The sequence below is a fragment of the Hetaerina americana genome, unplaced genomic scaffold (genome assembly GCF_022747635.1).
Source record: "Hetaerina americana unplaced genomic scaffold, ioHetAmer1.1.p SCAF_2, whole genome shotgun sequence".
Lineage (NCBI taxonomy): Eukaryota > Metazoa > Arthropoda > Insecta > Odonata > Calopterygidae > Hetaerina > Hetaerina americana.
The window spans coordinates 92,379,513-92,523,691 of NW_027286763.1; the positions used below are offsets into that span (position 1 = coordinate 92,379,513).

The window sequence follows — 144,179 nt, forward strand, 5'->3', positions numbered from 1 at the left end:
GTCTTTTTACTTCATTTTTCCGCCAAGTCAATGTCTCCGTTCCATGTAACATCACACTCCTGATGCAACAGTTAGCCTCTCTCTTTCTCTGATACTTTTTCAAATGTTAACCCAGTAGTTTCTTATTATTAAAACCCTCATGTGCCATAGCTATTGTTGATTTGATTTCCGTGGAACAGATCATGTCTCCAGTGATGATCTAAGACTTATTATATACCATTACAGCCATATCATCAGCAAACCTGATACATTCTACACTTTTATCTCGGATGTTCACTCCTTCACTTCTTTTATATATCTTTACCAACTAAATGTTAAATAGGGTTATTGACAGGCAGCATCCTCTTCTAATACGCGATCTTATTCCAATGTTGTGTCAACCAGCCTCTCATCCTCACTCTGACTTTCTGATTGAGATACAGGTCATCATTTTTTATCAGTCTTTTTTTTCCTCTGATCAATCCTATGCTATTTAGAATCACCATTTATTTATCCCATCTAACTCTATCCAAAGATTTCTTTAAGTCACGATTCAAGGTCTGTACGAAAAAAGATGAAACTGGTCTTTCTATGTATAAACTGCTTGACCGATCACAATCACCGAGGTGTCACCTTTTAGCGGCATCTTTGAGAAGCAAAACACTGTCTTGCTCGTGACCCTATCTGAACTTGTCACTGTACCACAGCAATTCTTTTCAGATTTAACACAAGCTTGCTGTACAAATTCTTGTGTCAGTGTGAATGAAGGTCTTAGAGAATCAGAATATGTGCAATGAATTATGTTTTAACCTTGGCAAAAGTACAACTGAAAATTATACATTGATTCAAGAGGCATTTGGCAATGAATCTAAGAGTCAGGCACAGTGTTTCATTGGTAGAACTGCTTCTAGTCTGGACAAACTTGGACTGATGAAGAATCGAGAAGTGGAGGACCATCGATGTCAACAAATGATTTAGTGCATTCTAACCTAAGTTTAACTGTCAGGGAGATTGCCAATGAATTTGACATGTGTTGGATCATGTTTCACCATTTTGACAGAAATTTTGGGTGTATTAGACCAAAAATGTGGAAAAACCATTCTTGGTGCTTTCATCTAGACAATGTCCTGGTGCACACATCATTGATCGTTACAGAGTTGTCGGCTAAAAATAGCACACTGGTTATCCCCTAGCCACCATACTATCCGGATCTTGCTCCGGCGGACATTTTCCTATTTCCCAAGTTGAAATCCACCTTGAATGGATGCAGATTGGAAACTATTGAAGACATCCAACCAAATTGCAGCAGACTTAAAGAAGCAATCTGAAAGAAACGTTCCAGGTGGCATTTTAAAGTTGAAAAAACATTGGGAGAATTGTATTGGCAGCTAAAGGCTGTCTTTTGAAGGCGATAAGTATGACTTGAGGGTAACTAATAAAAATCAAGAATTTATTCAAACCGTCCCATCTTTTTCTGAACAGGCCTTGTATAAAGCACAGTATTTTGTTCTTTTCCACATTTTTTCCTCAATTACTCGCAACAGACCTATTGCATCTCCTATCCTTACACCTCATCTGAATCCACATTGTTGTTCTCCTATCACTTATTTTAGTTACCCATTCAATCTTCTATTGATTGTTTTAAATATTATTTGAGCTATATGATATCAGGTTCTGTATTCCTCACATTTCTCAGTACTCGTCTTATTTTCCATATGTAGATACGTCCCTATTCTCAAGAACCACAATTCTGCCACCAACCTTCTTTGCAAATGTCCCTCTATTTCTTTAAAACCTATCAGATCTCCTCTAAGCAATCATTGCACTCATAGCCCTGCCATTTCCCAAAGATAATCCAATGCCCTGCAATAAACCAAGATGTAAAACGTCCTATTTTCAAAACCCAAATCTTACCCCTCTCCCACCCGCATTTCAACTTTCTCCTACCAATTCCCTATACCTCTTGCACCTGTAGCATTGTAGTTTATCTCCAGAAGTGCCAACTATGCCCTGCCTTCTTTATTGGACAATGTATCACACCCCTACATATTAGGATTAATAACCACTGTGCCTCAATCCAGAATTCTTCCCCGTATGGCATACACCCAATCCCAAAGCTTGCCTTCTAACATAACCCTCCCATTGATAAATCCCATAACGTCCATTCTAGCATCTCTCAGACCCTTCACTTAAACTGAAGATAATAGAACAGGCACACATCTGGCTCCTGGAATGAGCTAGAAATTAATATAAGACAGTAATGATGTAACTCTTCAGATAATTTCATTTCTCCTCCTGTCCCAAAACCTTCCCACACTTCCAAACCTTCCTCTCCCCAACTTTTCCCCACCTTCCTCATCCATCCAGCATCCCTTCCTCTTGAAGCCCCCTCAGTTTCTTCTTTCCGCAGAGGAAGGTGTTCTTGCTACCAAAAATCTTAAAATAAATGTCTCTTTTTTTGTTTTTTATACATATTTTTTTGGCAACTAATATCTTGCTCCTTCTCTGGCCCTGTGGGTTGAGTCCTGTAGTTGACAGGATTCATTAACTCAATGTTTCTGCTCATATTTATCATGGGAATTATAGTTCAGGTGGTTTCCCACTGACTTCCTTAATGGTTTTTAAATTCAACACCATTACTGAATGCCGGCCCCCTGGGGTCACATGACTTTGCAGTTGCCTCACTGAGGAACAGATACTGCATGTAATACCTTTTCCCAGCCCATATCCAGCATGGGTGACCCTACTATGGACAATTATCATTGCTCACACCAGTACAGCTCTAGCAGTAAATGGAATGCAGAGCCATTCCATCACGTCAAGGTTATATTGAATGGCAGGGTTTATGTTATAAAGGTATCCAAGTGCCATTTAAATCCCGTGGAAAATTTTCCTAGTGATCATGTAGACAGGGAAAGGGCCCTGTCTACATGATCACACGACGTGTATTTTTTTGCGGTCATATCTTTCACAAATCCTTAATTGTATAGAAAAAACATTACTTATCTGGTGAAAACTTGTACTAAACAAAGTAACATTTTATGGATATATGATTACTTCGATAATACTTTGAAAGTACGATGGTTTTAAAATAGTGTAAGCATACAAATGCATGTTGTGGAAAAATTACAGAAGTGAAAATTTGCAAAAAAAATTATACAAATCACAATGTACTTCCTCCCTTGGAACTAAAGTTTGATTCCTACTTCGCAAAAAATTGTTTGAAAAAAGAATTTACTCGCACTGTGGTTAGAATGGAAGATCTTAAATAAATTCTTTTCCCCAGCCCAGATTTCACTTGTGGACTTAAATTGACTTTGACATTTTACCATAGCTCCATAATCCCTCGACCATAAATGGCTCTTTTACCAAGTATGGATTTGCACTGAGACCACATGTTTTCCCATCGTTTCATCATAATCTGCATTTACAGTAAGATTTCTGTCTTGGTATATTTAAAAGTTTATTAAATAAATATCTAGCTGTCTTTAGTGATCACTTTGATCGCCAAATCTAATATGCTAAAACTTTACAAGGGTGACACCCATAATACTTGGCCAAGCTTTCATCAATACACGTATTCTCTTACGTCACAACAGGAGAATTGGAACCTACAGATGTACTCGTAAAATCATTTTTTCCAATGAACTTTCTGTACCCAGAGTTAAACATTTTTCAAATCTGGTATCACTTGAAGACAGAAAATAACCAGCACGTTCTACTTGGATTAAAATTTACAATTTCCCTGGAAATAATTGATTGGAAAAGGCATTAACTTATTTAAAAATTAATATGAACTCCTTAGGATACATACTTTCATGGAAATCCACTAGTCAACTCTAGAATGCAAGAACTTACTACATACCTAAAATGCAAAAGCAATATTGTAGCTGTGAAACCCTTATTCTCCCTGTTGATGATCACTGGCTGACCAACATAATGACATTGGAGCCTTCTTTAAGTTTCTTATTATTGGCTACAGGAATTCACCAAAATTCACAAATTTAATGTACATTAAAAATTTGTGAGGGAGAATGCCTAAAGCTAGGTGCAATCAAAATAACTATCTCAAGCATTTAAAATGGGTTTAAAATTTCAAGGTTGTTGGTCAACCATGATCACTTTTCTTAAACTAATCATAAACTTGGAGGTCATGGGAGGAGTTTTCTGGAGCACAAAATGTAGGTGTAAGAGGGAATACAAAATTAATGTTAAGCCTTAAGATCTTTGGGAATCCTAAGGTAAATTGACGTATTCACCAAGTGTAATATGAAGTCATTACCTATATATCTTACTACATTTATCTCTTATTAGATGTTACCTGCCAATATATAATATGCCATGGTGCTGATGAAAAACGTGCTTGGTCCTAATTTCCATTAAAACCTGAACTAAATGTAATTTTCTAGAGAATAGTCATAAATCCAGATTGGAAGAAATTTATGCTGAAGGAATGAAATTAGCATTCTTTGGTTATCCTATAAGAAGTTGAGAATTGGCATAATTATTAAAAATTTAAATTTCTTAATAACAATTAATTTTTACACCATAATGCATTGTAGATATTGGATATAAATTGGAGCTGATGTATTAAAATATTTTTATGTCAATTGAATAGCAGAGAGGTTATTTGCCAAAGACTAATCCATATACATTGTGATATTACTTCTTCAAGTCATGATTTTCAAGAGAGGTAGTGAGAAAAATACTACACACCTTGCCGAGAGAAAAAAACTACATAACTTCATGGGCAATTCCATAGCTTAAATTTTATATCAGAACATTCCCCTCAACCATAACCAGTGAAAAATACATATATGCCAAATGGGTTGTATTTTCTTACCGGAAGATGACTCAAAGAGTCAAACTAAGGTCATGAAATTAAAATATTATTGAAATTACAAGTGTATTTCCCAACAAGAAAAGTTTCCACAAATTTAAGTAGGCAACTGTATGATTGATTTTACTAAAGTAAATTTATGAACTCTGAAAATCTGAAATCTGTTTTAGCCCTATAAGCAACTCAAAAATGTCAATTATTATACACAATGTTAAACCGCAGGGTAAAATGACTGTGTACGTGAAAATTTCTTGAGAAATTGTATATCAATTGTCACCAAAAATAATTACAACTCTTGAGCAAAGACTTTAATGGTTTTATTTACAAACATACTTCTTGTCACATATTAACAAGAAATGAAAAATACTTCTGATCTAAGTGGTTACCAACTAGGTTAACACAAATTTACATAATAATGGAAAATGGTCTGAAGGAGAGCCTAAGTTTGGAATAGGTCCATATGCAAAGCATTCTTCTTTACATAAAAGGCCATGGCGAGAAATGAGTTTGAGATTTCCTTCAATGGGTTCCATGTTAAGACCTCTGGCTATACAACTGAAATTGGAATTAACATAAAATATTTTAAGAATTGTGTGGTGAATTTTTCATTATATTTAAAAAATATTTATAACAGGACAAGAAAAGTCAGAAGTACAGCATTGGAAAAGTAAATTAAAAAAGGATCAGGACAATTTGGATGTTAGTTGAGAGAAGGAAATGGAAGAAAATGAGCATGGAACTAAGGATAATAATGTAAAATGAGAGGTAATAATAATAAAGTAGGTAAAAAGTAATATGGTACGAAACTATGAAATAGGGTGAAAGAAACATTGAGGAGAGAACAGGTTAAAGATATGAACAGTTTGTAGAGACAGGACGAAATGGGAAAGATAAGAAATAAAGAAAATAAAATTGTAAATCAAAAAAAGAAATTCTATTCGTGCCATTAAAGTAAATAATTATGAGGGAAAATTATTTTTCAAACAGGAGGGTTCAGGGATGGAGAAGAGGATAAATTGAAGGAATGCTATATTCATTTTCACCCCGATTAGAGTGTCAGAATGCAATGATATTAATGAGACCAGAAAGTGAAAATTATTTCAGTCTGCAGCACTAAACATCTTTCCCAATACACTAATATTTCTTCATCTTGTGATTTACAGGACTTTTTTACTTCCATATATGTTACATTGATATACAGTAGAATTCCCTTACTTTGAAAAAGAATATTTAAGAACATTTTTTGCTGAAAGCTTTTATTTATCATCCTCTAAGTACTACATGAAAATAGTTGATTTAGAAGTCAACAAATCAAATCACAACAAGATGGACAAACCTATATTAAGGAGGCAGAGATTGCAGTCCAATATCTTTGACCAGATGTAAATAGCATTGCTAGTAAAACAGTTATCCATTCAATGAAACTACTACGGGGAGAATCCTGAAGTATCCAAATTTCAACCCTGCAGAAACTTTTACAAACACATTTTCCCCTTTTTTATATCCGTTCGGTAAGTAATACTACTAATTTTATCTTTGATCTGTGATGGATACAGTCCCTGCTAATGATAGTGAAAGTTAGTAAAATGCAAACATTTGAATATTTGAGGAGTAAACATTTTAAAAGCCCTGTTTTGTTTAATTCTGAATATTTTACCAAAGAACTTGCTAAAGTACACCCTTAAGCTCTACCAGATCAACGGACATTCGCCAGAAATATTTAATTTATGAAATCATCACAAAGATGGTTTAAGGTGGTTTGAATGTTTTAAAGAGTCACTTAATCATGTTAGGAGACTATTTGGCCAAGCTTTCAGGATGAAAATGGTGTTTTAGAGATATTGTTCCATATAAATGTTGCATTGCAATAACAGTTACTATAAATTCTAGGAACTGTAAGCATCACAGGTCAGTGATCAAATTATTAGTATGACTACCAATCATGGTAATAAAGAAATTAAGATTTAAAAAATAAAGAACTATTATGGCAAATGAACATTTCATTAAAAAATTTTAATTTGCTGTCTTTATGCACTACCCAACTTTTAGTCCAGATTTTGACAGAAAGTGCTCTTAAAGAAAAAAAATAATTGGAGCATCTTGCTTTAACAGCTACTGAGCAACCAAAAATGTGAAACCACTTCCTATACATTTTTCATAAACTGCCATTTTTTGAGAATTTTCAAAATGATAAAAAATTGTAAAAAAATCCTCGAAGTTCTTTTCAGATAATATTCCTTCAAAAAGAATGAACCTATTTGATTTATTCAAAATAGAGGTGGTTATCTAACGAATATAGGTGGTAGCTATCCGATTTGAGATAGCATTTTAATATGAAAATATGAGTATTAAAGACTTGCCTGATAAAACCCTTCACTTACCTGTAAAAAATGTAGTCCACTGTCACCCATTTATCTTGCTTCGTGGTAACTTCTTTTCCACGAGAGTTTCGGTGCTCATAAGCTGACTTCAATATGAAGTTGTGACTTAGGTGTCCTTTCTTTCTTTCTACATTCCATACTTTTCCATCCTCTGAATTATCATTGCTCGGTGTCATTGTGTGCAGGGCCTCTACATTATCTGAGTTATACACTTTCAATCCTCTTAATTCTGATAATCTATCAATTGGGGATGTGCCAGAGCACTGACGACCTCTTAAAATACTGAAATGCTGACAATTGTTTGTGATACCAAGGACATCAAGCATTTCGTCAGTAACATCACTATCCAGGAGAAGTCCTGTTGTCAATAATCTATACAAACTTGACTTAGGAGTAACATTTAAATCACCAGTAACAATGAGAGGATAGTAAGATGGTGATGGTCGATCCCTCACAAAAGCTAACCTCTCCAATTCAGCCAGTAATAATTGCATTTGAGCTAGTTTGACATCCATTCGTCTGGGATTGTACAAAAGATGAGTGGTGGCCACACACAAATGAGGCAAGGAGGGATCCATCTTGGAGGAAAATCGAGCAATCAAGGCTACATTATCTCTGTTTAAAACGGGCATTATTGGTTGCATAAATTCAACTGTTGTGTACTCTTCTAGAGTAAAAACAGAATCCCTAAAATATATAGCAACACCATCTGGTTTATCTCCTGTTCGCTTCTTATATAAGCCCTTATAACCTGAAAGAATAATAATGACATTATTCTCCTTAATACCTCAAATACAGGGATGGCAACAGATTAAACTGACGTAAATTTATTTACATGAGCCAAAAACCTATCCTAGTACTACACACATCAAAATAAGCATACCCAATCTCAGAAGCTGTGGGTAGTAAAAACATTCCAGATGACTTTCTTGAACTTCCTGCAGACATAAAATCTGGAAATCATTGATAACAACAAATTGAGCGTATAGATTTAAAAATAAAATGTCAAAATAATATCACAAACTAGTTGAAAAATTAAAAATCTTACATCTGGAGACGCTGCTTCTATCTCTTCCATGAGAACTTTACTTCGCCATTCCCAGGAAAGAGCAGCATAGTTATGATTGCTGTATAAGTGTGGGTGATTCTCCAGCAATAACTGAGATAAGACATTATACGACATTACAGTAAAAGGGAGTGATTTTTTTTCACCTGTAATTGAAGATGCCATTATATCAACAAAATTTTATTGAGTACAGTTTGATGTACGAAACCTTTCTCCTATGATTTGGGAAAAACTCTTTAAAATCCAATATCAGCCCACCTTTTTGGCCAATGATAAAATCTCTTCCAAAATCAGTATAATCCCACTGACGAAGGTCTTGGAGCTGGCCTTTTTTGCGCTTAACTGTGGAAAAAGTCCCATTAAATGACAATGGGCAAGAAGAATCAGAATTATTGATACAAGTGACCATAAATCTAGACTAGGCTCAAGCAAGTATTCTATACTAGCATTAACCTATACATTATACACTCAAGAACAAACCTGACCTTTGCTGTGATCAATGAACTCAGAAAAGTTTTCCTCCAGTTGCTGAGAGCTGTTTACAGGCTCACTGGCAGGTTGTTGAAGAAAGGCTTTTACATCCTTAGGCGACGAGTCAAATTTTACTGAATCTTCTCTTAAAGGTTCATTTTTCATGGGTGACTCTGTTTTGGACTCATTTTCTATTGGAATATTGGGAGCTATCTTTTCAAATACGATGCATATTTCGTCATTATCATCATCCATCACTCTTTCAATGCTGTCTGGATTAACTCTTTCAACAGTTGGCAATTCATTCAACGACATGGTGCGATAAATCTTTAAAGAACAAATACTAGTAAGAAAAAGAATTATTCAGGACAATACTATCCATGGACCATACATACCTCTGAGATGGATGTGTTATCAATCAAAATATTATTTTTAACCAGTGAAATATATTTAGCCAAGTCTATCCGTCTAGTAGACCGCGGATGATAATGGCACAATTCTAGAATTACATTTTCATTAGGGCTACAAGGAAAAACGTCTAGCCGTGGAAGTTTGGCAATCTGGCAGGACTCTGAGAAAAGAATGTTTAACCCTATGACATTACTCCAACTGCCCAATGAATTTCTTACAATCAATTCATAGTAAGGTAATTTCGGCGAAGGAACTGACGTAAGCAATTTTAAACAAATAAATTTGCGCGCACGATTAACCACAGCTTTTAATTCCAAAGTGCATTTAATGTTTGTCTTAATGCTGCAAATCACTTGTCTTTTCAAGTAGCATATGCTTGTGTTGAGTTTGAAACGACAAAGAGGTCTCCACATTTAGGTGCTCATCCAGAGGCAAACATGAAGAGCTGACAACTAAGTTAACCGTGACATTATCTCAGTATTAACAATATTCACGCTATTATCCTGCTTAATAGTTTACATCATGCACCATGATACCCATTATTTCACCGATGGACTCAAGTATGCCCAAATTCAAGTTATTGCTTGTAAGTATCTTTTCATTTCTTCATACAGTCGAAGTATTAGTTTTAATGGAATAACCTATGATATCAACTACTATAGGCTTGGAGCACAGATCTTAATCTAACTTATTCTGTCAAGTAATTTCAGAGGTTTAAAGCCGCACGCAATAGTAATTATTAAAATTCCCTTCGGCAAAACCAGGTAAAACTATATTTACATAATTTTTACTTGAATAATAATCCGAACACCTACGATTTCGCACCAGCCACATGTAACAGATGACTTTCGAAAATTACATTGCGCTATGTACATACATTAATCCTTTTTCATATCGCACTTTGTGTGCTCTGAGTGACGTCACACCAGATGGCCTCCTTACAATTTCCAGTTCGTCCTCCTGAATAGTCCTGTGGAAAACAAAAGACTTGCGAAATTTCAACACGCTCTCTTTCAAAGAACTCTAAATTAAGCTTTAAGCCCCCAAGTCTTCATAGCCAACAATGATGTCAGATGTTCATTACACTACGGTTATTCTGCTGGTGATATTCAATCAAATAATGACAAAAATAAAAAACTCCTCAATTTATTCAGATACTATAACCTCAGTAATCAACCCGAAGGTCGATTTGATAGGTGATGGAGGAGTTCACTCATTACCAAGCCCGACGGCGTGTGAAATTCACACATCAGGGTATGGGGGCCAGTTCCTTTCCCTGTGCCGGTTATGGTTTCCCGGGAAAATCTGGTACCCGAAAAATCACATGGCTTGGTAGGAGCTGCAGGTTCCCAGAGACTTGCCCGGGAATCGAACCCGGGGCCATCCGGTCGGCCACCTGGACTATCGCGACCCTTATTGAGGTTATATAACTTAAATGTCAGTACAAATCACGCTACTCGTGTTAACTATTCCTCATCTACTCCACTCGATCTCACAATATAGGTATGCTAATGTTTGGATTTTTTTCAGTTTTCATTATATAACGCGCACCGTCATTTTGGCGATCATCTGAGTATTTTTGTATAGCAAACGCGCGCGTTATCGATGGGAAAATACGGTAATTTATTGAAAAGATTTGCACAAACTCTTAAAATTCTTCAAAGTACTGTCCTTAGACCTCTATACATTTTTTACAGTGACTCCACCGGGACCAGTACATGCCCTGGAAGACATCTTCGGGGCCCTCTCGTAAGATCTTCGTCACAGCTGATTGGATCTCTTCTAAGGATGAATAATGGATTCCTTTCAGGGCTGCCTTAATCCAAGGGAACAAAAAGAAGTCTGCTGGGGCGACGTCAGGACTATAGGGGGGGCGGGTCAGCGTTGGCGCCTAGTACTTGGCCAGACACTCATGTACTTGTCGCACGTTGACGTGATGGAGTTGCCAGGCAGCTGAGACATCTTTTCTCGTCTTGACCATTTTTTGCAGTCTTTCCAGTGCATCCACATAATAGGCAGTGTTATGTCTATCCTTGAGGAAAAAACTCCTTATGAACCATTCCTTTACTGTCGAAAAAGACAATGAGCATTGTTTTCACTTTTGATTTGCTCATTCTTGCCTTTTTGGGATTGGGGGACTGGTCGGTGTACCACTCAGAGCTTTGGCGTTTTGTATCTGGGTCATGTTAATAAACCCAGGTTTCATCATCATTGATGCCGTTGTCCAAATAATTATGTTCATTTTCGATACATTGCAAAAGTTCACTCGAAATTTCCGCTTAGTTGGTCTTTTGGTCGTCTGACAACACCTTGCTTAAGAGCTTGGCACACACTTTCCTCATCACTAAATCTTCAGTAGCAATGCAGAACACAACAGTAGGCAACAAGTTCAGTTCATTGACAAGCATCTTGGTACTGAATGGACAGTCATAGTCCAACAATTGTCGAATGTGAGTCACATTGTTGTTGGTTTTGCTGATTGACAGCCACCCATTACATTGTTCATCGTGAACCTCTTCCCAGCCTTCCTTAAAGGCCTTTAACCACCTTGAAACTTTTGAGTATGACAGAGCAGAGTCCCCATAAGCCTCACAAATCATTTTGCTAATCTCTTCAAGAGATTATTTCAGTTAAGCACAAAACTTTGTTTCTTTTTAAAATGTTTCTGGGAGAAAAACATTACACTAATCAAGCACCGGAATGAAGTGGTTGGTAAATAATAATTATAATGCATTTATTTATCAGGAGATTTGGTGCATATTCACACACACTTGAATATAGGACATTTCTGATATATATTATAATTTTAGAAAAAATACAATATACATAGATACCAATATACTACTATATTTGCTTATTATTTGGTTGAATAGGAATTGAGTGACAATTCCTATTCAAAGTGACAATTCCAGAAATTCATTTACAGATTAGAACAGTATTTTTTAAAAGGCTGAACAGCTTTTTCTTGAAAATAGGTACTTATGCTTCATATTTGATTTCATGGAAAAGTTTAGTAAATAGCTTTAAGGTCATTGCTTCGGGACCATGAGCATTATTGTGTGTTCTGACAAATGGTTGGTGTAGGTCATTGCAGGCCCTTTTATAGTGCCTATGGTAATCGCAGTTGGACTTGTACGGAAAAATATTACCCTTTGCATGCAAGATTACGTTGAATGTATATTTGCAGGCCACCGGCAATAAACCCAAGTCTGTTGAAAAGAGTTTTACATAGTGCATCATAAGCAACATTGGAGATGTGGAAGTGAGGTGATGTTGCCACTACTAAAGAATGGTTGTACCCAGGCACTCTTGTGTGAAGGCATTGACATAAAAGGATTGATATATCCCCTGATATAGATTTTTTAGTAAATCTGTTGAAGAAATTCTTAAATGGAATTGCATTTAATTTTCAGAACTTTTTGTCAGGAATGATTTTCTACAATAATGCAGCTTTGGAGCACAGAACATCCAAAGGGAGTTATGCAGTTTCAGTCATGATATGATAGAATTTTATCATCTTGGGTTGTTTTGCCAAGTGGGTGATTCACTTATTGTTAACTTCCATGCCTGTCTTTCGCAAGCAAGTCTCTTGGTTTCTTCATACTTTCTCTTAATCCAGGATCATACAACTCTATCCTTCTCGTCCTCTCCTCCATTCTATCATTCCTTCTGACAGCCTTCAGCAAGCACTCATTCCTCATAAAAGTGTAACCAAATCATCATTCTTTTCTTGTTTTTCTCTGCCAATTTTCTTAATTCTCCAATTCGTCATATAATCTCCTCATTCTTTACTCTATCTTCCCATCTTATTCCTTCCATCCTCCTCCAGATCTACGTTTTGAAGGCCTCTATTCTTTTTACTTCACCTTGCTGCAAAGTGCATGCCTCTATTCCTTGGAATATCACTCTCCAGATGAAACATCTTGCCAATCTCTTTCTCAGTTCCTTTTTCAAAGGTCCACAAAGTAGTTTATTCTTACTATTAAATCGCTCTTTTGCCATAGGTATTCTTGATTTGATTTCCTTCGAACAGGTCATGTCTTCAGTGATGACACTTCCAAATACCTAATGCTCTCTACTTGTTCGATCACATCACATTCCAATGTGTTACTAATGCTTTTACTTTTACCTCCAATTATCTTACTCTTAATCTTGTTTTGCATATATGCCATTCCATATTCCTTACATTGCTCTTTAAGGTCTGCTAACATGACATTTTGTTTACTATCTACCATTACAGCCATATCATCAGCAAACTTAATACATTCCACAATTTAACTTTAATGTTCACTCCTTCACTTCCATCAAAGCATTCTGCTATTATCTTTACCAAATAAATGGTAATTAGGTTTGGTGACAGGCAGCATCTTTGTCTAACACCCCTTCCTTTCAATCTTGTCTCTCAACTAACATATTCTTACTCTGACTGAGATACAGGTCTTTTATCTCCAATCAATCCCACGCTTTTTCTGAAACACCATTAATTTACCCCATCCAACTCTATCCAGAGATTTCTCTAAGCCAGTGTTTAAAACATATATGTATTTTTTCTTTTCCTTATTTGTTTCACCAATTACTCTCAACAGACCTATAATAGCTCTTATCCCTGCGCATCCACTTAAATCATATTATTCTTCTCCCATCACACTATTTAGTTTACCATTCAATATTCTATTGATCATTTATAACATTATTTCAGTCGCATGAGACATCAGGTGTATCGTTCTATGTTCATGACATTTCCTAAAATTTTTCTTCTTTTCTATAGGAATCAGTACCATCTTTTGGCCATTGTCCCTTCTTGCCATCTCATCACTCAAAATTGTTAATTCTTTTTTTCCTTTCTTGTTGAGTGCTTTCAATAGTTCAACTAGAATACCAACTTCTGTTGCTTTCCTATTTCTCGTCTCTTATGTAGATGCTTCTTCTTCACTTTTAAGTATATTATTGCCTTTTGCATCATCGATCACCTTGTTTTCTTCCTTTAGTTCCAATTCACTTTCTGTGGGTCTTTTCTCCCATTATATGTATTTCTTTCACTAGTTCATTACCTCCCATGGTTTACTAATTGTTTCTAATCTTTGCCTTCTATTGCAAAGCTATATCTTAATTTCCATTTAAATGTTAGGCCTCTTGCTTCTGTACACATCGCATGACAGCTTCCTTCCTTATCTGAATTGTTTCTATCTTATCCATTATTCTTTGGCCATATCTGTTTCTCATCTAAATTAATAATTAAGACTCCTATGTTTTCATTCTTTCAACTTCTTTTTTCCTCCATTTTGTCCAACATCTTGATCCATACTTTTCTTATTTTCTTCTGTTCTTTACACCAACTGCCTCTTTTGCTGCTGCTGTTTTTGATGTTTTCCCCTTATCTTCATTTAAGTTCTTATCCCTTTTGGCTTTCAACTTCTCCATGAATAGTTTTTTCCTTTTCTCAGCTTTTACTGATTTCTTTAGCTTTATAAAGTCTAATTTCTTGTATTTACTTAATTTCCTTGTTCTCATCTGTGTCAATACATTACTGTGGATGAAATATGGATACACGAGTGCACTTCAGTGATAACGGAACAGGTGAAACAGTGGATTTCTGAAGCCTTCAAAGATAGCAAAGATAGTGAAATTGGTCAACTACGAGAGTAATTCCAGAAGTACCCGACCCAACAAGGAAAGCACCAAAATTTTGGAAAAAAGTGTTTTTTTTCAACATAATCTCCTTTCAGCTCGATAAACTTTTCCCAGCGATACTCAATAAGTTTGACACCCATTTTATAATAAGAACTGTCTTCCTCCTCAAAATAGCCATTAACTGCCGCCATCACTTCTTCACAGTTGGAAAATCTTTGACCACCGTCCCATTTTTACAAGTTTTTGAACAGAAAATAATCTAAGGGGCCTAAATCTGGCTAATAGGGTGCATGAGGTAGCAATTCAAACTTGAACTCATGAATTTTGGCCATTGCAATAATGGAATTGTGAGCATGTCTTGATGAAACAACACTTTCTTCTTAGCCAAATGTGGCTGCTTTTGCTTGATTTCTTTGCTCAAACATTGCAAAGAGTTGGGATAATACTTGCTGTTGATAGTTTTTCCTTTTTCAAGATAGAAAATGAAAATTATCCCATTGTGTATACCAAAAAGGCGACACCATGACCTTGCCTGCAGATGAAATGGTTTTCCCTACTTTGGAGCTGGTTCTCCCTTTTAAATCCTTTGTTTTGATTGTCTCGAGTGTGGAGTAATGGACCCATGTTTCATCCATGGTTATGAAACGGTGCAGAAATTCTGCTTTGTTGCTGTGAAACTTGGCTAAACACTCAATCGAAATATCTTCACGACACTGGTTTTGCTCGAGTGTGAGCAAAACCAGTGTCGTGAATGCGGCGGCCCACAGCCGCACATCTTGCCCACAGCTGTCTCATGTCCAATTTTTCAGTTAATATGTGATGCACCGCACTTATTGAAATACCTACTATATCTGCTAGCTTGTGCACTTTCAGTCGACGGTCATCCATTATCTTTTTGTGGATTTTCTTCACCGTTTCTGGAGTGGTCACCTCATTTGGTCTACCAATGTGATGCTGGTCTTGACAGCTCGTATGGCCTTATTTAAACTCAGCAACCCTGTTGTAGACAAAGGAGCAGACTCACCCAGAGTAGAATCCAGTTCAGCTTTTATATTAATTGGCCTGAGGCCTTTCAAATCGAAGTATGGTATCACATAATGATGACCAAAATTCTCCATTTTCACGAATTCACTGAAAATGTTCACTATTGATGGCTGCCAAACTAAATACCAAACAACCTAGCATCTTCAAACTTGAAAGATATGCTTTATAGATCGCATACTTTCTAATACAGAGATATTTTTCAAACAACTACCGCCATCTCTAGGTCAGACAGGGTACTTCTGGGCCTTCCCATGCAGGGGATGACCATGATTTTTCAGGATGCGTTTGGAATTATCTACATCGATTATTTGCAAAAGGACAAATGATAAATTCAGGGTATTTTGTGTTATTACATCAATTGTATTAAAGAAGTTAAGAAAAAATGTTCTCATATGGCAAAGAAAAAAATCCTCTTCCATCCAGACAATGTACGGTGCACATCTGCACAGTTTCAATTTTGAAAATCATGGAATTAAAGTTTGAATTATTACAACTTCCACCATATTCTCCAGATTTGGCCCCTGGTGAATAAAAAAAAATAAAAAAAAGGCTAGACAGAAAACTTTTCACTCAGAATAAACATCGGGTTTAAACCTCCACTCTCAAGTAATTATCATATTATTCAAATGTGATTATGAAACCTCTCCTCTAACTTCAATTTATATGCCATTGTACTCATTCCTAATCATTATAATTTATAGAAAAGTGTTGTCATTGTTGCTGCTCCTTATGCATAGGGAAGTGGAAACTTGTGATAAGCGACAAATAAAATTAATTTACCACCATTGTCGTAGTTATATGACTCTTAATTTTTTCCACTTCTAAATTTAGTAATTTATTGAATGGCTTGATAGTATTTAATGGAATTTCACAAAAAAATTGCAGTGCTACATCAAATCTATGCTATAACACGACACCTCTTGCATTTGTATGGCTACGGATGATTAGAGGTTTGTGAAATGTGTACCTAATAAACAAAAATAAGAGTGTGACATAATGAACTCGTAAGATATAATTATAAGTTTTTCTAGATTTGCTGATACTTCATGAGAAATACATTGCCCAGTGAAATCATTTTGGAACTTGTTGGTGAATGGATTATGATTTTTTTCTGATAGTTACATTTGCTTTTATCCGAAAAAAATGTATTGTTATCATTCTGAGAAAAATCAGTTTTAGCTTAAATTAGATTGAATCATTCTTGTCTTAAATCAATGATAGGTCTTTATTTTTGTTATGTTTTAAAATTAATTTTTCATATTCACCCTGCTATGTCAATGAAATTTCCTTTGCTCTTATTTAAGTTGCTAGTTGCCTTGCGATTTTATACTGAAGGTGGGTACCAGCAGGGTGTTTGCCAAGATTTCTTTCTTGGCATGAGCCAGAAGGTGAGGCATATAGGTGCATTAGAGATGTGTGAGATACCATGTGCCATCACCTTAAATGGCACTGGATCAAATTTCCAAATTCTAATGAACAAAGGTCCATGGCAGAACACAAGTATGAGAGGCACAAAAATGCCTTACTTGAAGTGAATTGATAAGAACATGTAGTACTGCTCCCATTTTAATCAAACTTTATATTGTCAAACTTAATATAGGTTTCTGCCCATTATTGGAATTCCTGGCATTATTGGAGCTATAGATTGCTCACACATTGCCTTAGTAACTCCAATGGAGCATGAGGAGTCGTACAAAAACCACAAAGGATTTTAATCAGTTAATGTGCAAATGGTAATGAGCCTTTCTATATGAATGATGTAATTCTGAATCCCTGCCATTTAGAATTGAAATGCTATACTTTAATTATTTTCCATGGATATTATTGAACATTTCACTGAAAGATAATTAGATTTCAAATGTAATTTAATTATGATGTCTTATCTTGACTTTATTTTAGATATGTAACAATGAAATGAAAATTATGGACATGACTGCCTACCCCAGGACATTGCTTGACCAGTTTATCTGGACTTATAGTAATGCCATCATGCAGGATGTCCATGAAGAACGGTTGGGCAAACTTTTCTCGGTTGGTGAAGTATTAAACAGTTGAAAAGGAAAAATGCAGAAATGGCTGTTTGCATTGATTTGGCTTATTCAATCTTTCTCTTTCGGCCAACATCACTTTACCTTACATGATAATTAAATTTTAATTCCATAAATATTAGGAGATTCAGGGTATGCCCTTGAGCAGTGGCTGTTAACCCCTCTTCCTCATGCTACTGAAGGTACAGCTGAATACTGCTATTCGAAGGCTCTTTGCCGGGCAAGGTCTATCATAGAAAGATCTTATGACCTCCTTAAAGCACACTGGAAGTGCTTGCTTAGGGACAGTGTTCTGCATTACCAGCCTCAATGGGCCTGCAAAATTATTATATCTTATGTAATTTTGTATAATACAATGACTCACTATAGGTAAGGGAACATTGTGCTGCAATATGTTAACATTTATGTATTACATATTGATTATATTTTTTCTTTATTATTTTCTCTATTATTTCTTGATTATATTTTTTCTTATATTTATTGATTGAATCTTTTCCTCACATGCTTAACATCAGCATACTGCCAATTTTTTTATGGTAAAACCTTTAAGGTTTTTCCATTCAGAATGCATCTTTCCGACCATCCAGAGACAGGAAATGCTAACCCTATCCACCTTGAGGAAGGGAATGAAGCAAAAGAACCTGCTCAGAGGAATCTTGCTAATATAATTAGAAGATATTTTGCCTAAGTTATCCTCTTTTTGTTTTAATGTTCATGTTGAATTTAAGGAAAATGTATATAATACATTCCATTGAAAAATTGTTCAATTTCAGGATTCTGCCAATGCTTAATAGATGAAACATTTAATATATTTGGTAAAAATGGCCACCCACTATCCTCAAGTTAGCTCATTGTGTCACTTTTTTTATGAAAGATGTTTGAAATCAATACCTGCTCTCACAACCTACAAAGGTGTTTATTAGCATAGAATAATGCATTTCTCTCATGCAGGTTTTTGTGACAGCTGGGTTCGTAAGCAAAAATAGGTTATCCATGGTGAATAGCCTTTAGCCTCTTCAAATCAACTCTATTCCCACCTGCTCATGGTGATCCTGCCATACAATTTTACTGTAGGGCTAACTTAGGAAAGGAACTGAGCCCTCACAGATGGTTCACAAACGGGTGATGGGGTTTTCTTAATATTTACCATTATTCTTTTATGTGAAAATGGATCAAAGATTTTGAAGCTTATACGAATGATAACACAGATGTACCAGTTCAAGAGGAATTTCAGTTTACAATGTATTCATTCCATGGACAGGGAAGTAGCTCCTTAATTACTTGGTGAAATACATAATTGACATTAATATGGGGGAAATGGATTTACAAACTGTCATTAGTAAGCATTTACTCATTCAATTAAAATACTTTTACTTTCAAAAAGGTCTTGAGATTAAACTTTCAAGTTTTATAAAAAATGCTGGTTTATCCGTAGTGATTGAAGTTGGACAGACAGTATTTGAATAAGTGTGTCTTCAAGCAGAAGCCCTGTTTTATTGAAAATGTACTGCAAATGATCAAACTGATTTCTGCATCTTGGATGAAAGTACTGGAAAATGAATTTTAAATTATTGGTTTGCATAATACATGACAGTTATCCTCCAATAATTTCATCAAAATAAAACTTTTGGAATTTCATTCATACTTACAATCTAGAGGGAGCAATATGGGTAACTCTTCCCTACTTTCCAGAGAGAGTGCAATCCTCTATAACATTGCTTTGCAATGCTCCTGCCCCGGATGGACAACTTCCATTAGCTTTTCAAAGCCTTCTGCAAGCTTGATGAAACTTCTGCTATATTCTGAAAATTCAAAGTTGTCAGGATGTGGAATCAAAAATAAAACAGTAACTCACAATATTGTGCCATATATCAAGCATATTCCATGGAGAGCTATACCAAATTAATGCATTGGTGGAGAGATGGAATTTTGGGTTAATTTTTTTATTTATTTTCATAAGTATGTTCCAACTAAATGAAATACACACCCTAGAAAATATGACTTAGATTCAGTTATCCTATTGTAGCGATTCTCTGACTCTTGTATTGCAGCATGTGTCATCTCCAGCCTTTCAGCTACACTCTGAGTGGTTGGAATCTTACCTTAAGACTGAAGGAATTCACTTCAGTTTATTGATTGTATTGCACCATGGAAAATCTATGTCAAGTGCATTTCAATGCACATATATTATAGCTATTAGAACCTTGAACAAGTTTTTTGTTTGAATTACCAGAAACATGAGATTATATGAACATGTTTTGTGCTTATTATTACATTAAAATGTCAGGTAAGGTGAACTAGAAATACGCCTGATAAAAATACTTGCTCTTTCACCAAGGAATACATACATACCTACTGAATACAATTCGTATTTGCTTAAATAGGATTTCATAATGAGTTTCTACCAGAATATAAATATATTCCCATTTACTAATCCATCATCTCTTCATTATTTACTTACACTGGCGTGGTTCCACTTTTCCTAAATACATGTAAAAGGGACATGGTATTAGGAAGGTCACAGTTTCCGTAATCAGTACAGGCTCCTCTTTTGAGAAGTGGAGAATTCTTAAAACGGCAGAAGAGTAATATCTGGTGATTAAGGACCAGTTATCATATGCTTTAGCTAACCCTCACAAGCTGCCAAAGCTTCATTGGATTATCTCAACCTAAAAAGTAATTAAAGCCTCGGAATAGTATTTAGCTCATTTCGTAGCTAAAAAATCTGTTGGTTGGTATGAGATACTGTTGATTTGTATATCCGTTTGCATTTTTTTAAGAGATTTAATGATGAATTATAAATTTGCAAATCTGAATGTCTCCCAGTATAGGATTACCAAATGGAACCAATGGAAAATATTTAGTTTCAACCATCAAATAAAATGTCAAATATATCATAAAATACATATGGCAAAGGTTCATCGATCAGCGGAAGAGCCAACTTGGTAGTCTGTTGGAGAGGCTGGCTTGTCTCTGCTCCAATAACAGATAAAATTTGCTGTTTGGCAAATGTTAGCGGTGACATATTGATCTACTGAACAAAAACAAATATTTTTACAGTGAAAGAGTATTAAAAAATTACAATAAAGAGGTACATAGACGAAAGATCATAACAAGGTTTTCATACCTCTACATTCCCGGTCCTAGATCTGGCCGCATTCAGTTTGGCCCTCTTTGCTCTTGTTTTGGCCTTAGGACCTTTCCATGTCTAATGATGTACCAGAAAATTTAAAAAAAGTCCTCAGAATTACAATACTGAAATATTAATGAATGGCAAGTTATATACTCTCATCCCAAGTGCCACATCCTTTGGTAAGCATTGGATATTTAGTAGCAGCGCCAACCTCATCCATGTATCCTTTATCCCCGCCTTACCTCTCATTTCTTCGAACTACCCTCAAGCGGATTGTAGGTTTTCCGACATTAAATTGATCATCGTCGACGTCTGCCTGCGATTAATTCTGGCCTTTCGAGCGATTCCCTCACTAAAAAGGTGTACGATAATTTCATGATATCAATATCTTAATTATGAACAGCTTAGCGCAGAAAATGAGCTTTATTTCCTTGACTTTTTTATAAACTTATTTTAATTACTATCTGTATGTTTTTGACTCGTAAAATCTGTTTGACACCTGAAGTTCTACAAAAAACAATCTAAAGCTGATTGCTTTTCCCGCTACTAAGAAGATACGAATTGTTTCATTGGTTAATAAAATTACGTCACGGCTCTTTTCCATGCGGTACAGTTCGTATTTACAAAATTTCAATGTCACATGACTTTTCTTTTTGCATCATCAGGTATGTTCTCATCATGTAAACTACTTGTTGATGTCGCCTGTGTGGAAAATATTAGTAGAGGAATAAAGTTTAATGCGAAGAAAATAATTATCTAGTTGTGTGCAGAAATCCATTACTACCTGGAGCAGTTAATTTTCATTTTTTCTGGTACCACTGTCATCAACTTGGTTGTGTTATCTTTACAGTTATCGCTGAATTTAGTATTGAAATTTTTAAAATACATGATTAAAATGTACTAATTCTGTCGTTTAACATCACCTGTCATCTGTTACCTTGAAAATTAATGATTTTTTGTTATTTATCTTTGTGATAGGCTATTCATACGTGTATAGGATATACACGTATGTGATGTCTGGATTAGGTACTGTAGATATTTACATGCATAATTAACAACATACTTCATTTTCTAGGTATGAGTAATAATGGCAAATATATTTTCCAAAACCAAAATCTAATACTTTAAATTTTATTCCCGAATTGCAGAGTCAGTTCCTCGAAAATGCATCTGTATCTTTTGAAGATTTTAGTGCCACCTGCCGAAAACCGGCATTCCTTTCGTAAAATTTTATTGTAAAAATATGCATTGAAATCTTAAGTCCCATTTTAAATTATTAAAATGTGCTGTCTTTTAATTGAACTTGTATGAGTTTCCTCGTTCAATAAAAATATAACAGCTAATTATACGTCTTATATTCCTACATCATACTCATGCAGACGTCGATTAATAAAGACTTGGTTCCTCTTTCCTCGGTTAGTGAAATACCGGTTCTACCTGCAGTATGTTCGGGTATTATTACGAAACCTTTGCAATTCCATTGTAATTTGTGTGTCTTGTGCCACATATTAGCTCTGTTGGTGATAGCCATTCACATGTCGTAGGAAAATGCATTTCTCAAAATTTTAGTTTTTTTACATGAGGATGACTCAGCAGACCAACTGCCTCAGTGTTGTTAATGTTTCGGAATATAAGCCTTATATTCAAACTTAGAATTCAATGTTATTGATAAATAATTTGTAATATTTATAAATAAACCTCAGATATGGTGACTTTAATGTATATTTATCCTTTCTCTCGTGTTGTCCGTTTTACAATCGAGTGCTTTATAGTGAACATGTCGATTTCTCTGTAGGTAAACTGACATATTATCACAAACATATAGCGAGAGGTAAATAGGGAATAATGCGTTTCTAGGTGGAAAAGCTAAGTTATTTATTTTTCATTTTCAATCATTATTTCTTGCAGGCGCGATTTATAATTTTCACTGTCTGCCACCAAATAATAGCCGTTTCAAAGTTCTGTTTGTTTATGATGAGTTAACCATGTGATTTAATTGAGCTTCAAAAAGTTGATCAATTCGCACTGCAACCTTTGTTACTATATCATTGTTTAAAATTGATTTTTTAAATAAACTTTTTCTGTTGCTCTTATAATCTGATTGGCAATAATAATGTTGTGTGTGACATATTTATTAATTTTAACATGCTTCATTTATATAAGCTCCTTTACCTCACAGAGGCTTATTTGTCCCTAACATCATTCCAGAAAATGCACGTAAATTTAGCGGCTCAAGGTTTTAGTAATGCCACATGAGTCCATGCATTAGTTTGAAGAGGTAATGTATGAGAATTCATTTTCCTTTTTTTTAAACAGAATTCATTGCTTTTAAGCCTCATGTGCACCTTTCTTTTGTTCTTTTAGTTATTTTGGGTATGGATGGGCTGGCTACAGCTTGCTAGTTACTGATGGAAGTTGATTGAACTTTTGACAGCTTAAATGGGACAATGGATGAGTAATAAAGAAATCCTTGTAGTTGGCCATCAGGAATTGTCATGGATCACTTGGCAATCAGTCCTTGCCAATATCAGGTAATGGGAGTACCAGGGAAAGAAAAAGGTAATCCACCTTCCTTTGCCATATTGGTGGTTTACATTCAACTTAGCAGTTCTGGCACCTCAACACATGAAACCTTAACCAATATTCCACAGAAAATACTTTCAATATTATTACGCCATACTGTGGGGATAATGCATGTGTAGCAACAAACCTGAAAAAGGTCTTAACAATGGAAACTATAAAAGGAATTAGCGACCACAAGGTAGTGGATGCTAAGTTTTCACGACATGGGGTGAGAAAGAAGAAGCCTAAAAGAAAAATTTATTTGTTTAAAAGAAGGGTACTATAATGGCTTAAAATACATGCTTTAGAGTCCATTTGCAAATTTTAAGAAAGATAATAATCATCATAATACTTAGGATGTGTGGGATCACATCCTTAAGATTACGTCTCAACAGTCAACAAGTTCATCCTCAGTAAATTTATTAAATATTGCACACAACCTATATGGTACTGCGTGGAAGTAAGAAAAGCATTGCGGCATCAAAGACTATGTCACACTAAGATGAAAAATATTAGGGATGATATCTCTAGCGAAAAAAATATTGAGATCACTGATGATTACAAGATTTCTAGGATGATTGTCAAGTTGGAATTTTGAAAGCATTAAACAAATTCAAAAGGAAAAGATTAGCAGAAAATTTTATAGAGTATTATTTTACATGATGCACGACCAAACTGGTTTAGCAGTCAGAGAGGTTCAAGGAAATAAGTTGACTGTTAATTCACTTAGAAATGATTGAGGCAAAAGAGCAATCAGCGGTTTGGGAAAGTCTAACTTATTATATTCCTTCTCTCAAAGCATATTTACCAATGTCTCACTGAATGCTGGTCAACCTATGCCCAAAATTGAAATGTCATACAATGGAATAGAATGTTTGCTGAAATATATTAAGCTTAATAAATACTTCGGGCCCGATTAAATACCCATTGGTATAAGTAAGGATCTAGCGTCGGAAATTGCACCATGTCTAGAAATCATATTTAAGGAGCCGTTAGTAGATCACAAGGGTCCTACAGATTGGAAAACAGCAACAGTGAAGCACCAATATTTAAAAATAGAGGCGAGGAGGAAATGGACAATTACCAACCTATTTCCATCACATCCATTTCGTGCAAGGTTATATAGCTTGATTTTGAGAATTTATTCCTTTTAGTTATCACTGAAGTATCTATTAAGCAGTTTAGTATAGAGATGAATAGAATGAACTGACTAATTATTTTTGTATGGCCTGTTCAGGAAGAGTGTCATGATCACAATAGCGAAGAAGCCTAGAATAGATAAATGTGAAGAACACAGAACATTGAGCCTGACTTCTCATGCGTCGAAAATACTTTCTCGGATAATCAGCCGATGAATTGGAGGTAAGAAGGGAGAAAGCCTCATGGAAAGCCAATTCAGATTCAGGAAAAACCAAGTAGCAAGAGAGCCAATACTCAGCTTAAGGGTACTGGCCAAAAAAATTTATCCATGCAAACAAGCCATTATATGTGGCATTGGTGGACTTGGAGAAGGCCTTTGACAATGTTCAATGGAAAAAAGTATTAAAGATACTAGAAGCACTTGGAATGGACTACAACGACAGAAGAATAATCCGTCACCTCTACAAGAATCAGGTAACAACTATGCAAACGAAAAATAGAAGCCAAAATAAGCAGATGTTTGACAAGGGTGCAACCTCTCGCCAGCACTATTCAATGTTTATCTAGAGGAGGCAATATAGTATGCATGAGAATTGGGCATCAAAGGAGTCAAGGTGGATATCGAAGAAATTAACATGCTGCGGCTCGCAGATGACATCGCATTAGTAGCAGAGATGCGAGAGGACCTGCAAGCAAACCTGAATGCAATGGACCAAATACTAGGGGAATATAATATGAGCATCAACAAGAAGAAAACGAAAATCCTTGTGTGTGGAAGAGAGAAGCTGAATGCAGATATCACAATTCAAGGAGTAAAACTAGAGCAAGTGGAATCCTTCATCTACTTGGGCAGCAGTATAACTTGGGATGGAAAATGCTCAACCAATATCAAGCAAATGTTAGCCCAAGCAAAGAATGCATTCATTGAGAAGAGGTAACTACTATGTTCAAAGGACATGAGATTGCCAACAAGGAAGCAGTTCGTCAAAACGTACAAGTGGAGCATGTCACTTTATGGATCAGAGACATGGAATATTGGAATAGTGGACCAATTAAGAATAGAAGCATTTGAAACATGGTACTGGAGGAGAATGCTGAAGATGAAATGGGCAAAGTGAGGAATGATGAAGTATATAGAAGAGCAGGAGAGGAAAGGATCATATGGAGAAGCTCTATGTTAAAGGAAAACGAGATGGATTGGCCATACCTTGAGGCACAATGGATTAGTTAAAAACATAATAGAAGGAAAGATCCTGTGAGGTAGGCCAAGAGACAAGTACATAGAGCTAATTAATAAGGATGTAAAAGAGGGAAACTTTCAGAGGGTGAGAGAATTAACCTTAAATAGGGAAGAATTGAGGGCTGCAGTAAACCAATCTTAGAATTGAAATGCTGATGATGATATGGCCTGTCTTCAATAATCTTGGATATTGATTCAATATTTGTTTCTAATAATTCAGATTGTCTTCAGTTATTTACTTTCATATATTCTTAAGACTGGACATTAGTAATTTCGGCCAGTATTTTTTGCATTTGATATATTTTATGTCTTGTACTGTTTCTTTCACATTATTCATGGAGTGCACATTGTACTGGCACTGCTCAATGGTTTTTTCATATGCCTTCTGGGGATCTCTTTTGCACATGGGTTTTTCTAATGAAATAAGAGAAATGTTCCAAAGCTGATAACCTCTTGGGTGGTAGTGGAATATTAAGCCATAATATTTGTTTTTTAGAACATTTTTATATCCTGTCAACTTAAAGTACTTTCACAGTGATTCGCTGCATTCATAGTCATACGTTTCATAAATTATTGAAAAGCAAGCTTAGCCTTCAACTGTTAATTGATCAGATTTCATATACATATCTCTTAAATGCTCAATTCTTTGCACAAGGCCACAATTTTTATTATAATTCTTTTTCTTTATTGCAGAGCCAAGTACTAGGAAATAAGGAAGCATCTTTGGAAGATTTCAGTGCTGCCTACCAAAAATTGGCTTTCCTTTTGTAAAGATTTGTATAAAAATATACCTTTAAATGTGAGGTCCATTTTTTCATTAATAATGCTTAGTTTTTGAATTGAACTTGTATGAAATATCTGAAATAAAAAATTTTAAAAATCCAACGGTAAGGATATTTATGGTCTGTCTAGTTCCATAATAAAAGACATTATTGTGTTCACTGTGGAGCCATTAGTTATGTTATTCAACTTATGTTTTGAGACAGGAGATTTTCCAACAGCTCTAAAATATTCCAAAACAGTACCTGTCTCTAAGAAAGGTGATAAAGATGATTTAACTAGCTACTGTGCCATTTCAATAGTCCCTCTGTTTTTGGTAAAATGTTGAAACTATAATGAATGATCGAATATGCAATTTTTTTGAGACGAATAATGTTTTTGGCAGTAGAGTCCATAGTTAATCATGTCATTAATGCATTTGAAGAGAAGGAATCAGTCTCTGTGACACTATGTGATATTAGGAAGGTTTTCGACTGTGTTAATCATTACTAACAAAGCTAGAATATTATGGTGTTGAGGGAGTTGCACTGAAACAAATGAAGTCATATTTTGATGATCGCCACCAATAGGTTGAACTTGATGGCTGTCGATCTGCAGCTCTTAAAGTAAAATGTGGTGTCCCACAGGGCATTGTGCCTAGCCCAGTACTTCTCATCATCATGATTAATGATTTGCCCTGTAGTATGAAATCTAATTCTGTTTTATATACTGATGACAACACTTTTGCACAAAAATGTCAACATCTAGAAGATGCAATAGCACAATTTAGCACTGCCCAAAGACAGGCTAAGGAATGGTTGGATATCAATCATTTATATTTTAATACCAAAAAAACCCAGCATATTGTATGCAGTCTTGAATAAAAAAACTGATATTGAAACAGCTAAATTACTAGGAATTTATATTGATACATAACTTAACTGGGAGACTCCCATCAGTCATACCTATAATAAACTGAGTACAACTGTTTATATGTTAATAATGCTCAACTTTCTCATTTCAAATGAGTATCGATTAACACTTTACCATGCCTTCTTTCAATGTCCTTTGAATTATAGTGTGACTGGGTCATTCGCCACATGTTAAACAAACTTTGCTACTACAAAAGAGCTATTTGCTCTCTTGATAATATACCACCAAATGATTCCTGCAAACCTTTTTTTATTAGGTATGACATCATGACTGTATTTAGTTTATATATATTCAAGGCTCTGATTCATATGAAAGTTAATCTAGAAACTTACCCATTAAGATCTAACATCCATAACTACTTCACAAAAGGTAAATGAAAACTGAATACTACTTATTGTAGATTGTAATCAACTTACAACACATTTCATAATATGACCATATGACTGTATAACTGTCTGCCTACTCAGTTGAAATCAGAATGTATCAAGAATAGGGTATATACCTAGTTACTTGCTCACCCACTTAACTCATTGGATGATGTTTGAAAATTGTGACCATCTTCATAACATTCAAGAACTTATGTTTATATGTTAAATAATATTTATAATGACGAAATTTAATATGGTTGTACCATTTTTCAAAATGAATAAAGTATTATTATGCGTTTCTCCGTTCAATAAACATATATAGACCAATGCAGACGTTTTTTTTTCTTTCATGCGAATATCACACGAATCATTTCGTAATGTCGGTTCTTCGTTGGGCTAAACGGATGTAAAAATTATTTGAAAAAATTAACGTATGGAGAATGGCATCGAAAATATATACAAGATGGTACATAAGCTCCGCGCATAAACGTAATGCTAGTGTCATTACCCAAGAATGTAAACTGCGTCGCAGGGTCATTGTAAAACAACTCCCTCTACGAGTGGGTTACCTAAAGAAATCAGAATCAAAGGTCTTACTATGGGAGTGGGGCGACCCATGTTGCATTGTGATATTAAATACGCGGTACCAGAACTTACCGTGGTTCTGACAGGTGTAGGCTTATTTCTTTTTCTGGTTTCTCAAAATAAAAAAGTATCAACTAATAGCGCACATGCTGCTTTGTTGTTAATTGCTTTTTAGTTTGTTAAATATTTTTTAATGAAGTAAAAGTTAATAATGTATCATACAGCTTAACACTCTTCTGAAGTATGTGCATAATTAACCCCAGGTTTCTTGTGTACAACTTTTGAGGTGAGATATATTTGTAGATATTCTTCGTAATGGAAGATTCATGCGAGGAAAATGTTCTCACGGAAATAGAAAAGGTAAGAATTGAAGTCTTATCGTCAAGTATACAATTTTGAAAATAGTTTCCCTGGGTTCAAAGGTTTACTTTTAATGAATGTTCTTGGTAGTTAGAGTAAAAGAATTATACTCAACTGAAGTTCACCCAAACACAGTAAAATTATTGTGTGATTCGGGTGATAACCGATACTTAAAAATCCACTTGGTGTTTTCTCCAACCCATGATTATCGCTTAGCAGGAACTTCTTTCCTTTTTACCTAACGTAGCCAGAAAGATATTCAGTTAAATTTTTTTTTTCAAAGGCACGTTAGTTTAGATATACCAGGCTTTTTTTATGGTTATGCTTGACGGTGTTGATATGGAATGCAATGTATGTGTAATTGAAAGAAGTTGGTATAAAGCTATATTAGCCCTCTACGTGATTTGGGTGTTAATTAGAGGCGCTTCTGAACAACAGTGCTGGATTGTTTACACAGTGTGTTTGTGAGAATTTATTAATAAGTATGCTATCGAATGAAATGAAACTTTTATAACCATCCATTATTTCTTATACTATATTCATTATGTTCATATCTTGACCGTCAAATGTTATCTCTATTTTCAGAATATGAAAAATTTTGTGGACGAAGATGTTACTGATCAATTAGATGAAAACGAATTCCTTGAAGAATATGATGTTGTAGATTCTTGGGAAGTTGATGGAGGTGAAGAGGTACACTCGGAGGATGAGCGGTACAGAAAATCAGGGAGAAGATCAGGAGGTAGTTCCTATACTCGGCGAACAAATGACAAGTTTTCAGAAAGGGGTAATTTTCATGATAGTTATCGAAGGCTTAGAAATTCTCACAAAAGGGTCTATAGTAGGGATAATTCTAAGCAATTTGACCATCGTCGTCTCCCAAGGAGATCACGTGATGTGAGAACTAGTGATAGAAATTCTGTTGAGCATTTGAGGGAGCCTACTTCAGGCTCTTCTCAGAATTTAGGGAAATTACCAGACCTAAAGTGTACCACTTCTCTTGCGACAGGGGAGGTGGATGTGGTACTTTTAAATGAAGATAAAATTCCTCTTGATGCTTTTGATGAGAAGGATTCTCATAAAAAGCATACTTTGTTGTATAAAAATCCTTTTGCAGATTTGAGATTGAAGGGAAAACGTTTTCATTCTTCTGATAAAAGTAGATTCAAGGACAAGGTGTTATCACCCAGGTATAAAACTGAAAAGAATAGGAGAGAGTCAAGGGTTGTTGATGCTAGAAAATTGCGTAGAAGTTCGTCTCCATACAGAACCAGGTCTAGGCACAGAGATAATCCAAGATTTTGTGATAGGAAAAGTCCGAGTAAATCTGTCTCAACATTCGATGAAGTAAATTTAAGCTGTACAATATACGAACCTAAACCCTGTGGCAGTGGTAGATGGTATAGCAGGTCTCGGGAAGGAAGTTTTTTGTCCAGTGTTTCAAGTAAGTCGTCATTGTCAATTATTTCCAGTGATGAAATGAGCCCAGGAGATCATGTTAGGAAACAGTCACCATTGTGGCCTAGAGGATATGTACACAGACCTAAATCAAAAAACCATGGGAATAAGATAAATGATGCAAATTTCATGTCCAACTCAGAGGATTTTGATTATAAACTTTCACTCCTTTTGAAAGAGGGGAAGCAAAAACAGTCTTTTGCTAATGACTCATCAGAGTGCACATCATCAGGGTACCATAGTTCTACTCGGAGACCGGCTGAATGGACAAATTCAAGAAACTTGCCAATGTATAACTATTCTTATGATACTACTTGGAAACCTGACTATGATACAAATAGGCTTGGTTCTACACATTCTGGATTTAATCAAGACAATGCTAATCAGGTATGGTATGCATTAATTGGAATATAAGTAATTTATCAGTGGAATGGTATATTATATTTACTGATAAACTATTGTAATGAAAATTTATTTGTACAATCAGGGGTCCATTTCTGTTTACTTTTGAAACTATGTGAGAAAAAGATCATTTCGTATTTTATGATTTAAATATGTTTATGAAATCTGAAACTCGAAGGCTGATGCCATATTTTTTGCCATGATCAAAATCCTGAAACCTGCTGTTTAATTCTCTATCAATCAACCTTAAAGAAATTTTTTTGTTTTCACTATGTTCTAACATGGATTTTAGCCACTCCATTAATCTGTTCTTAGTTTTTAGCAGTAAAAGTAAGATCTCAGAGTTGGGGAGTATCAATTCTTTTAATTGGTATATTCTAACAAGATGGGTAGAAAGACGGAAACAAGATCTCAGAATCAGGTGCACCTGATCTGATGCTGTGGCTTTATCTTGTGTTGGCTACAAAAACTATGGATTAATGTATATTAGTATAAACAACACAAGAGCTGATTCTCAATTTGCCAGATACGTTTATGCCATTATCATGATCAGTATTTAACTCCTAAGGTGTAAGATTTGTTCAGTGCAACCATCCATTCTTCTCTATTCAGTGTTAATTCCCTCACCCCTGATAGCTTTTGTGTTTCCAGTTAAATTTCTTTCTCATGCCACCCAGGAAGAAAAAATTGTCTAGAAATCATGTATGTAAAAAATGGTAAGAGCAGGTTTTCAAAAGTATTCCCTCATATCTTCTTACAGAGGCATAAAGACTTATAAATGAACCTGAGCAATGTGTTATTTGACCATTAATTATTAAAACCTGTCCTTATCTTCTGTTATGAAAAGAAAATATATATGGAGAGAGTAATGTGCATCTTGAGAATAGAATTCTAAGCATAAAAAATTAAGTGGGTCTTTGGAACTGTTAAAAATGTATTCTTCAAACTTTTATTTGTGTTTTATTAAACCAATGCACTCAGTTTTCATTTTCTCATGATTATCTGGCCACAAAAATACCTTATTATAACTACCTATATTTTTTGTTTTCTACTGGTTAAGGTAATACTAATTAAAACATAGTTGAATTGTAAATTTTCTGTGTATAGTACGATTTATTGTGCAATTGATGTGTGCTTGAAAAAATGTCCTGGATACAATATTTGAAATTTCTTTTCAAATTAAAAAACATTTGCATTGAGCTTCATATGAGATTGGTGCATTGTCTGAATGGAATATATTGATTAAAAGTTATTATACAATATTAAATAATAGCATACAATGTTTGAAATCCCACCCAGTTACTGAGTCCATAGCTTAATCATGTTGAATACAACTCTTCAGGTGTATCCCATTGGTGGTGATCAACTGAACTATGTTGGCGTTGAACCTCCACTGATGAGTGTACAAGAATGTATGCAGTCCAATGGACCTCAGGTTCAGCACGGAGATGAAATTTCTGATTGGTCAAACTACAACAGGAAGAGAGTCCCAAGTCAAACCCACATTCCTCGAACTGATGAAGAAAATGTAACTGATGAGGAAGATCCCATGCGTACTCCTTCACCACCTGTAATTTCGGGTGTAAGTACTTTTTTGAGCTTTCTTAGTGTAGTTGTCTTACTAAGATACTGACACCTAAGGGTACTGTTTATTGTTATATAAGTGAGCTGTTAGGGAATAAGTTGTGTTATGGGAGCTTAAATAACTGCAAATGTACATAATTCTGGTGATTATGGATGATCTCTTCCCAGACATACATGGTATGTAGTATAATTTTGTTTTCCAAGCTGGCACTATATGCATCTGTCATTTTTTTTAGTTTTGACTCGATCTATCTTTGGAATAAATCATATCTTTTAGATTTCCAGGTATTCTTTTATCAAGCCTTGAACCCATTTGTGTAGGTCTGATTCTAATCATCCATGTTTGGGTATAACTTTTGTGGAGATGGCTTGATATACTTGCTTTATTTAGGTTTCCCCTGGTCTCCTCAACTCACTTGGTAATGTACTTTTAGATCTTCATGAGATATTTCTTGACCATCCTTCTCTAGTGCCCATAGAACCGAAGTTTCATCTTATGCATAATTTCAGTGATCCTGCCTACATATTAGTATTTCTCCTCTTCTTCCATGCCTTATTCATAATGGCCCTGCACCCTAAGATCTTTCTCAGGCTCTTTCATCTCCTTCCTCTTTATCCACCCTATTCCAGCCATTGTTCTGCATTGAGCATCATATTTGCCATTGGGCTTTGCCATCGTGTTTTTGTGCCTTAGTTTGCCATTGATCAAAATACTTCCGTCGTCAGTATATTGCTGTCAAACCTTTTTTCTATTTTAGTGTTCACTTCTTTATCTAATCAATGTGGTTGAATCCACTCCCCTTGGTACTTGAAATTGTTGGATCTTCTGATTCTACCAATTCTGTTCAAATCTTCCATGATCGTCCATGTGTACTCTTGTACTAGGTCTGTTAAAAAAGTGTCGCGAATTTTGAATTTTCGCGGGTTAGGCATATTTGATTTTTGATTTTTTTGTGGCTTTATGTTGCTACTTATGTCTCTCACTTATGCCGAAAAGTTCGACCATTTTGAATATTTAGTAAATTGTTGACAGCTGTTTTGCTTGGACGTGCTTTGGCTTGTATTTGATTTTTGCCTGCTCCTAAAATAAATCAAAGAATCTATATCAAATTTTGTGTGAAAAACAAAATTAAGTGCGCAGATGCATCCCAAATGTTGAATGTGGCATTTGGAGAAGCTACCTTGGATCGAAGCAACGTTTATTGGTGGTAAAAAATGTTATCAGAGGGCCGAGAAGATGTGAACGATGAAGAGCATGCCGGATGCCCGAGCACGTCAACAACAGACCAAAACATTGATGAAGTGGAGAAAATAGTATTGGCCAATCGTCGAATCACCATTAAAGAAGTTGCTGAGGACCTAAACATATCGACTGGCTCGTGCCATTTGATTTTTACCAATGATGACATGGGTCGCTACAAATTTTGTACCAAAATTGCTCAATTTTGACCCAAAACAGCAACATATGGACCATGCTGATGAGGTGTTGGACTCTGTCCGCGATGACCTAAATTTGCTCCAGAGGGTCATAACTGGTGATGAATCATGAGGTTTATGGTTATGATGGGGAATCTAAAGCTCAATCATCCCAATGGAAGCTGCAGCATGAGCCAAGACCGAAAAAAGCATGCCAAGTTCGGTTGAATGTGAAAGTTTTGCTTACAGTTTTCTTCGATTGCAGGGGCGTAGTGCATCATGAGTTTTTGCCACAGGATAAAATGGTAAATAAGGAATATTACCTGCAAGTTATGCACAATTTGCGCGAAGGATTCCACCACAAACGCCCGGATTTGTGGAAGAACAAAAATTGGCTTTTGCACCATGACAAAGCCCCTGCTCACACATTGTTACTTGTGCGCGAATTTTTGGCCAAAAACAACACACTAATGATGCCGCAGCCACCATGTTCCCCAGATCTGGCCCCCAGTGACTTTTCTTTTTCCAGAAACTGAAGAGGTCCAAGAAAGGACAATGCTACGCTAAAACTGATGAGATAAAGACTTTCTCTTGTTCCAGAAACTTAAGAGGTCCATGAAAGGACGCTGCTACGCTACAATTGACAAGATAAAGACTGCATCGAAGGAGAAGCTGAACAAGATCACAAAAAATGGTTTTTGGAATTGCTTCGAGGATTGGAAAAAATGTTGGCACAAGTGTATAATATCTAATGGAAATTACTTTGAAGGGGACAAATAGATATTTATGAATAAATAAATAATTTATGAAAAAAAACAAAAGTTGTGGTACTTTTTGAACAGTCCTCGTAAATTCCATTTTCTGTTTTATCTTCGGACCTGTTTGAATGGCTGTATTGTGGAGTATCATTATGGTTCTCGTCAATCTTTGGCAATTATCTCAAGATCATCAGCAAAGTTGAGGCACTTGATTATGAAACTTATATACTTCATTACCATATGTATACCTTTTATTCCATCTTTTTTCCGAGCTTTCTCTCAAGTTCTCATCATTCTCATCAGTACTGTGCTGAAGAGTGATGTGACAATACTTGAATAGCCCATCTTCTTGGCTTACTCAGGTCTGGGTCCTAAATGGGGTTGACATTACTCCTCTGTCTGCCTGTAAAAGTAATGTCTGTAGTCATGCCTTGCATGGTTTCAAATTTTCGTCTTTCCCAAACTGCCAGGGTCTCTACTATATCGGCTGAGGCATAAGCTTTCTGAAAGTCAATGAACATGATTTACACCCTACCATACACTGTTTAGAGGCTCTGTATCTGCTCGTCGCCAAAATCCCTTACTGAATCCTGCTAGCTATCTCCATATCAGGCGGTCAGTCTCTGTTTTGCCTCTAAAAAGTAGTGCTTCAGATAGTATTTATGATGAACTGGTAGCAGGGATATCTCTCTTTAGCTTTAGATGATAATGTCACTATTCACCTTGATTTTTTCAAAATGGAAATGTCATTATCAAGTTTCTCAATATATTTATTTTTCTTCAAATGGTTTCAAGGCAAGGTATCATCAGGCTCGATGGTGATACCTTGTATTGAAATCAGTTGAGGAAAATAAAAATATGGCTTGAACCTTATAATTGCATTTCCTTCGTTGAAAAAAATCATGAAGGAGTTCCATCATATTTTGCCTGATACTATTGTAGCTTTTTTGCCCATCTTGTGGATGGGGTGTATCAGTGCTTCTTTTGACTCCCATAGGATTTTATGTCTTCCACTCTTTCTTGATGATTTCATGCAGCCCTTTTACTACATTTTTGATAACCAGTTTGCACATTCAAGCCATTTTGCCGGGTGCCTTGTTGTTCTTTAGGCATATTATTATTTCCTTAACCTTTTATGGGTTGGGATCAGTATTTCCTGGTATGCGTTTGATCTGTTGGTGGTTCGCAGTTGTTTTTCAAAGTGTTCTGCAAACATTTGGTTGTTGTCTTCATCATTTTGTGCCAACCCTCCATCTGATCTCTTGAAGAGCCTGCTGGGTGCCCAAAACTCCCTTATATCCCCACTTTGAGGGTCTTGAAGAAGGACGTTGTATTGTGGTTCTCGAATCAATTGTTATCCTCTAGTTAACCACTTTCATTGTCCCTTTTAACTGCACTCATATACTTGCTGTTTCATTTCTTTTGTGATTGACCCAGACCATAGTGATCTTCATTAAGTTGTATCTCTTTCATGCTTCTATCAATCTTCCCGTGCCTTGTCAATTCCTCATTCCACCTTTCATTCTTGAGGATTCTAAGCCCTTCTGCTGTTTGTACTTCAGTAGTGCTTATTAGATCTCTTTCCATCCCTCCATAGCAACTAAGTTGAAAGAAAATTTGATTGAAGACGTTTCAGAAATAATCCAACACTTTATTTAGCAGAAAGCTATATACCATGAGCTTACAAGAACTGCCCCAGCGGCTAAAAAAATGCATAAATCAAAATGGCAATCATTTAAAAAAAGTAGGGAATGTTCTAGTTAAAAAATTAAGTATCGACTGTTGAAAATAAATTTATCTTTCTATTGCTAAAAAACATAGAGATCTCAACTTTGGGCTTAACATCATATTTTTTGTAAATACTGACTGCAAATATGATTGATTCGAAGAAACTTTTGTAACAACTATCAATGATTATCATTGGTTAGACTATGGTTGTTATTATTTATACCATAATATAATATTTATTTAGTTATTAATTTTTCAATACAAATGTCTTCTAATGGCCAGCAAGGAATTGGTAGCCATTATGTTCTGTGCCTTTGATAAATTTCAAGTGTAAAAATTTGGAAAGGGAGAAAAGAGCAATAAATTGAAGCTTTGAAAGATGGTGATGTTTCATTAATTAAAAAGCTTCACTTATAATATATTTATTACTAACTTATTTTGAAATTATATTAGGTGCAGTATAAATGTTGAGTATGCTATTGAAATAATTTGACTTTTAGTGTGTTTTGTAATTGTATTAAATATAATAAAAATGTTTTTTTATTTTTTCATTATTTAGATATGGAGGGAAATTAAGTCTGGAGAGAAGAAACTATCATCTTTGTTGGATGGTATGTTTGTGTTTATATAACTTTAAGCTCTTTATTAAATGTTGTACTGCACTTTTGTGTGATAGCTAGTCTGTTGCCTTCAACTATTAAAACCAACATATAGGTGATACATAAGCCATTAACATCAACCTGGAAACTTTTTTGAGATGATGAGATGGGCATTTTAGTTCAGCGTTGTGTTATGCGTTATAACTTCCCTTATATATCTGGTTAAGAGAAAGACATGGAACAGGGCAACTGTGAATGTTAAGAGCTGTTGACAATATTGGAACTTAGCACAGTGTGCGTAGTATGCAGCCAAGAAGTCGGTCCATGCAAGGTTATCCTTAATAATATCATATCATGATAGATGGCTGATTCTAAGGTATCCCTTACATTCAAAGAAGAAATTTTATGGCTGTACACCTTAAATTAACTCCATCGTTGATGGCTGCTCAGGATTATTTGAAGCATCATTTTATGAATAATATTCAGTGTGAAATAGGTCTTTCAATGATGGTGTTTAAACGAGGGTAATCCAAGAAGTACCCAACCCAACAAAGAAAACACAAAAATTTTGGAAAAAAATGTATTTATTATTCAGCATAATCTCTTTTCAGCTCTATACTCTTTTCCGAGTGATGTTCAATGAGTTCAATACCCTTTTTATAATAAGAACTGTCTCTATCTCCTCAAAATAGCCATTAACTGCCAACATCACTTCTTCACGGTTGGAAAATCTTTGACCACCGAGCCATTATTTCAAGTATGCGAACAGAAAATAATCCGAGGGGGCTAAATCTGGCAAATAGGATGCATGAAGTAGCAATTCAAACTTTAATTCATGAATTTTGGCCATTGCAACAACGGATTTGCGAGCTGGTACATTGTCTTGATATCTTTCTTCTTAGCCAAATGTGGCCTCTTAAGCTTGATTTCTTTGCTCAAACGTTGCAGTAAGTTTGAATAATACTCGCCATTGATAGTTTTTCCTTTTTCAAGGTGGTCAATGAAAATTATCCCATGCGCATCCCAAAAAACCAAAGCCATGACCTTGCCTGCAGATGAAACGATCTTTGCCTTCTTTGGAGGCAGTTCTCCCTATTGAATCCATTGTTTTGATTGTTCTTCTGTCTTGGGTGTGAAGTAATGGACCCATGTTTCCTCCATGGTCCATGAACTAAAAACCAACTAAACACTCAATTGAAACATCTTCAAGACACTGGTTTTGCTCGAGTGTGAGCAAATGCGGCACCCATCTTGCACACAGCTTTCTCATGTCCATATTTTCAGTTAATATGCGATGCACCGCACTGTTTGAAATGCCTACTATGGCTGCTAGCTTGTGCACTTTCAGTGGACGATGATCATCCAGTATCACTTGGTGAATTTTCTTCACCGTTTCTGGAGTTGTCACCTCATTTGGTTGGTCAATGTGAAGCTGGTCTTGACAGCTCGTATGGCCTCGATTAAACTCTGCTACCCAATATTTTACTGTTGTAAACGAAGGAGCAGACTCACCCAAAGTAGAATCCAGCCCAGCTTCGACATTGGTTGGCCGAGGCCTTTCGAATAAAAGTATTGTATCACATAATGGAGGCCATTTTCCTCGATTTTCACAAATTCACTGAAAATGTTCAGTATTGATTGCTGCCAAACAAATACTAAATAATGTAGCATCTTCAAACCTGAAAAATCTACTTTATAGATTGCATACTTTCTGGTACAGTGATATTTTTTCAACAACTACTGCCATCTCTTGATCAGGCCAGGTACTTTTGGGACCACCCTCGTATATTGAAATAGAGCTGTAGATGATCTGGTACAAGGTAGCTATATATATTTTCAGCCTTTTAAGAAAAGACAGTAAAAGACAGTTTGTTGTTGAAAATGACTTTGTTGTTTTTTGAAGTATTTTCCATGATAATCAATACATTTTTTCATGCGCTTGAACCAATTATCGTAACAATTTTTCCACTCCGATTCAGGTACTTGCAAAACATGATTTTTAAATGCATAATTGGCCAAAAAACGTTGGCCACACAATTTTTTCTTGGTAAACGATAAAAAAAAGAAGTCATTTCGTAAATTCCAAAGAAACTGCGGGAGATGCCGCAACAGTAACTTTTAACGGAGTCATCCGCTAATGTGCATTTCAATGCAACAATTTCAGAGTGTAAAAATCATTCGCCTTGACTGGGATTCGAACCCAGATCCCTCAATATCCAGTCGAGTGCTTTAGCCACTTAAGCTACCGAGGCGTCCTCTTAAACTCTGAAATTTTGGGGCTTTTAAAGAAACTAGATGTTGTGACGAAATGCCGTACATACAATGTCACAGGCATTTGTATTCGTGCGCGAGGCGCCACAGTCCACGAGGTTAAAGCCAACTTTAAACACTTATGGTGAAACACCAAATGGTGAAACACCACTCTGAAATTGTTGCATTGAAGTCATTTGGTGCTAAATCTGAGCTGTATGGAGGATGACCCATTGATTTTACATTTTGGCCAGTCAAATAGTTAGTCGTAGTAGTAGTAGTATTTAGGGGAGGCGACCGACAGCTGAGGTCATTTGCGCCATAGGGGATGGACAGGAAAGGATGAAGGGTGGAGAGAAACCCGGCGTCGGCATTAGCCTACTCTTTACGAAAGGCACCAAGGGGTCCGCAGTTTAACGTCCCGTCCGACGGATGGCGTGCTCACTCAAAGTGCCCTCCACAAAGCACCTCAAGTAGGGATCGAGATACCTCCGAAAAATATTCAACACCGCCGGGATTTGAACCCACGCCCTCAGGGTGGGAAGCCAGTACGTTAGCCCCCGCACCATCTCGATCCCCAATAGTTAGTCGTTTCAGCCAATTTGTGAGAGCTTGAATTGTCATGACGAAGAATAATCCAATGTTGCTGCTTCTTTTTCCGTATTTCACCAAGCACTACTGGTGAACAAATGCTCATTAACCATTCAGAATTCATGGTTCTACATTGCTCTAATGGTACAGCTGCCGCACGTCCTGTTATTCCGAAGAAACAGGCAATCATTTGCTTCGATGTGCTTCGTGCATGAATCACTTTTGTTGGATTTGGCTCGTCATGGAAGACCCAGACAGTGGATTGCTGTTTTGTTTGACTCATAGGCATATATCCAAGATTTCTAATCTTTGTAGATGTTATACATAGCTTTGAATGCACTGTGATTGCATTTGTTGAGCATTTCTTTTCACTAATTGACACTTGCATTTTTTTGAGCTATTGTCAAATTATGCAAGATCCAACGAGAGCAAATTTTTTCACAGCTGAATGTTCATGCAATATGTTATTGTTGCTCATTGTACTAATCCCTCAAGGATGCCTCAATCTCACGATAAGGCACATGACGATCTTTTACTAGCTCTGGCACACCAGTAATGTTTTTTGGCACAACTGATTATGGATGACCCTCATGGCTTTCGTAGCTGAGCAAACAGCGGCCATGAAGGAAATTGTTATACCAGTGTTGAATAGTGGCAAAGGATTGGGCTTAGTCGCCAAAAGCGGAAGTAAGTTAATTGATGCACACCTGTCTTGATAATCCACGTGGAAAGTCGTAAAAAATCATCTCCCAAAAGTGTTCATGGGTTAACTCCATTTTTTTGCTGAGAAAAAATTTTCAAGTCATTGTAAACAACAGAAGTTATAATCAAACGACAAAATGTTCTGAAGAAAGTTAGCTTTTGAAGGGTCAAACTTTCAGATAGAAACGTCAGATGATGCCTAAAGCACTTAGTGTTGTCAAGGCTCAATATATAAATAGCAACCCTCGTATTGGGCTAAAATACCGAATGCTAAAATTCTCTTTACAAGAAAATCATAGAGCAGCAAATAATGGTTAATTGTGCATCTGTGCCATCCATACCTGAGTGTAAATGGGTGGGACCAGCAATAACTTTGGAGAAGCTAATCTGATGGAGCTGTAATGGCCTGCAATTCAGGAAGCCACAGGACTCAACAAAAAATGCAATCAAAAACAGATTCAAGCTCATCAACAAAAAACTTCATTGGCCAATCAGAGCACACGGAATTAGATATAAAGTGTTTTGATATGAAGGACCAAATCTAGTATTAGTAATTTTTTACATGTTCTTGAAGAAAATGCAAATTGCTGATGTCGATTGATTGTATGTGCGTGCCAAATCAGCCACACTCATCTTGTACTCGGTTTTCAATGATTTTACTTTTTATTTCCACTGTTATTTTTATTCTCTTACGGCTGCCTTCTTGCAGGTTTTTATTCAGGAACATTTTAAAAATTGTTCACAAAATGTGTTCCATCTTTGCTGCAGCATCACAAATGATATCTGAAAATAAGTTTGGAAAAATGTGTGAGCACTAGCGACACTAGCAAAACCAGTGCTAAACACAAACTGAAGCAGCCGGTGCACAATCATTCTTTGAATTCCTCTCTCCCCATAACTCGTTATGCAAAAAGTCACTCGTTTAGTGGGTCACTCTGGGGCATAATATTTTTCCTCATTATGCTAATTACTTGCCATACAAGGTGCTCGTTAACCAAGGTTACACTGTATATTACCTGAGGACTGATGTTGTATACAGAAGAGGAAAACACAAGAAAAAGTACAATATAGATGGTAAGAATCAGAAGAATTATAAAAAATATTAGAATTAGGTAGACGTTTTAACAATGTGAACTTTAATTCCATGGCTTTTTCTCATCAAAATTGTACAGGTGTGTAACCGTGCATTGCCTTGATGGAAGAGAATTTTTTCTTTGTTAAATGAGGACATTTTTGTGATTTCTTTTGTCAATTGGTGAAATAATGAAACTGGATACTCTCAATTTATCATCTCTCTTTTTTGCAAGTAATTGATGTAGATGTGCATGCCTAAAAACCATATCCGTCTCCTTGGTGGCTGATTTCACCATCTTCACCTTTTGAGGAGTTTTTATAAACTAACAATTTCGACTTCCTTTGTTTATGGAGTGTATTAGTGTATCCAAGATATATTCCTAGTTTTGAGTTAACACAGAAACTCATCAGGATTGAGATGGAAAAGTGCCAAACCAGCCTCTGAATCGATCACACGATTGGATTAATTCCTCACTCTGAGCACACGCAGCACCCATCTTGCCGAGATTTTTTCACAATCAAGTTTTTGTGCAAAAATGGGAACACTACATGTACCTGTTATGCCTTAGGCCTCAACTATTTTGCGAACTTTGATTTGTTGATCACTGAAAACCATATGTTGGATTTTGTCAATTATTTTACAGGAAGTCACTTCCACTGTTGTTGTGTTTAACACTTGTGAATGTATGGCCAAGTTAAAACTCATTCAACCAATTGTAAACAATCGCACACAGAGGAGCAAATGTGCCATGAACTTCCTCCAACTTGGCTTTGATCTCTGGTGGTGTTAGGCCTTTTAAATAGAAGTGTTAAATCTCTGCGCAAAACTCATTATTTTCCACTCTTCTAATGAAACAAAAGTTTTATGCTTCAATCTCAATGACAACGAAACCACTTGATGTATTCAGCTGAAACTAAAAGCAGTCCAGTGAATGATAAGTCTTAATAAAAGCAAACCTATTCCGATGCTATGATAACCATCTCTTGGATTTTCTATGGATTTATTGAAGGACTAATGAATTATAATAAATGAATTAATAAGTGGACAAGTACAAACTGTGTTCACATTTATGGCTCTTATGATCTTGGAACAAATATTTTTGAGGATATAAGAAATTCTGAAAAATATCTGTTTGGATTAACATCATCATCATCAGGTGATAATGATGACGTTAATCCTTGAAACTACGGTATTAAGCTCATGAATTTCATTGTGTAATGACAAAGTGTACTTTATTCAACTAAATGTCCAGCATACTATATTCCATAAAGTACTACCTTGATCAAAAATTTCCCGGAATTTATTCAGAAAATTAAAAATACAAGTTTATTCATCTAAATCTATATTGTCCCCTTCAAAGTAATCCCCATCGACTGCAACACACTTATGCCAGCGCTTGATCCAATCCTCGAAACATTTTTTATATTCGGTTTTCGGTATGTCCATCAGTGCTTCCTGCGATTTTTCCATTACTTCCTCTCGGCTGCTAAAACGCGTTCCCCGTAATGGTTTTTTAACTCGATTGAACAGAAAGAAGTCACAGGGAGCCAAATCAGGTGAATTCGGTGGCTGTTGGATGGTATTTGTTGCATTTTTCGTCAAAAAATTACGAATAATGATAGCACTGTGCGACGGTGCGTTATCATGGTGCAAAATCCACGAGTTTTCTGCCCACATTTCTGGTATCTTTCGGCGAATTGCTTCACGCAAACGTCTCATAACGCCCAAATAATACTCTTTGTTTACTGTCTGGCCTTCTGGCAAAAATTCATGATGCACTACACCGTTGTAATCCATGAAAACCGTCAGCATTGCCTTCTTTTTTGCCTGAAAACGACGTGGTTTTTTTGGTCTCGGCTCATTTGGTGAACGCCATTCACTTGCCTGATGTCTGGATTGCGTGTCGTACTCATAAACCCACGTCTCGTCTCCAGTAATGATCCTTTTGATGAATGTGGGATCGGATTCAGCCTCGCAAATCATGTCTTTTGCGACGTCAACACGGTCTCTTTTTTGCATGAAATTGAGGTCTTTCGGCACCAACTTTGCTGCTACACGACGGAAACCCAAATCATTAACCACAATGTCTTGGGCGGATCCATAGGCAATGTTCAAGTCCTCCGCTATTTCTCTGATGGTTAATTTGCGGTTATTGACCAACATTTCTTTTACTTTATCAATTTTTTCACCGACTTTCGATGTCGATGGTCTGCCACTGCGTTCATCATCTTCGATTGACTCACGACCACTTCTGAACCGCTCGTGCCACTGGTAAACGACCGTTTTTTTTAGAGAATCGTTGCCGAAACACTTTTCCAACATTTCCAACGTCCGTGCGCCACTAAATCCGTTTTTTACGCAAAATTTAATACAAGTTCGTTGTTGCAAATTTAAATCCATTTCTGAAATTGTAAAAAATCGCCAACACACACAGAGATAGATGTACTCTTGGCTACGTAACTTTTGCAAATGTCAAGTTATGACACTAAGATTTAAAGGGAATATCAACAACAGATGTACCAATTTAACAAAAAAAACAGAACTCAAATCGGAACGATGGGAGCGCCACACGGTGGTTATTCCGGGAACTTTTTGATCAAGGTAGTATTACCGGAAACCACCAAATTTATTGCCTATTGTATTTGCTCTTAGTACAATACACCCACACAGCCCATACACCAATTTTATTGAATGTATTGGTGAATTATCTTTCAAATTCAATTAATACGAGGGTCATCCGGAAAGTAGTACCCGTTCGTGAAATAAAAAGACAAAAGTAAATATTAACAAACATAAAAAATTTTATTTGAAAGAGGATACTTTAAACTACTTCTCAACATAATCTCCAAGCAAATTAAGGCATTTGTCATAACGTGTGACAAGTTTCTGTATTCCTGCTGCATAGTCCTTCGCCGCCAGCTCATTGAGATACGCGAGGGACCCATCTTGCACAAATTTTTGCATAATGCAGATGGTGTTTAACAATTTCATGAACAATTGTTCGAGAAACATTGGGAAAATGCTCACAGATGTCATCAATTGTGACGCGCCGATCGTTCCTCACGAATTCGTCAACTGAGCTCACCAGTTGGTCTGTAATGACAGACGGTCTCTCCGAACGCTCATCGTCGTGTGTGTTCCCCCTCCCCATGTTGAAGTTGCGACACCACCGCCGAACAGACGACTCGTCCATTACATTGTCTCCATACACCTCCTTTAATTGGCGATGAATATCACATGGGCGAACGTTTCTTGCATTGAGGAATTTAATCACTGCCCTCACTTCACAACTGGCGGCGTTCTCAATTTTTTTAAACATTGTAAACAATCACAGAAACAACACAGGCAATGCTAGCGTCACGCAACTTGGCTCAGAGAAGGCAGACAAGCCACTGAAGCTATCTGACCTCGTCCAGCGGCTACTCGCGTCGTCAGCACTTCATGCGGCACGAACGGGTACTACTTTCCGGATGACCCTCGTAATTAATATTATTATGCTAATTAACATTTTTAGTGTCATTGGGCATAAAAAGTGATTAAAGCTTATTGTTTGTTATTTACAGAGGCAAAAAAGAAGTGCGAAGTCATAGCTAGATGTAAGTATGCATTACAGAAAATGCAATCAAATGATCATGTGATGGAGCAATTTAAAATGCAGTGTGAGAAGATACAACATTTTTCAGTCATAGAAAATCCAAATCAAACATCTGGACTAAAACCCCAAAGTTTTTTAGCGCAAGGGATGGTAAAGCAATTTCAGTCTCCATTAAAGAGGAAAGGGAACAATCCTTGCCTGAAATATGTGCCATGGTTACCTGGTGATGGAGACCACAGTAAAGCTGATGACGCCACTAGTAGAGAAGATTATCTTCAATCAAATGACCAACATCCATAGTTTGAATAATTATGTGCATGTGTGTGCAACTCACTTCGGTAAACAAGTAAGCATAGCTTATGGATGTACTAAAATGGACTAATTGGTGACCAATTAAATGGGAGTGCAAGTGGAAGGTGACTGGAATAATCATCGTGATAGTAACTGTTGATGCAGTAATAGATCATTCTCACCATGGAATAGGTGATAGAAATTCTGTATTTTTGTTTTTGTTGAATGTTTGAAGTTGTGAGTGAGTCAAGTTGTGAGTATAAATTGATATATTCCTTTAATAAATGTTTTACTTATAAAATTATGTACATACTGCTTTGCTGGTTGCTTTCTGAAATTTTTATTTCGGAGGACCAAAAAATATAATGTGTTATGGAGCAAATGTGTAAATTGTATTCCATTAATTAACTACAACCTTGCATGGTGGAAGGTCTTGTACATTCCAATGACCCCTAAAGCTGTGCTGACGGGAGCAATGATAGGGAGCGGGACGGTAGACGGGAGCTCCTGGTAGGGTCATCCATGCCAGATAGGTCAAAGGTTAGGAGCCAGATGAGAGGTAGTCCACAGCATCTGTTCCTCAGTGCGGTGGTTGCAAAAGCCCCTAAGTCCCCAATGGGGCGGCCATTGAGTGGTGATGCCACCGTCAAAATACTGTTGAGGAAGGCAACGGAAAACCACCTCAATAATTAATCCCATGCTATTTATGATGGGCAGTAGAGAAAAAATGAGTCCTGACAACTAAGGGACTCAGCCCAATTGGCCATGCGTCGGGGCCGGCAATGGGAGAGGCAAGACTTCTATGGTTGTCATCTCAAGAAAGCCTTCTAAGCAAAACTGACAGCAGCAGCACAGAAGATGCAGCAGACTGAATCAGTTAGAATAGGAACTTGGAATGCTAGGACTATGTCTAGGACAGGAAAATTAGAGAATATAAAGCGAGAGATTTTTTAGGTCTATGCAAGGTCAGATTGAAGGATAGTGGGGATTACTGGAGTGATAGTTATAGAGTAATGTACAGCAGATGGGATGAGAGTCAGCAAGGGTTGCCATAGTAATGAATAAAAAGGCGGGAAGAAGCATGGTAAATATAGAACAAGCAATGGATTTTTGGATGGATTTGTAGAGGTAAAAGCAGAACAGATTTGTTCAGGTATATATGCCACCTAGAAATCATATGGAGGAAGAAGTTGATAGGGTATATGATCAGTCAGAAGAAATAATTGCGTGTGTTCCTGCTGGGAAATATTTATTGTGATATGGGATTGAATGCGACGGTAGGTGAAGGTGATGAGGTGGGGGACTATGGTTTAGGTATGAGGAATGACTATTGGGAGAAAGGATTCTGAAAGACTCAGAAAGGTATCAGTTAGATTACAATATGGTTAGGCACAAAATTAGGAACAGTATGATCAATTTGCAGTGTTTCCCGGGAATGGATGCAAACTCTAATCACAACTTTGTGGTCATGAGGTATAGCATCCGATTCAAAAAGATAAGGTAGGGGCGGCGGGTTAGGAAATGGAATGTAGAAGCAGTAACTGGAATGACAAGGAAGAGTATCAGCAGAGTAGAGAAAATCATGAGTGAGTGAAAGGAGCTGAGTACAAACTAGGAAAAATGGAAATATATCAAAAAAGGTGTGTCAAAAGTCACAAAAGACATTAAACAGGAAGTATTAACAGTTCCTGTAGGAACTGTTAATAGGAAAAGGGCAAGGGAACCATGAATCACAGATTAGAATGATAGATGAGAGGAAGAAATGGTAAAATGTAAATACATTTGTAGAAGGTAGTACAAAGAGTTAAATAATAAATTGAGATGGGTGACAAATAAAGCAAAGGAAGCATGGTGGAAGACACAGTGCGAGGATATGGAAAGTTTGTAGAGGGAGGGTGAAATCAGTGCGCTATTCAAGAAGGTTAAAACCCTATCTGGAAGTAAGAAGAGAAAATCTGTGTTAACAGTTATGGATAAGTTGGCTAAGATAATAGTTGAAACAGAAAAGATCCAAGAGAGATGGAAGGAATGCATAGAGGAATTGTATGGCGAGGAACTTAAACCAACAAGCTTAGACATAGTAAGAGAATATGACATGGATGAAGATAGCTTAGGTCCTGGCATACTAGACGATGAGGCATTAAGGGCGATGAAATCAAATAAAGCCTTGGGGGTAGACAACATTCCTGCTGAACCTCTAAAAGGTTTAGGCAAATGTGGGAGGAAGGGTAAATGGACTTATTCATAGCATCTATGAGGAAGGAATCTAGCCGGAAGACTTAGTGAGATCAGTGTTAGTTCCTATTCCGAAAAAGGTAAAAACTACATCTTTTGAGGACTACAGAAGAATAAGTTGGATTTTTCATGCAGCTAGTGTGTTTCTCAGGATCATCAACAGAAGGATGGAGATCAGGGCAAATGATTACTTAGTGGATTTTGAGTGCAGTTTGAGTTTTGGAAAGGAAGAGGCAGGTGCAATGCCATCAAAGTAATGAGATCACTAATTGGGAGCCATATAAAATACATTTAGGATGTATTTGCCTGTTTTGCAGATTTCAAAAGGGCTTTTGGCAGAGTGAATTGGGAAAAACTTATGAGTATAATTGTAGATTGGAGGGACAGAAGACTAATCCACAATGTATATGTCAGAGACTTGTCAGGTGTGAGTGGGGGCAGAGATTCCAAATGGGCAGTGTTAGGAAGAGGAGTAAGGCAGGGTTGTCCATTATCACCGATGATATTTAACGTGTATGTGAAGGAAATGATTGAAGAGGCATGGAAAGAACTGGAGATAGGCATGACAGTCGGCAGGGAATTTGTTAAATCAGGTTTGCTGATGACCAAGCTCTTGTTCGTCAGCCAGCCATGGGAGTTACAAGCATTGCTGAGTGCATTAGACTCAGTTCAATAGATATGGGATGAGAATAAATATCAATATAACAAAGGTTGTGCACATTTCCAGAAAGAGAAAGGCTAAGTTAAACTTTGAAACAGGAGGGCAAAAACTAGAGCAGGTGGAACAGTTAACGTATCTCAGAAGGGTTTTGGACCAAACGGTCAAAGTTGTCAGGGCACAAGGAGATTAATTACACCAGGGAAAGAGGCTTTCACCAGGAGTAAGGAGATGATGACAGGGAATTTGAGTAAGGATGAGAAGAAAAGGCTAGTTATTATTTTGATACGTAGTGCAACAATGTATGGCACGGAAACATGATCACTGAAGCAGCATGATAGATGCAGATTGGAGGCTTTTGAAATGTGAGTGTGGTGTAGGATGGAGAAGGTGAAATGGATGGAAAGAAAAACAAATGAGGAAATACTAGGTATGGTGGGCAAGGAGAGGGGATTGATGGGAGAAATCATAGGAAGGCAGGGAAAATGGATGAAAGGCATATTGATTGGCAGTGGGTTGTTGAAGACTGTTTTCCGTAATACATTTGCTTAGACTTAGAAATACTGATTACATTCAATGCATTTTTGCTGCATTTGGGGCTCTAAGCCAATGCCTTATGTATATTGTATTAATCCATGATGCTCGTTATCATCTGTGCAGACGACGGCACTAATTCTGAGGGTAAATATCTAAAGTTTGCTACCCCTATTTATCAGCTATAGTGGAACAACCCAAACTGGCCTGCGGAAGGTCACCATACAGAGGAAAATGTACTTCAGAAGATATTATTCATTAGTTTATTTTTGTTGAACAGCAAGTTTTATCATATATTGATTATGAGATGACAAATGAATCGTGGCATGTGAATGAAAAAACATAAATTTTTAATTGAAATGTAATGAAATAATTGACTTTGTAATTCCACACACTTTTGTGTGGAAAAGTGTGTGGAATTACAAAGTCAATTATTTCATTACATTTCAATATGTTATGCAAATTCCACAAAGTTACGCCTGAGACAACAAATTTTAATAAATTTTTAAATTATCAAGCCTAGTTTTTAATATATTCTGGGTGCTTTAAATGGCAGTATCATTTTTTTATGTAATTGTTGGTCTTGAAATGATGAATCAGGGTATGTAAATGGGAAATATAAACATATTTGACTGATCAAGCCTCATTGAATATCATCAGGGTGCTGTAATTGTTAATATTGTATTTTAAAAATGTGAACAATGGACGTAGGTCTTCGAATAAATATCGTCTCTTACTAAACATGATTTTGTTGAGATTAATAGCTTAACATATTTCAAGGATGTTTACAAAATTGTTTTCTTCACGATTTCATTTTATTTTTAGTTTATTAATGTGATAAGATTTCTGTTTCTGAAACCAACTCCACAAAAATGACACTTTGTGTTCTTTCTCTTGCAACAATGGGTCTATTTTATTTTTAGTTTAATTTTTATTATTGTGTGTATTTGATGTTATTATTAATGATAATCATCTTTTTGTAGAAGTGCATGTATTATCGTTGATTGAGAATGAGATTATAAAGAGTTAGTACGTTGAACAAAACATTTGAAAGAAACCCGGCAGTCCATGATTTATCTATGATGGAAAAACCAGGAAACCATTAGATCCCAACTCTACTGGTTATACTGAGGTTCAAGAGGAATTCCAAATTTCCATCAAGTCTCTAATCTGTAGAGGTGTTGCTATTTACCTTGCTGGACATATCAACGTAGGTTGTACTCTGATCATGACTAATGAATTGTTAAAACAGTGGCTCCCTTCACATTGGCCACAACCTCAGAATGGATGAAGCAGTTGCTTGTCCCAGTGACTCCTAGAGCTGTTCTGGCAAGTGAAAATGATAATTGGGTACTCTTTCCAGTGTCAATGAGATAAATTGAGATATATTGTAGGGGAGGAGCCATTTGATAAATGGTCTATGCATTATTTCTCTGTGAGGTGACTGTGAAGGCATTTGACTTCAGTGGGATGGACATATAAAGTTGTAGTGTCACATTAAAAATAGTTTTGAGGAAGGTATTTGGAAACCATTTCAATTGTTTATTAACCAAATTTTAGAATGAAATGTAAAAGAGATAGGCAACTATTAGACTCAGTCCATTAGGGAGGGTTTTGTTCCATGCAGAAAAAGCGAGGTCTTCACAGGAATCATCATAGACATTCCTTGTACAGCCTAGTTGACGGCTGGAGAAAAGAAAAGATTAGTACAAATGTTAGAATAGGGATTTGGAATGTTAGGATGATGTGTGGACAGGGAAGTTAGAAAACATCAAGAAAAAAAGAGATGGTGTGGAAATTAACTGTTAGGAGTGTTATATGAAAATATTGTGATTTATGAAAACCATTGTAATATATAGTGTAGGAGAGAAAAGTCAGAATGGGAGAGTTGCTATACTGAATAGGAGAATGAGAAGAGGAGTAGTGGATGCTGACTATTTAAGTGACATAATTCAATAGTAAAGGGAAAAGCAGACGTGACCATGCATACAATAATAATGTTATTGTAGGTGGGGAATCATTTTTCAAGTAATATTTACTAATAAATAATGAAAGAGCTGGATAAAACTCATTCTACAAATTAACTTGTACATTATAGCAGGTAGTCATATAGAGGAGCAAATATCTAGTATGTGCAATCAACAAGGTTATATGATGGCAAATTTTTTAGGAAGAAAATCTTATACTAATCAGGTCTTGAAATACAGTGGCAGGTGAAGTGAGATATGGGAGTGAAGTAATGCAGCTTAGAAGCAAGTAGTAAACACAGAGATTGAGGTAGTTTCAGACATAGTACAGTAGAATTGGAACATGTTAATGAGCAAATGGTACCACTTTTCCACTTGTTAAAGAATTATTACCAATCAACCAAAGCCTCATCTTTAGGCGAATGATGCAGTACATTGAAACTTGAGCTTGTCTCCTATATGGTCTCTGAGTTATGAACTATGAATTACTTACGTGGCATTTTGTAATGGATGATTTCAAATAGCTAGTATTGGATTTAATCATTTTTAGAATAATTCAGGGGAAGTACACTTGCAAGAATAATAGAAATCAATTCATTACTTGTTTAATTCATATCTTCTCTATTCATTTTGTGGAAAAAATTACAGGTTATCAGTTAGATTTATGTGGAAACAAGAGAATCCTTGACACAGAATGCACTTTAGATTTTAGATAGAGGTTTCAGCACAGAAATCTGCTATCTGCTGATATGAATTTGTCCAAGATATTGTACAATTTTGTGAAGGTGGGCTTGAAGACAAGCGGATTCGTGGGTTTTGGATGTCAAATATTCACCAAAAAGGTTGTGTTAGTTACCATTTTATTTTGTTGTACCTAGAGGAGGAGTTGATAAAACTGTTGTACCTGCAGCATAAAAAAATGTTCATTTTGCTTCATCAGCCCTAAAAATATTAAAATGCTCAATTAGCTAATGTTGAATGTCAGGTTACATTTAAAGGGGAAATGATGAAAATGCAGTGAGAGAATGATGGCAACACCGGAGCAGGCTGGATTATTAGCATCACCCATGAGTACCTAATCAACAAAAAAGATTACGGGGAGAGAAACATGGGCATGATAACGAAAAAATTTGTGAGAAAAATCTGTCAAAATACTTCATCATTTAAAAAAATAGGAGGCTAAATAAAAAATTGAAATAAGAGTGCCTTTAATGCAGTAAATGAGAATATTTTGTGAAATTATGAAGGACCTACTTTCATCGTATTTTTTTAAATCTGAACTAAAACCAGTTTTTTTATACCAAACAACAAGAAACATTTATTAAGAACGAGAACTATAAAAAGTGTTCTTGGATTTGCTGAAAATATTTTCAGCTCCTCAAATTCCTCCTTTTTTCCAATGTAGTTTTTCTGTGAACACATTGTAAGCATAGCTCATTGAGGTGCTCCCCAGGCATAGACCTTCGCAAGGTTTTTACTCTCAACAAGGTGTTAGATGACCACTCCCCTGAGTAAATGGTGCTTGGCTGTCCAAGAGAGATTCCTGGAGCCTTTATGTGGTAGGGTAAAAGTTTCCAACTGATACCTTGACTCAGCTTTGAGATATTGTAAAAATTAGTGGAACTTAGAGTTTGGGAATATGGTTGAATGAATGCTTTGAAGGAAAGGCAATCAAAAATTTTTGCAACAGATTTTCATAAGATATTTGGCATACTTGAGGCTAAGGAATAGCCTCTTAGAAATTCTGTGGCTTTAACAGCTAGTTACTACATATAGGCCCCTACTAATATTACAAATAATTCATATGCATGATTTTATTCACATCTTCAGACTGCATGATCTAGATGTACCTAAAGTGTTCCTGTTGCGACTTGCAATCTTGGAAAATGTGTTGTATGGCCCATTATAAGGCAAAGGTTATAGATGCGTGCGAAAGCTTACAAACAAATTACTTTGAATTAAAAAATCTGGAATTAATGTTTTATGAAACGTAGCCAGAAAACCAAGTAATTCAGATTGTGCTCCCCTCATTATCCATCAGAAAGTCAAGAAAATTATAGTTTTCATGGTCTAAACATAAACTAAACATCATTTACCTGAGTTTAAGATTCATAAGTAATTAATAATAACAAAAACTATATACATTAATCACAGAATATGGGAAAGCTATATCATGATATAACCATTATGACAAATAGGAAAAATGTGAATGCATTATTTGATTCTGGTCTATAACTAATATAGTATATGAAAACATGGTGTGTCTCAAATGAGCTGATTTTTAATGGATAAACATTTCTCCGGTATGGAATACTTTTTAGACTATGATTGGTTTAAGCATAAATAGACTGACCTCTATGCGTAAAGCATAAGAAATGTATTGGATTTTATGTTGATTCCAATTTAAGTTTATATGCATGCGTGTAAAATAGCAAGTTTTTATCTAGTTCCTGTTTCAAAGCATAAAATAAGGCAAGACCCTCTGAAGAATTTGTATTTCAGTTAATTCTAATCTGGAATGTCCATGGTATTATTTCTTGTGGATCCTCATCCCTTTTACATGGTGTGTTCAAAATTCAAAAGAAACTGGTAAGGGCAATGTGTAAAAAAATTATCACTTCCTCTCTTTTTAAAAGTCAAGGAATACATATTGTACAATGTATGGAGAGAAAAAAGTGAGGGAGACTTTGTTCATGGGTATCTTAAGGTAGGTGGACATAACAAGTAGATGAGGAAGTCATGCTTTGGCAGCACTTGATCACGTGCAGTTGCTCCAAGAAAACAACATTGCTGTGGCAAATCCTATTCAAGGTACACAACAAAGTAATAGTTCACCAAGAATCAGTTTTTCCAACACAGCGACCATATTTCTGAGGATGAAGCATGTGGTTCATAAAAGCCAATAAGATTAACAACTATTACTGTCATTTAATTATTGCATGGTTTCTTTCACTTACATTTAAATTATAACTTGAAATACATTTTGCTCCATGGAACACATTTACAAACAAAATATTTGCTTAAAATATAATATTTTTATAAAATAATTAAACATTTATATAATTTTGTCTGTGATAATGTGTATGAAGTCTTTGATGTTTGCCACCATCTTTCTTATTTAAAGTGTTTAAAGTTGAGTTATAAATGATTATAGACAAATATCACCCACTCTCATGGCCTCATAGAGTTCTCCTAGATTATGTAAACTGCCTTTCTTCCATTGAATTTCCTTCTTTATATTTATATAGTGTAAATAATTTTAGTTAACTGAAGTTGGCCCATGAAGGCACTTGTCTTTGCTATCAGATTTTCCAAGTATTTGACAATATCTCCTAAACTAGCACATTTTTCTCTTTGAATTTGACAATATCTCCTAAACTAGCACATTTTTCTCTCCCAAATCCCAAATGACCACTTGAGGCTAGGCACAACAGAAGAAAGTTGTTGATTTTTTATATCAGGATACATGAAAGCTGGAAATGAATCAATATCAATGCTGAATCGGGAAAAAATTTGGAATTCAAGGTTTATACGAGAGACTTTGAGTATACCATAGGAGATGAACAGATTGGGAATCAACACCCTCGGAGTGAGCGAGATTAAGTGGGCTGGGGCCGACGACTGCTAGAGCAATGGATACAGGGTGATATACTTGGGAGACAAACGGGTAATTGCAGGAGTGGGCATCATATTCAAGGAGTGGGCAAGAAGAGTCAGATCATGCTGGCAATACAGGGAGAGGATCCTGAAGATAAGGTTAGAGGGAGAGCCCACTGATGCAGTGATAGTGCAGGTGTATATGCAAACATCCAGCCATTCAGAAGAGGAAATAGAAGAAGTATACTAATAACTGGAAGAGGTTCTAGGAACATAAAAAGTAAAGGAAAACCTCATAATAACAGATCAACATCCGAGAAGAAAATACACATGGTTGATGCCTGGAGACAAAGCATAATACCAAATTGACTACATCCTTGTCAGGAAGAGATATAAGAACCAAGTTAAGAAGTGTAAGAGTTACCTCGGTGCAGATTTAAATGGCGATCACAACCTGGTGATCATGGAGAGCAGACTGTGATACAAGAAGATGTAGGAAGTGACATAACAACTCAGATGGATTACAAAGATACTGGAAGAAAAGAGTGTAAGAGAAACATTCACCGCAGCCATCGCAAAGGAAGTAGAAGGAAATAATGATAATACCAGCACTGACGGTTGATGGAAAGAAATGAAAAATATAATTATCAAAGCTGCAGATGGGCTCCTTGTGACTAAGTCAGAAATATCTAAGAAGCTATGGATAACAGCTCAAATAAGAGGTCTCATAGACGAAAGAAAAAAATACAAAAATCCAAGAAATGAGAGTGAAAAGGACCTCTATAAACAGTTGTGGAAGCTGTTCATACAAGAGAGCAAGAAGGCAAAGGAAGAATGGATAGAAAGCTGCTACGAGGAAATTAAAGACAACATGAAAAAAGGAACTAGCAAGATGGCTTATAAACTAGTGAAGAGGCAATTTGGGGAAAGAAAAACAAAGTCGCAAAACATCCGAGGCCCTCTATGGAATAATGAAAGATAGCTATGAAAGCAGAAGGATACCAGAAGACTTTGAGAAAAGTATAATGATTGCAATACCGAAGAAACTGAAAACAGATAAATAAGAAGAACATAGAACATTGAGCGCGGTGACTCAAGCATCAAAATTTGTTACCCGGATAACTAGCTGAAGAATAGAAGGATGGCCAGAGGAAAACCTCTCGGAAAACCAATTCAGATTTAGGAAAAACTGAGGAGCAAGAGAGGCAATTCTCAGCTTGAGATTTCTGGCCGATAAAATGAGGCACATAAATAAGCCAGTATATGTGGCATTCGTGGACTTGGAGAAGGCCTTTGACAACATCGAATGGAACAAGATGTTCAAGATACTAGAAGCACCTGGATTGGACTACAATGACAGAAGAATTATCCATAAGCTCTACAGGAATCAGGTTACAACAATGCAAATGAAAAATGGAAGAAAAGAGAAGCCAAAATAAACAAAGGAGTAAGACAAGGATGCAACCTCTCTCCAGAAATATTGAATGTATACCTGGAAGAGGCAATAAAAGAAACAAGAATTGGGCACCAAAGTACTCAAGGTAAATGGGGAGGAACTCAACATGCTCCGGTTTGCAGATGACATTACAGTAGTGGTGGAAACGTGAGAGGATCTGCAAGCAACCCTAAAAGCTATGGATCAAGTACTGGGGAATATAATATTAACATCAACAAGCAGAAAACTAAAATCCTTGTGTGCAGAAGAGAGAAGCTGAATGCAGATATCACCATTCGAGGGGTGAAACTAGAGAAAGTGAAATCGTTCTTCTACCTGGGCAGCAACATAACATCGGATGGAAGAGGTTCCACCTACATCAAGCGAAGAATAGTCCAAGCTAAGAATCCATTCATGAAGAAGAGGCAGTTACTATATTCAAAGAACCTAAGACTGGAAACAAGGAAGCAATTCGTGAAGACATTCTTGTGAAGCATGGCGCTCTATGGTTCTGAGACTTGGAACATTGGAAAAGTGAACCTGCAAAGAATAGAAGCCTCTGAAGCATGGTGCCGGAGGAGAATGCTGAAGATCAAATGGACAGACTAGGTAAAGAATGAGGAAGTATACAAAAGAGCAGAAGAGGATAGGATCATATGGAGAACTCTACGGTGAAGAAGAAATAAAGGGATTGGACACACATTGTGGCACAATGGATTGATTAGGAATATAATGGAAGAATAAATAGAAGGGAAGATTCCATGAGGAAGACCAGGATGTATGCACATAGGAAAAATTAAGGACGTAAAACAGAGAGGGTATCAAGATTGAGGGCATTGGCATTAAATAGAGTAGAAAGGAGGGCTGCAGTAAACCAATCCTAGGATTGAAATACTGATGATGACAAGAGATAATTAATAAGATAAATGAGAGAAGGAAGTGAAAGAATGTATGCATAGAATTAGGAAGAGGAAATTAGTATACTGAGGAATTATTCTCTAAGATGAGAAACTAATAGGGTGAAGAGCTATCACAGAAAGAGGAGTGTGAATATAGAGTAAAAAGCAGCCATGTAAAGAGATGTCTTAACCAAAGATTTTAGCCAAGGCATACATAGTATTTCATCTCATTAGGAATAGGAAAACAAATTATGAGAGCATTTTAGGTAATTATATAACAAGTGATAGAAAAATGATACCCTAACTGCTTCTGATAGAACAGAATTCTCATGATGCAATTGTTTGCAATACTTGTGACTTAGATTATTTATGGTGTTCATGTCATGCAGATGTGGCATTGCATTAATATGGGAAGAGTGGATGACAAGAAGAATGATAGTCATAATTTTACTTTTTATATGATTGCTATAAGACTTGCTGTGGAAGATGGAATAATGATGATAGATTGAAATCAAGATGACAATGGGACACATTAGAGTATATATTCACCAAAGTTTCCAGATGTTAGCCCATCAAATTTCTCCCGAAAAAGAATGAACCACACCAAGGAGACTTTTGGTTTGCCAAAGTGATGCGCACCACAGGGTGAGTCATTATAATGTTAATGATGGTGGATCAGCATCTTCTGTCTCCCACAGATTTGGTGATTACAGTAATGATATGAAAAGTTAAATTCATGGTCAATAAGATAACAATATGATTGTACCACCAATAGTTGGATAAGTCTCATGAGGAAGGCTAAATGCATCATTTGAAGAGAGAGCGCTTTAGGACAGAAAAGATATCAGGGCAAAATAAATTAATCTGGGATAGGAAAAAATGGAGGGCTACAGTCAATCAATTTTTGGATTGTACTGAGGAGGGTTCACCTATGATTACCAGTATTTTTCACTTGTCTCATAAAAATGTTGGATTTATTCTTAGTTATCCATACATACCCAGAAAGCTTCATCATACCTTTACACAAATTTTTTCTGAAAAATGTTGGATGTTTTTTGTGGGGTCAACTTAAATACAGTTTTGACTTATGTCCAGGCATATATATTGTTATCATTATTTTTGTTAGTTTTCTGTTTCATGTATATTTTAGATAAAGACAGACTGTATACTTCTACGTTTCTTAGCCTCACATAAAAGGACAGCCTGACACCCCTTGGACCAACACACTAATCTACAGTTCTGTGCAAGTTCTGTACCCCTTCATTCCATTTGTGATATCCATCCTTTTCCTCCCCATATCTCATCTCCCTACATTCTTCGTTCTATCAATTCAGCATTCCATGACCAATCAAAATGTTCTACATACACCTTTCAAGCCTCGATTATATTTCTTCCAGCAACCCTCTCTCCTCTTAATCCATGCTTATTACTTCTTTGCTTGTTTTCTTTACCATCTATCTATCCCATCCTTCTTCACTATCACATATCAGAAACCTCCAATATACCATCATCTTGCTTCAACAACTAAGTTGCTTAACTGTACAATTCAATGCTCCAGACATCAACTTTCTCCTCATGGTGAAATATAGTATTCTTCGTCTAATACAGTTTTTCTTCCTATGACCATACTATTTTTAATGTTTAATTTAGCCTTCCGCTTTGTCAAAGAAACTCATAATCATGATTTTGTTAACCATGATTCTCATCCCATGCCTATCACACTGATTTTCTATCACTGTCATTAATGATTGTAACTCCTTGCTAGCTGGCTATGTAAAGCTTGATCATCCACAAATCTAAATGATTTTATGTACTCCCTCAACTTTTATTCCAATCACCATCACTAGAATCACCAGTTTTTCCAATACCAATTTTACAATGTCCTCTGCACAGATGTGGAAAAGCAATAGTGATAATGGACACCCCGTACTCCTCTTCCTAACCCAGTCAATCCTAATTCTTCATTCAAAATGCTCACTTGAGCAGTCTGAGAAATGAATAGTTTACAAATAAGTATCCCATCTCTCCAATATACCACTATTTTCTGCAATATATTAATTAATTTTATTCGATTCACTCTTTTGAATGGTTTCTCAAAATCTATGAAACCAAAAAGATACATCTTGGTTGTAATTCATGCTCCTCTCTATTTGGTACCTCATCACTGCTATGGACTGATCATGCATTTATATCCCCTTTCTAAATCCAAACAATCTTTCCCTAATAATCCTTTGTCCTCCTCTCCACCCTATTATTGATAATTCACATGCCACTTGGTCTGTGTGTAAAATTAACTCAATGCTCTATTGGCCTCATACATGTATGAGGCTGCCTCTCCTGTTTTTGCAATGGGGACTAGTACTGATCTGACAAATATCTTCCTGCCAAACTCATCCCTCTTAAATACTATTAATTAGACCATAAAAACTCTTCCTTCTACTTTTTCTAAACCATTAAGTAGTTCTAAAAGAATGTCATCTATCCCCATATACTGATTTGATTTCAATTTCCTTAATGCCCTTTCTATCTCACAATCAAGCATGACTGGTCCGAAGCTATCCCTATCTACGTGTATGAATAGATATTCTGGTATTATATCAAAACTATTTTGATCCTGCTTCCATCTTTCATTCAATTTTTCAATTTTGTTCTATCTCTTTCAATTTTTGTTCAATTAATAATTTTCTTGTTGTATCTTAAATAGTGCTCACAAATTTTCCCTTCTTACTTCCTGATAGTGCCTTCGTCTTTCTGTGCGGTACACCCATTTCTACCTTTCTTTGTAAACTATCCATGTCCTCACCCTGCATCATCCACCATGCTTATTTTGCCCGGTTAGTTTCCCCACATATGTTTATTATTCAATTATTAGTAATTTTTTCTATGTAATTCTTTGTTAATATTCTGCCATTTCCTTCTCTCACCTGCCTTTCTGGTCATGTTGTCTGCAAACTGTTGTTTCCATGTCCTTCTTACTTGCTGTTTGCAGCTTTTGTATATCTTTTTTGATATCCCATTCTCCTTCTATTATACTTGCCCCCTGTCCTCTTTCATAATTTTCTCTACTGCCTCCTGGTAATCCATTCTTTTTTTTCCAGTTACTATTCATACTTTTCATTTCCTCAAATATCTTCCCTGTTTTATGCTCTTGAATGTGATGCTACTCTTTTCAAAATCTAAAAAAAATATGCTCCTTTTTATTAGTGGCATCTTTCTATGTATGGCATCACATGTACATCTCCTTTCCTAACCCAAAAGAATTAAGGAATGTTTTGCAGAATGTAGGAGTAGATTGGTGGGATAGAAACCTTATTAGCAACCTGTACATCTCACAGACTGCTCAAGTTTGAGTGACTAATGGAAGGTCGGGATGGGCAGTGTAAGGAAGAGGAGTCAGGAAGGGATGTCCATTATCACCTGTGCTGCTCAATATTAAGTGTATGTGGAGGGCATGGTTAAAGAGGCATGAGTAGAACTGGAGATAAAAATGAAATGCTGAAGGGAATTCATAAAATCATTTATGTGAAGGCAACTGGATTATTTGTTGCTGTTTACTTCAATGATTATTATTTGATAGTTTGCCATTGAGGTAGATTTTGGATGGACACATTGTACAAACCTACGTTTCTTAGCGTCACCTAAAAAGACCAAATCTGACACGCGATAAACTATTTTTTGGTTCTGCAAACATTCTTGCTCTCTTCACTCCATTCAGCATTCTATCATTTTCACTTCCTAGCTTTTTTGCATAACATCTGTCTCTTTATCACAGGCGACCTCCAGGGTTAAACAGAGGGGCATATGTAATCGGTGATTGGTTGTTGAGAGGAAGGGGTCAGCTAATAGGAAAAATTTAGTCTGGGGGTAGCAGTATTTAAAAAGATAGATATGACCTAACTCTAGAGTCCTTAATTGGATTGGGGTGGCTGTTGGTGGGAGGAAGGAAATACAAGACACTTTTCAGCAATTGTCCACATTTTCGCTCTGGGTTGCTGTATGTCTAGGAACTGGGAGAGAGGCAGATAGGGAGGATGGGTTACCCATGGACAAGATGCCCTGTGATTGTTGATTCTAATATTGAGGGGCATGGTGTACCGCCTCCCATGCTTTATCTTTTTGAATTGGACATAATAGTAATTATAATACATAGCCTTCATTTCAAAGCAGGAATGTGGCTTAGGAAATGCAACTTATAAGCATTAATGGGATTGACAAGGAAGGAGTATCATCAGGTTGTGCAGGAAATCATAAGTGAGGAAAGGGAGTGGGATATTATCAAGGAAAAATGGGAAATATTAAAAAATGAATTTTGAAAATTGCAAAAGAAACTATAGGAACTGTTAATAGGCAGAGGACAAGGAAATTATGGATTACAGATGAGATGATTAGCAAGATAGATGAGAGAAGAATTGGAAAAATGTAAACTCCGAGTTATGTAGAAGTAAGCATAAAGAGTTGAATAATTATTTAAGACGAGTAACAGAGCAAAAGAAACATGGTAGAAGATTTCATATGAGGATATAGAAATTTTTTCAGAGGAATGTTATAATTGATGCACTATATAGGAAGGTTCCCTCTACTGGGCTACAATCTTCACATAGTGGAAGGGTTTATGTGTTCCGATGACCCCTAGAGCTGTACTGGTGGGAACAGTAATGATGGCTTCTGGTAGGGTAATCCATGCCAGATATGTCAAAAATTAGGAGCCAGACAAAAGGTAGTCCTCAGCATCTGTTCCTCAGTGAGGTGACTGCAAAGGTCTGAAGTCCCCAGTGGGACGGCCATTGAGTGGTGGTATCACGTTCAAAATACTCTTGAGGAAGGCAACAAAAAACCATTTCATAAATTAATCCAATGCTTTTTATGATGCACAGTAGAGAGAAAATGAGTCCAGCACAGAAGATGCAAAAGACTGAATTAGTTACTTTAGAAACTTAGAATGTTAGGACAACGTTGAAGATAGAAAAATTAGAGAATATGAAGGGAGAGATGGGAAGAGGAAATATAGATATTTTCGGTCTATCCGAGGTGAGATGGAAGGATAGCAGGGATTACTGGAGTGATAGTAATAGAGTTATGTACAGCAGATAGGATGAGAGCCAGGAATGGGTCACCATTATTGTTATTTGGTTATCTACCAGTTAAGGTAGGTTTTGGATGAACACAACTCATCATCACTCTGTTCCTGGCTGTTGATGTGAGTGGATGAGTCTGAGAGAGCTCTGGCTTAAATCTTCCCCACTCACCTGTCCTAATACGGTAGAAGATATCATGCCAATAAAATTAGAGAGATCAAGTGTTAAACAGATAGACTTAGGATTTCATTTTTTCCATGCATGATAATGAATCAGAATAACATTGACCGACCGTGGTAGGGTCATATTCAAGTCAAAATTAGTCTGGTGTGTATTCACCCCCTGCCACACACCCTAGTGGTGGCTTGCATGGTACTAAAATAAATAAATAAATAAAACTACCAAATATATATATTGTTTCTTCTAATAAAACACAACGTTCTACTCTACAACAGCCCCCTCTTCATCTCTGTATACTTCCTTCCTCCGTTCATTCCCTCCAATATCCCTATCCTATTCCTGGCCCTCCAAACCCATCACCAATTAATATGCTTTGTATTGATTTCTTCATATCAAAGTTTTAAACGAGCCTTTCCCTTCACTTTCTTAGTCAACGTCCCTGTCATCATCTCCCTCCTCCTTGTGAAAGCCTCTTTCTCTAGTGTAATTATTCTCTTTACGGCCCTACTACAAGACCTTTTTTTTACTTTGACCGTTTTGGTTCTAAGCACTTCAGAGATACGTAAACTGTTCCGCCTGCTCTCGTTTTTTCCTCCTATTTTAATGTTTAACTTAGCCTTTCTCTTTCTGGAAAATCGCATACTCTTTGTTATATTGATATTTATGCTCATCCCATATCCATTGAACTAAGTTTCTAATTTACTTAGCAATGCTTGTAATCCCATAGCTGGCTGACAAACTAGAGCTTGGTCATAAGCAAACCTAACTGATTTTACGAATTCCCCGCAGATTCTCATTCCTATCTCCAATTCTTCACGTCTCTTTCATTATTTCCTTTATATATTCAAGGTGTGATAAAAAAAAGACTGGACTGTTTTTTTCTGCGCAAACAGTTAAACGGATGGAAACAAGACACAGTGCGCCATCTAGCTACACTTCTGACGATTAAAACGAGCGGTGTTGCGTTTGTTTACGTCGGGTCGTTACGCAGCAGCAGCGGTACGTGACTTAACCTATTCGTCGCCGCGTGCAACGGCAGCAATGAAAGAGCTAGAGGAACAGTGTGTGTGTGCGTGAAATTTTGTTTCAAACTTGACAAAAGTGCTACGGAGAAAATTGGAATGATTCAGCAAGCCTTTGTTAATGAAGCTGTGAGTCGAAGCCAGTGTTTTGAGTGGTACAGTCGTTTTAAATCGGGCGGAACCTAGACAGATGAACATTATCGAACGGGGGGCGGTCTTCCACTTGGACAGAACCCAACCATGTCAAATTGGTGAACGATTTGGTGCGGGAAAATCACCGTTTAACTGTTAGGGAGATAGCGGAGGAAGTGAACATTAGTTATGGATCCTGTCAGACAATTTTGACAGACATTTTGGGCATGACGCGCGTCGCATCAAAATTCGTCCCGCGGGTGCTGACTGATGAACAGAGACAAAAACTTGTGGACATTCGTCAGGAACTCCTGGATCGAGCCAATGCCGACCGAGAGTTTTTTAAAACCATCTTAACCGGTGACGAAACCTGGGTTTACGGTTATGATGTTGAAACAAAGGCCCAGTCTTTTCAGTGGAAAAGTCCTCATTATCCGCGACCAAAGTAAGCTCGCATGTCCCGGTCCAATGTGAAGGTCATGCTGGTGTGTTTCTTCGATTGGCAAGGGCTGATTCATTAGGAATACGTCCTTCAACATCAAACGGCCAACAAAGATTTCTACTTAAAGGTTATGAAGAGGCTGAGGGCCGCAGTGAGCCGAAAGAGGTTGGACATGTGGAGAAACAATGTATGGCGTTTCCATCTCGATAACGTGCCGGTACACTCGGCGTTGATCGCGAGAGTTTTTCGCCACAACCAGAACTTCCATGATCATGCAGCCACCCTTCTCTCCAGACGTGACTCCATCAGACTTTTTTTTGTTTCTAAATCAACCTTGAAAGGGCGCCGATTCTACTCTATTGCGGACATTAAAACTAATTGTACGGCGGACCTGAAGATGATCCCTAAGGCGGCTTACCAGGCAGGGTTCGAGAGCTGGAAGAAACGTTGGCAAAGGTGTGTCGTCAGCCGAGGCATGTACTTTGAGGGCGACAAGTTGGATTAAGCTGTATCCGTCGAAATAAACAAGTTATAAAATCAGTCCTGTCTTTTTTTGATCACTTCCTGTACGTTGAACAGTACCGGAGAAAATGGACAACCCTGCCTTACACCTCTTCCTAACACTGCTCATCCGGACGCTCCTTCCCCCACTTGCACCTACACAGTCTGAGACATGCACAGGTTTCTTATTAGCCTTTTGTGACTTCAATCAATTCCTATTTTCTGCAATAAACTCATTAGTTTTTCCCAATTCACTTTATCACAAGCCTTTGCGAAATCTACGAAACAGGCAAACACGAATAAAGGAGAAGTGGACGAGATATTTGTTCGCCATATGGTAGGTTTTTGAGTTTGAATGTGAATTTGGCTCATGTGGCTCGTCTCCTTCTTCTGCCTTTGCGTGCTACGAAAAGCACTGTTCCTATCCTTCATGACATTTTAATGATTGTTTTCCCTAGAATCCCTTTCCCTGGTGTTCTCGTCTATTTCTTCTTCGGTGAGTGAAACAGCTCCCTACCGCCATCTCCTGGCCAAAGAATCGGGGCACTTGGTTGCATTAACCCCTCGCACATTTCAGTGAAATACACGTTTCTCGATAGCTAGGATGTGCCTGCTTTTACCGAGTGTCTGTTTTCGCCGGCGACAGAGGCATCGGTCGCCGGGATTTGGAGAGCGGCACTGCCGGACTCCCTCGAGGATCGTGGTTCCGATCGTTTTTTTTTGTGCGGCGGTTGACTGCATAGCTTTTCTTGAAGCGTGTGGTTCGACTTGAGTCTTTCTATCGCCAGAAAGGCCTTGCTTTCGTTTGGTTTACTGGTTTAACAGGGACCTTATCTCATGGTGTAGATCTTAGACTCCTTTTGTTTTGCTACCGCCAGGTGAGTATAGCGGGAAGGGAGTGTAAACAAGTGTTTTTTCTCTTTGGAGTGCTCCTTCTTTGGTGCGCTTTCCTTTTTAACGCAAACGGGCCGAATTTGATTTTTCCAAATGGCTCACCTTGCAAGTTGACGAGAAGGCGAAGCCCCCTACCCCGTTGGAGGTCCGCCTCTTCACGCTTGAGTCGCTGGGTCTCACACCCGAAGAGATAGTGGGGATCAAATTAGGATACCATTGCCATTTGATATTCTTGAAGCAACAGAAGCTACAATGACTAGGATTTTAGTCAACAATCCGCGGAAACTACCGTTTCCTTCCCTGAGTGAGCAGAGGACGACAATTACTATTGACGAGACTTCCAGCAGCCCTTGTAATGTCAGGGTTCTTTGTCTCCCCGGGGAGGCCCCGTTAGATCACGGGCTTCAAACAACCCGAGAACCTCTAGTGACAGGTGAGGAGGATGCATCTGATTGCGATTATTTCCCATTCTCAGAAGCTCGCCCCTCGACCCCCCTATCATTGAAAATAAAGGAAGCGTCACCGACCCCGGAGGTCGACACATACGAGTTTACATATTTCCCGACGTCAAAAATCACAGATGCCTCATCTTCCCTCTCCATTGAGGACAGCCAAAATGTCGACGATCTTCCCAGCGTACCTCTACAGGTGGACCACATCGAACTATCTCCCCTGATATTTCCCCACCGCACCCCTTCAGCAGATGACCTCCTGTCGGCCATTCCGAACCTCGCTGAGGTCACCTCCTGCCCCTTGACGGCCCCCATCCGTCCTCTCTAAAAGAAGGCCCCCAATGGAACGCCGCCGAATTCATCGCTCTTCGTGGAGACCACGGCCGGCTCTTCCTCATCAGACTAGGTCGGGGGGGAGGGATGCGGCGAAATGCCGCGCCCTCGCTCGTCGACCCATCGGGCGAGGCGTCCTGGGAAGCGGTGAAGCACTCGTCGCCCGGGGTCCAGCCGCGACCGGAGCGTCGTAAGCCACGACCAGAACTCAGGTAAGTTATGCCCAGTACCCACACGGTGCCGGACACACTTCGTCCGTGGTTGAAAAGGTTTTTTACGGAATGATTGTGCTATGATCGATAATTTCAACCCTATCATCGATATTTTTTTGCAATACGTAATGTTCCATTTTCAATTAAAATCTTCCTCCTATTATCTATGGACCTTGCTTTCCTTTTTGTTTCCACAGTCCTAATGGTCACGTGTACGTGTATGTCTGTATAAATATGTAAATGTGTGTGTGCGTATGTGTATGTATGTAAGTGCATGTGTATATGTATATTATATATGTATGTATGTATATACTCATATAAAGTAAAAACATGATGTACACAAAATCTGTACCCTGACATTAATAATGATGCAAACAAAAACTAACATTCTGGGCAGGATAAAATAATTTATATCATAGCTCAAGTGATCAGAGCATCGGTCCAGCAAGTCGAATGATCCGTGGTTCAAGTCCCGCTCAAGGAAATATTTTTGCCTCAGTGATATGCTCGATTCCACCTTTCCCACCTCTCCTGTGTTCGTCCTTTTCATGTGTTCCTATCCCTTTTCCTTATATCTATATCCATGTAAATTAATACTTGTTCGCCATATGGAGGGTTTTCGTGTTTGAATGTGCGGGTTCGAAACACAGGGTGCGTTCGAAAAGTAATGCAAATGAATTTCCGTTGCCGCTCCTATAGGTCGCAGTGGGATCGAACCACTTGAAGTAGGTGGGGGGGGGGGGCTAAGCTTTGCCGCGAAACCGGTTTCAGTGCTCTCCAAGCTGTGGAAGCGGCAGGATGTTAGTTATTGTAAACCTCTGCGCGCCGACCGTGTCAGGAGAAAAATGAAATCGACAATCGAGCAACGTTACGCGAGAACTAAATTTTGTGCTAAACTGAAAAAATCTCTTGAGGAGGCTAACAAAATGATTCGCGAGGCTTACGGGGACTCTGCTCTATCCCGATCACAAGTTTCGAGGTGGTATAAGGCCTTTACGGAGGGCTGACAAGAGGTTCACGACGAACAACGCTCTGAGCGGCCGTCAACCAGCAAAATCGACAGAAATGTGGTTCGTGTTCGACAATTGTTGGACTCTGACTCTCTATTGACTTTTGCGATTGTTGCCAATGAATTGAACTTGTCGTCTACTGTTGTGTTTTGCATTGCTACTCAAGATTTAGCGATGAGGAAAGTGTGCGCCTAGCTCTTGCCTAAGGTGTAGTCAGACGACCAAAAGACTTAAAAGGGATGATATCTCCAGCGACAAAAATATTGAGATCACTTATAATTGCAAGATTTCTAGGGCGATAGCCAACAAGGAATTTCGAAAAGCGTTAAGCGATTTCAAAAGGAAAAGATAAGCGGAAAATTTGAACGAGAATTCGAAAGCATTTGGGTTGTACATCAGAGAGGTTCAGGTAAATATGTCAACAGTTAATTCTCAAAAATGAACCAGCAAGTTGGAAAAGGCTAACTTATTGCATTCCTTCTTTCAAAGTTTCTTCACCATTGCCTCACCGAATGTCTCCGATAGCTTACCAGCCAACCGATGCCTAAAATTGAAATATACGAGGGTCATCCGGAAAGTAGTACCCGTTCGTGAAATAAAGACACAAAAGTAAATATTAACAAACATAAAAAAATTTATTTGAAAGAGGATACTTTAAACTACTTCTCAACATAATCTCCAAGCAAATTAAGGCATTTGTCATAACGTGTGACAAGTTTCTGTATTCCTGCTGCATAGTCCTTCGCCGCCAGCTCATTGAGATACGCGAGGGACCCATCTTGCACAAACTTTTGCATAATGCAGATGGTGTTTAACAATTTCATGAACAAATGTTCGAGAAACATTGGGAAAATGCTCACAGATGTCATCAATTGTGACGCGCCGATCGTTCCTCACGAATTCGTCAACTGAGCTCACCAGTTGGTCTGTAATGACAGACGGTCTCCCCGAACGCTCATCGTCGTGTGTGTTCCCCCTCCCCATGTTGAAGTTGCGACACCACCGCCGAACAGACGACTCGTCCATTACATTGTCTCCATACACCTCCTTTAATTGGCGATGAATATCACATGGGCGAACGTTTCTTGCATTGAGGAATTTAATCACTGCCCTCACTTCACAACTGGCGGCGTTCTCAATTTTTTTAAACATTGTAAACAATCACAGAAACAACACAGGCAATGCTAGCGTCACGCAACTTGGCTCAGAGAAGGCAGACAAGCCACTGAAGCTATCTGACCTCGTCCAGCGGCTACTCGCGTCGTCAGCACTTCATGCGGCACGAACGGGTACTACTTTCCGGATGACCCTCGTACAATGGAATAGAACTTTTTGAAAAATATTAAGCCTCATAAATCCTCCGGGGCCAATCAAATACCCGATCGTATATAAATATAAGGATCTATCGTCTTAAACTCCACCGAATCTAGAAATCATATTTGAGAAGTCGCTTGTAGATCACTACGTTCCTAGGGATTGGAAAACGGCTAACGTAACACCAATATTTAAAAACGGAGACAAGGAGGAACAGCGCAATTACATACGTCTTTCCATCTCATTCATTTCGTGCTAGATTATGGAACATATAGTTGCCAATTCGATCGTGACAAACCTCAGTATTTAGGAGTTATTAATGAAAAATCAGCATAGTTACCAAAAGGGTAGATCCTGCAAAATTCAAGTTGCACTTTTTGTTCATGCTATTCTTATTTCTAGAGAGAGCAATGCTCCAGTGGAAGCGGTTTTTCTGAATTTTAAGAAAGTCTTGACAAAGTACCTCAGAGTAAACTACTCAATAAGCTAGAAGCATATGGCTAGCAGGATCCTGGGTTAGATTAAAGACTTTTTGATTGGTTGGGTACAAAGAGTAGTCATAGATGGAGTTAGCTCAAATGCAGTAGAAGTTACTTAAGGTAAGGGAAGTGTTATCGGAACTCTTTTATTCCTACTTTACGTTAACGAAATTGACTCCGTAGTCACTAGTAGGATATTTTTAGTTGCCGACGATGCAGTGGTTTACTGTGATATCCGTAATCCTGAGAACACAGCCTCGATTAAATACTTAAGCTTTACCCTCACTAACGGCCTCTACTGGGTGAAACACACACGAGGAATATTTAGATAAACTAACAAAAAATTATAATTTATTAGAAGAGTACTGGGTAAATGTGATGAAAAGGTCAAAGAGAAATGTTACCTTTCGCGGGTTAGGTCTCATTTAGAATATGCCGCTGGAATATTGGATCCTCACGAAGTTGGATTGATTGCCGGATTGGATAGAGGAGCTAGATTTGTAAAACTTTGTTATGATAAGTTTAGCTGTGTATCCAAAATATTAGAGGGGATAGGCTGAGAATCACTCATGGAGCGAAGGAGGGATTACAGATTATATCACTTACATAAATTGGAAGGATGTCTCTTTAGCAGTGATGTTGTAAAGGTATAATTACCCCCATTGTACGACGGTAGGAGATATAATAAAATTAGAGAGATTAAGTATAGAACAGATAAATTTAAGGTATAAATTTTTCCACGAACAATAAGGGATCACAATAGCATTGCCTGATCGCGGTAGGGTTATGTTTGGATAAAAATTAGTCTGGTGTGTACTCACCCCCTGGCACACACCCTGGCAGTGGCTTGCTGAGTACATGCATAAATAAATGCACAAAATTTACTTGATGAAGTTTAATGTATTATCTGCATCTTCGCGCCAGGCACATGTTTGTAGCTACGTCATTTTAACTTGGAAATGAAAATTGGTGTACGTGACAAATTTTCATTTTTCTCCATTAATACTATTGGAAAACAAAGTTTCTAGGTTTAAAATGGGTACACGGATTAAAATTTGGATATGTCCATGTGTTGAAGAACGTACCTTTATAATCTGCACCTAATTTCAATTCGATATGTGCGTTCGTTTGGCGTAATATAGGAAAAAATAAAGATATATTGGAAAGAATATCCATATTATTATTTTTAATTACTACAGCTGGACATAGTCTAGTAGAGTAGTCTAGTAGGTAGGGTGCTAGGTTACTAACCGTAGGGTCGAGGTTCGATTCCGAGTGACGCCCTACAGTTTCACCCAAACTGTGTGATTTTTCGGGTACCAGATCTTCTTGCGAAACCATCGGGGAACAGGGGTAGTAACTGGCCTCTCAATCCCATTTGGGAATTCCACGCGCTATTGGGCTGAGTACTAGGGCCTCTCGTACTAAGCCCAACAGAGCTTTATCCTCACCTGTCGAACCAACCTTCTAGTTGGCTCCTGCGGTTAGCAAAGAATAACTTGGATAATGATTTTTCAAAATATATATTAAGATTTTAGATGTGACGTGGTGGTACTTTTCCGTCATAATGAAAAAAATAGTTTCCCTCGAAATAATTCATTATTACATGTATGAGGGCAGTTAATTAAAGAATGATCGTGCTTTTTTAACAACAAATCTTCCAATATCAACAAAATCCTCTATATTTTGATGGCCATTCTCAAGGCCCGTATTGGATGCCGTGCTTAACCCACCTTTTTTTCCAGTCTTTGAAGACATACTATTAGTCAGTTTTTGATAGGCCATTCAAAATCGCTTCAGCAACCTATAACAATATCTATAATAATGAAAATCGCTTTCACGGTGTTTCTTCTCATTGGGGAGGAGGAGATTTAATTAAGGCTAGATCTGGACCATAAGGAGGACGTGGAATACACTTCAGTTTGGTTTTCGTGAGATATTCAACAAAACCTTTGCAACGTGCGGCCGTGCATTTTCGTGGTTCAGCATATAACCTCTTGCTTTGGAATGTGGCCTTACATGATTGATATGGCATTGGAGAATTTTCAGAGCACACCTGGATATGGTCCCCTGGATATTGAAAACTGATATGGCCATAACTTCTCCGGAGAAACCTCTATCACTGGCATTTTTTGGAGTTGTTAATACTGGAGATTCCGCACAAACCTTTGCTGTTTGCTCTCAGAATAAAAATACCGTAGCCTGATTTAATGAGCTGTGATAAACATCGAAAGAAAATCCTCATCTTCTTGTTACATCAACTTTGACAGTGAACGTACCTGTTCGTGAACGTCCTGTTGTTCTGGTTTTTCGAGTTTTGGAACCTATCGCACCCACACACACAGAGTCACATGTGGATTTTTTTTCTGATATCAATGTATGTCTGGAAACTGATGAACATTTCAGTATTTAAGGTGGTGCTTTAAAGTTATTCGACAATCTTTTCTCACAATTACGGCAACGATGTTAATGTATACGAGTGTAATGTGTATGTATTAATCGTACTTCCGCAAGAGTAGTGACTAGAGCTCCCAGTCCCCCTTTCTTTCAATCTGATTTTCGCCTCTCTTCATAATTTTTAACCATCTTAGAACTGTGCCATAGGAAAGAAAAACCTCTAAAACTCCAGTAGTACTCCCAAACTCCCATATTACATAGGTTTTAGCTTACTTTTTTCAGAGAACTGAAAAAACTTCAACTTAGCTACGGCTAATGCTGACGCACTACTGGAGTCAAATGAATAAAATTAGTACCAAAGATATATTACACTCTAAATTAACGATATAACATAAAATACGAGGACTCTTCTACACCTGCATAATAACTTCACAGCGCGCAGCAAGAGCGTGTGGCGTGATGTGATAAGGCACCGGCCATTCATGCATTCTTTGACTCGTAGAAAACCAAACGCATCGAATTGCAATTAACACTAAGAAAAAATGACGTTTACCAAGCAACTATCAAATTTCATACACATGGAATGTCAATAAATGTATGGGCGTTATTGAGAAATGTGCGTATGCTATGTTGCCAGTATATATTACAATTAATTTTTATACGTTTTCATTGCTATAAAAAGTTGTCTAAAGGCATTTTCAGTTCCTTAGAAATGTCCAATGGCCGTGGTCGATTATTTTGACCAAAAGTATCTTATTTGATAAGGATTTACTCTATTGCTGAAATGCTCTTATATACATGTATAGAGTTGAACCAAAAAAAGCGTGAAATAAAAAAAATAGTGATTTATGAGGAGGAATTGACCATAATCCGAAATTTTCAAATTTTCGAGGCTGATTTTAATCCCGTGTCATTTCTTGCAATGAAAAACTGCAAGAATAGTTATGGAAGAGGATGAAGTTTCTTCTTATGGAATTTGCCACGATGAGATAAGGGTCAGGGGACAACTCTCTGGCCTGGCAACCAGCCGGAGAGCGTCATCTGTAAATGATTCTCATATTTGCATTCAGGATAGGGCATGAGAGATGGTATGTTGGCATACTATTACCAACATATTCACTTTAATCAGATTTACGTCAGTCAGAAAGCGTGGTATAAAATCTTCTGTTGGATTACATAATACTGAACTCTAGCTTCTTTCTTTCCCACCTTATGTATTGATTCACTTCCAGGAGTTCTTTTCTCCTGTCGACATTTTCGACCTTCAGCCAGTAAATTTGGTCGTTGTGGACGAAAGAATGTGACCCTTTAGCCTCACGTCTATCCGTCCCGTTTTCATTCGGCCACCTTCACCGGGACAGTCAAAAGGTGATTGGTATGTGGGGGTAAGGCGTGCGAGAGGATAGGACGGTCGCGCGCCTCCGTGCTGCGCTCTCATCCTGTTTTTTCGTCGATGGCGGGTCTGGAATTGGACGGGCCCTTCGAAGGGCGATGAGGAGAGTCCAAGGAAAAGGAAACTTTCCTGATATGGAAGCTGAAGTCTTGGGATTTTTTCTAATATTTATTGACCCCTTAGCATTTAATACGCTGACGTGGTACGTCGTAAGTTTCTGTGAAAGTGTTTAATGAGAACTAAAGAAACCACGTGGGGATACATATTCGGGAGTATAGATATAGTAAAAAAGGGGAAGAATAAAGAGACTGAGAAATCGTTTGTGTCCTCAGGTAGCTATTAAGATTCCAGCGATTTGAGAAAATTTCGAACCGGAAACAATGAAGTTGAGGGAGTGATTGTACATCGAGGCGGTGGAAACATTTGGGAGACGAAAATAAAATAAATCGAGTTTACCACATGTCTTTTAGTACTGTTTATCGAGTCTGATGCGCCGAAAATGATTGTGACCAGGGAGATTGTTAAACGATTCCCATGCTGAAGGACACACACGTTTAGATGGGAAAAAATAGAATTATGGTTGTTGATAGGATCAAAATGCTTGGTGTTACGAGGTGTCTATTGATAAGATAGCGATTTGGTTAGTGGAAGGTATATACTAGCTTGCCACATGTGGTGCCAGTTGGTTGGAGTATCTTAAAGTAATTCCATGATGGAATGCATCAAGATTTTTCCTTAGTTCCAAATGCTTGTTACCAAAAGGTTTGTTTCAAGACAGATCATACTATTCCTTTGCATTAAATTTGTCCAAACATGAGCGGGTTGACAGCGTCGCGGCCAAAGTAGTGCGTAGACTATAAGGACAAGTTTTAATGCGCCAGTACAGTATCATGACCTGGTTTGGTAATCGAGTGTTTTTCATAGGTAAAACACATCTTTTTCAAATTTAATTTTCGTTGTAAAATCCTCCAGGAAGCAGATATTATATCCATATTATAACTAATTCAAAATCACAATTCTTTTAGATATTGAATTCTGTAAAATGATAACAAGACGATGACAAGCAAGTCTTAAACATTTTTGCATGCACGGTATAATTCATAAGAGGTAAGAATTTTCTTCTACTTTCGCCCGAAAGTGCGAAAGTGCGAAATGACCATTGCTCTTGGTTAATTCCAATTCTACCATTTTCGTTTATTGCAAAATCTGAATTCAAAGAAAATTTATTCCGCAGTGCTTCGAGAGTAGAATGCCTATGAATTGACATTATTGATAATCTTTGGGTTCTGCAGTGTGACTTGGGTTAATCGTGGCGGTAAGCGTTCTTTGTTGAGTTCAGAATATTTTAAATATAAAGTAATATTATCCTCCTGCCGCCATTAGTCTGCATTTTCCCACGCCACAATTGCGGATAATCTAATTTACTTTTTCAAGGTATTTTCTTAAGCGTTCATATTTCGAGAGAGCCAATTGGAAAAAAATGCGCGAGGTATCTTAAGAATTGCTTTTACCAGCTACTCAGATCACGTAATGGGGTTTTGGAAAATAGTAAATGAATGCAATAATATATTTAATTTAATTATTAAAACTTTGTTACATGCGGCAGATATTTAAGGATAATTAAGCAAAGCATCTGTAAGGGGCATTTTTATATATAATAGTCATAGCGCTGAATGCATAGATTAAAAGATAATAACTTAAGATGTGCATACGTTCGTCCCTCCGAAAGTAAATTATTTCTCATCGTATTTTTGTTCTTTAAATTGGTACCTATGTTTTCTAAGAAAAAAATCCTGAGTTTCTGCTTAACTCAAGAGTTCAAAAGCTAATTATAACTGCACTCGAAATAATATGTCGTACATGAGATTACTGGTTGGATTAGTATTAGCATGTTTTACAATTTTCAAGTTCGTTAACGTCACTGGTTAAATTAAATCGAGTGTTTATCGTGTCCCCAAAATTTTTACGACTGATATACGCGCTCATAAAATTCCCGAAGATTTACTATTGGGCGACCGTGTTCTGATAGCAAAGGGAAGCAGACGGACCAAATAGCCTTATAAAAACGTGAACGGACGTCGATTGAATTTGAATGAAACACCAGGATATTTGATCAACCTATAAAACTTGTATTGATGGTATCCGGGAGAGTTAACCTAGAATTAACATGCAGGTAGGATAAATATATAGCGCTCCGGAACCAGATGTTTCGGATAAGATAATGCGGGTAGGAGGGGGAATATTTTAGCGAACTGCCGAGCGCAAGCTGGGGAAAGGGAGTTATGGTGAGGTACCCACTGACCATTACCCGTGAAATTCGATTCAACTTTTTTTTTTGGTTTGAGTGGTTTTCGAAAGGGTGTCACCTCTCCCTGCCATTCGCTTAGTACTCCTTTTTGTTTGTGGCAACTACTGTTAACGGCATGTGACGGGGAATAGAAACAGAGTGAGACAGGCAATGACCGGTCAATCGTCATTACCATCGTGTATAGAGTATATGTAGAATAACTGCAGCAGTTATGAGCTCATGCCAAAATCTAGGGGTCTTTTGATTTGATTAGATTTGATTCTCGATGCACTTTCCCCTATCGAATCATAGCTTAAAGTTGAAGTGGACTTAATTCTTATTCTCAATATATATTAATATTTATTTTAAGTTGACTTAATATGTTACTTAGCAACTCCGAGGGGCTGATGATAAACCATTGGAAACGGTTGCAATAATATTAGTTTGTCGGAATTTATAGACTCCAAAATTTACAGTTTCTGGTTCATACCTCCCTGAAAGCTAACTAAATAGATTTATTTGGTGTAATATGCGTAACATTTGGGCCTAAATTTGACTTCTGTTCAATATGAGCCAGAAAATGGAAATATTTAAGTATCTCATTTGCAGTTAATATTTTGGCTATTATTGTCATAATTTTTTGAAATGCCATTTGTCATTTTTCATTTGATCCGAAAATTACTCTGCTTACTCCCCTCTTGAGTTATTTTTATTGAATTCTCATAAATTGCGTCCGTTTCTGTATTCCTCCGTGTAAAAATTATCAGATGCACCGTGGCATGGTAGGAATGCAATGTGCAGCATTTCCTTCGTTTTTTTCTTATGTCACGAGGGCAAGTCAATGAATAAGTCGCAAACGTGCTGTTACGGACAAAAAGAGCTGTTACGGACATTTCATTGGGAACAACTGGATCATCCACCGTAGTCACGACTTAGCCCTTAGCAACTTTCATCTGTTCGGGTCCCTAAAAAATCATTTGGGTGGCCGACGTTTTCAAAATGATGATGCCTTCGGCCGCAGAGGTAACTCGTTGGCTGTGGCAGCAAACAAAAGACTTATTTGCTGCCGGATATTAAGGATTTTCAAAGAGATGGGATAAGTGACTGAATGCCCAGGGTAAATGTGTTGAAAAAAGAAATACATTTCAGGAAGTTCATTTGAATATTATTGCTTCTACCAGTATTCAGTTGTGCGAGCTAATTATTGACTTACCCTCGTAATTCAAACATTACATCGTACTGGCACTTAAATCGTTTTGGCATGCAAACCCTCTGGAACATCGGGAAAATTATAATGCATTAAATGATCCACGGTGCTTAAACACAGGAACTATCCATTTACCTTCAAAAGGATATTGCTGATTCATTTACAAATATTTGGCAGTAATTAAATGATTTTGAAAGAGTTAACAAAACAGTTACACAAGGGAACTGCATGTGAAGGGCCTTAAATGTTTTAAAATTGAGAAATTTAATGAGCATAACATTTATTTTAAATTTAAAAATAATATCAGTTATGAAACAAAGTAAATAATTCTAGATCACCTAAAAATATAGATTTTCTCGCAGCTCGTTGGCGCACAAATTCATAGCCGGCTGCTGCTAGAGCGAAAAGTTATTTGCGGAATTTTAACCTAACAAATGGAAATAAAGATATTTATCATTCAAGTGGGCCCTATATATTTATTCATTTATTGTAATTATTAATTATTATCGGTGTTGCGGCTATCCTTCCTTGCAGTTAACTTTCAAGTCACAGTATGTGGAAAGAATTTCTAATGTGCACCACTCACAGCGTGAAGACAGTAATCCGTTTTTGCAGTCTCACAGAAGAGGCCTAAATCAACAGGACCAGTTTTGTCGGAGGTAATCCTACTTAAGTACTTAGTTTTAATTTTCAATGTGACCAATATGGTCGGAGGGGATTTGTTTTACTTCCGGAATGGAAAGTTAATCGGTACACCTACAGGTATGTACGTAAGCGTTTGGCATCAATTGATACGCTCATGAATGTATCTTATTTAGGTTCTTTTATATGGAAGAAGCAACGTATTGAATGGGAAATAGAGGAATAAATTGATATAAACGGGACTAGGTATATGTGATTTTATAGGAAACAAATATTAAACTAAGGGGATGTAATTTGATTACCTTTTCTGATAATGATGTTAAGCCTTCCGACTTTGAAAATTACAATTTAACGTTTAATATTTTGTCTATTCCCCCAATTATAATCATGATCTTTGAATATGAATACCTTAGAATAAACTTTATAATACACGTAAAACCGTCACTCTCATGTGCACGTAAGGTTATCCAATAATCCCGGGATAATATGTTGATTGATATGCTGTGTGATTCGTACTTAATCATATTTTATTAGAGTACACGTAAGGCGTAATTTATGGCCAAAAGTTGCTATATTTTTATGGGGAATCAGAATTTGAAAGTTTTTTTTGTCTGGTTAGAAGCCGGTGTCTAAAGGCTTTCCTACATAGGGTCTCAATTCTTCAAATGTCAGGACGCGTTACTTCGTTGCTGCGGGAATTATGTCGATTGGCGATGTGGCATGGCAAAAGATGGTTATACTTTATATTTCGAGACTAGAGACTTCAGAAGAGAACTATTCTAGTCAATAAGTGTGACCTCACTACCGTACTCAAAATTTACCGTTCACGAGACTTCACCAGCAAGACTGGAGACTAAAGACCCATTGAAGAAGGGTCTAAAGTGTTACATGTAGCGCTTTCGTATGTAGAGTATATTATTGATTAAAGTGGGACATCACAGAATAATTAATATTATGCCATGAAACAGTGCTGTGTGCCATTAGATTTGGGAAAAGTTATCGATACTTTGCCGTAGTTTCATTCATGTAGACGTTTATTATTTTCAGTATTTGCATAATGATCGCGTTATGAGATTTAGATTTAATTATTAACCCTCATCGTATAGCTTTGACGGAAGTATAAGGTATTTCCCCAAAAAAAGGAGAATAAATTTGAGAGAAAATATTTATTACAGAACGAAATACAAAGTGCTAAAATTATTCTTAATAGCATCCTTATGTATCGAAGCACCAATGCCAGTTCCTCCGCCAGTTGTGTTATGCTTCCGGTAAGGCATCAACAGGACCCTCACTCAGGCACCTCGTCATGGCCTCTTTGACATAATCCAGTGGTCCAAAATGGTACTCAAAGGGATTATATTTGGGTCGTACTCAAAGACCCAGGTATCATCACCAGTAAAAAATCGTAAAAAATTCGGGTCAATTTCACCGTGGTCCAAGAGGTCCAAGGCAAGATTATCAGACAAGCAGACTTCTAACAGCACCTTCTGGACCATCTTGACACTCCTTTCTCATGGCTAAATCTTCTGTAAGAATGCAATGCATTGCGGTTTTCTGAATATTGCACTCTTCTGCTAACATTTTGACACTTGAGGGTCAATCAGAATTGAGCACGTGTCTCATATTTTGCACATATTCATTACAACCTCCTCGTTACCCTCCCAGAACATCCTGTGCTAGCAGAAACATCTCTTTGGACATTTCCAAAGAGATGTTTTATCTGTATAAGCATCCTTATCTCCATCTACATAAGCATCCTTAACCATAATCATGGCCTCCGAACCCAATTTTTCAAGCTTAATACACAATTTTATCGTATATCATTGCTCAATTGAAAGTGGCATCGTGAGTTCGTGACGTGACCGTCGAACAGGGGCCCAGTCTAGCAGCAATCCGCCCACTGTAAATGCCCACAGTTAACTGACGTGGGTCACGTTACTTTCCCAAGATCTCGCATTACCTTTCCCACCACAAATAACCCTACTCTAGCCATCTGCGTTGGTGGCAATATTTCATTCTACTTATTTTTGGGACCCTGTATATGTCTTTGCTTTTCAAGATAGTATTATCGTAGCTGCGACTACACTAATCTGTATATACTGATCCACTTGTAAGAAAATATACACATTAATAAAAGCATTTTCGTGTATGTACAAGTTTACTTGTCTGTTTATGCATGAAAACTTTTTCCCATAAATAGGCTCCAAGGATTTGCATGAAACTGCTAATGTTTTTGAGCATAAGAAATTTGTGCTTCTCATGTTAGAGAAAATTTATTTTGAGGTGGAACCGAGTGCAAAAGTTGAACGTGTAATTATATATGTCCTTTTTTTAACACTAGTGGGTGTAATAATTTTTATGAAACTTCGTATTTTGAGGTTTTTGATTGCAAACAATTCATTGAGATAGGTATTTTTTGCGGAAACTCATCTGCGGGCCGTTGTGGTCCACTGAAGGCATCGTTGCATTTCGTGTTTGTTGAATAAATCAATAGTTAAGTGCTTCCGTTGAGCTACTGCGCTGAGATCTATAGTGTAAGTTAGAAAATGGTTATTGAAAAGGTGTTACTCGGCTCATACTTTTCTGTAACCTTAGGTGGGGTTACTTTTTTGTGGTTAATATACCATTTTCCTCTGTCAAACTTTTTTATTTTTCAACGTAGTCTCCCTCTACACTAATGCACTTGGTCCAGCGATGTTCCAATGCCTTGATCTCATATCTAAAATTAAATTTCTTCGGGCCTACAAAGTACGTGTATATTTCGGCAGTTAGTTCTTTGTTTGAAGAGAATCTCCGTCCACTGAGGAAAATTTTGAGCTTGGGGAAAAGATGGAAACCTGATGGAGGCAAATCAGGCACATAAGGCGGGTGTGGCAACAATTCGAATCCCACTCTACGTATTTTTGCCATGGCAACGATACATGTGTGTGGACGTCCATTGTCATGATGAAAGATGAATTTCTTCCTTACGAATTTGACCAGTGGGAAGATAATCTATCTACAGCATCCACTTCGTATCTCAGAAAACTGAAGCCAACACCTTTCCGGCCGACGGTATTGCCATTGCTTTCTTTGTTGGTGGTGAACAATATGTTTCTACTGCTTTCACTCCTGTATTGTCCCTTGGGTTTAGTAGTGGGCTCAAGTTTTACCTGTGGTCACAAATTGGCGCAGAAAATATAGTTGGTTGCTCTTAAAACGGGTCAAACATTGTTCGGAAATTTCCATTATGATTCGTTTTTGACCCTTCATCAAGAATCGCGGCACCCATGTAGCAGATAATTTTTTCATATCCAGTTCCACTGTTAAAATGTAATATACCCGTTCAGATGTCATCCCTACGGCTTCAGTGATTTCTCGCATTCACGGTCGGCGATCCTCCATGACCATTTTATGCTCTTTTGCAATAATTTCAGGGATAGTGGCGCATTTTGGCCGACCTCCACGCGGATCATTATCTAAGCCGTCCCGACCAAACATAAACTGATTTGTCCTCTAGGCAACAGTTGAATATGAGGGAGCTGAGTCGCACAGACTTCTGAAAGTCGGCACGAATTGCCCTTACTTTCATAGCTTTCTTTGTGAACCATTAAATCACAGCTTGAATCTCAATTTTTTCCGTTTTCACACATCCCTGCAGGGGTACAACAACAGAGAGGTGTCCACACCAAAGATCTCTTCCCAGAGCACTGATGCGTCATGTCTTTTACTCATAAAGATTATCTATCACCACGTGGAAAACTCGTTGCGGTAGCCCTGACATCTAATGGCGATTCGGAGAACTTTTCAAACTACCCTCGTATATCAAGATATTCTATAACTGATCGCTTGGATTTATTAATAATTTAATCAGACTCGATTTGTTATTTTCATTTTGTTATTTTACACTAGGCATATCTTTCGCTGGGACAAGATACACGAATGCACTTACTCCTTATCAAGGGCGCATGGAATTAAAAGGAAGTAAATTGAGCATCGATCAAAAACTATAACTTAGTGCATTAAAGTGAAATATGGTTTAAATAACATGAACAAATAAGAATGGATTCAATTATTGATATTAGTTACAATATAAATTACACTGATGTGTTAAAATACACAAAAGGATGAGAAAAGAAGATTTGGGGGATTTTATTGTGTAAGTAACTTTTATGATAAACTCTTTCGAAAAAAATTGAAGCATAAACTTCATTAGACATTATTTTTTTGCCTTATGTATAAATACTTTTGGTCCCGGATGCGTTTTTATGTGGTTTACTTGCGGCATCTTTGTGTCTCTTATATGACTTGAGATCTAGTTATTTATACATGTACTGCCGTTATTAAGTAATTCGTTGACTGCTTCTTATATTAAATAACATTGATTGACTGCTTCTGTTGATTCTGTTGTGAAACTCGTTGTCCTCTTGATATCGCGGGAATGGTGTTTATCGATGCCACATTTTTAGTGAACACCGATATACTCCTTGTTCTTGGGTACGAGATTTTACAATGCGAAAAGAGTGAAAATGACCGCTTTTCACATCAAACCTATGGCTTAGAAAGTCCCTTAAAAAAATGATGCCGACACCTTGTTCGATGAAACTAATGCTATGACTTCATTCGGCGATAGGGAAATAATATTTACTTCGAGAATATCTCATATTATAAAAAATTGTCCTGGTCAGTTTCAACGTTTGCTCAATCTTAAAATTTAATAACTGTACACTTTAAAACCATGGTCGATCTTTTAAGTGTGTAATGTGACTTTTTTAATCCTTTTTTGTGATAGAAAGAAAATATTTTCACAAAATAATGCCCGAGACACAATTCTGTGAACATTTTTAATCTATTAAATCTGTAATTGGTAATTGTTGTCTCAGTAAGAAATCTCGAATAAGATTTCCGCATCAGGAGCGCTTATGTAGTCGGCGGTTTCCGCATCAGGAGATTATTTCTGCTGATTGGAAACTCAAGAGCAATCTTTCGATGAAAGGTGAATACTGTCAAGTATCGTGCGTTATTCATTCCAAGAAGGAACCAGAGCTTGGTTGGTGTGATTTATTTCTTAATTATTTTGCTTTACTGGCATCCATTTGGCCTCTTTAATTAATGCACTTGATGTGATATGATATAATATTTCTGCTTAGTAAAAAATGAACGAAAAATACTTAAGAAGTTGCGATTTTAATTAAATAGAGAATAATTTTAGATACGGCAAAACTTTGTGGAAGCCATTTTTAATTTCTCTCTTTCTTTTCTTCTAATTGTTTCGTTAGTCTTAAAAAGTTTACTGACTAGAGGGTTCACCAGAATAAATGTCCACAATTATGTGGTATCTAAAAAAATCTAGGGACCGTAGAAACACCGGCAGCAACGAAAACAACTACGCTTGTTTCTCATGGCCGATGGTCATGATTCAAAGTGTAATTGTTTTAATACGCTATCGTAATATTATTTATGATTAGATGTAACATCAGCCCATGCTAATACACTATAATATTATTTATGGTTGGATATAATATCAGCCTATATTGAAGAAAATACTCATTCGAATGAAGGGTCAACAGGTAAATAGCGTTGAGTTTGATCGATTTATTTTTATTTATTGAGTTAATACATAGTAATATAGTAATTATATTAATAGAAAACTGGTAACCCCGGTTTCAAAAAATGTTTTGTCCGCACGGGGATATGTTTTAAGCAATATTATTAAGTAATATGGCAACTCGTATTTATGATGAAGCACCATATAAACTTTTATAGTATGTTTTGAATCGCCACTCCGATATGGTGTGTGCGGTATGGTCTCATTCCCTTAATTACGGCACTGATTAGTTTTTCAAACTGAATCTAGTCGGAATTTCGCACCCTAGCTATACCTCAGAATAGAGATGAGAGAGATCAATAAGATATATCTTCATCGAAAAACTTTCAATAGTTAGTTAATAGTGGGACGGATAATTAAGTGGTACCTCATACTTTATAAATTGTCCTTTATTTTGGAAGAAAAATTGAAGAGTATTGTCGCGGATATTGTCAGGATTGAACATTTTTGACGTCAAAGGTGAAACGAAAGCGATGGGGCGATTTTCAAACCCTCTAGGAAGGGAGAACCTTCAATATAGCGCGAGGAAAGGCATTTTCTCGAGTGATTTACGCTCTGTAGCACTTCTTATAAGTCCTTTGCCTCCTCACCGTCCTATCTCCTAATCTTTTCGAACATTTAAGAACTCCCCAAGTCTAAGATTTTAAAAACCAACTACCTTGACATTTTAATGCATTTTGTGGAGGTCTTCAATCGAGCAATCGAAGAGATTCGTATCCGTAGAGAATGGAATATGGCCTAAAGTATCCTTGAGGTGGTCGTTAAAGAAAAAGATAGTCGATACCACAAGGATGCGGTCGTCTAATTTTCAGAGCTGTCGGAGGAGGGTGCGAGTTGGTGGCTACAGTGGGCAGCCGTTAAAAGGATCCAATAAGAGAGGACGATTGGAGACTGCCCCCTCCGTTCACATGAAAAATTCCTCCCCTTCGGTGCCTAACACTGCCTTCAAGTTTAACAAAACGACATCCTATTCTTTATTGGACGTTTTTTGTGTAGCGACCCTTTATTTTTTTTGTGACTGCTGTACTATCGACCACGATTTCATCGACGATGAGGACATCACTTTAAAATTCGGAATGCTTGTTAGCGGGTTTTCCTGGCCCTCTGCCTCTTATTCCAACTCGTGCGGACCACTTCCCTTTTCTCTTCGATGGGAAAATCCTACCGTCATATACTCCCTCCATTTTTCTTCTTCCTTATCCACGTCCTTCCCTTTTCACTTGAGTCTTCGACGACGGTTTAAAGCCGCCTCGCGTGGGCTGTGTAAATGCGTGTTGGGAAGGTTAACACAATACTATATGCCCTCTTAATAGGCGCGAGCACAGTTGTTTTTTTTCAGGAAAATCAGCGCTCGGTTTTCGATATGTCCACCCTTTTCGAAGCAATGACCTCTCTGCAAACGGAATTTTTTCCCGTAAAGTCAAAGCCGAAAGTTGAAGTGCTTGTTAAATTAATTCTTTCCTCTTCAAACCTTGGTTACACGAAAAAATGGGTAAAAAAATTTTTTTGTAATGGTTCAGAAGGAAAGAACCGGCGTTAAAGTGCTTGTTTCCCAGTAGCAGCCATAGATAAGAGACAATTAGGAAAATTTGTAAGCAACAAAAGAGGAGTAAGTATTCTTTTTTATGAGGTTCATAAGTTTGAAAAATGCCCTCAGTAATTTATATATACATTATTGAAATTTCCTGTGACGCTTAAGGAAAGTATATACTGTTAACTAACAAAATGAACTTTTTGGAGTTTTTTCAATTAAAATATAAAATATTCCCAGTGTAAAATGTTTTATCTTGATTTTCCAAGTTAAATTAATAACTATATATTTATTTGGTAGTTGTGCCCATCCAAAAACATTCCTTAACCGGTAGATTACCTTATAATAATAATTAATGACTATAGGGCTTATTTAAAAAGGTAAGTCTAAAGTGAAGGTGGATTTTATCTTATTAACGCTCATAAACCCCTGGTACATACATTTAATTAGAGAATATTGAAAACCTAATTAATACAGCTGCCCCGAATGCGCAACATGGCTCATGGCTTGTAGAGGAGAGGAGGTTTATTAGGGCCGTGTTTGGAGTAAGTGTGGAAGCCCGTAAGACCATTCATTGCCAACGCATTCAGCATTGAACTGCATTGGAATAGAAACCCCGCTGAAAAAATCGACTTACTCCAGAAATAAATACCGTGCATTGTTTAAGTGAAAATAATACACAACCGCATTACGACCCGGACACTTTGCGTTTTGATTACTAAATGCTAAATGCAGTCTATGGGGTAAATAGAAAGTTTTAGTCCTTGATTAGAATCTTTTCGTTTGTGATGTCATTTAATTGAACGAGTAGTCGGAATGGCTCGATCGAATTTTGATTGGTTTTAGTAGAAACGCTTAACATTGAAAAATGCAGCATGCATTATTGAAATTCTATAAATTTGAACAAACATTCATAGTTCGTATATTCCAGTTTTATAATTTTCCTTCTTTGAATGTTAATAATCGCTAGCGTAATATCAGTTTATCCTGTCAAATAATCTTCTTCCTTTCCTCCCCTGTGCAAGGTTCATACTCATCCGAATGTAATGCGTGGGTTATTTCATAAGCCCTCAGGAGGAAATAGAAAAACAAATTATTTTGGGTAGATTTTTTTCTTTTCTCAACATATAGTCCTTTTAGCTCGATAAACTTTTCCCAGCGCTTTTCCGAATTTTTTAAGCCACCCGAAAAGTAGGATATCGAAAAGTCCTCAAATAGGTGTATGTGTTGGCGACGACCTCCTTGTTTTACGTGAATTGTTTTCCATCGAGCCATTTCTTCAAGTTTGGAAATGAAAAAGGCACTGAGGACCAATGGTGAATTCGGAATCATTTCAGCCATCGAAAATTCACTGGAGTACACCCATGCGTTGTCTTGATGGAAGAGAGTTTTTCTTTGCCAAATGAGGACTTAATTCTTGATTTCTTTGCTCAGCCGGTGCGGCGCATAATACTCTCAAATCACCGCTTATATAAGTAAATATGTGTATGCCAAAAACCTATAGTTTCTTTACTAATCCTTACTTGAATTATAGTTTCTTTTTTGAAAATGCAGGGAATGATGTATTTTATTAAAGACTATGGATAAAATTTCACCACAGTAATAACTGTTAATGTTTAATATGGATCCCCTGTCATTTAGACCCTTTTAGCAGTCTAGGAATTCAAACAGTGATTTATTGTTTTTTTTTGGCTATCTGGAGAACGATGAGAAAAAAGTTGTCAACTGGAGAAATTTGTTTTTAGTAAAAAATATTAATATTAAAAAAATCCTAAATAAATAAATGCTTTATATTATCTACAGATGACTACCGAAGAAATGTTACAATTTTATTTATATTATGATCCGTCCACACCATTCTAAATTTACTCGACTTCTAACAGAACCCTGTAACGAGTTTACATTTTGAAGCATCCCTAACATGCCTTATGGAGTTATTTTTGCGATCTGTTTTCATGAATAACTTTTTGAAATCCTGATTGGGAATCTGTTGTAATTACTAAATTTTTTAGTGTGGCTGTTTCCTTTTGCTTGACTGTATGCAAGTTCTTTCTTTTCCATTTTCTTGAATAATATCCTGGTAATAGGCTAAAACGTTTTTGGATACACGGAGTGTATTGATAGTTTCACGAGCTCTGAGAGTTAGAACTTTCAATTACTTCCAACTTCTTAGTGGTTTACATTTAGCCATATCTAATACTTCATTATTATCAGCAATTTAAATGGTCCTCTTTTGAGTGACTCTTCGGTAAATAATATTTTCTATAGTTACGCACCAGAATGTACATCATTCAGTTGTATAAAAATCTGATGCTTTTATTCCTGTTCGGCGGCTTTGCTCGCCTAAAGGCCGGGTTCCAGGACATGATGAATTAATGATAGGTGTCGTGGGTGTCGCGTGGAGAGCACATCAAGTTGCAGCTCCGTCATTTCATTTGACCAGGCGTGAAATTCTGGATCCCCTGACGACTTTCGGAAATGGTGAGCTATTGCCTACGCTGGAGTTCTCGTCTCCCTTTCTCTCCCTGAAATCTTTCGAATGCATTATTGCAATTATTACATAAAAATGCAATTATTCGTCTATGTAGGAAAGACTGCTCAAATAAAATCAGTCCAGCGTTTCAGCATACGTATCAAAAATGCAGTGTTTTTTTAAACTACTTAGTTTTATTTTAGTGACTATTAAGTAGACACAAGCAGCTTACTTAAAGTTTGCTTCAACAATCAATACTCGTGCGGACGCTTCATGCATCTTTTATTGCAAGGAGCATCTATTATCAAAGTGTAATATTTAATTTCCAAGCTAAATACTTATATAAACCATAAACCATAAACACAGTAATCAACCCGAAGGTCGGTTTAGTAAGTGATGGTAGAGATCACCCAGTACTAAGCCCTATACGGCGTGTGAAAATTCACACATCAGGGTAGGGGGGCCAGATCCTTTCCCTGTGCCGGTTATGGTTTCCCAGGAAGACCTGGTACTCGAAAAAAAATACTTAGATACACAATGATATATTGTTATACATTGATTATATTAATGTTTTGAGTATAAACATGAAAGAATAAACTTCGGTTTCACAGCCCACGATTAAAATAGACTAAAATGTTTTCTGGTCTTAGGTACTAGAATATTCGTGTTACATATCTAGTTGAATAATTAATTTAAATAAAAAGGGCATAAAATATGGAAGACCATAAAAATTTTTGGAAAATTATTAGCTAAACTAGTGTACGCCGTTTATTTTTCACCGGCTTTCCCTATAAAACCAAAAAAACTCATTTTTCTTTAAAAACTGTTTTTCTCCTGTTCAACCCTTTGATCATCTTGCCACCTTGTCTTGATTGTACTTGCATTACCCACAAAAGAATGTGATGTACGGCTTTAGAAAGAGATTATGACTTCGCAGCCGATTGAATTGACCCTGATTCGTTGACCCATGGCTTCATAACGGGATGTTTTGAGAACACCCGTGCGTGATAAATCCGTGAAATCCTTTTTTCATTCTATGGAGTGGTATAGACGGTAGCCGTATCAACCTGCGAAGAGGTGGTTAACCTTTGACTTCAACACGATCCGGAGTAGCCTCTGAGCTTAGACTTGAAATCACGAAATTGATGCGGTCATAATCTAGATGTCTCACTTTCTCTCCAAAAATCGCGCTCGTGGCGAAAGAACTAGAGCAGCGGCGGTGGCAACAGTGTAAAATTTATCGAAAAAGAAGTGACAAGGATATATGTATAAATTTTGAAAAAAAAGTGTGCCATTCGAAATAAATGTCAATTTACTCTTGCCCAAAATGGAGGAACTAGTTCGAAGTGATGGCCGTAGACAATGGACTCGGATATATATTTTATGAAAAAAAAGAAATGTTTCCCGTAAATGTTATTGCGGATGGTGGGAGGATTTATTCGGCGGCACGTGCAGGAATATATATCATCGAGGTTGGAAGGTGTGGGTGCGGGTGTTGTGTTTCAGTGTGTGTCGCGGGAGGGCAGACTACAATGAGCTGCGTGCTGACCCGGAGGATGTTTTGAGGCGATTTCACCCGAGGGCGGGGTTGACGAGGAGCGGTCTCTTGTTCCCTTTCTTCCCCCCCCCACCCCCGACCGAATGAAGGGGATGATGGCATCGGAACAACGGGCGATTTGGAGAAAGCGAAGCTTCGAATGAACGGGATAGGGAAGGAGACGTGCGAAGGGGAGAGGAAAAAGGGAAGGGAGAAGGGAGGGTGAAGGAAAAACGAGATCGTTACAAAAATGGTAGTACGCCACGGGCGAATGGCTCCATTGACCACGCCCTCAAAAAAACCGCACTTTTTGATGAATGACCGCTCCGTGACAAGGGAGTGGAGGAAAGCTGGGAGTCCGGGTGGGTGTGAGATAGAGAGGGAGAGAGAGAGAAATAGAGGGGGCGCCTGGATAAATTGTCAGACGCCCTCTGAACCCCCCACCTCCCGCACCCTATCTCTCACCCCAAATCCCTGACAAAAGGCCGGTTGCCGCTGACCAGTGGCTACCTCAATCACTATCACGACGGGGCAAACAGGGTTAAGAGGGAGCGGGAGGCAGGGTAGGAATTGGGTAGGGAGGTCGAGACTGGTGGGGGCTCTATAACGAACGACCAGGCTCACACGCTTTGCCTCCTTCGCTCCTTCTCTCTCTCCCTTTCTCTCATGGTGAAGATTTTCTGGCTGAAGAGGCGCGGTCAATCCACTATTCAACATTTAATGTGCTCTCGAAAAAGTGGTAACCGGCGTGTGGCGTTTTATTTTTTGTCGAACCTCTGCGTTCACGTCCAAGAGGAGGCATATAAATCAGCCCGGTTTGATTTTATGAAATGGAATTTATCCATGGTGGAAATTTGTTGATGGCCTGTATGAAAAGTCTTTTTCCTTTTTTATCTTTCTCTTCACATCTCGCCCAATAAATGGACATTGGTGAAATTGACCAGAGGGAGAAGCTCGATGGCAAAATGCCAGTTTATTGTTTCTGGTGATAAAGTTTGTAGAAAGTCTCGAGAAATGTTCGCTATACAGAGTAGTAACACAAAACTTTTCCTCGTATATGCGAGATATTTTATGAATATTTTGTGTTGCAGAGTAACATTTAGATTCTAATGATTAAGGATGTAATCATGGTGGCTGTAGTTAAAGTATTTGATGTAAACATTTTACCAAATTTCATGCCTTCCACGCTAGATCTCGACTATTTATTGAGTCAAGGCAAGATATTTTTACGCTTTGAAATAGTCATTCTGAAGCGGCCTATTTTATTATAAGATCCTCAATAGAATCCTTCCCAGGAAATTGTATCCGAATAAATCTTAAAGATTCATATTATTTTACTGTTATTATTAATGGAAGCCACTAATGCAAGTGAGTTACGACCACATTAAGGACTCAATTGCATTGTTCAAAGTTATTAATGTGAGATGCTTGTATCTTAACCTGACTTGAAATCCATTCAATTTCTTTGCAGGGTTTATTCTCGTCGAAACAAGTATTTGTGAACTTTTCGTCGTTGTCTTCAAAACAAGGTCATTATATTGAAATAATTTAATGCTACCCTTACCCAGAATAAATTATGGAATTCGTAACTTAATTGTATAGAATTAATATGAAGATAATCTGTATAATAATATAGCTAAATGAGCACATAAAATAATTAACGGCTCGTTGAGAAATCGAGAGCGACGCCATGGATAAGAAATGCCCTACAGAGTGAGATAAACGAATTCGTGAAAAGTTGAAGGTTTCATTTAAGGAACCCCCGGTTAAGTGAAATGGAAGTTGAAAAAATCCCTTGGAATGTTCTCATTCCATGACGTGTTCATTTCAAACCTATCGTGATCATTCAGATAATAAAATTATTTCGATGTCTGACAGCAACCTTTTTTGTTCCTCTCTCGGTGCATGATGAAATTTACTTTTCCTATTACCAAAACAAGACAAACGTTTTGCATGGCATTCGACGGAACGAGTTGGGACTTTCCATGTGGATGTTGAGGGTGGTTTGATGTGCTGAAACGTAACACTAATTGGCCACGATCCCGCATACATAAATTTTCGTGACTAGTAGATCGTTCCGGCACGGTTCAGAATGAATGTCTCGGCATTTCAGACGTAAATGTATGGTCCTTCGAGGAGTTGTTGTATTAAAGGAAATAAGGAAGATCATTTTGGCTTCGTGTGATTTTCTAGCGAGAAAGAGAGAGAGAAACTGAATGCTGCCATAGGAAAGTAATATATTTCGTTCCAGTTACGACAGCACTGTTAAGTAGGAAAAACGTATGGCGAATGCACTGGATTGAATATCCCAATGTTATTGACAGGAAAAATGCTAAGTTCGGCTGTAAAAGTGTCCCAACAGAAATCGACTAAGGTCTACGTTCCTTTAGCCCATAAGAAGCAATAAATACCCTTCACGACTTGGCGCCGCGGCGGTCGGAAATTTTGGTGTTACCGTTTCACTCGGCCAGTGCTGACTGTGATATGCTGAATTTTTGCCAGAGGTTTACCACACCACAAGTAGGAGAAAAGATTTTTCAAAAATCTAATTTTAATATGAAAAGTGTCATTTCCTAAATTATTACACTCTTTTGTTTTAGAATCCTTAGAGCACAGAAAATTAAGTATTAGGTTGAGATTTTTGAAAAATTCCTCAATCGAATTTAACCGCATCTGAAATTTAATTGATCATGACCCAAGGAGTATCTAGCAATCATACTTTGAATGATGGGAACATTAGAGAATTCATTACACATTTGAGGAACAATACATATAAATAGGAATTCATTTTTTCGACAAAATTTTAAGGGGAAAAACTTTAAGACTCTCCCTTTTGATCCTCCACCTCAAATTCCTTTTGTCTCTTTCTCCTTCTTTTTCATACCCTGGCGAGCACAGTTGAGCAAATGGCGGGGTTTAGGTACAATTTCATCGGAGCGTCTACTGTGGACAGCATTGCACATTCTGCTCCTTAAATCCTTATTCGATAAACGATTTGAGGAGATTACCGTTTACCTACTTTTTATGGAAGTTCATTGACTCCGATACATTTCTAGATTCATTTATGGATATCTTGGAGAAGTCATAAAATCGGAAAGGGGAGAAAGCGACCTCGTGGACGTGACACGAGGGAGTAGTGGGTTCGAATTAGGCCAAAATTGAGGAATCAATGCCCTGGGTTGTGTTTTAGCTATCGTCTATGTATAATCGATGGAAGTGGGAATTGCGACTTGGGTTCAATGGAAGGAACACGTAAACATGATCCATAATTAGTGAAGACTTGCGAGACATGCTTAGGCAAATCCCGCATCACACTTCAAGGGCTCAGACAGACATTAAGGCGCAAAAAATACTGATCTTTTCGCAGGTTCTGTGAGAAGAGTAGTTTTATTAGGATAACATAATTTTGATAATGATTCACAAATATTGTCAAGTGTATGTCCAACCGTTACGTATTTTTAAAGAGATAATCCGTGTGTTATGGAAATATTTGGCTAGGCTAAACTATCTGGGAAATACAATTTTAAAATAAAACTTTAAATTTAATATGGTTCCTTTATGTTACAATTTTCCTTACAATTAACCTGGCAACAAATTCCCAACGAAACAGGAATATGATGAAGGCAGAACGTTTAGCCAGATATGTCATACATTATTTATAGAGGTCTAAATATTACTAATAATATTTATTGATAATCCTCCATAATCACCGGCTATGGTAGGAGGAGTTATAGTACGATGTGTAGCTGGCTGCTGAAATTGACATTTTTTAATAATAAGCCCTAAATTACAAGGAAAATTTCTGACTTTGAACTGGCCGACAGTTCACTACGCGAGTTGTGAATTTTATTGTGATGGAGCAGATTTCAAGCATAAACTATGCCGTCTAAATGTTCAATTGTTACGCAAGTCTTGTGTATCTCACAATAATTTCTCTAAAATGTGGTAGTTCATGCATTTATAGATTTCCTATAAAAGGATTTTCTCAATCATATCTGCCCCACTTCATATAAAAGTTTTTATTGGAACTGCATGATTAGATCCATGGAATGTCTGTGTTGTCATAGCTCTGTAACTTGTAGGAGTTTCGACCACATGTTCATTGGAATATAATGCTTAAAACCACACGTTTTATCGGACCTTGAAGTCACATACCATTTTCTCGTATCACCTAGATTATTGTAATTCCCGAGAGAAACGATTTAAGAGTTAGAAGTTGAGAGTTGGCTCGAGCCCGTTCATGTCGTACTCGTATCTCTGGCTTGCCTCCCTCCAATTTTAATCGAGTGAAAAAACTAAATTTGCTCGCATCGTCTTTGGTGGGCCTTTACCCATTTTTTCCGAAAAAATACTTTTTTAGTAAGTTGAAATAAAAGTAAACAAACGGATAATATTTTTTTAAAGATACACAGTCAAATACCTTAACGATAACTTTTATGAGACAGTTATTGCAATATATGGCGTTTTTACCAAGAGAAATCGTTCTACTTGTCAATGTATAGAGTAAGTATTGATGCTTTAAATACATATATAAGGATTAACATTGACAGCCGAAAAGGTAAGGTAATATGCATGTCTGTTAATAGGTCACGGGGTCGAGTACCCGTCATGAATCGGTGATTTGATGGTTCGGTCTCAAGGACAAATGAAAATAAGATGCATTTTATTCAAATCCCTTATTACACTTAAGCCATCGGCGAATCCAAATGGAACATAGATATTTCTGCATTAAATTGATCATTGAAATCCCAAAATCCGGGCATTTAGCGAATTTATAAAAAATCTACCCGAACGTATCCACAAAAAAGGGAAAATCTTGGAATACATAGGAGGGTATATAATAGCCCTGTGAACGAAATTTTTACTAGCCTAGAAATTGCTGCTAATTTGCAGTTCGTTAGTCCCACGGAAGCAAAAAATAAAAATTTGATTATTTATTTCATGTGGGACTTAATTATTAATCTTCATTACATCTGATACTTAGGTGCAAAACTTCGAATCGACAGCAAACAATTCATTCGGGTATATCATTTTAAATTTGAGTGATAAATCAAAGAATAATATCATGTCCAAGTTGCCTTTCCTTTTTAACCAGTGTAGTCGACGAAGAAAAAATGAAGATCAAATAATGAAAGTAGAATTAAATTATTATTACTGCGGCACTGAACAATATATATAATTCAGCGTATTGGGAAAGTCATTTTGTATAACGATATATTTTCTCTATGTAAGTCGATGATCAATATAGAACATGTACAGGTATACAGAAATACTATAGTGTTGAATTAGTCTCTTGCGTCATCGTTTCTTATCAAATAACAAGAATTAATGCACGGGAAGAGTCACTAAGATACATACAAATATGATCGTGGTGGCAAGGGGATAGACATTAGGCCAAACGCTGCGCAGTCAAATCTGTTTTAGATGACATTCGTGAGCTAGGGTAAGATAAATAATGATGGCCATGCTCACCTTGTATCACTTGTCCTGGATAGAACTGTGACTTGTCATTAGGACCTACTGAAAAAAACTAATGTAAAATTATTTAAATTCGTAACAGGGCTCTTTACTTCTGTTGGAAACAAAAGATTTTAACCTTTAGGAATCAGGTTTTCGGAACGCGGTGACGCGATATTCAACGTATTCCGCAGATGGTGACGCACGATGGCTACATTTATTTGGTTGTCGCACTTTACTCAGGAGATTTATTAACGAAAATTCTCCATATTTTGGATCACACTGATGCGTACTTAGAATTTATTCTTGCCATTTTGTCGGCCGCGAATAAACCAAAAGTTATTCCCACGCATGTCATCTGCATAATATTGAACATGAGCTAAAAGTATGTGTAACCATGTTTTCAACTCATCCTTTCGACACAGGCTGAAATTGGATGCATGGCGGGTTGGCTGACTTCGTTAAAATTCATGTAATAATGTATGCATACGGAATTTCTCGGCCTTGATAATTTACCTTTGATTTTAAAAAAGGTCTTATGATTGGATTATTTATTATATATTTATATATATTTACACTGAGTTCAACCTATCGGATAATTTGTTAATTAATTTCATGTTAATATCCTTAATGCTTAATTTTACATGAAAATTAGTATTTTAAATTCAAGAAATTGATTCATAGAATAGACCAGAACCAAATATTTTCGTACCTTAGGTACCACAGTGGTTGATTTAATAGGGTTCAAGACTTACCTTGCCACTAAAAAATTAGAAGGGCTTAATATTAAAGTTAAGTTTTTTTGCAATTGCCCTACACGGTCAGTTTTGTTAATATTCAATTTGATACTGAAAGAGCGATAAAAACAAGCCCTCCTTATATTGGAACGATGCAAATTTTTGCATTCATAGATGGATGGCAACTGTAATAAATAATATGTAGCTGTATCAATGGAAAACCATTCTTATTAATTATCGCTGATCAACGCTAATCGTCATCAGAATATGCGTCAACGTTTTAAGAAGAAGAGTTATAAATAAATCATTATAAAGTGTAGTACCTTATTCTCGAATACGTATGAGCAACAGTTGAATAGTTGTATGTGCATATATATATATATATATATATATATATATATATATATATATATATATATATATATATATAACGATTGTCCGGAAAAACTCATACGAGCGGCACAATAATGGGCTGACACAACATAACACAAATAGAAAAGAATAGACACATATAAAAGAACACTTACACGGTAAATTGTTCGAGCTTTCGGCCCTCTCAGGGGCCTTCTTCAAGAGAGACTGAAAATATGCTATGGATCAGGAGAGGGGAAAGAGTTATGGGCGTGGAGGGGAGGTGTGGAGGGGAGGTGTGGAGGGGAGGTGTGGAGGGAATGCTGTGAGGGAAATTAAATATGGCGGTTAAGGGTGGGAATTTTAAAGGAACGGAAGGATAGTATGTAGGCGGATTCACGAGTTCTCACCTCTATGTTGGTAGCTGAATCAGGTAGGGATTCTAGGATGCTGAGGGAAAAACACTGGTCGAATGAAAGGTTGTGGGAATTGGCGTGTGAAGGGATAGGAAGAGAAGAGAGTGAGGCAGAATTACAGGAGTACCGGTGATTATTCATTCGGATGGATAAGGGGGTAATGCATTCACCTATGTAGAAGGAAGTGCAATGTTTGCATGATAAAAGATAAATAATATTTTTTGAGAGGCAATTAGCGTGGGAACGAGGTGGGGGGGCTATGAGGGGATGTAGGGAGGGGGGAGTAGGCATAATAAGAGGACAGGTTTTACATCGGGGGCGGTTGCAAGTTGGGGAAATATTGGGAAATTTGTCACGGGGGGGCGCCAAAGGGTTGGTGGATCTCAGAAGGTTTTTGAGATTGGCGGGTCGTCTGTATGCGATAGATGGGCATTGGGGTAGTAAGGATGAGGTCGCGTCATTGTCATGTAAAATTGGAAACAGTTCTTTAAGGAGGGTTTTCAGTCTGTGTGATCCGGGATCCTTTTACATAGGTGAATGCATTACCCCCTTATCCATCGGAATGAATAATCACCGGTACTCCTGCAATTCTGCCTCACTCTCTTCTCTTCCTATCCCTTCAGACGCCAATTCCCACAACCTTTCATTCGACCAGTGTTTTGCTCTAAGCATCCTAGAATCCCTACCTGATTCAGCCACCAACATAGAGGTGAGAACTCGTGAATCCGCCTACATACTATCCTTCCGTTCCTTTAAAATTCCCACCCTTAACCGCCATATTTAATTTCCCTCCCAGCATTCCCTCCACACCTCCCCTCCACGCCCATAGCTCTTTCCCCTCTCTCCAGCAATAGCATATTTTCAGTCTCTCTTGAAGAAGGCCTCTGAGAGGGCCGAAAGCTCGAACAATTTACCGTGTGAGTGTTCTTTTAAATGTGTCTATTCTTTTCTATTTGTGTTATATTGTGTCAGCCCATTATATATATATATATATATATATATATATATATATATATATATATATATATAATATGCATAAACGAAGAAGCAAGATAGTGCTAGCGAACAAAAACACAGAGGACACGCACAAATGAAACTCATACTTATTCCGGATTTTCGGTGGCCAAACCACCTTTCTCAAGGGAGAGAAGGAACTCAGCGGTAGTCCAGGGGTACAGCCTCTCCTCTCTGGGTGCCCGCAGCTTCACCCGAGCCGTGTGATTTTTCGGATATCAGAATGATTTCCCTTCCTGGGAAACCAAGGCTGGCCTAGGGAAAGGAACTATCCCCCCTACCATGATGTGTAAATTTTACGCATGTCAAAACAATGTCTAAGCGACTTCTAAAGGCTTTTGAGATGTGGGTCTGAAGAAGGAGGAACGGAGTTAATGGAGGGATATAAAACAAACGAGTAGGTGCTAGACACGCTGGGGTGGAGAGGAGATTGTTGGGAGAAATCTACAGGAGGCAGGAAAGATGAGTGCAGAGCATTTGATTGGAAATGAGATGTTGAAGATGGTCATGCGAATGGATAATACGATGGAGAACGTAATACAAGATGGGTAGGAGATAGAAAAGACTAAGCATGTTCGACGGAATGCAGGGAGGCAGAAAGTAATTGGACTTAAAGAAGGGATTGTTGTGTTGTGGGGTGTCAGGTTGTGGGTTGTTAGCCGAGGCTAAGAAATGCAGTGGTGTCCGGCCGACAAGGTTTGTGTAAAAAGTATCGCGAATAATTTTTCCAGACGTGACTTTGCGTAGCAGCGCACTCGCATCGGCTCGGTGGTGGGGGGTCTGGCCTTCAACACGCGCCAATTCGTGCGTTTATTCGTTTATATCCATCTAAAATCTACCTTAAACAGTATAGTACCTTTAAAGTGGATTTGGTGATAAATGAACTGAAATAAAATTTTGCTTCTAATGTTATCACTCTAAGGCAAACAAAATAAAACCATTGTCTCGTCTTTGTTTTCATATTGATTATAAAACTCTCTGTTGTTTCATTTTAAATCGTTAATATATGAGATTAGGACTTATGCTACACTTTTGTATAAAATAAAGTATACATTTTTATATTAAGTTTACATTTTTTAACAATTCTTCACCGTTTAGCGAGAAAAGCTGCCTTAGAGGTACTCGTAGTTACGATTCAAGTTTGACGTCACCAAATGTTAGTGGTAACGATGAAGAGTGTGTGACTTACAATCGTTGATGTCACACATCGATGTCCGGTTGATGACAAACAATGATTTCTTCTCCGTTATGGTAACTTTGGCTTAATATTCCGACGGTGAGTAGTTCTCTTGAGCGAGTTGGCGATAAAGATTACAGATTTTTATAAAGGAGTTCTATCATCCTAATTTTTTAGGAAACCCCCCCGCTTTTAACGGTCATAATAATGTATCGCAGAACAGCTCCAATTCGCTCCCCCGAAAAGATGTTATTGCAACATTTGCTGGCCATTTATTTCGAATGCATGTGTTTTTTATGAACAAATTCATGGTAGCCTTTAGCAGTGCTATTAAAACATTCAACTTAATTCAAAAGCCGTACGTATGTACGTCAGCGTATCGGCTGTATGATAGTAATGTGAAACAGAACTTGAGGTTTTGGACCTTTTTATAGGATACTTTAAATTCACTTTTTGTGATTCAACTTCCTGATCACTCAAGGATGATGAATTCTGTTGTTACTTGGTGCATGCGTATTTTATGATGGAAATTCTTAAGGTATGCATTTTTGGAAAGCAGAGATCCTTTGCGTTATTTAAAAATACAAGGATGTTCCAACGGGTTTAAAATGGGAGAGGCAAGAAAGATGGTGAAACCCAATGCCGCCTCTTGCCTTCTATTTTCTGGTAAAATGTAATGCCAGTGGGGTATCAATGACCTCTCTCTCTTCACGGGCAGAGTCTTACCTTGAAGTGATTGGGAAAAACAAGCCCACTTGATCAAATGGCGCCCGGAATACCACTGTAAAATACTGCCATCTCCGGAAAAAGAATACGATCCGCCCTTTTGGTAAGCTACAACAGCTACAAGCTCCGTGCTACGTTTATGAAGCTGTTCCACATTATGAGCGCGGTATGTGGCCATTCATTGACGAGTTTGGATATAATAGAAAACGGCAGTAGATTTGAATTGTAGATTTGATCTCCACAAATAATCCAACCCTATAAATGTATTGTTCACAGACAATTAAATTGCCCATTCGTTCAGGTCCTTCTGTAATATCTTCCTTAAGATCGATGCAAGCAGCGTCGTTTCTCCGTGAAAATTTTATTTTCACTTTGTTTGAATGTTTGGCTGGGCTTACCTTATATATCCTGATTGAAGCGACTTTCAGATGCCACACCCAAGGAAAATAGCAATTTATCCGAGCTTTGTCACAACCTAGTAGTTTATTGCCTGTAGCTTATCGCAGCGTCCATGCTTGATCATCTGAAACCATCTGTGCCCCGCCCCTAACGCCATTTTAGGCGTTTTCTTTAACGGGTGAGGCTTTTCGCCTTGAAATTGGCGCACTTAAGACAGGAACAAATGTCTTATCGCTCCTTCGTTGCTTCATATGAGAGAGAGGGCGAGTTGTGCTGTAAGTTATTTATAGTTTTTACACTTAGTAGAGTTTTATGTGTATACGTTTTTACGTGCCGAAATGTCCACCGTTTAGTCCCATTCACAAGAAATTGTATAGGAAAGCCTTCCTTTCTCATTATCGATGTTAATTAATGTAGTCTTCCCATCGCTTTTACATCGCTCATGCATGGGGCATTTCACGGGAGGGTTGAAGGCTTGGCTGTGATATGGATGAGGGGAGATGGAAATAAGGGTAGGAAAAGCGATTAGGGCGTGGACTTCCTCTTGTTAGATTCAGTTTGCGGCCCCGAGGACTCTCTCTTATTATGTGTTTCCGTCGACCACGCCGTTTCTCGCGTTCTATCTTCCCTCTTGAGTTTACTCAACCTTTCGGAGGCCGCCGCGCCGGCCGGTCGCGCCCTGCCTCTCCGCCTGTACACCTGTGCATTCCCTACCTTCCGCCTCCTTCCTGCCTCCCCTGACCCCTCCAAACCCCCGGTCAACTACGTCAACTCCCCCGAGGAGACACGAGACACGGGACGCTACTGAACCACGTTTGAAATCGATCTCATTGTGTGCGCGGTGGTCTGCCGGGCGAACTGTATTAATGGTTCGCCGGGGAGAGGCCGTTCCAGAGTGCTACTACCCCCGCCCTCTCGTCCGCCCACTTATGTTTGGTCCCGATATAAAACCGCCCACCCGACTACGCATGGGTGGCGTCGCAGCTTTTTAATAAGGCACCGAACACGCGCCAAGATAATCCCGGTTGCGAAAGATTCAGGGGTACCCCCCCTTCTCTTTCCCCTCACCATCTCTCCAACCCATTCCTCTCTTTGGCTCGCTCTCGACCACTTCTCCCACCCACTCGTGTCCATCCCCGCCTTACATTTCTCTTTCACTCCCTCGGTATCCCTTCGCCGGTGGATTCTTCGAAGAGATACGGGCGGGCACCGGGCAACAATTACAACCTCCGTCGTCCAAACGGATGCATGAGAGATGAAATGGGTGTGGGAGAGCGCTCACAGTGGGAGAACGTCGCGTGTAATTCTCATCCTCGATCTTCGAAATCTCTCGCGTTTCTTCCTATGAGCTTCGTTCCGTCTGATGGAAGTTTCATTTCGCTGTGAATTTATTAATAAAAATTTAGGGTTTTGAGTTTGCAGCCACTATTGTCTTCAAATTGCGTTCGCAATGGTGCACTTCTTGCGGCCTATGCTTATATATTTCTCCATGCGCATGGTTTGAAGTTGAGCTTCAAAACGCTTTTCTCCACTCCGAGTCAAGCATAATTGTGTTGCAGTGATTCGATGGAAGATTTTCAGTTAAGAGCTGAGAAATTATTTACTAAACGTTTCAATAAAAGTTCATCTTACGTTCCATCTTACCTTGAAAGTATATTTGATAGACTGAAATAAGCAAAGCACTTTTATTTACATTTACTACCATCTGAGGCTAGAGAATAATGACAATTTGATATAATACCGCGTTCGCAACCTCGTGCTCATGAACAGTTAACGGTGGGTTTTAGTTTTCTCTGGGATACCCCACTTAGGTTTTTCCCCTTTCCAGTAAAATCTGTCAAGATCGTATGAGAACTTCATCATCTTTGCTACGCGTCTCGCTACGCCTACTTTTCTCTCTACTTGGTTAATCTCATAGTCAATGCGCTTGCGCGTCAGTTCTCTTAAGAGGTCGGGAACTGCATGATATCGTTCAAAAAGAATTCGCTGCCTTAGTTGGGAATGTTTTCTCGCGTTTTTTTTCTTTTTTTTAATCCTTAACGTTCAATGTTGTCTTTTTCTTTTGAGGTGAATTATAATTCCATGATATTGTTAATTTGCATTTGAAATGAATGATTATTTAATTTTAGTAAAAATAAATCTGCTACAACGCTTATCGTTTTATAAATATTTATCATCTTAATATTAACGAATTTTATACTATTTTAAGCTACATTTGCGATTGGTTTTACAGGAATTGTGGAGCTGACTTGTGGCTTTGAGAAATGGACCTCAGAGTATAACACTTTGTTTTTCATAGCTGAATAAACCCAAGATGTCGACATTGGGCGCTGATATATGTGATTATATCAGTGTATGTCCTCACCTGAACTTTATTTCACTCCTCTAATTTTTCTGTAAACGTGGTATCAATACCGACGTCACATGTCTGCCGGACGATGTAGTGAGCCTTAGTTTGGGGTGTGCAATGGCTTACTATAGCATGGAACTCTGCTGAACTATACGAACAAGACCAGTAGTTATGATACTACTGTGACTGACTTCTTACTGTGAGATACAATACTCCTAATGATATTATCAGTAGACATTGCCACAGTCAGTATACGCACATAGAATTCATTTTACACTGTTGTATTTCCTGGCTTAGCGTATGCATTTTTCCAATTGAGAGGATTATACGTATTTTTGATTGTATGTAGAGATATACATGACATAGGCTTCGGCTTTTACCCACAAATGATGATTGATGTATCTTTCTGAAATTTAAATTGTGAGCTATTGGCTACAAGCTGTTGGAAGCAATATCCCTAGCCATTATAATCATAATGAAGGACTAACTCCAAATGACGTTCATCTCTGTTATATATATATATGATATTGCAGTCATCCTAGGGTGTGTTAAAGTTTTCTGGGTTAGGTCATTCGAAGGAGAAAGATCATGGTTTTGCCAGCCTTTTGATGATAATAATAATAAAAATTACTATTATTTTGTGCTTTTTTCTGTATTTTATTATCATAACAGTTACAAAGCCATACAGCGTACTTAAAATTAGTGTTCACATAGTGATCAAGTAGGTTTTGCAGGTCGATGGATTAACGAATCTGTTATATCCTTGACCTTGGAATCTGAAAGGGAGAGTAAATATCTAATTTTTCGTGACTGTCGGAACTGCCGATACGAGTGTTATTTCCTCGATTCCGCAAATAAATTCGCTAAACAGACACCAATTCATTGATTTTTATCTGGTGTTATGTATCTAAAGTTTCTCTAAATTCTCCAATTATGTAATTATTGCGACGACTCGCGATCTCCCTAACTACTTTTCTACAAAATGGTGACTTTATTCACCATTTTGTTCAAGAATTGAATCAAGTTTTTCTGGAATGGATTTACGTGAAATGTATTGTTCCAATGTTAAGTCCAATGTGCTGTAGACACCCGAGAATTCTAGGCGTTGCAACACTAATTTGACCATCTTCACACATGTACTCTCATTTACTTTTTTAAAGAAATTTTCACTTTTTCAAAACGCCAATGACTGCTCTATTTTTGAAAATTGTATAAGTCGCTTGAAAGATTAAATTTCTTGTTGGCCCTTAATTTTCTCGTAAATTACGATATCTTCAGCGCAAACTTTTTATGACGCTTTTTGTCTTGAAATTGATTTTAATTATGTGATTATACATAAGGAACAGTGAAGGGCGCTGATCTACTTTTCTGAGCGATACATATAACTACTTTTACGAAATTGGAACTCGAGCTGTGTGTGAAAAAAGCTGTGTATGAGCTATGCCTGTATATACATATTATTGCAGAAGTACCAGATACGTTATTTTTGGCCTGCGGCATTTAACCGAGATTTTTTTCATGTCTCAAGAAATACTATAAACTTGATTTTCCTTTCTTCTAATTCTATGATGTATGTATAAATGATTTTCATGTATTGCACGCGATGGTTTTTTTCTTAATCCTTCCTAATAATTAGGCATGAAATTGTGCCTCTTGAAGAATTTAATAGCGCTGGTTACGGAAATACGTTCGAGAATGTTATAATACATGCAGAGCAGGCTGGTAATTGCTATTTCTGTATATTGAGATTGGTTGGCAACGGCTAGTCTTGTTTATTTCCACTCTTAAAGAGCTTAACGGCGACGTTACCCTTTTTTCATTCTCATATCTTCCGAGACGGCATATTTTAAATTATTCCAGAAACGGAGCCACGGATGTGACGAGAATTTTCAGGATCCTTGACTCTCCCCTTGCTCAAGAAAATGTAACCACAGTAATGAAATACAGTAAACGCACAAATGTAATCAGCTCGAAGGCTTTTCAACGGTCAGCCACTCCGAAATGTCCCATGCCAATTGATCTTACCACTTTTACCATTGGGGAAGGGACAGTTCCTTTTTCGTGCCATCTTAGCTTCCTGGCGAAGTTGTGGTATCCACAAAATCGCTGTATATTAGATAGAGTTGTCCAAGGGAAGCATTTGGGAATTGAATCCGGATTTTCCCACCCCTTCTCTGAGAGATTTTTTAAATGCCAGAAGCTCTTGAATTGCTAATCTATACGAAATAATATTTTCATCAATAAATTTATTTTAAGTAAGAGGGGTCGTTCTCTTGGTTTTCTTAGGTCGACTATGTGGACTCTTAGAAGAACAATTGTAAAACAATCACTTTTTGGCGTTATTGGATATATTATGATTGTAGCTATTGAGAGATACAGCGGTTAAACGTTTTTTCCGTTCCTTTATGCAAAACTAGAAGTTCTACGGATCATCGTTAGGATATTCGCGGAATTAATTCCTTTTAAAGCTGCATGGTATTTCTTTTTTCTTTGCCACATTTCACACAGTTTCCCTTTATCCCATCCATGCGTGTACGTTCGCCGGATCATAATTTGTTTCTCTATTCCGAATGCATTGTTTTCTGCATTTTTTAAGAACTTACATAATTCAGTATACCATCATGGTTTGTACGTATCATTTGATAAGTGAATGTATCTCATTTTTTCTAGAAATTACTTCCATATTTTTCACTTTTACTCGTAGATATGAATATAGAGAATTGGTGCCTACAGCAGTTCCATAATCCTCTGAAGATTCTGTGCTCGCAAAAATGTGTTTCTCCTTTTGTTGTGGGAATGTGTTCTGGAGTTCGTGCCTCAACGAAAATATGACTATACAACCACCCCTTATCGTACGTATTCCCTTAGATTGGGTGAATGAAGATTTTTGGAGATTCTTAGCTGAGCTCTAGAATGCTTTTGGCTATGGTTGGTGATTTAATTGATGCAAAGAGCGGTTGTCATCTTGACCGATGCCTTATAGGGTTCGTGGCTTCTCCCCCCTCCCCACTGATGCAATTGGGTCGCAAGCACGCATTGCTATAACCATTGACCCAGTGTCACTCAAAAGCGTATATGTAAATACGCACACACATTTATAAAAAACGTATTTATGCAGGAAATGGTTTAAGAGGCACAGAAGAACGGGAGATATGAATGAAATTCGTTGGGGAATCTATAAAATCAGGTTTACAGATGATCAAGCTTTAGTTTGTGTGTCAGCCAAGGAGTTGCCAGTATTGCTTAGCGCATGAGAAAGTCATTGCGATAGGCTTGTGATACGAATGAAAGCAAACAAAACAAAGGTTAATCGGTTTCGAGAAAGAGGAAAGATACTCTAAATATCAAAATAGGAGTTAATACATGTAAACTTGATCAGACGGAACGGTTTATATATCTCGGAAGTATTTTGGACCAAAGTGGTCAAAGTAGTAGGGATATAAGGGGAAGAACTGCGCTAGGCAAAGGAGCTTTTACAAAGGGTAGAGAATTGATGACAACGACGTTGAGTAAGGCTGCTAAGAAACGGCTCGTCAAAACTTGGAAATAAAACAAAATATGGAGCGTGGTTTTATTTGCGTGGAAATACGTTTCGTCATTGAGGCAAGATAACCGGTGTAGATTGGAGTATTTTCAAATGTGATTGTGGAGAAGGATGGAAAAGGTGAAATGGTCAGAAAGGGAAAGAAACGAAGAAATGCAAAAATCCAAAGGAGGCAGGAAAGATGAATGAAGAGCATTTTCATTGGCAATGTTGAAGACTGTGATGAAGGGAATAAAGTTAGGCAAACGAGGAAGGGATAGGAATAAGATACGCATCATCGCGCCCAATACAATTTAAAGATGTTGGACAAACAAATATAAGGATATGGATTTGAGAATTTAAAATATTATTCTTAGAATAGACCGGACACAGTGCTAGTTCGAGTTCACGAATGTTTGATAAGGAATGGTCATTCTTCCGGAATTACAGTTCTGCCTGATCTAATTGGCATTAAAACCCGAATTTCTCAGTGAATAATCCATTTAATTTCATAAAGGAGCCAATGTCCTTCAAACTTATGGAACTAGGACAGATTCTACGTACAGAATGAGAAACTTATTTTTACCCAACCTTTTCGCTCTAGTAAAGTATCTATCGTGAGGTCAGTTGTGTCTTTCGTTCGAATTCTCAAACATGTATGTATTCTCATACATATTTATAATGTCCTAATCATTACTTAGGGGTTCCTAAAACTCTCTGCCCTCTCTGTTTTATTATTATATATTTTCAATGTCCACAGGAGAATTATCTCATCAAAGCTTAAATAGGAACGGCGTTTGGACAAACAATTACTTATTGCTGTAGAATTTGTTTCGCTTAATTTTGTGTTTTAAGACTTTCTATATGCTTATCATCGGTAAATTCTATATTTCATGGCACGGCTCCGAGAATTATATTTAAAGAGAGTTTAAAGTTTTATTGCAATATACTGCAACGCATTTTGTATTTTATAGAAAGTACATTTACCGCTGCCTTAGCATAGCCAAAGTTTATCGCAGAGCTTGGCAGAGCATCTTACCAACCATTATTCATTGGGGTAGGACACCGAATATTGTTTAGCAGGGCATGGAACCTTGTTTTTACGACGGTCTAGCTCCTGTACTTAAATAAAGTAAGAAGTATTCTCTCTTTTCAGTCAGTTTATTATTTTCTCAGTTCTTGTTTTAAAGCAGAGCACATGACTCAGAAATAATGCACAATATGCAGCTTATATTCAAGATTTTTATGAATCTCTAGCTGGAGAAATTGAGACCGGATTAAGTGACGGGCAGTTGAAGCGAGACTGGCTAAGAGGGAGTCTGCTCTATAGGCATTGATTATATGGTAAAACAACCGTTTCCCTATTGAATGTTTTACATCCAATTATCGTGCCGTCGCGTCGTTTGAATTTATCGATTGAGCTCACTGCGTGAGATCAATTTCAGTGGCAATGGAAAGAGGCAATGAATCTCCATTGAAAGTACCCTGGAGTAAAATACAGTGAAGACGTTAGTCTTCCAGCCTCGGGGTACTTTGGCGTGGTAATATCTGATTGTCGCCTCCCTGGAAAGAAATAAAGGACGACGCATCGGTCTGGCGAAGCTATAATGACTGAGATGGTGAATGGAATGGAATCTCACCTGAATATAAGGATTGAAGGACAAATGAGGGGCGTGCTATTGGCGCCACAGAGGGGAGTTGGCGCTGGTAGTTAAGAAGAGTCCACGTTTTCTGCTCAGCGAACGGGAGGTACCCTCACGACACCCTAAAATTTATAACCTCGACTAATTTGCATGCCGTAATGAACTCATCCTATCGGAAGGAGGGGCCTTTCAATTTGCTTTAACGAACCTTTTACTCCGAAGGGTACAGTCTTTTTCTCGGTGTACGCAATTTCCCACTTCTCTTCTTTCTCTTTTATTCTGATCTTTGTTTTCTTCCTTTGGTTTTTCTTCTTTCCTCAGGCCACAAATTCCCCCATCCCTCCCTCCTGTCATTTTCGGATTACTCAAATTTCCACCCAAAGAGGTCGTCATCGTGTGAGAATTACGATCACATTCTTATGATAGATCATTTGATTATCCTTGTAATGTTTTGTCTATTTGAATAATAGTTAAATAAAGAATGTTTTATATTGAAAAACGACATAACAATAAAATTAGTTCAATTGCGAAGGCATCCCTAGTTTTCCTGCAACTTTGATTGCATTCTCATGATATGATGTGTCCTTTGGAGTTTTACAGAATTCTGTATTTTATATTCTGTTTTAGAAATTAGACTAACATATTTCTCATTTAATTAATCAAATTTGTATTACTTTTTTACCAATTTACTTCTCGCTATTATACTATTTTTCTTTCCTTGTGGTTTCCGGTTCTGGTCTCCCTACGCCATTGACCAAGCCCTCACCACTATGTCGAATTTTTTTCTTTCTATTTCCTCATGCCATTAGGCTCGTATTTTCAACCACTCTTTCTCCAAAATTCGATAGTTCATTAACTCAATTTTACCTTCAACTCAGTATCATTCCTTTACCTTTCTTTCAGTCTTTTCCAGCGTGTCCTCTCCCTTTAATTATCATTCGAACCTTTTTGGAATTTCATGTCGGAAGTTCCTTAGTATTAATATCATTGCCCTTCACTGGGTCTACAATTCATCCATAATTACTCGAATCTCTTTAGTGTTGCCGTATTTGTTTTAAAGTTTTCTCCTGAAAAAAGGTTGCTATCTAACGTTTTCATGTTATTAGTTGATTCAGGACAGTTAAAGTGAACTGGCAATGATGCAGATGATCCTATCATAAGAAATGCCAACATGTGTATTACAAAATATGAAAACTACGTCAATTCTTAGCTCTTTGCTCTTGAATTACAACTAAGTGTTCCTCCAGCTGAGATCATTTTACATTTAATAATCAATCCGTCATTTTAAACGATACGGCAATTATAATATGGAAAAAGATGAAATCTGTTTCAAGATTCCTAGGCCTGCGAAACGGTGTACCGTTTGCCACGTTCAAATGGCTATAGTAAATGAGCTCCATTAAAATAGATTTGGTCGTAGAATAAGTTGAAAAGGAACAGCGATAATATTAATTTTTAAAACAATTTTCTAAATAAGCCGATTGGGTTATGGGATAAATACTGGCTAATTAAATCACATGAGTTCTATTCGGTTGAAAATTTCTTTTGCTTAGAGCCTGTAATCTTTCTTCCTGGGGACGGTAGGATTTTACTCATCGCGTGACTCACGTTGTCAGAGACGCTCGTTTTCGGAAGATTATCGCGGAAACCATTTGTATCGCATGTCGCGCTCGTAAGCGCACGATTAATGAGTCTTTATTATTTTAATGGTCGCTGCCTCCAAGATGCGTGGGCGTAGATGGTAGCGGTGAAAAAGACCCATTATACGTACCCGAGAGGTCGCTCAGGGGTTCAATCGTATTTCAACCGCCACGGAATTATAAACATTTTCCGGAATGAATCCCGTGAGGCAGGCGCTACTCGGCGTTGTTTAAGAACACGTTTCCTTCTCCCGAGTGCGTTCTCTTTCTCTCCCTCTCTATCTTTATCTACCGCTTCCCTTTTGTTCCCTTCGTCTGGCATGCACGTACTGTGAATGAATACCTCTCTCTGTTCAGCACTGCGGACGCGCGCCGAGTCGCGTCCCCGCGGCGGCATTCGCTTGTGCCGTGTCCGCCTTTCCTCCCCCCTCCCCCGCCGGACCTTGCGTCCAGATCTAATGGAGTGGGAGTCCCGCCGCTATCATGTCCTCTCGAACCCCATTAAAAACCCCTTAAACTTCCTCTCCTCTTCACGTGACTCTCCCTTCCCCGGGATAGCCTTCGGGTTCCCCCTTCCCCTTCATCACTTCGCGCAACCTCCCCTGAGTGCTCCTGACTCATCTCCCGCGATCGCTTCCACTACGCTGTTCGGCGACGCTTATTCCTTTTGCTCCCTCGCCGGCATTCCGACTGGCCCCCGTATTCTAAGGCCGCCCACCCCGATGTCTAGCCCCTTTTCCTTTCATTTCATCCGCGACGTAAGATGCGTTCCCTGTCCCATTCATGTTGCCGTGCATGCATACTTCTAGGTCTCTCAACTAACCCGTCTTTTCTCTATCACCCCTTTCCACTCCTTCCTCACTGCTCGCGACCGCAGTATCCAATCGTCCACACCACTGCAGGCTTTCATTTCTTGCACTTGTTTTGTCTCCTCTATCCTGAAGACATTAATTTGGCAGGCTCATTTTTTGTTTTTCCATTCCCTTTCTTTTAAATTACAATCCGCCAGTTTTTGTGTGTCCAACAAAGAATGGCCCAATTAATTTTCTTTTTTTTACTTTAGAATAATGAATGAGGTGTGATGGTATTTTGAAGTCGGAAAGGCTCATGAACTTTCATGTTGGAAGCTTTGGTCGATTGCAAAAACTCCGACTTTCCTAAAATCGGTAACATATCATTGGTATTAATATAGCGATCACCTTTTTTCAAGCCTAATATTGTGTCAATTTTTAACAGTTTCTATTATTAATTCTCATTTGATATTGACAATTAAACTCATGGTATTGGTATATCCACATAACAAATTTTATCTTTGAACCATTGAGAATTCAATTTGCTGGATGTAAAATTGTAAGCTATTGAATCTTAAGTAGGAAAATTAAGAACAATTTTCTGTACCGAAACATTGAATTTAAGTATTTTTGGCGACTCTTTCGCCAGAACTTGCAAATTGAGCGAAAACTTAATAGATATGCACCATTTCACCAATACACCATAATAGACTTATGGACCTCGGTAAGTGGACGGCGACAAAAAGCAACAAGCAATACAAGATCCACGGAAAACAAGGTGATAATGGAAAATGACGTAGATAAAATGGGAGGATCAATCACAATACGAATAAGCTATTTTAAGGAATTCTGTAGAAAATAATTGAAAGTGAAAAGTGTTGACCTTGAGGTGTGTAAGATTATGCTAAAGTAGTTGTAGATTGAGGGGAGGCGACCGACATCTAAGGTCTTTTGGGCCATTATAGGGATTGATGGGAAAGGAGGAAGGCTCGAGAGAAACCCCGAGTTGGGATTAGGCTACTCTTAGGAAAAGGCATCACGGGGTCCGCAGTTTAACGTCCCATCTGATGGACGGCGTGCTCACTCAAAGTTCTCTCCTCAAAGCACCTCAAGTAGGGATCTGGATACCACCGAAAAATATCTGCCGTTTCCAGGATTCAAACCCGGGTCCTCTGGGTGGGAAGTCAGTCCGTTAGCCACCGCACAATCCCGATCTCCGCACGCTTTCTGAGGAAAACTATGGAAGAAAATGTGAAATGAAAGGGTAACAGTGGAAGACCACGAATGAATTCACAAAAGAGTACTAAAATGTGAAAATCAAAGAACTATCTATTGCTGAGGCTCATGAGTGTTATTGACCACAATATAAGGTAAAAGTCAAATATCTACTGAGAAAGAACAGAAGTGATTAACATAGTTAGTGGAAGTATGGCCAACTAGTACATGTATGTCGTAGAAAGAAAAATTGTCGGGCGTAGATGTAATGCCGGATCAAGGATAAAGACTTCGCATATTAGAGATTAGTAGGTTTATTTATAAAAGTTGATTGAAATCGGCGAGTTAAATGTGGAGAAATATTTCAATTTATTTCAGAACGTATTGTGCAAACGTGTTGGCTCACTTTTAATGTGTTGAATTTCAAAATTGAAGTTTCGCTATTATTTCACTCTATCCAGAAGCAGTATTGTGCTCATGTTTAGTGGATTGTTTTATTAATTTGGCATTTGCCAGACTTTGAGGGTCTAACAGCTACATAAGAAGTTTTATAAAGTTTTTTAAGTTTTAAAAATTTAATTTCCATTTGAAATGTCTACGGGATACTGAATGTAGCAAATTTTCCACTTGGGGCGTATGATGTAAAATGAAGCCATAAGCAGTAATATTCCGTTTATCTAATTTTTTGCATGATTATATGATTAATTGAAAGGTTTCACAATTTCATTCTGAAATCTTCCCGAAAGAACAACGAGAAAATGTAGGTATAGTGTCGCTTGTTATTCTGGGGAAGCTTACCAAGTTCACTGCGAAGCGGGATCTCCTTAAATAAAAGAAAAACTATTTATTATCATTTAAAAGTATTTTTCTGAAAAATGTCCCCTTAATTTCCGGCTAGCAGTCTCAGACGGAACAAATTTATCAGGTTATCTGCACTCGTTACCAAGTATAAAGTTACTGAACACTAATTTTGTGTGAATCAACCACTTGCAATCAATCATCATTACTCTCGGTTTGATGAAATGAGAATTTCAGGCAGTAACCCTGAAAATTAGTCTTTCTCATTAAAAATGTGTAATATTTACGTGTAAATAATTATACACCTTATGTGATGTTAATTAGTTCCATTTTACTTATTTTTCTTGCCCTGCTCTTTTCAAATGTGTTTTTCCTTTTACGTGTCTCCCTCGCGGACATCCTTTTGTGCTCCGTATTTTCACTTTTGTATGTTTTGCTTCGTTTTCATGTGGTGGCCGAATTCTTTCCCACCTCACACCAAATACCATTCTGCATTCTTTTCCATCTTCCCGGCATCCTTTCTTTCCCTTTTCCTCACCAGCTCTAGCGAAAACTTGCATTCCGTTCCCTACTCTTTAGCTCTCACTCACTTAACCGGGCTATTAAAAACAAATGCTTGACTCTTAATTTCCTGCCTAACTATGAATAGTTCGACCTTTTGACCTCGCTGCACGTTTCGTTCGTGCTTTTTTTGGTTGTATTCTCCAGATCTTTTTACTTGAGTTTGCTTTTTCTCTTGCATTCTATTATTTTTTATTTTTATACGTATTTGTTGTTTTACGGCAATTTTCTTCCTTCCTCGTTACCTTGGTTTTCTCCTCTCTCCTTTTCGCATCTCTCATATCTTTTAATTAGTCTTCCCATCTCATAAAACACCTGGAACGAGAAGCTACTCTGTTAGGGAAAAATGCTGATTTCTTGCGTGGAGTTCTTTTGCGCCGCAGAAAAACAATGAATATAATTTTTTCTTCAGATGCTAAGCAGTTAGGACTCTCTTGATAACTACTGCGTCGAAATCTTGTAACACGGTCCAAAAATAGTAAAAAAAAATAATTTAACTCTTCTCCGTGTTTTCCATTCTCTCCCCGTGTCCTGGTATCAAAATATTCGCCTAACATCGATGTTTATAGCTCCCATCATTGCAGTATCTTCTCGCCACAATGGATTTATTGCTTTTGTTGAATGGATTTTTTTCATTTCATTTTAATTCATCGGAGTGAGTGGGGAAGTTAGAAAAGGAGAAGTCATGCACGCTAGCGCGTTGACACGTAGAATCTTGGTTTTCGTTCCATCGAAGTGCAATCGGAGGTCTTCTTTCCCTTTCTCTGAGATAGGCATGTACTGAGCTTCTTTCGAATCGTTTATGGGTGAGTTTTCAGGCACTTTCCAATTTAGATCGAGAGCGTGTCACAAGAGGAGGAGGTACATTAATTAAGTTGTCCACAACTCTTAAAAAACCTGATATCTGCCGCCAGTACGAGTTTTGACTTGGAACCACCTAGTCTCCATATTTATCCTCATCCTCTCACCGTCGAACCGTATAAGGGATGACGGCTTAGTCCTTAAACGGAATGGTGTATAATTCCATTTCAATTTTTATTCCGCTTCGAATTTGATTACAGAATTGCGAGAAAAAATATATGGATTGGGGAGTGAATGCGTTCAAGTTTTTGATAAATTAAATTGCGCAATTTTTGCCGTATTAGTAAAAAATTATGAAGGACTTGGTAACTATCACAGGAATATTGTACCCTTGACATCCGGGAAGATATCGTAAAATTGGGAAAAATAGAGTATTTCAATTAATCTAATTTCAGTTTGAATATTTTCATGAAATAATGCCTATGCATAGCTGTACATTTATTAAGAAAATGTGAATTATCCCGATCCTTATAATTTTCAACCTTTCAAACCTCCAGTTGAATAGACGCTTTTCTTCTCTATATCTTCCCATGAAGTGAGAAATTGAGCGATGAAAGATTTTATCATTAATTTGATTCAGGTTTAGGATATGAGAATCAGGATTTTCGATGATAGGACAGCTCTTGTGTTTAAGGAAATAGCGTTTTTCAATGTAAAGACCAAATGCCAAAGACTTGGATAGTTGACATTTAATGAATCGCGGACGTGGACTGTGGAAAAAATTAGATCACAGGTTGTCCCCAAAACGTGGATTTGACGAGGACCGAAGAACATGATATTGGCGAACCGATTGAGGAGTTGGGGCTCGGAGCGGTAGGAAGAAAAGTAAGAAGGATTTGACGTAGATGAGAAAGCAAAGAAGCGTGTGCCTACTCTTGAACTCAAACCATCTATTTGGAGTCCATGTGTAGGCACAGTGAAATAGATGATAATGAAGGAAAAATGGGACAGATAAAAAGCACGTAATATTTACGATAATTAAACTGGAAATGAAAGTAAGCGAGCTACCAACTTATAAAGGAGAATGGGTAGTATCAACGTGGTAGAGAATAGGAGATTCCAATATTCGGTCCAAAAGCTCATGGTGCATTATTCTCTCCTCTCGGTGGTCCCTCTCTCTCTCGCCGTGCGCCCTCCCACTCACCGTGGCTCCCATTTCACCTGCTCTTCTGGGTCTTGACTCGGCACATTCTATGAGGCGGCGGCGGCGGTTTGGGAATGTCTTACGTCGTGTGCCTTCCGTGCGTAGGACGCCCCGCGGGGGCGTCGACATGGCCAGTTGCACATGCCCCACCGCTCTTATTCTGACCATCAAATGAAGGCAGTTTCTCCTTTCGAATTTTCCTTGCGTGTCGGAAGCAGGAGAACTGCTTCTTGAAATCCTGAGCGTGGAATTTCGACGATTAATGGAAACTCATTTGGAATAGCTTAATTTCTGTGAAGAGCATTTGATGTAATTATAAAAATATATGCTACTAAAATTATTATCGAAGCCACAACGTTGCCCTTGGTTGAAAATGATATGAAATCTCCATAGTCTACGTTAGTTCTTAATACGCCATTTATGTTTATACATGTCATACGTGTGTAGATATTTAGTGACTGAAAATAGGACAACTTGAAGAGTTAATAACGTTAAACTCATGAAATCATTGACATTTTCGTGATAATCAAAATTACCATAATTATTTTCATATCTCATTGAAAAACAAGCTAGCTTTTATACACACTTTAAATAATATTAATATCGTTGAAGCCTCCTTGTACAAGAGTGATGACTTTAACGATGCTTTGTTTTCATTGAATGATAAAAGTGAACCCATACTCAAGATATATAAATGCTGGGCTAATACCAAGTTCTTAAAAAGGAGGGGAAGTCCTTACTTTGATTTGATTGTTCATTAACAGTTCATTTCTTTTATTTTTTCGCACGGCTCATTTACGGGGCTTTGAGTCCATCGTGGCGTAGCTAGTGGGCACCAAGTTAAACAAATGCAGGGAACGTGCTTCCAAGAGATCACTCGGAAAGATTCAGTTTGAATAACGAATGAAGCTAGGCGTTCGAAATCAATTCATTTCTATTTCCCACCGCTATTCTCAACACCTCTCTCTCTATTCCGGCGCTCCATCGGTTGCATTTGAATCATTTGGAATCTCTCATTTACTTAACCCAATTTCCTTCACGCTCTGACAAAAGGAGGAAGGGACTGATAAAAACAAATGGAGAAAAAAAATTGTGCGCGCTCTGTGATACCCACAAACGATCACATACACATCAGAAAAGAAAAAAGAAAACGCCTTCTCAATCAATCCATTACCCCATCCACATCCACTTCCCGCACCTACCTTTCTCATCTTACTCATCCCCCAGCTTACGCCGTAGCCTCCACCTCGTCATCCACGCATCTTTTACCCCGTGTCAACGTTCACATCTCGCGCGGAGTCTCAGGTGTTCGACGTTGCGTGCTTGCCCAACCTTCCCGCTATGCCCTCCCCCTCCTTCCAATCTCCAGCCTCAAGGCGCCCAACCTCCTCCCGTCCCATTCTGCATCGGAGAGAAATCACTCACATCTAGGTCTCCTCACCCTCTCATTCTTTCGCCTTTCCGATTCCCGCCGGACACACCCTAGTACCCATCAGCACCGGCGGGAAGCCTCCCTAAAAGATGCGCAACCCACACGGCAAAACTGCGACCGCGAAGAACACCTGAGTCTCAGATCGAAGTGGGTGACTGTAGGGAAAAGTGGGAGGCATTCTGAGGGGATGAGGACTGGGTGTACGAAGTAAGGGGGCGGAGGATGAGGAAGGGGAGAGAGGCCAACAGACGGAGCGAGCCAACACTCGCAGTCCTTTTGGTTAAGGCGTTTGCCAGATGCTTGGGCGGATTCGAGGGAGAGAGGAAAAAGAGGTAATTATCCAACCTAGAATTTATGAACACGCAAAAAATTGATCATTGAATCTCCTTCCTCATATTATAGGTGTTGAATCTGTGACATGAAATGGGTATTTTATGAATTTAAATATAATAACTGCATGCATCATCTATTACATACAATTCCATAATAGACATTCGAGAGTAAAAAAACCTAATGAGTTAATAGACGGCAACAAGTTCTCTGATCCATCTCATCAGACTCTCATATTGCCTATTTATGCTTGGGAATTCCTTTGTTTTTTATCGTCAATCATCCGTACTATTTTTATTCTTTATTTACTTTCGCTTTTTACGGAATTCCTTTTTATTTTCTGCCTTTATCGAGTGCATACGAATTATCCAAGATTGAATAGTGCTCTATATTTCATTCTAAATTACCCCGTTCACAGTCGATGAGACTACGTAAACCCTGTCATCCAGGTCAGGTCATGCCCCGGTCAACAGCAGCGTAGCCAGCCTAGCAATCCCACACAGGTCCGCACCAGGGTTATATCTAGTGTACGTTGCGCTTGGAAAATCCCATTATATTCGGTGTAAGTTAAGAACCTCATTGTACCCAATGCGTCACATCAGTTATCCTTCATAGTTTACAATGCAATACAACTAAATAAAGCCCTACTGGATGGGCCCGGTGACCTGCGTCTGGCTAGTCGGAAGCTCTTCGTTTCTTTGCTCAAGGTGCTTGGAAAAATAGACTAGAAATATGACTCTCGCTGATTTCTTGCGCTTATTTCATTCTCCCTCTTCGACATTGTCATTCAAGGTTGGCGAGTATATTATCGCAAAGCGGAGTCACTTCTTGGCCATAGCTGCTAGTTTTATATTTATTTCCAACCCTCGAACTTGAGAAATGGATCGCTCTCACTTTACTAGTTTGTTACCCCACCACTGAAATATCCAGAAGCTGTGGTGCCCTCATTTTGCAGCCATTTAATTTCTCTTCTAATGTTCACCTTCTTGACGTGCTATAATTTAGACCTGACGTGAGCTGGTCAACACGTCCATCGATACTTTAATTTAGGCCGATCGCGACGGGATTGCATTACATGAAAAATTGATATTTATGACGTAATTTTCTCTTTTAATTGAGTAATTGGGGGAAGGATGGGCTGAAATGGCCAGATCTGGTGTCTCCATGAAAAATTTCCTTCAGTGAAAAAAAGTTGGCCGCGGCTCAAAATAAGTTACCCATCCCTGGTCAGCGATATTAAGTGGTCGGTAACCTTAAGCGTGACATGGTTCTTTGGAGCCGGTAGTTTGCATACTTGAAGGACTTATGGGCGCCTTTGACAGGGGAGAATTCTCAAGAATCATGAGGCCCTTGGAGGAGATATGCGTTAATTTTTTGCGCATGCATGAATCGGATTTAGAACGCGATTAGTAAATTTCAATACTTTATTTAAGAAAGTTAATACAAGTGAAACTATTTCGTGTTTATCAAATGATACCATGCATGTTATCTTTTGTTATCGACATTCGCCGCCTTAATAATCCGTATTCTAGTCTGTCTCTATTATAACTAAGGTTCCATACAATGTCATGATGTTTTGTTCACGGACCATTTCAACCACCTCCTTCGTATTCATAGGCTATAATTTTAGAAATACTTCTTTGCATTCTACTGCCGTTAAAAACAAATAATAAATACCCCAGCCTAAATATATCGATTCTCTCCGAGCAACGAAGAAATACATACATAATTCATCAGAATATTTTAAAGGCAATACTTTATTTTTTAAGAAATATGTATAAAAATGTTTTATGTCGAACTAAGGAAATACAGGGAGCCCACATAAAAATAATATAAAACAAGACACTATACCATAGTATGTAGTTATCGCTATGGGAATCCCACTCCCGTCATCATTTGTAATATTAGTGTTTCTCGCGAAAAGAAGAAAATGGTTATCAGCGAAGGATATATGATCGAATGAGAAGAAACCCTGTGTATGCGTTTTCCTGCTCTAAAATAAATGGAGGGTATATAATTGAACATCCACCAATGCCATTCCTAGCCGGTTAAAGATGACAACAGGTTAAACGCAAGGGTGAACTCTCTTCTAACCACTCATAACGATCAAATACGTTGCAGAACACATGAATTAATTTGCTAATAAAACGTTTATTGCTTAAAAATATACTTGATGAAATCCAAATTTCATGCAATGCACATTAAGTAGGTACATTAAGATGGTAGGTCACGTCATAATTCGTATTTAGTTTCAGTCTGACATATCTCTCTTTCATTTTCATGGACTGCCCTACAGTGCATTTGACTAACATTCTCTTAGTCCGCTTAGTAATGGCCTAAGTGTTTAAATGCGGAGACTCGTTTTCCAGTGGTTTGCTAAAATATAAGATAAAGCAGCACGGATGAATAGGTTTCTTTGAATATTTGTTTCAGAATTCAATTTTTTTCCTCAGAATAAATATTTGCTCACATTTTCAAACACGAATATATCTGTCGAAAAACGTTATTTTGATAAATTGTGCGAAGAAACTAACAATTTTATGTGTGCAGTACTTCCTCCTAATGTCATCTTTGCAAAGACTCTTATTCGCACTCAGTGTGCATTTACCGTTCACCCTTTCCAATGTTGTCTTTTAAAGAATACGGAAAATCCAATTTCTCGAAGATAGCATCGGAAAGGAAATTCATTTTTGATAACTTTAATTTTAACAGGTGACACAAATGGATTAATTTACCTTTTTTATGCATGGTACGCAAAATAAAAGTTATTTGAACGACTCAAAAAGCACAGTAAATGCATCTGTCAAGAGTCTGTGAAAAATGCTTGGCAGAAAAATCATTGATTCCACGTATGATTAACTTAAAGGAGGTCGTACCAAGAACATTGAAGGACAATAATTAATTTTGTTGTTTCGTTTTTATGCATTAATGGTGCACGAATTATATTTCAATTGGAATTTTATTTTTGTCAAAAAATATATTAGCTTTGCGTCACTTATCTTCGTTGAACTTTCAATGGAGATGCAAGTACTTTTTTATATTTACATTCAGGGTAGAACCTTTTGGCGGAATCAAGCCTCTTCAAGTAATGGCTTTGTCTAAGCGTAGAGGAGCTAGATTTGTAAAGCATTGTTATCAGAAACTGAGTAGTGTGTTGAAATTATTAAAGGAGCCAGCTTGGGAATTATTCACGGAGCGAAGTTTAAATTACAGATCAAATATCTTGTTTAAATTGGAAGGACGTTACTGTAGCAATGATATTGAAACTATTATTACAACCATCGCCTTACGAGAGGCGAGGTCAAATCAATGAAATTGGAGAGATTAAATGTATAACAGTTGGATTTAAGATGTCATTTTTCCCAGAAATGATAAGGAATCAGAGTAGCGTCAAAATGAGTCCTGTGTGTATTCATCTCCTGCCACACACCCTAGCGGTGGCTTGCCGGGTACTAAAAAAGTCTGAATTCATAGTACGCCTACCGTACATGTAAAGCGCGGATTGGTGATACTCGCGAGGAGGTGAGGAAAATTTTTACCTCAATATCATTTGTATAAATGGAATAGAGCTTCCCAATTTAGGATAGCTGCTGAAGAAAAGGTTGGGCAACTTAGGTATAAATGAAAATCTAACCCATCTAATGATAAATAGAATAACGAGACGCTACAATAGAGACAAAGATCATTCGGGATAACAGCGGACAGCTTTGGTGTCCAATATACAAAAAAATATTCCCTTGGGGCACCCACCAAATTTGGGAAATTCAAATTTATTCCGTGTTTTTTGGCTACTGAAATAATTAAAAGCCGTAAGTTTTGATGATTACAAACTGAAAAGTAGTCATTGTTTGTCTTATTCTGGTTTTATTACTGCAAGGTATAAGTAAAACAAAGCCTTGAATCAACTCAAGAATATGATTAAATTAATTGGACGAAAAATGTTGATCACTAGTGATTATTCTCTGAACAAATTGCTTCTTTATTCGGAGTAATTCATTCATCTCCCCTGTGAGGCAAACGGTGTAGTTGATAATTTGAATGAGATAAAAAAAAATAACTGAAAATATTAGATCGCGAGACTTCACTAGGGGAACAATAAACGTCAAAATGTCATTAAATTTAATCGTTGTTCAACATCGATTTGAATAAATATACAAATGTAGAAAAATTGATATTTTTCAGTACATTAACCGTTCCAAAGAAACTGCGGGAGATGCCGCAACAGTAACTTTTAACGGAGTCATCCGCTAATGTGCATTTCAATGCAACAATTTCAAAGTGTAAAAATCATTCGCCTTGACTGGGATTAGAACCCAGATCCCTCAATATCCGGTCGAGTGTTTAAAAGCCCCAAAATTTCAGAGTTTAAGAGGACGCCTCGGTAGCTTAAGTGGCTAAAGCACTCCACCGGATATTGAGGGATCTGGGTTAGAATCCCAGTCAAGGCGAATGATTTTTATACTCTGAAATTGTTGCATTGAAATACATTAACCGTGTTAAAAGTAAGTACTGTAAGTAGTTTTCTCTTTAATCTAAATAGCTTCTTCGTCTGACGTCACAGCCATTTCATATCAAAAAGGATTTTAATATTATTGCCTTCTTTTATTATCTTTTTCGTACCCTTACCTTTGATTTGATGCCATCTTTTCAACTTTAAAAATATTTTCTCTTTCCAGTGCAATGATCCATCAATCAGATGGAGAATATCACAAATGTCTACGCCTACAATAAGCAGAAAACTTAGCTCGTTCCTTGTCCCTCGTGACAGATGATCAGCGTGTCTGGTCTCCAAGGCGGCAACACGTGTTCTATAGATTTATTCATGACGTAATGATGACTTATAACTTGGTCGAAATTTACATTTGAAACTTGTTAAATCTCATTTTCCTGAAATTTGGTAACGTTTAAAAAAAAAGAGCGATGGGGCCCATGTTTTCGAGCATGGATGGAACTCATCCCTTCACTTCGCGGCATCTCATTTTAAATAAACAGAAATGTCACCGCTTGAATGGATAAGGGATAAATAAGTGGAATAAAAAATATGGACAAGAAAATCGAGGAGACATAGAGGAGATGAGAGGGTGGGGAAGAGGAAGAGAAAGAGAGAAAAAATATCGAATAAATTTACCGGACACAGCTGTACATAAAACATACATTAAGCCATTCGTATAATTTTAATTCCTACCTGTTGGAGGAAGAGACGCTATCTCTCTTCCCTCCCTTTCGTTTTCTCCGAGGAAGGCCCTCCTTGAGGAGGGACAGCCTCCTTATCCGAAGGCAAAGGAATCTCGGCCCATGGCGACCCACTCGACCGACCGAGTAGGTCCTCCAGGCAAAAGGGCGCTTGATTAATGAGTCCTGGATGAAGACAGGCCACGCGTTGTCACGTATCAATTTCCTTAGCCCCCACTCTCCTCCTCTTCTCCCTGCGCTCTGAAAAAACGAACTAAGTGCGCTATACTCGATGGAAGAGGAAGGCCAACTCTTTGAAAATGTCATTGTTTATCCTCAGTGGCTCTTTCTCAGGCAATGTCGAGCAGCCGATTACATGAAATAGGTGAAATGTGGGTTTGTTTTGGCCTTGGTATCGTCACTGAATAAATGAAGTGCGTTGACATTTGTAAGGAGCTTAGTTTCGAAATTATTATGGGATCCGACCCGTTGTGAGTCAATATTTTACAGTCGTATTCCCATCGAGGAGTATTAGTTTCGAGAGTGGTGAAATCAGATTTTTGTGTAATTTAGGCACATCCAAATCCCAAAATTAATTATTACGGTAAATGATAATATACAATCGTATTGCAAGGAATGGTGATATTTGCAAGGAACGTAAGAGACTGAGGACACTAATAAAATGACCTCATTTATTTATTTTGATGAAAATATTTGTACGATTTGACGGTTATTTTATAATTCTACTTCCTTTTTTGAACTCGTAACTTTCACTCCCTAAATTGGTTCTAGATATTACATTTTTATTGAAATATCTGTATGTCAGAAAGACAATAACAGCTGTTGTATTAAAATACATATACTACCTTGATCAAAAATTTCCCGGAATTTATTCAGAAAATTAAAAATACAAGTTTATTCATCTAAATCTATATTGTCCCCTTCAAAGTAATCCCCATCGACTGCAACACACTTATGCCAGCGCTTGATCCAATCCTCGAAACATTTTTTATATTCGGTTTTCGGTATGTCCATCAGTGCTTCCTGCGATTTTTCCATTACTTCCTCTCGGCTGCTAAAACGCGTTCCCCGTAATGGTTTTTTAACTCGATTGAACAGAAAGAAGTCACAGGGAGCCAAATCAGGTGAATTCGGTGGCTGTTGGATGGTATTTGTTGCATTTTTCGTCAAAAAATTACGAATAATGATAGCACTGTGCGACGGTGCGTTATCATGGTGCAAAATCCACGAGTTTTCTGCCCACATTTCTGGTCTCTTTCGGCGAATTGCTTCACGCAAACGTCTCATAACGCCCAAATAATACTCTTTGTTTACTGTCTGGCCTTCTGGCAAAAATTCATGATGCACTACACCGTTGTAATCCATGAAAACCGTCAGCATTGCCTTCTTTTTTGACTGAAAACGACGTGGTTTTTTTGGTCTCGGCTCATTTGGTGAACGCCATTCACTTGCCTGATGTCTGGATTGCGTGTCGTACTCATAAACCCACGTCTCGTCTCCAGTAATGATCCTTTTGATGAATGTGGGATCGGATTCAGCCTCGCAAATCATGTCTTTTGCGACGTCAACACGGTCTCTTTTTTGCATGAAATTGAGGTCTTTTGGCACCAACTTTGCTGCTACACGACGGAAACCCAAATCATTAACCACAATGTCTTGGGCGGATCCATAGGCAATGTTCAAGTCCTCCGCTATTTCTCTGATGGTTAATTTGCGGTTATTGACCAACATTTCTTTTACTTTATCAATTTTTTCACCGACTTTCGATGTCGATGGTCTGCCACTGCGTTCATCATCTTCGATTGACTCACGACCACTTCTGAACCGCTCGTGCCACTGGTAAACGACCGTTTTTTTTAGAGAATCGTTGCCGAAACACTTTTCCAACATTTCCAACGTCCGTGCGCCACTAAATCCGTTTTTTACGCAAAATTTAATACAAGTTCGTTGTTGCAAATTTAAATCCATTTCTGAAATTGTAAAAAATCGCCAACACACACAGAGATAGATGTACTCTTGGCTACGTAACTTTTGCAAATGTCAAGTTATGACACTAAGATTTAAAGGGAATATCAACAACAGATGTACCAATTTAACAAAAAAAACAGAACTCAAATCGGAACGATGGGAGCGCCACACGGTGGTTATTCCGGGAACTTTTTGATCAAAGTAGTATTCCATGGGAGACTGTGAACACTTTCAGGGTTCTTATGTTGACGGTTTGAAAAATGAATTCAAAGTCAAAACTTGACTTTTTGCAGTTAATGTAGAAAGCATTTAAATGCTCATAAAAGTCTTATATTAAGGATAAGATTGGCAAAGAGAATACAAAATGTAATTTTATTCGATGCCAAACGAGGCAGGGGTAGGGATGAATGAAGGGAGGAAGGAAGTGCCATACATGCAGTTGAAGAAGGGCTTACTGTGGAGTAGGATGCTGGGTTGTGTTTTGTTGGGAGAGACATCAGAATTGTTTGGTAGCTTGTGTACATCCAAAGCTTATCTTAACCGGCAGATTACCTATGATATATAATAATGACGTGACCTATGGAATAGTCATATTAAATGAAATAATCACATGAGGGCGGCGTATTGCATAGTTTTGAACTGAAAGGGAACAACGGAAGATGACGCATATGATTACGTCGTGCTATCGCTGCAGAGATTGTAAATTACTAATTAATAAAAACTGTGCATCAAAGAGAGAAAAAGAGCCTGCGTCAGAATTAACCATTTTCGAAATGGATAGTAATTAGAAAACGGTAAGTCAATAGTTTTTGAAAAAATTCATTATTTTCATTTATCTTATTTTATGATTATTTTCAGTGGTTTTGAAAATATTTGTAGTCATTTCTATTAGGATAATAAGCGACCGCTCGAATTTAGAGAAAATTCAGTTTCGCCGGAAGATATTATGGTGAACGAGGGAGGGTGGCCTGTTTGGGTAGCCACTTTCTTAAACCTAATATAAACCTAAACCATCGACATTGCTGGGCAGCCCTGCTGCCGCTGTATAGTTGGGGGTAGATTTCAGAACCGATAGGGAGGCCTTAACTAAAATCTCTCAATGGGCTTGTTGACCATGGACCAAGTTTAGGGAGCAGCTCTTCTCTCAGGAAACTAAATAATTTCCATGAAAATGATTTACTCCACGGTTACTTGAAGAATTTTTATTTAAGTTTCATATTTCTAATAGTTAATAGTTGATTTTGAATGTTGTCGTCGGTCAAAATCCTATTTGCAGTGGATTTAGGACAGGGCTTATGGTATATCAGCCATTTTCATCATAAGAATATATATTTTTTCAAGATGTTAGCAAAATGAAAATAATGTAAATTGCCTTGAAAGTACGCCGAAGGGTTATTCTTGAAAAGGCAGTTGATTTATCGCTTATTAATCATCCTGGTGTACACATAAGCGTAGAAGGGTACACAATGACGCCGATTTGTTTTTTAGTTATTTCGTGAAACCAATTAGCTTTTGACGAGTTAACCATGACTTTTATTAATGTTGTATCGTCACGATTTTGAGTCTTTAGTTCTTAGTAGCTCCCTTGCGAGATAATTAAGATGATAAGTAGAACGCAACTTGGAGGAGTGGGGTGGAAGCCAGGGTTGGGCATGGAATGATTATTGAGACCCAGGTTAGCTGGGGTGTTTAGGTTTGCTGGTTCCTGGTTGCGCTTGCTTGCGTGAGAATCGGGGCCCTGAAATTAATTCGGTCGCGTGGAGCTGACTGTTTTTAGGACCGAGGGGGACATTTTTAAATGCACAGCGAGCGTGGGGGGTTGGGAGGGGGGTGGGAGGGTGTCCGTAGAGATTCATGCTGCCTATGTGGGTGGTGGCGAAGGTCTATATTCCCCTTCCATCCTCCACCTCCGAAGATCAACTCCCGTTTAGCTCCCTCGGTGGTCTCTTCGTGCTGTCTGACACGCGCACGTCGCTCCGGGGGACGCTCTATTAAGTGCGCAACCCTCTCATAATGGACCCAGAATATTAGGATGCTTTATCTGGTCGATCGCGAAATGAATACAGTCATCTCTTAACAGGATTTAAAAATGTATGGTCCCCTCCCACCGCGCCTTTCGGAAAATGTCTCCGAGCGTTGTTTATATTTATGGAAGAGTCTCAGAAGGATTTAATGCCTGGCAATAGATGCCGTTTTACTGTTAGACCTCTCTATGAGATTCGATGTTGTGTATTCATTAGGATGATGAAGTTATTATAACCTTTCACCAGCGATTTCTCCATTTCCCGAGGCATCTTTCGATTTTTCACAAGCCGCATGCTCTTATTTTTATATCTCAGGTTGCATATGACGGTGTGGTTTTAATTTACATTTAAAAAAGTAGTTATCGCCACCACTATCATGCAAAGTCACTTATAGCAGAATTAATATTATAATTGTGGACGGATCCATCGTTTGGTGAGGGATACTTTTATCTCTCTTCGGATTTTGTCGTTTTTAAATTGCTTCAATAGAACTATGCAACATAATTTGTTATAAACCCTGTCAAAGAGCAAGGGACTTATATTTAAAGAAATCAGTTTCACACAATACAGTTTCAAAGGGTTCGATGCTAAGGATGATGTTTTTTGAAGGAAAAATAATTGTAAAATTCAGGAGGCTTATTTATAAAAGGTCACTGAATAAATTTTTTGTAGCTGACCAGAGCTTTCAAATTCCTTACGTGTCGGAGTGAGTATTTATCATATCATAAAGGCATTGTCATTTGAATGCTCGCACAGAGCCACAAATGATTGGAATACTTATTAACTGATGACTACATAGTTCTCTCGTAAATATTAATTTAAGTTAAGTACAAGTCTGTACTCTGAAAAAGAATTTGAACAAATTAAAGTTTTATTCCACTATTTTGACTCGATGACAATATTTTGCTGTGTTAATGCCGTAGTTATGTATCACACGTAAGGATATTTCTCAATTCGAAGCCATTTTCCAATAAAAATCCCAAAGAACGTAAAATATAGGGAAATACCCAGCGAATGATTTTTAATGTTTGAAATGCATACCATTAATATCCATTAACCCACATATAAATTCGAATTTTTGTATGATTTATTACATTTAATATGCCGTGAATTAAATATCAAATTGTGTATTTATTTGATTCGCACATGCCATGCACAACTCCATAAACTACTAATGTTTATTTGATTACAAGTCATTTGCCTTTCATGAGCTAAGAAATGACATCAGTCATCATGTAAAGATTAAATGTTTGCTTGATAAAATATATGATACTTTCCGCTGAATTTTTTGTGGAATGAAACTTCAGATCAGCATATGATAACATTTGAAAACAAATTTCCATATAATTGAATAAAGAATACGCAATACAGTGTCATTTGTTTATTTGAAGTCACTCACAATTTAAATACTTGGTCTCTGGACTAACAGTGCTAATTTAATAATACTACCTTGATCAAAAATTTCTCGGAATTTATTCAGAAAATTAAAAATACAAGTTTATTCATCTAAATCTATATTGTCCCCTTCAAAGTAATCCCCATCGACTGCAACACACTTATGCCAGCGCTTGATCCAATCCTCGAAACATTTTTTATATTCGGTTTTCGGTATGTCCATCAGTGCTTCCTGCGATTTTTCCATTACTTCCTCTCGGCTGCTAAAACGCGTTCCCCGTAATGGTTTTTTTTAACTCGATTGAACAGAAAGAAGTCACAGGGAGCCAAATCAAGTGAATTCGGTGGCTGTTGGATGGTATTTGTTGCATTTTTCGTCAAAAAATTACGAATAATGATAGCACTGTGCGACGGTGCGTTATCATGGTGCAAAATCCACGAGTTTTCTGCCCACATTTCTGGTCTCTTTCGGCGAATTGCTTCACGCAAACGTCTCATAACGCCCAAATAATACTCTTTGTTTACTGTCTGGCCTTCTGGCAAAAATTCATGATGCACTACACCGTTGTAATCCATGAAAACCGTCAGCATTGCCTTCTTTTTTGACTGAAAACGACGTGGTTTTTTTGGTCTCGGCTCATTTGGTGAACGCCATTCACTTGCCTGATGTCTGGATTGCGTGTCGTACTCATAAACCCACGTCTCGTCTCCAGTAATGATCCTTTTGATGAATGTGGGATCGGATTCAGCCTCGCAAATCATGTCTTTTGCGACGTCAACACGGTCTCTTTTTTGCATGAAATTGAGGTCTCTTGGCACCAACTTTGCTGCTACACGACGGAAACCCAAATCATTAACCACAATGTCTTGGGCGGATCCATAGGCAATGTTCAAGTCCTCCGCTATTTCTCTGATGGTTAATTTGCGGTTATTGACCAACATTTCTTTTACTTTATCAATTTTTTCACCGACTTTCGATGTCGATGGTCTGCCACTGCGTTCATCATCTTCGATTGACTCACGACCACTTCTGAACCGCTCGTGCCACTGGTAAACGACCGTTTTTTTTAGAGAATCGTTGCCGAAACACTTTTCCAACATTTCCAACGTCCGTGCGCCACTAAATCCGTTTTTTACGCAAAATTTAATACAAGTTCGTTGTTGCAAATTTAAATCCATTTCTGAAATTGTAAAAAATCGCCAACACACACAGAGCTAGATGTACTCTTGGCTACGTAACTTTTGCAAATGTCAAGTTATGACACTAAGATTTAAAGGGAATATCAACAACAGATGTACCAATTTAACAAAAAAACAGAACTCAAATCGGAACGATGGGAGCGCCACACGGTGGTTATTCCGGGAACTTTTTGATCAAGGTAGTATAGAATCCTTCTGAGAAATTACAGCTGACACATAGAAAGGAACTGGCTACCTACTCCGAAATTACGGCAACTTCTTTTTCAAGGAATACGAGAGCTTAGGTATTGGTAAGTTCTACTCTCATAAACCTCACTAATTTCTTTGAACTTAGCGTTTATTGAACGAATTTAAAGGTGATTTAACATACATACTTGTATCATGTAGTTTCGAGGTCTATTTTTACAGCCATCTGTGGAGTTAAATCGAGTTATTTGTTTACTAATTACAATATTCTTTAGCTTAATCATCATCCTATTCAAACGCTCTTATTCTTCGTTCAACAAGGTGTTTATAAAAAATATTTTTTGTTAGGTAAAATATAGCATATTAGTGGTTATTTTTCGCTAAAAATGTGCAATTACAAAGGACATTGATTTTACTGAGATGGTTTGGCATCGACTTTGGGTAACACACCCTTAATTTATAGGATAACCTTTATTTCTCCAGCCATATTGCAGCGAACTCAACGCGTGTTCGCGAATGACGGAATGGAAAATATGCTCTAGAGTTTATTGTTATAAAATATATGAAGCGCATCTGTAAGTATGCTTCCGACCAATATCCGCTCCTGTGCGATTTTTCCTTCGGGGAACCAGAAAAATGGTTTTGGGGTACATCGTGCGCCGGTCTTTTTCATGCAATCGTGCTTTCAAATTCACCCACAAATCAAGCATGGCCGAGAGGAGAAAAAAAGTACGCGACGGGATGGATATCCCACTTCTATTCTTATTTTTTCCAATACCTCACGCCTCTAAAAATTGCGATCAGCCAAATGCCCCGCAGGCAATCCATACAATATTTCACATTCAAATTCCGTTCTTCGCCTCCGACGTTTAACGCGAAGCGAGCAGGTCGTGCATTTCTGTTCGCGTGGAATCGTGACAGAGCCGTCCGCCGTCTCTTTACCGACCTCCTCTATTCTCCCCCAACCCCATGCCGCCTCCTCCTCCACCCTCCTTAACACGGAACCTTATTTACCTTAACCAGCTTTAGGGTCGAGGGGCGGCACTAAGAGTCGCTGTCACACGCACCCTCTGGCACCCTCTCTACTCTCAGGCATCCTGACTTAAATTGCCTCCTCCCTTTCTTTCTCTCTCTATCTCTTTCTCGCACCCGCAAATGCGCTCATACCCTCTTCCCCCCAAATCGCTATCTGCTCCTTTTAGTGTGTCCCGAGGGGGTGGTGGTCGGTGGAAAGAGGCTGCGTGGAGTGGGACGTGTCCGTGTAACTCTGAGGCCTCGCCTCTGGAGACATGCCCTTTGCGATTCTTTCTCCACTCGTTTTTCCGCGGAGTGCGCTTTCTACCGAGAAGGGCATCTTCTTCCTTCGCCCAATTAGAGGCGGTCCGATGCAGTAAGTTCCACCGTGGGCGACCGCCTTGATGGAACAACCCGTATCTACGAATGGAAGGGAGGGGTGCCGGAGTAGGGTTCGGCTGCAGACTCATCCCTCCGGTGCACACACGCCTTTTCTTTTTTTTATTTCGCAGCCGGGACTAAACCGAACGGAAGCCCACATCCACGGTAGATAAGGAGTATCTCCTCCGGCTTCTTATTTTTTTGAACTCGTTCATTCTCCGAAAGGGTCTCTCCTTCTTCGAGCTTTATTCTTTCCCCCCTCTCTCTTAGCTTTCATCCTCTCATTCATTCGCGGCCTTTCTACTACTCTCTCTTTCTTCTCTGTAAAGCGTTCTTACCTTTGCCATTTCGACATGAGAATTAACTTTAGTTCCTTACCTAAGCCCCGTCAATGTTCTTTATTTCAATACTATCTTTTTGCGCCCTTTTCCACTCTACTTTCCTGCCGCGTGCTGATCGGGATTTTTATAAAAAGGGGTGGGGGACGTAACCATGTAATGGGGCTGAGGCGATTGAGGCTAAGAAGAACGGCCCCGAAGAGATGTTTCATGCGGGGGAATGCGCGCGGTCGGACGGGATGGACTGGGGTGTTCTTGTTACGAGGATTAGTAATTGAGTGGGAGGAAGCCGGAGAGGGGAGGCAGGAGTCGCCTCGAGATCCTTTGTATGCTTCCACTGAAAGACAGTTGCAATTACAATTTCCGCCCGCACTTGTTTTCCATCTCATTGTCTTCTCAAGGGTCCTTAGTGTGGGTGAATGAACGGGAAGAATTTCTCCCATGAATACTAGTATTGCTTTAATGGGAGTTGAATAATGCCCCTCATTATTCGCAGTTTTATTTATTTGCCCATTTTCACCACCTTGACGTTAAAATCTATCCTTGGCCTTAGAAATGCATCTGAAAGCAATTTTATTTTTAAATTTTACATAATTTTGACTTGTTTATACCCTATTTTAAGCGCCAGTGTAATTTACGGGTGCAAATGCAAGTTTCTTCGAGAAAAATATTTGGGGCTACTGATTTTTGCAATTCGGTGTAATTCTATGATAGAAAAAAGAGTGAGTTAAAATGAAACGTCCATCTTGAATTTGCAGGAATTGTATCACTTACACAAAATGCTAACGTAGAATGCTACGCAGAATACTGTAAGTCTGCGCCATTTATAGCAGAATAATGAAACAGTGTTATCCGTGCTTAAGTCCTCGGATTTAAGTGGCTATGTGTAGAAGCCATTAATTACATTATTTGATATCTGAATTATTAACATTTTTTATGTCTAATGATTGAGCCGTGAATTTTTCAGTTTTCTCCATTCAATGTGTCAGGAATGCAACATATATTTATAGTGTCGACAATGCATTGAAAATGTGATGAAGGCATGCCTATGCGCTACATGCACGGATTATGCTTCCTCTGTGTACTTGAAATGCTCATGCCTCCATATATTATTGCATTCGAATCCAAATGTTGATTATTTTCATCAACTCATTTCATATGTATATAAGACAATAAGATAACAAAAATAAGAACAAATACTCTTTTTTGAATAGAACTATTGTTGATTGAAACCAGCTGCCTCGAGTTTTGTTTGAGCCCTCTCCATCCAATTTTAGGAGTTTTGAGAACAAGTGTAAAGCAGCAACTGGGCGATAAACTTCATTGATACTATTTTAGTTATTAAAATACTGTTTGTATATGATATGGACGGCATTTTGTACGTGACATGGAAGTTTCTTTGTATGTGATGTGGAAGTGTCATTGTATGTAAGAAAATTTTGTCCCCTATCTGTTTTTGAGTGCGTGTATGTATGTATGTTCGTTGTAAGAGTGATCATTGATCAGCTGACCGTTGCCACCAGGACAATTGCCTAATTCCAACGTAATTATTAAATAAATAAATACGAGGGTCATCCGGAAAGTAGTACCCGTTCGTGCCGCATGAAGTGCTGACGACGCGAGTAGCCGCTGGACGAGGTCAGATAGCTTCAGTGGCTTGTCTGCCTTCTCTGAGCCAAGTTGCGTGACGCTAGCATTGCCTGTGTTGTTTCTGTGATTGTTTACAATGTTTAAAAAAATTGAGAACGCCGCCAGTTGTGAAGTGAGGGCAGTGATTAAATTCCTCAATGCAAGAAACGTTCGCCCATGTGATATTCATCGCCAATTAAAGGAGGTGTATGGAGACAATGTAATGGACGAGTCGTCTGTTCGGCGGTGGTGTCGCAACTTCAACATGGGGAGGGGGAACACACACGACGATGAGCGTTCGGGGAGACCGTCTGTCATTACAGACCAACTGGTGAGCTCAGTTGACGAATTCGTGAGGAACGATCGGCGCGTCACAATTGATGACATCTGTGAGCATTTTCCCAATGTTTCTCGAACAATTGTTCATGAAATTGTTAAACACCATCTGCATTATGCAAAAATTTGTGCAAGATGGGTCCCTCGCAAGCTTACAGATGAGCACAAAACCAAGCGTATGGCTGCAGCACTGACGTTTTTGGGACGTTATTCTGATGAAGGAGACTCTTTCTTGACTCGCATAATTACTGGTGACGAAACATGGGTTTGTTATGCATCACCTGAGAGTAAACGACAGTCAATGGAATGGCATCATGCTCATTCACCAAACAAACCAAAAAAATTCAAGACAGTTCTGTCCACCAGGAAACTCATGGCAACCATTTTCTGGGATCGACGAGGTGTATTGCTTATTGATTTTATGGCCCGTGGAGACACTATTAATGCCAATGCGTATTGTGAAACATTAAAGAAATTACGGCGGGCAATACAAAATCGGCGGCGAGGTCTATTGTCTACTGGTGTCATTCTCGTTCATGACAATGCCAGGCCTCATGCAGCTGGGATAACACAAAAACTTTTGCAGCAATTCAAATGGGAAACTTTCGACCATCCACCGTATAGCCCGGACTTGGCCCCTTCAGATTTTCATCTCTTTACAAAGCTTAAAGACTTTTTGGCAGGAAAAAGATTTGACAGCGATGAAGAACTTAAAGAAGGAGTGACCCTGTATCTCAATGAGCTGGCGGCGAAGGACTATGCAGCAGGAATACAGAAACTTGTCACACGTTATGACAAATGCCTTAATTTGCTTGGAGATTATGTTGAGAAGTAGTTTAAAGTATCCTCTTTCAAATAAAATTTTTTATGTTTGTTAATATTTACTTTTGTGTCTTTATTTCACGAACGGGTACTACTTTCCGGATGACCCTCGTATGTAAATAAATTTTCATTTCATAGTTAGTTTTAAAAATATAGAAAATGAAATCCAATCGAAGAGCGCCTATTTGTTTAAGGAACTTATATAGAAGCTAAATTATATGTTTCCATGTCTTATGGAATATGATGCTGAGGTACCCATCAATATAAGATCGTTATGGTGGGAGGGCATTAAAATCCGATAGATCATGAACCATTTTAAGGTTTTATACCTTCCTGTTTTATGGTATGAATTGAATTCAACAAATTTCGTTTGATAAAATTATGGATTTTATTTACGGATATTTTCCATGGATTAGTTGCACATATAATAATCCAATTATATGACCTCAGGATATGTTTTGGTACGTTTAATACTGAAAAATATATCCATTAATTTGAGTTAATGGCCCATGTGCTGAGTATATATAGTATTTATTAAAACTACGAAACAAAATTTCACACATTCAGATCTTTAATTAATCAATTTTTACTTATTTCAATTTTCACTTCTCAAAGCACTTTTTAGCAGAAATCAAAATTATAAAAATAACTTTTCTTATCAATTTTACTTTTAGAGTCACATAAAGATTTGGAACTGAGAAGATAAGGATTAAAAGTCAACCAAAATAGTCCATTACTGTAGGAAAAGGATGCGTATTTAAATGCATTGTCGGTTGACCTACAACTTTATCTTTCTCAAGAGACTAGCTAGAAGGCATAATACACGTTCAGATCCTTAAATGCCCGACACTAGCGCTCTGGTGGCACAGAATGTATTGACGATGGTATGTTCGGAAAGAAGAGGGGTTACTATATTTAAGAAGACATCACACAAGACCACTTTTAATCGATAGCATTTTGATTCGCTGGACATATTTGGCTTTCGAACCCCCTGCTGTGACTTCCATGTCTGCCTTTGAGATGTGCTGAACCCGAAAAAGGACCGAGAGGACGGTAGAAACAAGAATTAGAAAGGTCTGAAGTGGAATGGATGGGTAACAGCTTGGGAGGTACTAGTGTTGGAGAAGGGTAGGGTAGGGAAAAGATCTTAGGAGATGGGTCTTAGAGCAGCGGAAGAAAAATATATCAACTTGAGCGAGATTCTAATATTCGGTAGAACATAGCAAAAAATGGAGTCATTGCGGATGCCTAATTTTTAGATCAATATTAGAAATATTTTATCATTTGAAAAAATATATTAGATTGAATCGACGATATGAGTAACAGGATGTATGTATATATATGTATATGTATATTTATACACATGCATATATATATATATATATATATATATATATATATATATATATATATGTAAAATATATATTTCTGTATGTATATATATGTATGTAAATATATATATATATATATATATATATATATATGTATATATATATGTAGTGAAAATATATTTTATTCTCTCCCTAAGCTGCATGGTAAAACTCGATCGTAAACAACTTCATGTAAATGCTGCAAGAATTATATTCGGAAAGTATGCATTCTTTTGATCGCTTTGTATATATATATATGTAAAAGACAGATTCATTTTAGTACGATTGAAAACTCTTCAATATATAGTATTTAACAAACTCTGGGTCAATTGTTTCAGTCCATCTTAATCTTAAATGAAAACATTGGAAAATGAAATTAACTCCAGATAGATTCTTATAGTGTCTGTTGTTATGCTTTTCACGCAATCTCAGTCATACCCTATTTCTCTTGTTTTTATGGTTTCTAAATCCTGGGAATTCATATCGTTTATACAATTACTATGGACGACTTATACTAACCACAGTCGATGTTAGGTGTTTGCATTGGCAAAGTGGACCGCAAATGTTGTGGCCAAGTTAAAATCAAATTAAAAAAAAAAGATACAAAGGACTCGGTGGCTATCGAAAAAGGTCCTTGTTATATAAAATTAAATGGAGTGCTTATATCCTATTCTCTCTTGCCTCTTAATGTGGCTTACTAGGGAAATTGTGCATTAATTATCATCTCATCAATTATTGATGCCTATAAGTTTACATTTAATATTTCCTTATTACGTAGTAACTCTTTAATGTACTTGGTCAAACGGCACGTGGATGTATGATGGAAAACGGTTGATTATGAATCGTGAGGGCTCACCTGCCAATGTGCTTATGGCCGAGAAGAGGGTGAATACATTTGTATCGCCACCCAGTGTGTACTTCACAGTTTAGTAAAAGCTCATCTCATTTCAAGTATCTGTGTAGAATCAGACACATATACAACGTTTTAATATTTATAATATGTAATATTACGAATTCGGTCCCTTGAATGTATTTTCAAACTTAGGAAAAGAAAAATACAAGCAGATTTTGAAAAAAAAACCTCTTTTGGACATATTTCAATGCATAATGTAGCAGATCAGTTAGACATGAATGAGTAGTTTCAGGGCAATATTCCGTAGTGTAATTACTAAGAAAGTCTTTATGGAAAAGGTCTCATAGTGAGTCGAGTCAGGTCTTCAAGATAATTATTTTAAATTAGTAAAGAACTCATTCAGTGCTACACAATGGGCAAAACATGGGCTTACGCATAAAATTGGTAGGACTTCAACAGCCAAAGCAAATTATTCTCCGCAGAGAAGAATTTTATATTACCACCCCTTTTGATCTGAGAGGAATAAAGAGTGGCAGAAGGTATCTATAATAAAGTTATGATTGAGTTCTGTGATCATCACTTCTGCATGTTAATTTTTAATGACAGTAATTAATTAAACTATGGTTACTCCTCCTCAAATTAATGGAGTTTAACCAATTTTATAATGCTAACACATTTCATTTCAGGAAGGCTCATACCATCTTCACGGCGCTGGATGCCGAAAATCTGCAGCAAAGGTAGGGATCTCCCCAACGGTGTGCCCCAAGGATGAGTTACAGGAATGCCTTAGCTTTTACCTTTTAAAAGGCAAAATTGGGATTAAATAAACAATTGTTATTGTTATTAAAATTAAAGTTACAACAACTTTAAGAATACATCACTAATTTAAAAAGTACCATTTTGTTTGCCTCCGTTTCGAGGAATCTTTGTTAACGACTATTTGTTTCTTGAATTCATGATATTTTTGAAAATACAAATTAGAAAATATTGGGTACACCGTTGGTCTTCCTCCCTTCCCCGTTCTTTTCCAGCTTGTGATATTTCAATGTATTATTATTTTTCAGGTTTTTAGAGTGTAGGAAAAGTGAGAATTTTTTTATCACTAGGAACGATACCGAAATACCGCTTGACGTACTTATTTCAGCGATCATTGAGTTTAGTGTGTAGGAAAAATCAGACTAGAGGATTTTATTAATTATCTGAATTGGAAATGGAGGGAGACCAATTAGAGCAACCCTATCCTAAATCCCAAACTTAATGTATGCTTAGCTCAGTTAACTAATTATCAGCCACTCATGTGAGCTTTTTAAAATGAGATTATTCCAGAGACGCCGAAATAACTCAAAAGAAATGGAAATATAGCTGCTGAAATCGACGCCGAGAGCATCATTTGTGTCCTGATCTTTTGAAGAAATACTTTTGACCTTGAAGATATTTATTGCAAGAAAGAAAATGCCGAATAAAAGTGGAGGAAGGTAATTTTATTTTTATTTTTAAAATTTTTATGTAGTTCGATTAGTATTTTGCGGAGAGTATCTTGAGATAAATATCAGAATTGCGTTTAAAAATACCTGGTATTGGTTTAAATCAAAGTATTTTATTACAATTTTTATTTTTTATAAATATTATTTATGACATCTTTACCAAACCAGCGTTTTGCTCTTATGTTTATTTGTACATCGTTATAAATATATTTAGGAACTCCTTGATTTAATTTTGATATTCTGCAAACTCGAGAGGAGTATACTGTCTACTTGATGTCATATTTTCATTGTGAGGGTAAAAAAGAAACTTTACACTTCCGCATTAAAGATTTAATATTTCACGACCATCGAAACCATGGTCGTGAAATATTAAATCTTTAATGCGGAAGTGTAAAGTTTCTTTTTTACCCTCATAATGAAGGAATTCCACGTAGTTAAACCTGAAACTGTTATGTATATTTTAACTGATTAAATTTAATAGTCATATTGTACTATTTTACAATGCATGAAAATTTCTGCTCAATGCCATTTCACACCCATAGATGTTTAGCGCAAGTTATTTAATTGTTGATGAATTCAGTAATATGTTATTTAATATGCGCGTGGAAAACAAAATAAATTAACTATAAGATGTACTTAAATTGTAGGAAAATATTATTTTTATATACCCCGAGCATTTAGCCCTGGGTCGTAATTTTTGGGGACTCGGGCACAGGAAATGTAAAATAATTAGTAGCTTACGATAAACATACATAGACAAAAATTGCAAAAACTCTACCACTTAGGCTTGTGGAACGCAAAAACTCTTGTGAGTCACGATCATACGCGCCCTCAGTGGTTATGAGGACGAACTCCTATGTCAGTGACCAGCCAATCGCACTTAAATTTGTAAAAGTGAGAGGAGAGAGAATATAATGATAAAAAAAGAATCACACCCACTCTCCCACTCAGATGTGTGTAGAAGAGTGACCCACATGTATCACCATCGCCTATGCACTAAGGATTTACTCAGTGAGCCGTCATTAGTTATAAAATAAAATAAATGTGGGAAAGAGAAAAAAATAAAATTGAGTTGCACCCACTCTCACATTCAGGTTTGTGTAGAAAATTAATCCTTTTAAGTCGAAATCATGCGCTCTCAATCAATAATTCTGTCATCCGTTCTAAAACCACATTCGAACACTATAACACCAAACGAAGGAATGTATCCACAAACCAGGCGTTTCACATACCAAGTAGACGTATTCAGAGACCCTGATGTCTGTTATAATTGGTTTCAAACCGCTCCTTTTTCCACATTCCCGTACTTGTACATATTCACGTTTCACTTTCCCGAATTAATTTCATTCGTTGTTTCATAGTAGCAGTTACGTTCAAAAATCCTATTTCAAACTATTACCAGCAATAACATACAGTTGAAAACAAACTTAAAAGAAAAGGAGATATCAACGTTTATTTAGTAAACAGAGATAATTAATGATAGCATGCAATAAAAAATTCTAGTGTTTTAATTTACCATGCGCGCGAAAAAGACTAATATTTAGGTAGGAGACCTTTTCGTTGGTTCTATGATACTAAATACACCGTTGCCCTCAGATAAAGATGGGTGGGTCATGGCCCTACAAATTCCATTATTTTAAGTGCGCATACACTTTGCATTTATATACTTTAAGGGGGGTGAGTAAAATCAACACTGAATTTGATTTTATTCTGCGAACTCCCATTTTTAATCATATTTGTAAATACATTTTATAATAATGCTGAAATTTCATTTATGTGACGTAAATAATAGCGTGGTAGATGAGATTGTGAAAAACGAATGATGTTGTTTAGAACTACTGTGGGTTGAGAGTATGTTTTTCAGGGACGAGATTTGAAACGCAAAGTCCATTAATATGGCTAAGTTTAAGTGGTCTAAAATATGGTCAAGGGAAATAATGTGAAAAGTAACATGGATGCGTTTTTATGCTTGCTTCTTCGTATGGTGAGAATATGACGTTAGCGTTGGTGGCATGAAATTACCAAGACCCTTCCTAGGCTGTATACTAATAATTTCTTATTGCGTATTTTATTGCCGTAGTGTATTCATAGGCCAATTTATCCTTTTTTAAACCATTTGTGAGTTATCTTAGAATTACCATCTTTTACAGAGCCTACTCTTATTTTGATTGTATAATGGTTCTTCCATTGACGACACTAATACTATCCCCTACTTCTATAGGTACTCTCAGTCGGTCAGCTCTTACCATCATGAGTGAAACAAAAGGACTTTTGATGTCCTACACGGCTTATCAAGGATATCATCGGATTTGTAATACAAAAACTATGGAGCTAATACCAGAAAATGAAAGAGTGCATGATGGTTGGAACCATATTAGTGGTTTAGACGAAGTTAAGAATCACCAAAGATCGGAAACTGAAGTCTGTCGCAGAAATCACGTGTTTTCTTCCATCAAGAAGTTGGTATGTATATTGTATTTAGTTCAAAATGATGATATCTGCTAAAACGATTTCATAATTATTTATGAGGGTAAAAAGAAGCTTTACACTTCCACAATAAAGATTTAATATTTCACGACCATGGTGATGCGCGGCATCGAAAGCATGGTCGTGAAATATTAACTCTTTATTGTGGAAGTGTAAACTTTCTTTTTACCCTTATAATGAGGGAATTCGATAAAGTTAAACCTGAAACTGTTATGTCCATAATTATTTGGCAACCCATCTTTTTATTTCCATTTTCTACACATACGGAAGTTTTACAAAGTTTAGAAGACAACTAAACAACAATTATTTCAGTTATTGAGTCAATGAAGACTATCTTTAAATGAATACCATAAGCAATTCGACCACTCGTTACTTAAAGAAGGATACCAATGCAAATTAGATCAATTTGTGCATTGCCGAATGTAAGGGGAAGATCGATTCTTTCTGAATTATCTTAAGCCAACCTTGACTACTCTAAGGAATTTATAATTCTACACGTATGGGATATTTTTACGGCATTCAAACATACATGACATTTATTTAAATTTTGATGTTTTTGACATTAAATGCTTTTATTTATCGTACATTTTAGAGTCATTTAAAGGTAATTTGTAGTGGGATAATATGAAATTCCAAACTTCCTTAAACGAATTCCTTCTTACATGTATACAATATTTACATATATGTAAACGGTGATGGTAGTACTAAATTTATATATATATATATGTTTATGTATACATATATATACATAATGGAAACGAGGAAACGAGACCAACACACAAAAACACAAAGAAATACAAATGAAATTCATATATATTCCAAATTTTCGGTGGCCTTACCACCTTTCCCACGGGAGAGAAGGAGCTCAGTTCCATCTCTCTCTTGAGGAAGGTGGTTTGGCCACCGAAAATTCGGAATGCAAGTAATTTTCATTTGTGTTTCTAAAATATTCATACTCACATGCATTCATACTGTATGTACGATATGTTTATATATATGTATGTGTGTGTACGTGTGTATTTTTTTCTGTGTAAAAATAATTGTAAATCGAAAATGTAAAGCTAGCATATTAAAGTATTCAATTACTGATTTAAAATGTGCATATTCAGTGATGATAATGAGATACTCTAAACTGAGTTATGAGACTTCTGGGGATTTACTTATGAAGTCCATTTTTCTTGAGCTCCTTGGGAGTTTTAAGGATATGCGCAGTTTTATGTACAGATACGCACAGTTTGAAGCATTCAAAAGTAACTGGGTATCAGAATCGTTTTTCCCTATCGAAAGTATGAGAGGACCATGTGTAATTGAGTAATTTATCTTCCTACGGTCATGTTTTCCTTTTGATGGTGGACGACCTTCCAACGAAGGCAACGCCTCCACTTTCGAAAACGTCGCCAAAGTTGTCTCAGATCTCGACCTTTGTATATTTTTTCGTCCTCAACTATCTTCAAAAACATAATTCTGAAATGTCACTCTCCTACTTTTTCCCTTCTCCAGGGCCGTTTCTCTCTTTCTTTCTCCTGTTACCTCTTCACCCTTATCTTCTATCCCTTTACAACTTTCACCTTCGCCGCCATTACTTGCAGTAAAATAAAACATCGCCACCCTCCGCGGGAGATGAGATATATGCCAACCGGAATTTTTCACGGCGTCCAAGAGAGAAGAGATGAATAATGATAGCCGATATGCTGCTTTGATTCGATTAGGTATGCCGATAGTAAGGAGGCTCTCTGGAAGCATTGATTTTAGAGTTGATTTTACAAAAAAAGAGTTTCTTTTTAAAAGAGAAAATCGTTTCAGGTTTTTCACTATTGATTGAGATGTATGTGAGTCAGATGTATCGTTTTCATCTACTGTTTATATATCTAGGTTTGCATGACATACTTGGTATTTTAATGTGCATTGGTAGTTATAAATGATTGGTAGTTATTTTGGGAAAATTTGCTCTTGTAACAATCAGGAAATGAAAAACGGCTACTGGGATTGTCATAAATATCTAAAAGATAAAATATTTAGATTCAACCGTTACTTATTATCACCTTTTCTGAAGAAAAAGCCTTAGATAACATTTTTATTAATTTTCGTTCGTAGTATGCGAGCGCTACTAGAACGGTCAAAAACTCTTTGTAAAAATAAAATTATTTTTATCTTTAATCTACAATAATTTTATTAATGCATAAGAAGCTTATATTTATGTCCAGCCGAGGCAGTTGTTTCGATATTGTCTGTCAAAAAATAGATAATGCATTATCTTTTTTGTGTAACATGGGGTGGATGACCACCATTGGACCTCTTTAATCCCACGTCTCCATTACCTGTAAATGATATCTATATTCTGTTAAATTAACTATAGATACAATGATAATGTCCTATTATAAAAGGTGTGTTTATCTGCACCAGCCTCCGAAGAAGGAACTCTTGGATTAAATGATAAACGAATACTTTTCGAATTGTGGCAACTAAATTTTACATAAACTGTAACTAATACAACTCACGTTTGCATCATCGTTAATTAATTAACAGTATTTATTACCAATACCATTTAGGGTTCAGAATCGTACGTGCACATAAAATACTCAGCCTCACAGTCAACGAATACTCGTGGTGTAGGGCTGTGTGCGAGTAACAGAAATACGAAGAATTGGCTGATAGGTGGCGTTGGGAGTAATGAGAGCGCTAAAAGCCCATCTCGTGACAATCGCGTGCCTCTCTCTCCCTCATCCCATTTCTTCATCTTCCTTTGGGTCCTCGTACAATGCATATTTTATGAGGACGACAGCCTTCGTGCCTTGTCGGTTCCCTTGACTCTGCGGGGTCCCTCCCTCCTCAGTCGCCATACCTCAAAGAATTGCCCTGCCTTCCTGCACTTCTCTTATCCTCTCGACCCCACACTCCATGCCCTCTCCTCTGTCCAACCTTTATTCTACCTTAATCGTTATTCATTCATTTTTTATTGTGCTCGTTCCTGTGGGCTCGTCCACCATTTGTAATTCCTCGCGAGGATCGTTAGAGTAAAAAAAAAACCTTTCCATCTTCAGTTCTTAGTAGAAAAAGTTGCGACTATTTTCTTCTTCAGTTACGATCAGAAATCTTCTCTCGCCCTGCATTTGAATTGGGCCAAATCCAAGAATAAAATTGTTTTGAAATCGTTATTTATCAAATAAGCTTTGAATTATATTCTTGTTATTTTATGGCGTCGTTTTATGTTTATTTCTCAGCTGGGAAAAATATCGTATATTTGCTAAATATTTGTCATTTATGATATAGTGCAGTTAAAAATCATAGAAAACCAGCAAAATGGCTCAGTTAAAATGTTGAAAAATTTCAAATACATTGTGAAAATAATAAGGAATTCGAAAATAATCTCCCCTAGGCTTTCGAAAATTTTCGTCCTGATTTATCATTTCACCTAAGTACGAGGGTCATCCGGAAAGTAGTACCCGTTCGTGCCGCATGAAGTGCTGACGACGCGAGTAGCCGCTGGACGAGGTCAGATAGCTTCAGTGGCTTGTCTGCCTTCTCTTAGCCAAGTTGCGTGACGCTAGCATTGCCTGTGTTGTTTCTGTGATTGTTTACAATGTTTAAAAAAATTGAGAACGCCGCCAGTTGTGAAGTGAGGGCAGTGATTAAATTCCTCAATGCAAGAAACGTTCGCCCATGTGATATTCATCGCCAATTAAAGGAGGTGTATGGACACAATGTAATGGACGAGTCGTCTGTTCGGCGGTGGTGTCGCAACTTCAACATGGGGAGGGGGAACACACACGACGATGAGCGTTCGGGGAGACCGTCTGTCATTACAGACCAACTGGTGAGCTCAGTTGACGAATTCGTGAGGAACGATCGGCGCGTCACAATTGATGACATCTGTGAGCATTTTCCCAATGTTTCTCGAACAATTGTTCATGAAATTGTTAAACACCATCTGCATTATGCAAAAATTTGTGCAAGATGGGTCCCTCGCGTATCTCAATGAGCTGGCGGCGAAGGACTATGCAGCAGGAATACAGAAACTTGTCACACGTTATGACAAATGCCTTAATTTGCTTGGAGATTATGTTGAGAAGTAGTTTAAAGTATCCTCTTTCAAATAAAATTTTTTATGTTTGTTAATATTTACTTTTGTGTCTTTATTTCACGAACGGGTACTACTTTCCGGATGACCCTCGTATAAATGTTGGAGTAGGTATTTCTTAATTAAAAAGAGTATGGTAGGATGGGTTTCTGCTCTAACATGAAGTCTTATTATTACTTATGGTATGACATCGCTTCTTGTTGCGTCAAAAATTACATTTTCCTTAGGCTCTCTCTAGTATTTACAGCGGCGTTCGCTTTTAAAATCCAAAGCTTAGTTTCCATCCTTATTTATGACAATAGGTCTTTATGTAGGAAGTAGAAGTTCGCATTTCCCGCGGCGTCTGGTTCAAAGGGAAACGAGAGCTTATTGTAGGGTACGTTGGCCATCACTTCTCCCTCATCCGTTTTTAATACATTTCTCATTATCTCCTGCATCTGCAATAGTCTTTTATTCTGTTTCCATTACTTATGTGTTCCCTGATGCAAGGCGGGACTACGTCATCTTTTTCATGAACTTTTACTTTTCGCACGTTTCCATATCACACTATTGCAAAATATAAAATCTTGATTTTTCTGGCACATTCACAAGCAATCACACGCAGTGGTATTAATACTGGGATAAACGTTAAAGTTCTGCAAGGACAAATCTCGTTTTTACTTATGGAATTATAGATCAAATAAAAGATTCTACTCATACAGCTCATATTTTTGGTGGCACACGGCCACATTTCAAGGTTAATAATAATTTTTTATTTGTCGGGAAAACTTTTTTTGATGCTTCCGAGTCCTCGGGTGGGTATCAAACCTTCTGAGTTGTATATAGTGTTCCTCGTTTACCCCTCGATGGCATTTAACAACATGAGTTTGAGCTTGTGCGTCTCTTGTTATCTTATCGTCTCAACGAAAATACCGTCGGGGATTTTCGTTGAGACGATAGAAAAAGATCGCCGAAGAACATGTGAAGGTATTTAGATGGCTAAATCTCGCATTCCCAGCATTCCGATGGCTCCATTGCCAATGGTCGAAAGGTTTTTTATTGTATTAAGGTAATGTGATAGCCATGATGAAAAAAGTTCGAGTTCTGGATTTTGTTCGATTTTAGTTTTGAATTTGAGTCGCTGGGAATGCATTGTCAGTATTGTCTGTTTTTCTTTCTTTTCACCCTTTATGCTGGCCGATTTCCAATCTCTAATTACTCAAAAATTTTCACTGGTGAGTCTGTCTTGTTATTTTGGTTCATGAGCTCATTTCAATTGTGTTGTTTGTGATAAATTAATGAATAAATGCATGCCATCCACAGTCACTACTACTACTATTAATGCAAGACTTCACATTGCCTGCTTCGACACAACTTTTTTGGACCTTAATATGACTGATTCGGCCATATTTTACTCAAGATGTTTTATGAAAAGGCATTTAATGAAATTATAAATTCAAAGGATAAAATAACTATTAATATGTTTAATAATTAATATGTTTAAATTATAATGTCATTTTAATAGGTGTCTATGAAGGGTACAGTTCTTAAAAAAAACAAATTTTAACTTTTTTAGTTCAGACAGCGCCATTTTGTTATCTCTTTCAATAGGATTTTTCAACTTCCATATTTTAAGAAACAGAATACAAATGTCTTTTAAAGATCATAATCTTATTTGTACTCTCATTTGGACTTGTGTTATCGTAAATATACTGACTGAACATAGCCGACTTCAAAGCCACGATTTTGCATCACTAAAAACGGCTTCTATAATACAGGTGGGTGGGAAAAAAAATATTTTGAGGAGTCATGTCTGGTGCTCCTCTAATGCTAGCTTTCAGGAAATTTCAAATTGTTGAACCTCCAATTTTAAGAAAAAGGATGATTTTTCTATGCTAGATTTGATATTTTCAACACTTATTTGTAGACATTTTTCAGCCCTATTCAAAACGAATTATGAAAAGGAAACTAAACATGATATTGACGAACCAGAATTTTTTCCGTTAAAATTGGCATGAAAATAAGATTGAAATTACTTCCATTCTGTAAGGCAAACGTAAATCAAGGCAAAAACGCTTCTGAAAAACTTGGAAATACCCAGAAATATTACTAAACTATCCTGAAAGCTTTGTGCGAATACGGTGACTAAATCCATTTGCTTATTTGTCCTCAAATTAGCTGTAATTGCAGGGCTATCATGAAGCGTGCTTCCCTTCCATATTCCCAAGGTCGTGCATAGTATGTATTGGAATAATACCCCAAAAGTGTTCAACACGAAGGTGAAGACGTAAAGGCTCGGACCCGAACAGAACCCGAAATATTATACGAGGGCGTGGCGTGATTCGTGGATTTAGTTGGATTCGTCAGAAAAAACCTTTCTCCAGTTGAAAATGAGTAGTATATTTCATGCTTTTTTTTTAATATTTTGGTTCTCGGTAGAATATAGACAATATTATATGCAAGAAAATATTTAAATTATGGTTTTATGAGCATATAGATACATATATATATATATTCATATATATATGTGTGTGTATATATATATATATATATAAAATATATATATATATATATTCATATATATATGTGTGTGTGTATATATATATATAAAATATATATATATATTCATATATATATGTGTGTATATATATATTTTATATATATATATATATATATATATATATATATATATATATATATATATATATATATATATAATTAATAGATTGAGAAAAAAATATCCCAAGAAAATTAATTTGATCGGCAAATATTGGGAAAGTTTCTTAATTTTACTTTTAGATTTTTGTGCTCACCACGTTAACACTGAGTTAATGCATATGAGTAACACAATGTTTTCGACGGATGATTAGTTGCTCTTATATTGCTGCTTACTTAAGTGTTCCCACCTTAAATAATGACCATTATTTTCTTTTCCTTTTATACCCATATACGTGATTATTATAACTATTATTATTCATATTCGTAATAGTACAAATTAGTATCATTATTCATAACTAGACGGTTTAGGAAATTGTTTATTTTAGAATGGTGG

At 37.5% G+C, this 144,179-nt stretch overlaps 2 protein-coding genes and 1 long non-coding RNA gene across 6 annotated transcripts; 2 read left to right on the top strand and 1 right to left on the bottom strand.

Annotated features, from left to right (window-relative positions):
* Positions 1–5,120: 5,120 nt before the first annotated feature.
* angel (protein) lies at positions 5,121–9,997 on the bottom strand. 4 transcript variants are annotated; one of them, XM_071585785.1, is made up of 8 exons: positions 9,964–9,997; positions 9,133–9,308; positions 8,752–9,064; positions 8,525–8,608; positions 8,249–8,412; positions 8,084–8,153; positions 7,201–7,951; positions 5,121–5,374 (listed from the first exon to the last, which is right to left on the bottom strand). In XM_071585785.1, the coding sequence occupies exons 1-8, from the start codon at positions 9,980–9,982 to the stop codon at positions 5,209–5,211; spliced, it is 1,743 nt and encodes a 580-aa protein (XP_071441886.1). In that variant the 5' UTR covers positions 9,983–9,997; the 3' UTR covers positions 5,121–5,208. The 4 variants fall into 4 exon arrangements, with proteins under 4 accessions (XP_071441886.1, XP_071441885.1, XP_071441887.1 ...); XM_071585784.1 differs by having other exon boundaries at positions 9,940–9,997; XM_071585786.1 differs by having other exon boundaries at positions 9,929–9,967.
* Positions 9,998–23,187: 13,190 nt separating this feature from the next.
* LOC139688010 (uncharacterized) lies at positions 23,188–26,831 on the top strand. The gene is made up of 3 exons (XR_011700712.1): positions 23,188–23,282; positions 23,369–23,535; positions 26,640–26,831. It is a non-coding gene; the product is annotated as an uncharacterized lncRNA (long non-coding RNA).
* A 1,810-nt stretch (positions 26,832–28,641) lies between these two features.
* LOC139687682 (uncharacterized) lies at positions 28,642–45,774 on the top strand. Its single transcript, XM_071584930.1, has 6 exons — positions 28,642–28,677; positions 28,855–28,951; positions 29,537–30,796; positions 32,154–32,393; positions 36,857–36,908; positions 45,078–45,774. The coding sequence occupies exons 2-6, from the start codon at positions 28,907–28,909 to the stop codon at positions 45,407–45,409; spliced, it is 1,929 nt and encodes a 642-aa protein (XP_071441031.1). The 5' UTR covers positions 28,642–28,677; positions 28,855–28,906; the 3' UTR covers positions 45,410–45,774.
* The last annotated feature ends 98,405 nt before the right edge of the window (positions 45,775–144,179 follow it).

Bases quoted from the DNA above. Each gene is read 5' to 3' on its own strand.
- angel (XM_071585783.1), bottom strand. From the start codon at position 9,561: ATGTGGAGACCTCTTTGTCGTTTCAAACTCAACACAAGCATATGCTAC. The intron at 8,413-8,524 runs GTGGGCTGATAT...CTTCAATTACAG, and splicing joins TTTTATCATTGGCCAAAAAG to GTGAAAAAAAATCACTCCCT. The intron at 5,375-7,200 runs GTAAGTGAAGGG...TTCCAATTTCAG, and splicing joins GTGGACTACATTTTTTACAG to TTGTATAGCCAGAGGTCTTA.
- LOC139687682 (XM_071584930.1), top strand. From the start codon at position 28,907: ATGGAAGATTCATGCGAGGAAAATGTTCTCACGGAAATAGAAAAG. The intron at 28,952-29,536 runs GTAAGAATTGAA...CTCTATTTTCAG, and splicing joins TTCTCACGGAAATAGAAAAG to AATATGAAAAATTTTGTGGA. The intron at 36,909-45,077 runs GTATGTTTGTGT...TGTTATTTACAG, and splicing joins ACTATCATCTTTGTTGGATG to AGGCAAAAAAGAAGTGCGAA.